Source organism: Pecten maximus, chromosome 4, assembly GCF_902652985.1.
Source record: "Pecten maximus chromosome 4, xPecMax1.1, whole genome shotgun sequence".
Classification (NCBI taxonomy): domain Eukaryota; kingdom Metazoa; phylum Mollusca; class Bivalvia; order Pectinida; family Pectinidae; genus Pecten; species Pecten maximus.
Genome location: NC_047018.1, coordinates 32,692,123 through 32,814,018, shown reverse-complemented (window position 1 = coordinate 32,814,018; position 121,896 = coordinate 32,692,123). Strand labels below are relative to the sequence as shown.

The 121,896-nt window shown below is 36.7% G+C and overlaps 4 protein-coding genes across 4 annotated transcripts in view; 1 reads left to right on the top strand and 3 right to left on the bottom strand.

Annotated features, from left to right (window-relative positions):
* Positions 1 to 2,792: 2,792 nt before the first annotated feature.
* On the bottom strand, positions 2,793 to 13,785 carry LOC117325872 (putative IQ motif and ankyrin repeat domain-containing protein). Its single transcript, XM_033882370.1, has 14 exons — positions 13,560 to 13,785; positions 12,062 to 12,267; positions 11,508 to 11,672; positions 10,506 to 10,635; positions 10,049 to 10,173; positions 9,846 to 9,908; positions 8,787 to 8,926; positions 8,403 to 8,457; positions 7,544 to 7,636; positions 6,295 to 6,409; positions 5,796 to 5,898; positions 5,174 to 5,308; positions 4,669 to 4,797; positions 2,793 to 4,079 (listed from the first exon to the last, which is right to left on the bottom strand). Exons 1-14 carry the CDS (start codon positions 13,672 to 13,674, stop codon positions 3,914 to 3,916), a joined length of 1,740 nt encoding a protein of 579 aa, XP_033738261.1. The 5' UTR covers positions 13,675 to 13,785; the 3' UTR covers positions 2,793 to 3,913.
* A 9,715-nt stretch (positions 13,786 to 23,500) lies between these two features.
* LOC117325871 (R-spondin-2-like) lies at positions 23,501 to 71,704 on the bottom strand. The gene is made up of 5 exons (XM_033882369.1): positions 71,087 to 71,704; positions 37,113 to 37,304; positions 30,383 to 30,532; positions 29,878 to 30,063; positions 23,501 to 24,627 (listed from the first exon to the last, which is right to left on the bottom strand). The coding sequence occupies exons 1-5, from the start codon at positions 71,172 to 71,174 to the stop codon at positions 24,362 to 24,364; spliced, it is 882 nt and encodes a 293-aa protein (XP_033738260.1). The 5' UTR covers positions 71,175 to 71,704; the 3' UTR covers positions 23,501 to 24,361.
* A 30,920-nt stretch (positions 71,705 to 102,624) lies between these two features.
* On the bottom strand, positions 102,625 to 115,338 carry LOC117325868 (eukaryotic translation initiation factor 3 subunit E-like). Its single transcript, XM_033882367.1, has 13 exons — positions 115,227 to 115,338; positions 113,794 to 113,911; positions 113,418 to 113,535; positions 111,154 to 111,196; positions 110,791 to 110,895; positions 110,179 to 110,304; positions 108,137 to 108,261; positions 106,809 to 106,929; positions 105,623 to 105,724; positions 104,002 to 104,111; positions 103,585 to 103,687; positions 103,136 to 103,267; positions 102,625 to 102,823 (listed from the first exon to the last, which is right to left on the bottom strand). The coding sequence occupies exons 1-13, from the start codon at positions 115,314 to 115,316 to the stop codon at positions 102,791 to 102,793; spliced, it is 1,326 nt and encodes a 441-aa protein (XP_033738258.1). The 5' UTR covers positions 115,317 to 115,338; the 3' UTR covers positions 102,625 to 102,790.
* A 1,930-nt stretch (positions 115,339 to 117,268) lies between these two features.
* LOC117325870 (E3 ubiquitin-protein ligase rnf146-like) overlaps positions 117,269 to 121,896 on the top strand; it is a 6,362-nt gene continuing 1,734 nt past the window's right edge. The window contains exon 1 of the mRNA XM_033882368.1: positions 117,269 to 117,558. Coding sequence (XP_033738259.1) covers positions 117,381 to 117,558 — 178 coding nt within the window. The 5' untranslated portion in view covers positions 117,269 to 117,380. The remainder of the gene's footprint in view (positions 117,559 to 121,896) is intronic.

Below are 121,896 nucleotides of genomic sequence, written 5' to 3'. Positions count from 1 at the left end.
TTACTTTGTAACTGTTGTGGCTGTCTAATGCTGGGGTTACTAGCAAATTTAAGTACAATGTTATGTGATTTAAATCATTTTGGGACTACAAACCTTTGTGATATTTGACCCTCTTGACTTCCCTCAATCAGTAGAATATCTATACTAATATTGTTTGATGCAGAGTGGTAGGATTATTTACTTGTTTTGTACATACATCGAAGAGTGACTTTGAAACAGGTGATACAGTAATTTAGGGTTTGTAAAACAGCCCCATCAGAGGATACATAAACTGGCCACAATCCTCCAGGGAATTGTAACGATGTGTCCAGTTGATTTCTTATACTAGATTATCTCCCTTTTTCTTATACTAGATTATCTCCCTTTAGAATGAGAAAATTTTAGAGACCAAAATAATTAAGCTCAATTTTATTTGTAATTTTGATATTCTAGAGACAAGGGTCAGTCTAGGGGGTCAGTACAACAGACTGCCCCCTACCTCTGGAGGGTGATGAGTCCTAATGAACCTGTCCCTAAAGGACACTGTTCAGCATATTGATACATCATATACCTAGTAATGTTTTCTATTGTTACACAAATCCATCAATAAATATTTATCAGTCTTTTGTAGTGTTTTCTTTTAAGTAAACTCTCGGGTGATGACCTAACGCTGTGTCGACAAACCAAAAGGTGCTCTCAGGTGATGAAATAATGCTGTGTCGATGAACCAGAAGTTGCTCTCAAGTGTCATGACCTTAACTAGAGTAAATATCAACCAAGTTTACTGAAATTTTGTATATAGCCAAATATCTACAAGATGCTGTGACGTCGAACCAGAAGGTGATGACCTAATGCTGTGTCAACAAACCAGAAAGTGATGACCTAATGCTGTGTTGATGAACCAGAGGGTGATGACCTAAAGCTGTGTCAACAAACCAGAAGGTGATGACCTAATGTTGTGTCAACAAACCAGAAGGTGATGACCTAACGCTGTGACGTCGAACCAGAAGGTGATGACTTTTCGCTGTGATTATGAACTAGATGGTGATGACCTAATGCTGTGTCGATGAACCAGAAGGTGATGACCTAATGCTGTGTCAACAAACCAGAAGGTGATGACCTAATGTTGTGTCAACAAACCAGAAGGTGATGACCTAATGCTGTGTCAACAAACAAGAAAGTGATGATCTAATGCTGTGTCAACAAACCAGAAGGTGATGATCTAATGCTGTGTCAACAAACCAGAAGGTGATGACCTAACACTGTGTCAACAAACCAGAAGGTGATGACCTAATGTTGTGTCAACAAACCAGGAGTTGATGACCTCATGCTGTGTCAACAAACCAGAAGGTGATGATCTAACGCTGTGACAACAAACCAGAAGGTGATGACCTAATGTTGTGTCAACAAACCAGGAGTTGATGACCTCACGCTGTGACAACAAACCAGAAGGTGATGACCTTACGCTGTGTTGATGAACCAAAAGTTTATGATCTAATGCTGTGTCAACTTACAAAAAGGTGATGACCTAACACTGTGTCAACAAACCAGAAGTTGATGATCTACTGCCGTGTCAATGAATCAGAAGGTGATGACCTAACGCTGTGTCAATGAATCAGAAGGTGATGACCTTATGCTGTGTCGACAAACCAGAAGGTGTTTACCATACTGGAACACATGGTTTTTTTTAGGCTTTTGATGCAGATCTATATTTCCTTGGTATTTGGCCTGGTTTTATCCAGTTTGAGTTGTCTTTAGACTGGATCTGACCCATATTCTACAATGGATTCTTCTCATGTTTTGAATTGGTTTTTCCCCCCGATTGAGTTAATCTTCATTATCTCAACTCAGATTACTCAAAAGACCTTCAAAACTTGGAGTTAAACTTCAGTTTAGATGGTAAAAATTCTGTATAAGATTAACTCGGTTTCCTCGAATACTCGAAGTTTTTATATGATCATGCGGACTTCATGTTAACAAGGTTTGAATGTTCTTTGTTTATCTCTTACTGGTTAACATTTTGTTGTGAAATAATAAAAAGCTGGTTGAAATCAGATAAGAAATAAAGGTCATCTGACACAAAGTCAAAGTCATTGGGTCAGATATCAAAGATTTCAAAGATTTCAAATCTGTTAGGGTCGACCTGACCAATCACTGAGCTGATTCATTTCTGTTGAAGATTATTAGAAGAGTGACAACAAGGGATAAGACTTAGTCTTTTTGTTTTATCCACAAAATGCAGCCTTTGATTTTGTTGTGACGTCTGCCTGGGGTGTAGATCGAGAGAGAGCAAAACTGAACATACACCCAGTAGCTCCTGGAGTACCGTGGATGTGGTAGAGGTGAACTACACTTTATATGTAATGTTTGGTTAACATTCTGCCAAGATTTATAATCTTTATTGCTAGCTGGCTGTCAGCCAGTGAAAAGATAGAATTACTTAATCATGACAGTATTTAATTGAAGAGATCTGTAACAGGAAATGGAATTTATAAAAATCAAAAGTCCTAACCTTTCCTGATGTACATGTCTCATAACTAACAACAAACACCATGCAATTATAATATTTAAATAGTATTTTATTACCATGTTCTGCACAATTTAAATAATAAATTTGAAACACAAAGGTACAAAATAACTTACATTGGACGGATTGACATACAAATACATATTGTATTTTGGCATATGAAATTGATTAAAAAAATTATCAAATTAATTTCGTATTATGAATGAATATAAGATCATACATTTTCACATAAAATACAGTGCTGATAAAAAATATGAATAAAAATAACACTTATTTGATCTCTTTCTTTTTTATACATAAACCAGATTTAAAAAATTGCAGGTCCAATATTGACATTTTGAGGACCAAACACCATTTTCACCCTAAATCTTTGTTTTGATAATTAAGTCCCAGTATATGGACAGCATATTTCTAACATTATGTATTTTGACATACAAGAACTTTAATTTCTGAAGTATGATTTTGTAAAATTTGAACAGATTCAATAGTATTTATTTCATTTCATTAGAACTGACCAAAGGTTTACCTTACATTGAACATTGTATAATATATGGACAGATTATTGTGCATGTTACATGATGACAACTACGTTGTATTTTAACTCAGACTTTAAATTCTTCAGTGAAAACTGGTGATATTAAGGACAAGACAAAATGAGCAAGAAATATAAAGAATAATTTTTTATTGAATATGTGAAAATGGAAAATTTTACCCTGATTGCTGAAATTCAATGTCAAACTTAATTCCTTACGTAGAATTCTGAAGGTTATTTTCAGTTTGTGAAATTTATACTTAAAAATGTTTGATTTACTTTTTTGACCCAGGAATATAAACATGTACTGTATTTAATAATTTAAATCAATAAATATAAATAATCAACAGCATGCCTAGAGATCAAGCTCATGTCTATCACAGTTCTGTAGAAATGCTAACAAAAGTTATGTTTCTTTGCCCTGCAATAAGAGCCCCTACTTTTCCTGCGCTTATCACAGGAGAAATACAGTAATATGCCATACATGGATATACTACTTATCTCTATATCATAATTATAAGTTTGGAAAAGCTTGATAATGATAGGAAGACAATTTACTTTGTTGATTTAGCCCAGATTAAAACTACAGGCTATCTTAATCAAATATAATCAACGTCATCAATCTAAAACTGTCCTCACCATAAAAAATTGCACCTTTAACATAGGATTAGTCACCCGTCTATAAGGACTGGTTCTACATGGCTATATCATTTATCTATTAAATTCAAGCCCCTCTATACATTTTCAATTTGACAAATATAACATAATTTCAGAACCGCTCTGTACTTGAACCTGGTCGTTTTCATTGATTGCTTATTATAAGAACGCATTTAAATATAAGAAAATCCATTGCCATTATGTCAAAATAGTCCTGTTTAGGTAGGCACATACATACGAACGATGTAAGTCTGTTCCATCAGCTCATCAGGCGGGTAAGGATTCTTTGTGATGATAAAGAATCGGAAATTTTTTGTTCTTAAGTCATTGAATTTTGTCTTTGCGTATTCATCTCCATCTGATTTTTTCACCAATTTCAAGTAGCTGAAAAAGAATGAACAGATTTATGACAAAATTCAAATTAAAAGTACAAAACGTGGTGAAATTTTTTTATGCTGAAGCAAGTCTTCAGATTTTTATACCAAAGGAAGTCTTCAAATTTTTCATTTGATTTTCTTCAGCTCCTTTATTTTTGAAAGTATATGGATGGGAATGAGGTGTCGACCTTCATATTGGTTCTGTATGATAAACAAAAACAGAAAATTTTGAGTTATTCTTGGAGATATTAGAAGAGAAGGTTTTCTGAGTGTGTGTCCATTTTCATATAACTCTGTGGTGGAGACATCTAAAAGTCCTAACAAAAAACTTAAGATGCACCTGTGTATAAATGTCCTTCAAATAAAACTTTTGATATCTCTTCGAGGGTGTATAATGAGACTTACGAAAATTTTAGGGAAAGGGCTTAATATAAGTTTGATAACTTGTGCCCATTCCCTTTGTATATAATAAGATACAATAAAATATGTTTAAATCAACATATTTAAAAAAAAATATGCATATATCTTTGATTTCATTATCCTAATCTTGACTCATTTAAGATTTAATTTGTGTTGTTGTGTAAATTATAACTCACATTTCTTCCTCCATTACACTTTTGTCCATGATCTTGCCCATGAGACCTTCGAGAATTTCATCAAATCTCATTGTAACAGTGTCAAACATATCCACCTCCATCATGTCCAGCACCAATGGTTTACCATACCTGTAATACACACGACAAGGAAAGGGATTGTATTCATACAATTATAAACGCACTCTACGTCACATGATGTTCAATAATATAATGTCATGTTGATGCCCAATATGGCTAGCCAAACTAAGGTGTTAATTTTGATAATCTGTGAAATGAATATAACAAATGAACAGTTGTCAGATTACATTTATGGTCAATATGAACGCAATTTGGATAACAAATGAATAACTACAACATCAACCTTAACATTTTATCAGTCTCCTAGACTGAATTCATATTGACAACAGATTCACTCTTGATAACTGTTAAAATGTTAAATAAACAAGAGTTTTACCGTACCTATAACACAGAGGGCATCAGTTGTAGGTAGGAAAGAGGTTTTTACCTGATTGATCCAATGATTGCCATTCTCGCCTTATCAGGCTCCATCTGAGCTGGACTGAGTGCGTTAAGATAGTTGGTGTCGCGATATCGTAAGAAGGTCGCGACCTGAGCATTGGGATCAATGATAAGTGGCCACCTGTACAGAAGATAAAAAAAATACAATAGTAATGTAATATAAAAAAACAATGTGGGTCATCAAATTACAATTTGTGGGTTATTTCATTCTTACAAAGAAAATTAGATTTCAAGCACAAGATACATCTTTTACTCCTTACTACTTTCAATCACTGGTTAGAAAAATGTGCTTTCAAAGGATCTTCATAATTTAATTACTACAAAGCTTTCACATAGTTCACATTCCTGAAATTTTACTAAAGGTTAAAGGATGTCTTTTCATAGAAATTAAGAAATGGATTATAATTTTAATTAATTTTTTTTTACTGCCAAGGTATCTATTTTTATGCAATTTTATCTTATCCTTGAAAGTAAGAAATAACAACTCATTTAAAATGCCATTTGGAGTATATATTCATGCTTAAACCGAACCTGCATAAAGAGACCAATTTATGGATTATCAATGATGGTCTCTAATTACAGGTTTACTTATATATTGTGTTACTTACTTGCCAGAGTCTTTGATCTTATTGCCCACATCCCTGAGTAAAACATCTTCTAATTCTCGGGTCATTACTTTTACACCAGGGAGTTCATCTTCCTCTAGAGCAGCTGGATATTAAATATTTCAATTCAAATTTAAAATCTGTACAAGTCAAATTGTTGTTAGAGGGACAAGGTATGTCTCATTCAAAAATGTGTCCATATCTCAATTGTTTGATTTCTATAATACTCTTACAGGTCAATAAATTGAAGGATGGATATGGTACCACCAACAGGCAAGGTAGTACCGTACATGTATCTATATTTTGGCACTTTCAATTTTCATTTTTTTTAGTGCATCAGATTATTGTACTTATCATAGAAAAATAACATACAGAAAGTACAATTTATAAGGTAATCATTATGTAGCAGAAAGTTTTAAAAGTAATTAAATAAAATTACCACTAAATAATATATGTGTACAGTATTTTTATATATCATATATTGTCAGGCAAAACCTCTTACACTGTCCTGCTCGCTTCTGTTCGCGGAGTTCTAGCTTGGTGTTTGCTAACTTTTCTCGAGCTTTCTCTGTATTAAGTTTCAATAATTCGACTTCATCCTCCCCATCATGGATTGCCTGCAACAGGGAGATAAAACCTTTCCATGTTAAGAAATATCATCAGTCATCACCCTGGATATTGGGGATTGGGTGTGTGTGTGTGTCACATGTGTGTGTGTGTGTCACATGTGTGTGTGTGTGTCACATGTGTGTGTGTGGTGGTGGTGGAGGTGGGGTGCAGACTTATCACCAAGTATATCAAGCATAAGTTAAAATTATCACCAACCAGTAAAATGTGGTAATAGGATTTGGATTTCCTGATAAAATTTGAAATTTCATTATTGATGTTATTGAAATGAAATATATTGTGAGACTTGTTAATGTATGTAGTAGGGAGGTTTGCTATGGAAAGATAGAAGTTTGGTATGAAGGAATTATATTATTATGTCATGTAAATGTTTGCTTAGAAAACCAAATAAAATTTTAAGTTATAAAAAAAAAAAAAAACGTTATTGACAAGATGCTGATGCTGGTATTCAAATAAAGATTTATTTCACCAAACATTATGTATTTCGATTTAAGGCGATGAGTGTACAATATGTTAGATATTTGATTTAACTACGGCATCATCATTTTACCTAATATCAACTACCACTGATCAATTTACTTATTGAAGCATTTTCTGGCAAATTATCACATGAAAATGAAATTAGGTCAGAGAGATGGGAGAATGCAGGTTCTTTGATTAGTACCCCAACTTCCTAGCAGTAATTACCCACTTACCTGTAGTGTGACATCTGGACGATTTGATTACCCACTTACCTGTAGTGTGACACCTGGACAATTTGATTACCCACTTACCTGTAGTGTGACATCTGGACGATTTGATTACCCACTTACCTGTAGTGTGACATCTAGACGATTTGATTACCCACTTAACTGTAGTGTGACATCTGGACGATTTGATTACCCACTTACCTGTATTGTGACATCTGGACGATTTGATTACCCACTTACCTGTAGTGTGACATCTGGACGATTTGATTACCCACTTACCTGTAGTGTGACATCTGGACGATTTGATTACCCACTTACCTGTAGTGTTACATCTGGACGATTTGATTACCCACTTACCTGTAGTGTGACACCTGGACGATTTGATTACCCACGTACCTGTAGTGTGACACCTGGACAGTTTGATTACTCACTTACCTGTAGTGTGACATCTGGACGGTCAAATCCACTGTTCATAGCCTCGTCGTGCTCAGTAATCCTCTTTTCAAGCTCACAGTAAGCTTTATTTAACTACAGAAACAAAGAACAAATATAATGACCATAACAAGAGATTTGACAAAGAAACTATTAAAAATCCCTATACATTTACCTGTCACGTATTAAGTATTTTTATTTCAGCTAACTCATGTACATTATCAAAATTAACAGTTAGGATACCACATTAATGAATTGGTACACTCCAATATAAACAATTAAAATCAATAGAAAACTTTTCTGGATGGTCCTACTGAGAGTTTATTGCAATATTGAAGTGTGTTGACATGAGACCACATTTACCAATAGTGTATTCTACTGTAAAAGTAATGTGTCAGTTTACAGCATTTAGTATATAACACATTATGTAACTTATATTAGGTTATGTATAATTTTACATGCACATATGAAATTTTAATATTTTACATATTTCACACATTAAATACACATGTACCAAGTAAAAATCAATGGCAACACATATTACATGTATCTGTATACACTATGGACTTGTGGCATAATTTTTAACATGGGATGGTGAACTCTCTGGATCAATTATTTGGTATTCTGTCAGCTTGTGAAGGCTGATATGTATATTGTAGTATTTCCTTGCAGAATGGTGGATATATTTGTGTAAAACCACAGGGACTTCATACAAATGTTAAACCCACAGTTCTTTATATATGTATGCCCATGGTTCATGGGATAGCACCGGACCTTTGTATATAAAGCCAATGTAATTGTATCCTTTTGATTAATTGAAAACAATATTTCAAGGTAGTTTATTTATAGATTCTGTACAAACCTGTTTCTGTAAAACATCATATTCATGTTGAGCAGCTTCCACTTTGCTCTCCAATCTGTGTAAAAATGTAAATGAGTACAAAAATTCAATGAATTGATGTTTATAAGATTTAAATTGTTAAATGTTGATTGAATGCTACTTTAACTCTTTCAGCAGAAATGATATACCTCCTGCAAATTACCATTTCGGTCACAAATGTGATTGTTTAAATTATTTTATAATTGTTGCAAATTAAACAAAAAAAAAACATCCCAGGAGTTTGTTTAACTAATTTATATGCTCTTTGACTTGAAACTTCACAAGCACAATTTAGTTTTGATCCCTAGCTTTTTTTGTTGCCATGCAATGAAGAATCATTTTAATACAGAGCAGAGAGATACTAACTTGCTTTGTTCGAACTCATTCCTTTTCCTCTGTTCTTCCAAGCGTTTTTCTTTGGCAGCTTCCAGTTTAGCCAGAAGGGTGTCTGTCTGGGAAACGTCCCAGTCCTTTATCAGATCTTGTACCGCCTTCTGGGAGGCTATCTGTTAAGGGGAGATAATCCAAAGTTTGTAAAGGCCATTTATAAGTCACTTAATATAACTGGACAGGTAAGATTATTTTCACACTGACTTTCTTCAATTTAAACAATCTTTTACCTGATATTGATGAACTGAATATATTATTTTACAGTCTCCTTTTATCAATTTTTAACTTAAGGGGGCAATTTAGTCCACAGCTGAAATTTAATTTGAAATTGCCCACCGCTCCTAATGATCGATACAAATGTAGTTGTCGCCCTGTGTTCCCCAAGGAATCAAGAGGCATTGCCCGGCATATGTCAACGACAGTTTGTATTATCAATACTAAGATCCCTTGTAGTCAATGTTCACATGTGTCAGAGTTTTATTTGTTAGAGAATTTAAGACACAGCTTTTTACAGGTAACTATACAGAGGTAGATTTGTAAACTGATGAATCCTGACCATGACTGCAGGTAACCAGTAAATCAAGGAGTATGAGTTATTTACTGTCCCATGAAATCCCAGGCACATTTTGCTTGTAGTAGCTGGTGGCTACCTCACCAAACAACATATATGAGACTCATTGCAGGGTATCCATAGCAACTTGGAGTAAAGTGTATTGCCCAAACTATAACCACGACAGCACAGAATGATTCATTATTTCAGCTGCTTGGGAAACACAGTTTTACCATACTGAGGAGAGATAGAATCACACAACTCAGATCTTCACCTGAGGTAGCAAAGTCTGATGCTCTACTGACCAAACTATCATGGCCTAAAAAACAGGACAAGAAAAACAATAAAGATATCATTTCTATTCAACCCTTGACATATAAATGTAGACACTATTTACCCAAAGCAAATAGTAATATTGTACAGGACATGAAGAACAAATCAAACTTCCTTTTGTGTTTATAAAGTCGAGGCACTCATTGTCTCACCTGTTGAGGGGTTTGGCTGTCACTTGCATATATCCGTGGATCTGCACCATTCTGGAGTAACAACTGCCAACCAAAATAAAAAGATTTAAATAAAAACTTCAGAGGAGTACATGTATATACAAACGGACGGAGAGGAAAAGTATAGTCCCCTCACAAACAGGAAAGACAAATTGTAAAATATTTTCTATATCTTTCCTCATTACCTGACAAGCTTCCATATGTCCAGCAAAAGCTGCTCGGTAAAGAGGTGTACGTCCAAACTGACCTTTTGTATTGGGGTCAGCACCCTTATCCAATAGGAGTCGTATGGTGTCTACATTTCCACCATCTATCAACAAAAATAGCATGGTCATTGATATACTGGATTATGCTTCCTGTTCATAATCAAGATGTCTTAGTATCAAATCCCAGTGATAGCTATCCATGCATTTTTTTTAAATTGAAATTTTCATATTTTTTTATACATTTTATATAAAGATATACATGTAATAATACACCAGTCTTTGCTTTAGTATATGCCATGGTAAATGAAAATCCCTGAATAAATAATCTCTGACTTACAAATGTGCCAAACAAATTGTAACTCTTCTTTGTTGGAGGCGAAACACATAATGTAAAACGCTACTCTCCCCCTTAATAGGTTATGATAAATGTACTTACTCGCTGCCTCAGACAGAGGTGTGTTTTCATTGGGATCCTCACATTCTACTACAGCCATCTCGTGTTTATTTCTTAGAGCCATGCCAATGGAATCTTTCCCTACTTCATTCTTGTCATCCAAGTCCTTCACCTAGTAACAATAAAACAAAACACTATATATATAATCTCAATTTGTTTTATATTTTTGGATGAGGTTAATCCAATTAATGTCTTTTGTAAATCTTTACACAATTTAAAATGCCAACATAAAATGCAGCTAAAACCGATTATGAACAGAATTACATTATTTTAGAATTTATTTAAATTAAATTTCTGAAGTTGAACCAATGTTTTATATTGTATAAATTGGATTATTATAAATTAAAAATCTTCAAAATGAGACATTTTGGCAATACATGTATCTTGTGTTAAAATTTCATTTGCATAACTTCAAAGAGACAGAATATTTCTTAAAATACTTGCTTTTGTCACTAAAAAGAAATTCCATTTTGGACAGTATATTTATGAAGCAAACTACATATGATCTACAGTAACTATATATATATATATACCTTGTATTATAGAGATAAGAATGACATCTATGGATATCGAGGCTTCATCCTCTCATAATTAACCAGTTGAATCCTTCAAATTCTCATACAATTTTATGAAAGTTTACTAGTAAATGTTATTATTGGTCAAATTTTGTTTTGGGAAAAATGTTATAAATCAAAAAATGTATTTTTTTTCACCAATTTTCGTATTTTGAGCAATATTGAAAATGAAGAAAAAATCTGTTGCTAAATAATGAGCCCAATAGATATTCCATTTGTCACAAAATTTATGAAATATTATACTTGAGGTAGGCTATTCTTTTAAATAAAAATTTGCTGATAAATACATGTACAGGGTATTTAAATAGAAAATACAAACACTACACATAGTTTTCAGTTAGTTTTTCAGAGGGTTGAAAACTTCATGATAACAATACAAATATAAAACATCAATGTTATACACACATACCTCCTGTAATACTGCCATAATTTCATCAATATCCCCCTCGAAAGCTGCCTCCAGCATTCTCTTCCTCCTCTTTGTTTCAGCTTGCCTTCTTCTCCTCTCCTCTTCCTCCTTTTTACGCTGACGTTCTGCTTCTTCTTGCTCCATTTGAACTAATTTCATAAATGCCTGGATAAAAATTGAAAAATTATCTTATTGATCTGACATATAGAAAATATGATATAATTGTAGGCTACAATAGATCTAGTGATATTCTCAATGGGTATAACAAAGGCGGCATGGAGTTATTTTTACATATTTAAAATATATATTGATAAGTAGTTGTTTATATAATGGCTTTTTCTCACTGTTTTAGTATGAGGCCTTCTTGCCTCATTTTGGGAAGAAAATAGGTGAATTGGGATAGATATTTTTATTTTTATTTCAATTTGAAATGGGCTTGGCCCATTATTGGCCCTCAAAATCTTGTATTGTCATAATATACATGTACCTGTAGTTATTAATTCCTAATGATATACATATATGTTTTAATTTTAGTATACAATACAATTGTGTACCTCCTTTTCAATTTTATCCATGAGTTCTTCATAGTCCTCTTTTTCTTTCTTCTTTTTTGCAAGTTTTTTCTTGGCCAAAAACTGCCTGATCTTTGTCTGAATTTTCCTGGCTGCATCATCCTTTGCAGTCCAGACTTTCGCTTTAGGTTTCGCTGGCTCAGCTGCTTTACCCTTAGCTGGTGCAGCTGCTCCCCCTCTTTTTACACCTGAATTAATGTAGATTTTTAGAAATGTGACGGTACCCACATTAGAACAGTTCCAAAAATGGAACATTTAAAAAAAAAAAAGAAATATAAAGGGAAAAATGAATGAAAAGGGGAATTTTTACGTTGATTTATTCTTAATGTGATTGCATGATGTCATTTAAACTTCATTTTGGTTTCACATTCAAGCTCTCTTTGCTGATCCAGACCTGAAGAATGGGTATGTACATGTATGCATAAAAATGTAACTGACCTACATTATAAATGAAATAGTTGATTGGACCAAAAATATAGTTTGTTTCAAATAACAATGCCATAAAAAATATAGCTAGTATAGTACGTACATTATAGTCCTATGCTACATGAATGTTGGTATTGCTTCAATTTATTTCTCAAACAGTTTAGGGCCCAGGTATGACAACAGAAAGAGAATAATTTAAGGAAAATTTTAAAGATTTAAATTTGCTAATGTTAAGGAAAAAACTTTGACCATTCATAGACTTATCAAATTAGTTAATTATATTCTAAGGTATCATGCATGTGTAAAAGTTCAAGGAGTAGTAGTGTGCAGGCAGCCGGGATCGAACCCGCGACCCTGGGCTTACTGGTCTGCCGCTCTACCGACTGAGCTAAAGGGAAATTCCCCCTAGCCGGAAGCTAGAAGGCGACCATACAACTATGTACAGTATCTACAATTAAAACCCGGCCTGCTACACATGATATTATCCCTTTTTTGCATGATACATCACTGGTAGTCCAAATGATTCTGATTACATTGTTGTATCTATCCACTTTAATATACTGCTAAGACCCACGTACCTAGGAGAGTATGGATAGTCAGAATCATTGAGACTACATAACTGCTTTGTAAGCATTTATTTAACTTACTAGGCAATCTCCCTTGGTACCGGAACATCATAACCTATCATTATTTACTATTTGTTTCAAAAATTGTTAAAATTGTTTTTGAAACAAAAATCCTAAATTATTTTTGGGTCAAGATTCTTTATAAAGTTGCATTTTGTTACATTATGTCAGCAAGAACAATTTTTTACATATATATCATGAGGCTTGAGCAGACAAACTGTGAAATGATTTCAGATAACGTACACACGTTTAAAATGTGTGTCGGACGTGTCAAGTATAGCTTTTGCAGAATGTATAATTAAGCATATGCATCGAGAGATGAATCAAATGAAAGAGGCTATGTGGCTATTATTTCAGACCTAGACGACAGGTAACGGGTGACATTACTCAGTATACATGTTGGGCCCTGATTTATAATCATTGTTTACCTGCAGCCGGGGCACCTCGCTTTGCAGGTGCTCCTCTCCCTGCTGGTTTCGCTGGTGCAGGCTTTGCTGCAGGACGCACAGGCGCTTTCACTGGAGCTGGCTTTTTAGGAGGCATTTTGGATATTTTCTGTTACCTCTAAGCGATGTCAATGCAATGTCATACAAAAACAAGCTACCAATGTATGTTTTCGTACCCCACCCTCCATTTGTCAACACGACAGGCGCGCACTTAGCAATCAAATAAAACGCGTTTTGATTGGTTAATAAAATATTAACATACTGAAAGCCGGTGTGAACCAGATAGTTTGTTTACATTGGGATTATACTGTTTCGACAGGAATCATGACAGACCTGGATTGCTTATATAGACATTTAAAATAATTACCAATACTCACCCGTAAGCAAAATAACCTATCGATATGCTCGTCCTTATCAACGACCATGATAATACCGTTTGGACTGCTCGGGACTCGATAGGGACAGGTCGTCCAGCAATGGTTCCCGCGTTTTCATTTCTTTTAATCAGGGACATGTCAATGGAATTCTATTTAAAAGTCCCTGTTTTTCCTACGAATTTTCTCCAGGAATAACAAAAGCTGTAAGCTTTGCGTTAATATCAAAATTCATAGTATAGAAATCTAAGTAAAAAAAAAATCTAGTTGCTAGTAGAAACATGTTCTTTATAAGAAACATATATTGTTATATGTTTCTATTGCTAGAATAAGATAGAGTGTACAGAATATTATTTAAAAAAAATATTTTTCTAGATTGAAAACCAGAAAAGGCTGTTTTGTATTTAGTTTACACACTACATCACATTACAATGTGTAATATATCAAGTTAGCATTGAAAACATGCTATAAGTTTATATTAATTCTTCTCCTATAATATGAATACGGCATCATTTCATGGACATTTACACACAATCGATAATTAAAAAATATAATGAGATACTTGGCTTGGGAGTCAAACTATAATCTAACTGATTAACGAAGATATAACATAGATGAACAGAAGTTAAAGTATATGGCATTGACGTTTTTAATTATGTACAATTTGTTAACTAGAGAAGTAGATATTGTTGGAATAAGATCCACAAATTGAACACATAGAAATTCATATAACCTCAGTGGTATCAAGAAAATGGATCAAAATATGAAACATTCATTAAAATCTTTTACTGTTAGGCCCTATAGACGAAATTCTGCATAGAAATAAATATTTCTTCATCTTCGTTATTCTTAAGTGAGTGATCACCCATAAAAGAATGTCTAAATTTTCAAAAATATCGTATTCTGTTATCATGTCAGATGGACCCTAGCTTTTGCTGTCCGATACGATTATAATCAATACAACTAAATAAACCGGAAATTCTCTTCTATCATAAACCCACAGGCGCAACGAGGTGAGTTGGCAAGTTTTTTTCGAAAAAAGATGTTGGTTTAGCATGAAGTATTTGACCTGTCATTTCAATTGTTAAAATAATTTGATTTAAATCTGCTGCTATCATTATCAAGATATGTTTTGAGTATCTCGATAGAGGAATGTTCTCTTAAAATTAAAGGTAATTCATTCCAGAGTCGAATAGAAGAGGGTAAGAAAGATGCATAGTATAAGTGTGTTCGTGTTAGTATTTTTTGATGTACGTCTGATCGTCCTGTCTTGTATGCACTGTTGGTTTAGTTTGGTTTGATTTGGTTTATTTTATTTAACGTCCTATTAACAGCCAGGGCCATTTATGGACGCCGACGTGTCAGGTTTTGGAGGTGGAGGGAAGCCGGAGTACTCGGAGAAAACACCGGTCAGTACCTGGTAACTGCCCCACGTTTCGAACTCGCAACCCAGAGGTGGAGGGCTACAGATATATGGAGTTTGGAGATATTTTGTGAACCGTTTTATGATATTGTAATGATATATGTTTTTTTACGGCGATCAACTAGTTTTTCCTATTTAGTGGCTCATTAAAGAAGTTCTATTCTGCTATGTTTAGTACCCCCTCCCCCCCCCAATCACACACACACCCCGTAATAATTCTGGCTGCCTCTTTTTGCACACTTCCTTATCTATCACTAAGGTAATTTTGAATATTGTCCCAGACTATGTACATTCTAAAATTGGTCTTATGAATTGAAAAAAAAAACATGTTGCAAAGAATTTCTACCAAGTTTGAATTTCAATTTTCTTAATACATTTTAGCATTTTGAAGCAGACTCTATAATATGATAGTGTAATTTACATACTTTACAAAATGTCCACCTTCCAATAGTTCGAGCTTCTCTTTTTATCTTAAAAAAAAAAAAAAAAAAAAATCGTGCTCCGCCACTATACAGTATATCTATCTGATGTATTGTTCGGTCTTTTAAGCCATCATTTTCAGGACTCTGTTATCATTTATTATGATAAGTATATTCTTGTGAGAAGCAGTGTCTAAACGCTGTACAGACAGAGTCTTAATTTGCAAACACGCCGTAAACGAGTGACGATCCTCCGAAATAAGGCGATGGAAATACAAATCTGAAGCAGGGACGTATATCATATGTGCTGTTCACGTGATTAATGAGTGTTTTCTTCGATTCTTTAATCAAGGCATTCCGTAATGAATATTGTGCTGTCGTGAAAGAAGAAAATCCGAAGTTGGGGACAATAAATTATATAAACAATCTGCGTCGCAGAGAGTTATTCCACCACTTACTAACCCAGATAATGGAAATATTGAACTTGGTGATGTCGAAAAAGCCAATATTTTGAATGACTATTTTTGTTCTATTTCAATAATTAATGAAAGGGAGGTTCCATTACCAAATTTTAATCTTAGAACTAATTCTTTCCTTGACTCCGTTGTAGTCAGATCCGACGAATTTTGCGATATACTGAAAATTCTAAAACTAGGGAAAGCATCTGGTCACGACACCATAAGTCACCATATGTTAAAATTTACTGCAAATTCCATTTGTAAACCATTGTCAATTTTGTTTAATATATCTTTTAATCAAAAAAGTTTTCCTGAAATCTGGAAGAAAGGCGTTGTACTTCCCTTTTTCAAAAAGGGTGATAGACATTTAGTGTCCAAGTATCGACCAATTACTCTTCTGTCTTGTATCGGTAAATTTTTTGAAAGAGTTGTTTTTAAACATATTTACAATTATTTTCATGAAAATTCCCTTTTCTATGAAAAGCAGTCCGGTTTCATGGCATGTCACTCTACAGTACACCAACTTATCGAAATTTACCACAATATTTGTTGTTCACTAGAGGAAAAAAAAAACACGCATGTCTTATCTTTTGCGACATCTCCAAAATGTTTTACCGTGTATGGCACAAGGGTTTGTTAATTAAATTAGAAGCATTTGATATTAGGGGGGACCTTCTAGAGTGGTTAAAAATTATATTTCTTATCGTCAGCAACAAGTTTTAGTTAAAAATGTGTACTACAATACAGGTTACACGACTGTTGGCGTACCACAGGGAAGCGTTTTGGGACCCCTTTTGTTTTTAATATATATAAATGATATTGTTGATAATATGAATAGTATATCTCGTTTATTTGCTGATGACACTTCGTTTATGTATTCTTCATCATCTCTTTTAGACATTCAAAGATCTCTTAATAATGACTTGCAAAAACTCAATGAATGGTCTCAAGACGGGCTCACTAAATTTAACTCACAAAAAACTGATGTATTGCTAATAACAAATTCAAAAAAATATTTCACCCTTGGACCTTACTTTTGGAGAAGAAACTTCGAAATTAGTTGGTAACCATAGACATTTAGGTATGATTTTCAGTTCGGATGCAAAGTGGTCCCTGCACATAGCAGAAATTATAAAAACATGTATGAAAAAGGTATCGGTATTAAGGAGTATTTGTGATGCCTATATTGGAACATGCTTGTGAGGTATAGGATCGTTGTTCTCTGGCAGATTGTAAATAAACTAGAACAAGTTCAACTTGAGGCAGCAAGAATTACCGGCATGCCATCTTTCTCTAGCAAACAATCTCTATATAAGGAATCCCAGCTCCAACTTTTATCTGAAAGAAGAAAGTTCCGTAAACTTTCAATGATGTATAAACTCCACAAGTATTTAACTCCTTCCTATTACAGCAATCTTCTTCCTCCAAGAGTAGATGAACGTAATTATAATGTTAGAAATAAGGAAAACTATACCGTTCCAAATTTTCGATTGTCTACTTCTTATGAATCCTATCCTATCTTCTGTTAGGTTATGGAATAATTTACCTATTGATGTCAGAGAACAGCCATCCATTAGTAGTTTAAAATCCAAAATAGAAAGCAATCGTGATGTATTACCTATTTATTACCTAACTGGAAATAGAAAATTAAATGTTTTACATTCAAAATTAAGACATGTTTGTAGTAGCTTAAACTATGATTTATATAGAGTAAATATAATAAAAGATCCAACCTGTGCAGAAAATATCTTTCATATTTCAATAATGAGCCGATTGGTGTAGCAATCATATGTTTAAGTATACACCATATACTCTATTTTCTCTCATAGGGTCTTTTCCTTATTTTTGTCTACCTTGTTTCGTGTGTTAATTGAAGCACAGGCTAGTTAGTATTAATAGAAACAAACATATTAGCCCCAACTTGTACCATACCAGGATATTGATAGGAGTTAGGGATAATAATTTTTTCTATTGATACTATTGAAATACCTCAGACTGTCATCTCCCGATACGAACGTAGCTCAAGGCAAAACTACTGCAGTCTAAACCCGAGTACGATTTATTCGGAGCATCAAGTTTAAAACAACTTTAAGTCAGTGTCGTTTTAGAATCGTCTACAGTAAAACTTATTTCTGCTCACTGGAAATCTCGTAGCTTCAGAGGGTTTCTCCCCTGGACCCCAACTAAGGGGGTGACACCGTCTAGACACCGTCTGGACAACCCTAAAAAAAGCATACACTTCAAATGTATATATTTATCCGAATTATATTGACGTTTTATCGACTATTTTATATCGGTCTGGCGTCGATTTTTATTTCAGAATTGGGGCCGTCTAAAACGTGCGGCCCGAAGATCTCCGGGATTTAAACGACACCAGATCGGTATACAGAGGTCGATAAAGCATCTGAACATTTGGAGTATGCAGCTACTAAAGTATAGACGCTGGAGATCTCAACTGTTTCCCTGTTATGACCAACGGGTAAGGCATCGGGGACCAGGATATACCCCTGGGCAATTCTGGGCACTTTATGACGTCTCTCTTTTCTCAGCAAATGTATACGATGGTTTAAAATAGATGCATTCAAAGTTTGAGAACATAATTCATCAGAACAGAAGAAAAGCTCAGGCCGCCATGGACGATCCCAAGCTCTAATTTTATATCCCCAGTTTAACTGACTTCCAATGTGTTAACTACACCTTTGACTGCACAAAGTGAACCTCTTGTAATCCTCATAAACAAGGTAGGATATTCCTTCTGGACCTACAGTATTATTAATCCTCAGACGTTTTACTGGTAATAGTGGTGTGAAACTTAATTAGAGAGTTCTATTAGTCCATGTTATTATTTATGTATGCATGTATTAATTACATGTCAATTATTAGTCCTTTCAGGAGAACGGAAAGTCTGCAGTTGACGGGAATGACTCTGACATATGATTTTTAGAATTGGCAAAACACACACCTGAATGGCTTCCGTCCAATTAAGAGGATAAAACAGTATCACCAACACGTGTCCGGTACAGTTGTACCTCATGGATACGACTCTTTGTGAAGGGTATCTCCTAAATGTACAGGTAGATTCCTAATGGTGGATTAATCCAAAGTGAGAAAATAACTTGTTTTATTCTCCTTGTTATACCGAGGTTAAATATTGAGCTTCATTACGTGAATGTGTGTGGAAGACATGGATTGGAGTTATAGAATAACAACTGTATTACATATGTATTGCTAAAAGTTGTTACGGCGCATCAGGCACTTCCCTGATAAATAAATTCGAAACCAACACAAAAATTCTCATTTAATTTTTTACGTGATTAAGGTGGCCATATCTCGATTATTTGATCATAGTTATCAATCATTTGGCAATTTGACGTGACATGTTCACGAATAGACATTTGACTTAACATCTACATTATAATGGCCACCCTATCTAAATGAAGATAATATCACAGTGAGAGAGTGTTAGAAAGGGGACATGAAAGGCTTGTATTGCTAGGACTTTTAAAGATAAGACGGATGAAAGATCCAATCAGAGATACCCTGGTACTAATTTGTTCTCATCTGAGTTCTAGAAGAGTTTATATGAAGATGTCTTTTTCTTGTGGAGATTTTGTTGTGTATACTTTTATACAGAGTTGAAGTCACATGTCTTTCCTCATGTTAAGTGAGCGCCAGATCAGATGCGGCATCACTAATACTTGAGACGTGTCTGAATTTGTTGACGATAAACCTAGCTGTTTGATGCTGACCATTTTCAGCTTTTGTGTATGGATGTCAAACTGAGCAGGTACACTCTAACTCAACTTCGCTAGCCAAGTGTGTCCATTACGATAATTTTTTTTGTTTAAAAAAAATATTTATCTGTGTTGAATTTACCAAACCATAAATGATACCAAACTTTACTTTGACGTAGTCAAATTTTACCCTTTGACAATGGCTGTGACATTTCGTACGTCCTGTTTTACTAAGAGTCGTTGTGTCTCACCTTTTGTGTTCCTAAATATAGATATGTTGGTTCTTATTAACCTTTTACTTTCCTTTCGTAAATCCTTATTAGTACATGTACTCTATAATAAGTTTGTCTTTAGTTTACCTCAGTAAATGTATATATACTCCCGATATATCAACTCCGTATAAATTATTAAAAATTTTGTTGGGGTAATTTAAAGCCAACAAGAAATATCTTAAAAAAAGATAAACGACATAGTTTTAATGCTGGTGGTTATAATATAAAACTGCTGGTGAAATAAATGAACGAACTAATGCGTTTCAGTACAGAAAACAAAATTATATCAGTTTGAATCATGAATCAGGAATATAATTTTATTAATGTGTCATTTAAAAAGATACATCCACTTATTCAGCTTGCATTCAATCTTAACTTTGTTTCGTTTTTAACTGCATACCTGCATTTTGCATTTACCGCTGCATTGACCAATCATATACTTCATCCTGACCAGTAACGCCACCTGTCGCATCATATTCGTAGCCAAAAGCATATTATACGGCTATACCGAATAACATGAGAGATTCCTGACTTGAACAATGATTTTATATCTTAAGAAATTATCTCCATGATAGCTGTTGAAGTCGACATTGGTCAATCATCGCAGAAGAGTAAACCAAGTGCATATGTAAGTTGGATAGTGCATGCGTTAACATTACTTTTTAATGCATTCATCTTTTCTGGATTTTCCTTGAAAGTAATTATTAGTTTTAATTAATTTTAATTGCATTTTTAATTAATTTTAATTGATATCCAATTAGAACAAATAGCATATATCTAGAGCGAGGAGTACTTTATTTGACACTTTCAATTTTGAAAACGAAATCACAGTCTAGCAAGTTATTTTGGTTTAATTCGTACGAGTACTAAAATGTATATGGGAGTTTGCTCAGATAACGCTTATATATTTAAACCAACATTAAGATGATCATAGATTGTTATAGTGTCAAGAAGATCATTTTGATGGCACCGACGCGAGAGCATGTTAAATAATCTCCTCTTAAATGTAAATTGAAGGGTTGTCAAATTATTGTTAATGGCAAAATGAATACAATTCTAATGATACTCGGATTGTGTTGATATTGACAATAAATGCAATCTGTCGATCGTTAAATTGTGAATTACATGTTTATGTTGGAATCCAGCAGCGTTGTTTTGTGACGAGAAGTTTTATTCATACAACATACAATAGGAATGTGTGAAGAGATATTGTTTATATATAATATGTATATGTATAGTTCCACGGTTTAACAATCATTGTTTAATTCTATTGTTTCATAATTAACAAATTACATATTATACCTTCGTTAGGGCTGTCCTTAACATTATACATATACATGGATTGGTATTATAATTTGGTCCGATTTATATTAAATATTACAATAGTTTGTCGTGTTTTTCTGTTACCCTTTGTTCTGGCCGTCGTTTATTTTTTCACATACATATGTCTGGTAAGTATGACATTAAACATTAAATCGTTTGTAAATCTCTAACCGGAGCCAGACTACGGAACAAAATCAGAAATCTTTAAGTTCCATCGATTGAATACTGCTTATATACACCTGCAGCATCACCAGCTTTCTCTTCTTCATTATATGCGTCAAGTACTCCAAGCACTTTTACCAGTGTGTTTGATAGAATGATTTGAAATTTATTAACATTTTATGTTCTCCTTTTAGAAGATTAACTTCTAGATACTTGACAGACAAACACCATTTAAAAGTCAGCCAAATTGACCGACTGACATACATTGAAAGGTATCTGTTCCCCTTCCGGAATACCAGTCCTTCTCTGTAAGTGTTATGTTGCCATTCCTTTTATTTCGGCGTCTCATCTATTATAGAAATCGTTTACCCTTCCGGAACACATTCAAGTGTTATGTTGTCATTCCTCATGTTTCGGGATCACTATTTTAGAAACAACTTACAATTTCGGAAAACATCTTTTTTTTTTAATGTTGTTGTTGTCCTTTCTTTTGTTTCGATTTCTTTTGTTAAATTTTAATGTTTGGTTCTAATGCTAACCATGTACATAACTTGGTGTTTTGTCTTCTATTATTTAGAAAAGATGAAAATGAATGTCAGATTAAACAACACGCAATCGTCATTGTTACATATAACATCTAGTTGGATGTCCGTTCCAGAAATTCAAAAGTGATGGAACAAAATAAACAACAAGTAATTATCCTTAGTAAAATTTTTAATTCTGTAAATGTTATATTCTAACAACTAATAAATCGACTCACGAAAGAACAATTTCATTACATGAAATTTATGTGTCCGTTATGGAAGAATAGTCTATTGTTGCACACGATTGTGTACATTAATAATATAATTCAATATCTCTTTGTTCATGCTAACGAGAAAAGACTATAGTAATGGTATGAAATAGTATTTCAGAAAAGACTGGAGATATTACGTACTCTGTAGTAAGGTAATTCATATAAAATGTTCAGAAGATATTCCATTATTTGAAGGCGTCTCCGATATTTTTAATAATCTCATGCAAAATTACATAAATAGCAATAATAACAAATCTAAGTAACGATATTAAAGAGAATTACTTAAAATAAGAAAATGCATGATCTAATTTCAATTTATTATGTCTCGAGTTAAATACAATTCATGTAAGGTCGAAATGTTTTTTACTCAAATATTGTATGATAAAACTATAACCTCTCCTAAGTTGAGAAACATTACACAGAATTGAGGTCATCAATTGATACATTTTCTATGTTTTGTTTACTCATGCTTAGATTAATATACAAAGAAAGCCTATGCTTCTGTGTATCAAAAGATACTGGCTTTATCTTAACTCTGAGGTTATATCTTTAGTTATAAGTCTATCGTATACTTATGTCAAATGATCATTATGTATTTATGAAGTTGACTATTTAATGTGTGTAACTCATAAAGGTCATATCCTTCTGACCTTGGAACTGCATTCTGCCAGCGACAGTGATTAATATTATAAATAGCCAAGTAACATATTATAGAAATTTTCACATTGATGACAATGGTTTTCTTTGTTATGTTTTCATTTTTGTACAAGCCGAAAAATGCAGATATCAAATGTGAGTAAATTTTGTTATCTAAAATCAGGATTTACTCATGATTTGTAACCAAGGTCCTCATTCAGATGCCGTGTTCATTCCCTAAAATATGCTACCTTGAAACATGGTATTGTATTAACAAACTGATATTTGTTTATGTTACTATTTTGATATCGTTACCCCCCCCCCCCCCCCCCCCCCCCTATTTCTTTAAAAATTACATAACTACGTCATCAGCAAAATGCAGCTGGATTGAAATAAATCATGGAATTTTAAACATAATTGTATTAAGAATATATTGCGTTAAATGTTCCACTGTAGTAAATTCACACAGACACGTTTCCACCAGGTTGAATTACATTTTACCTCCTCCATGAATATGCATCTCACTCGAGAGAAATGTAATATTTCCATCTGTCAACGTGACGTAAATCCAACTTGTAAACATAAATCAATATAGCAATCCAGGGAAGCTCTTAATCACAAGTATACTTATGGAATCAGTAGGATAGTGACGTCACAGTCACAAAACTCACAACCAGAATATTACCCGCCTTTGCACTTGTCGACACAAAGATCTTCCATAACGTCGTTTGTGAATAACTTAGTTTGTTGAAAACAAATCATATATCCTTATCATTTCTGAAACCGGAAATTAGCAATGCCAATCCGGAAGTTAAGCAGACAACCAAGAATTCGTCATCCGATTTATACGAAGATATATCACTTTTTTAATATCCTGGACTAAAGAAACGTTGAAATGAAATTCGGTTTCTTGTTTTAACACTGTTGATTGCTCACTACCAAAGCCAACAGAGATGGCGCGTCTTATAGGAGGCGGTCCTCAAATTATTCTCTAATGAAGACACCAACACTTAGTCGTTGTCGTTCTCACAATCACTAAGAGAAGTACCTTGATCCGTAACTGGGTCTGTATTCACAGTACCTTCACTTGAACCTGTATAATATATAATAATAGGTTCTTAAGGGGGCAATCCACCATGGACCTTTCTATAGCAGTAACGAGACACATTAAATGTATGCCCTCTCTATTATCCATTAGAAAGAATATCAATATCATTATACACTCGGCCCCGGCGACAAAACACCTCCCACGCCTCTTTTTGTAATCTTTGTTTTCGTTTTCTTTGTAATCTCTTTCTATTTCGATGTTTGTTCTTTCTTCCGCGTCTTCGTTTCTTTCCCCGTTTTCTTTTTCTGTACTTTCGTTTCTTTTTTCGTCTCCGTCGTCTGTTTCGTTTTCCAAATGGCTTTTTCCTTTTCTCAAGCGTAAGATCTGAGTTATTGTGTAACAGATCTGTAAGTATACATCAAACGCTTCATCAGGCCAAAGTTAAGAAACCTCCTTCAATGTTAGCCAGGATCGATCAAACATTTAAATTAAATCCAAAAACTAAACTCGTCAGTGCGGCACATCCGGACATGCTCGACTTCTGTATTTCCACTTCCGGTATGTTGTCATAATTAAAGATCGACCGGAAAATTAATCAGTGGTAATGGCATGCATTATGAAATAGATGAAGTTAGTTTACAGCATAATTTATATTAGCAAGCCATGCGAATGGTTTTCACGGTGAAGAAAAGATGACACAGAGAGGGTATCAAAGCTAAAGATGGGTTCTCGCGTATTTTTAGGTCTTCCCTGATGGCAAAATAGTTATTATGGAATACCTATCTGACAGGCTTATTGATGAAAGGAAGTTAAATACTCATAATCACTTTGTCTTATTTCGGAAAATGCTCACGTAATTACTGCCATGTTCGCTTCATTAGTATGTAAAATAACGGGATGTCAGATCGACCTCAGATCGTCAGCTTGCAATACGCCGAGAAGGTGTATTTATTGTGGATATGGAATGAGTAACTTTACAGGTCTAGTATTAACATGAGGCTTATTTTCACGGACAGCAAAGAATTACGAATATACACGGGAAACCCATCTTTTAATGTTTCAGTAATTTATTATGAAATATGACATACATAACAAGTAAAAGATTGCATTCAGAATAACAAAACATTATTGAAAAAATGCATTTAGTTTATCAGTTTTTGAAAGAAAGGAAAAGACAAAACTTGTTACCAGTCATTTACGTTTAAAGGTTCTTGATGAGGAAAACTGAACACCCTTTGAAGCCCCTCCGAGGAAAATTATGTAAACATGCATTATGGCTGGATGTTGGTATAAAGGTGTTGCTCACTAGTTCTGAGGAAACATGTCGACAGGTGATACAAAGAAAACATTATCATAGTGATCCCTTAATTAGGTACGGTGTCAGGTCGACATGGCTGTGTGAGGTCTGTACTGGTCAAACCAAATTAATACACGGAAGGTCAGCTCATATCTGCTAAAAGAGGACTTCTATTGAGAGAATAAAGGCACTGACTCTTCTAGAAATATACTTACCTGTTGAGCATTATGGTAAGAGATTTATTCATATTTAAATCGACGTTGGCGCACGTGCAGAATCGTTAAAGCTGTATCTCTCGCAATGAAACGGTATATAATCAAATTTGAATAACACGTGTACACATGCACTGAATCTTTCTTCTTTATAAGAACATAGCACGATTTTGTATCAAATACAATACTTAATTCCTTTTCATGAATACTGATTCACCACCAGAGTGTATCATGCAATTCAAAATATTTAATAAAATTGGGTTATTTTACATATAGCATTTAACAGAGAGATCGTGTTTCAGAAAATCTGTTTGTTTTTGGAAAGTGAAAGTAAAGAGATTTCCCAGTTTAAAAAAATGGCCAAATCGCCTCCTTTGTGCTTCATTGAAAGCCAAGAAAAATATTACTTAATATACATTGCATTCACATACAATGGACCCGCGATAATCCGGACGCCGATAGTATACGCCAAAACCAGGAAAACTCCGGATAACTTTAGATGAAATAATATCTTTCAGGTCGGTAAGTAATGAACATATTCTTAACATTTTTTTTTTCAATTTCTATAAACGGAATGCGAAGGTTGTAACATTTTAATTAAAAACTGATGATATACACAAAGGGAGGGCTATTTAGGTAAAAAACATCAGCGAAAAGGACTAATATTTTAGTAAACTGTTTTTCAATTATAATTCCCCACAATGTTATTGCAAAGGTTTATATTGTGGCTAATGTTGAGGATAGAATAAAGTCCCGAAAAAGACACCATGAAAAAGTCTTAATACAGAACAATATTGTCTATATATTTATATCAGCGAAAAATCACATTCCTTCATAAAACTTTAAACGATTAAAATGTGAAAACCTCAATTACCAAAAAACTGACATCATAGTTATCAATAAAAAAACTATAAATATTAAGTAGACTAGACTGGTTGTATGTTATAATGAATTTATTATTCATATGTAGACAAATGTATTTCAGCATTCAGAAATACATTGCATTTTATAATTACTGTATAAATAAACCAGTTTTTCTCAGAATCAATATTTTCATTAATAAACAGTGTGGGATTTTATATTAAAAGCCATTCTCTTGAACCGTGCTTGTTGTATTTGATCCAGAGTCCACTAGTTTGACCTGGCGGAACCTGAAGACGTTTACCCTACCCATACACATGGTCTTGATGTTATTGCAATTTTTCACGGATCTCCATTTAAATTCAAATTTTCGTTCGTAGTTGTCCTCTTTTTATCGTATTTCCAATTACGATTTCGTTTGTATGTCAGTATTTTCTATTTGTTTTAACTGGATATAAACGATGATCTGTAACCGTCAATCTCATTTAAGCGAAGAGAAATTGAATGGTAATGCCTCATATGGGTACACAATACTCGCTACCTTTACTGTAAATCACTTAGATTTCACGCACTTACTTCTTCAGACATATTCGCGAATACATTATTTGTATCATTGTATCGAACGTTGAACAAGAAATGACTTTAAATTCGCGAATGATGAAATGTTAGAGTTATGGACTCCACAAGACCGGTGACCGATTACTTGGTCACCATCCAAAGATGTTATTTTTGAACAAGTAATCGCGTAGTATTTGAATTCGCGATTGACTCTCCTCGCTTATTAACGCGAAAACATATCCCACGCGAAATATAAGTGATTTACAGTAAATTGTAAAATTACCCCCTCTCTCTCGGATCATTGTTTGTCATATGACAACATGACCATGTAGGCAAGAAGGATTAGTATAAGCAGATTAGTAAAGCATGTAAGCGCCGTGTCTATCCCGCTGGCTGCTACCGGCCGGAGTATTTCCGCACAAACGAGATAATGTTCCCCTCGTGTAGTTTATGTAATCTTATAGTTTGTGTTATGAGATTGGGACATAAAGTCTTACTGATTTCTCCTAATAATTTTCTAATTGGTATGATATGATAAAGGGGTAGATTACCTTGACATTTCTTTTTGTGCTACTGTCGCTATTATTTAACTGATCTTACATAATTATATGAATATACACTTTATAAATCACGTCAGAGAGAAATCATATGACTAGCGTACTAGTAGTGCCTGTTCAGGTAAATTTGAATTGGATTGAATTGAATACAAACGCTCATTAACACCTTTCAGAGGACATCCTAATATTTGCTATGAGACGGTGCTTTCTCTTTTTGCCGGGAATTTTAAATACATAGCTCTCTGATATACTGAATTTCCTGACATTTCATTATAAGGAGGAGGTAAAACACCATGAAATATTAATTGTATACCATTGGATCTAAGGAATAATTTAGATCACTTTCTTATACCACTTGGAACCGACGAAGGTAATGAGAAGGACATACTTTGTTTTTAGCAATCTTTATTAACAAAGCTTCAATTTCAGTGTCTGAAGCGGTACACTTTGGGATAAAATACATAAGGGAAAGGAAAGAAAATGTTTGTTGTCTTTTAGATGTGATCATGAACATTATGTATGCATTATATCATCCTCGGTGTTCTATGGATTACGTTCACTTTTGCTCTCTGAACACCTAGAATATGTTCTAATGAACTAGAAGGGTCAGTCACCGCCATCAAAATAGTTTGATCCTTTGGTAGGAATCAAACGAATCTCGAGTTCACCATACCTCTAGATGGAGGTTGCCGCTCCTCCGTAATCGTCAAGAGGAATGCATCTACCTAGTAACCGTTCACGCCTTCCCTGATCCAATTCAAAAAGGTAGTTGTGTGTCTTCGATTTTGATTTTGCCAAATATATTCCAGGGGTGCAGGGAGCGAAATAGAACGATCGTCATCCCTAGAGTATCTAGGATGGACATATCCCATGGGTACAGAGAGTGAAATTGAACGTAACCCCTTGAGTATCTAGGATGAACATATCCCATGGGTGCAGAGAGCGAAATTGTCGTAATCCCTGGAATATCTAGGATGAACATATCCATGGGTGCAGAGAACGAAACTGAACGTAACCCCTTGAGTATCTAGGATGGTATCGTCTATATATAATAAGATCGTTGCTGGAATTGATTTATAACAGTTAAGAAATATATGGAAGCACAACACACTACGATTGCTTTTCATTCCGCATTCTCTTTATACGACAACAACATGCATGCAATGACGTCACTAGTGTTTTGAATGATCGGTTATATTTCACCGATTCTAGATTGACCCCAGATGGACAACTCGTGCAACAACACATACATATCTACATATCTACATATATCTACATATCTACATATATCTACATATCTACATATCTACATATCTCGCCATGCATAGTCTAGCCAGGCTATATACATCATGAAGCATGTCTTAATTAAAATGATTGCAAACTGTTTTGGTTTTCTTTTTAACGTGACTGTTTAAATAGGATAATGATATATTTGCGATTTTGATTGATCAATGAATATGTTAATGAACGTTTGCTTCCAAAAACATATTAAAATATTCTTTCAAATTGAGACTAACACTTGTCACGCACAACACCAGGTGGTCAATATTATACCTAGAATATGACATATCATTCTTGATGGAGGTGTTTGTCTTTATCTCCTTTCCATATATGCTACCTCGCTTTAACAATAGCAGACTTTAAAAATTATCTCCCTTACCTGTTATCAGATATTATCTAAATAATCCTAGAGTTGTTTCCCTTAGTATGCCTTGATTAATAGTATCAGACATGTTTTCATTCTAATATGGCTCTTGCGTAATGAGCTATGTCGTAATCTATCTAAATATTTATTTCTTCAATTATTTATTCAAAATTGTCGACCTCTGCCGGAGGTAATATGTATAACATGGTAGGGTAGCATATATTTGAGGGACCCGCCCTTTGCTTCGTTTCACGACCTGATTACAAAGTAAATTGTGAACAATAGGAGCTCGAAATGTTTGATTCAAAACCTCTGAAAACCTAAATACGGGGGAAGGAGGGTGGGGACTGACGTATGTGAGCATCCTGGATGGTGCCACAACATCAGAGCATATTGTAAGATTGAAATGTATTGAGTAGGTACAAGTATAAGTATTTCTACTACTTTTTCTCCCTTTAATACATGTATTTACGTCGGAGGCAAGGATCAAACAAGTCGAGCCATTGGCTAGAAAGCGCTCCTCACCTGCGCAATGCCGCATAGTCATACGACAACATCTGCTCTCCGCCAGAGCAGGACAACTGATTCCGTTCGGGGACGGATGTTCCAGTACTTGTCGAGAGCGAGTGGCTATCCCATACGTGTATCCGCAAGTCTGTCCATTCCGCGTGCACGCTCCCCACGGATCCCATGGTCCCACCATACAGTCGACTGTAGATATAAGTATACATTGGGAAACCAGGATTAAAATTTACAGTGTATCTATTGTTTATATTTGCATTTTTTGTTTTCATTTTTGTTCTTGAACAACACCTAATGGATGGTTTTGCCGTAAGTACACTGGATTTTGTTACCAATATAAAATGATATTGTCAGTATTTCTACTAAATCGTTAACTTATGGTTCTAACGCTTATTGTAAATAATGACTTGATATATATTGTGACATATTCTTTTTTGTTCTAACGCTTATTGTAAATAAGGACTTAATATGTATTATAACATAAACATTTTTTTCTGACACACTTTACCTATCATACGACAGTCTTTGGAATAATTTGCATAATGGAGTCCGTCGGGACATCGTTCGATGCAGCGCCCCCTGTAGGATATATATGGAGGTCGACATCGGGTACAATAGTTCCTGTTGAAGCAGGTCTCGCAATTCGGAATCTGGCAATCTATTGGAGGAAAAAGAAAATGTTTGCTATATCAAAACAATGTTGCATTAAACCAATATAGCAATTGCATCAAATTAAGAACATCTTCAACAGATCAAGGCAGATGTTCAGAACACGCCTGGAAATAACCAATAGTCTATGTGAATCTTTGGGATACTGTCGTCCTCGAAACAGTCTAAGTCATATTAGAACGTTGCCCACGAAAGATGGGCCATTGACAGACTCGTTTATAGTGCCATTATAATGATTTCATATTCTCGGGCATCTAATATCCATCCCATTCGGTCACCTTAGACAGCGGGCTAACCAGTCCCGATCACTAACTGTAATACCAAGCGTCCATTAGGGTGCAGATACTACCAACTTTATGAACATTAGTTTGTCTACCAAAACAATGGACTGGTTTTTCTATCCAAACAATAGACTTACCTATTGCCGAAATATTACATATCTAATAGGCCTAGTGAGATACTTTCTCGGTGAATGTTTCTCATGAATGATGATATAATATTTTTATTATCATCAAAACCCTTAAGATGTTAGTCATTGCTGGTATGTTTACTTTGTTTAGGCCGCTTTAGTTACCCGTACTTACTGTTCCTCGTACCAGTACTGACGAGTCCTAGAATGTATTTATTATTTTGTAGACCTAAACATTTCAATAGACGACAAAATAATGTCATAATGCTATTTTGTCCTGGGGAGACATTGTCAGGATCAAAGAAAAGGTAGGGTGGGGATGATGAAGAAATATCATTGGGACATTATATGAAGGTTTCGCTTTTTTCTTAAACAGAAATAATTGGATACCCCGATTATGTACACTGTGTCACTGTTGGCCTTTAGATGGAGTTCGTCCCTGTAAGGAAGGCCTTGTGTTCCGTCATCAGGCCAAGACATACCAGAGTCTCTAAAATACACTTGCTACTCCTTCATAGCGCTGCATCAGCCAAATTTGGGTGTTGTGCGACTGGTTCGTCCTTTGTCAGTATTATGTAGCTGGGTGAGGTTTCCTGCTGGCTGGATTTGGCAGTATAGTTCAATAAGATAGCACTATAAAGTCGGCATCAGTTCCGCCTTACCATCAAGAGACAGCCTCCAAAAACACACACACTCGCACAACACATACAGTTCACACACAGGGGAGGCCGTCCTTAATGACAGTAACTGTTGATATGTATAGGTATATATAGGTAAACAATGTAGTCAGAATTTGAAAGGGCGGCCATCTTTCACAACAGTACACACGCTTTAACGAACCTATTAATAGACAAACTTTGTTGATTTTTCTTCATCGGTTAAGTGATTCATACATACCCGGTACATAAGAATGCATAGGTACAACCATACACACAAAACTGCACTTCATTTTTAACCCAACACAGAGTCAATAAAATCATAAAAATATATTTTAAAAAAGTAAAGGGTCTGTATTATAATTATTTGTGTGACCATGATTCAGCCAGATTTCTTTGATATGTATTAATTAATTCTCCCGAGAACGGTACACTAAGGTCGGTGTGGGTGGCAAGTTCATATTCAAGGTCCTAGAGGTCAGAGTTCAGATTGCCATACTGGGGCATATATTGTATTCGAGTTGTCTTTTGTGAGTAAGGAGGAGTTGGGCAGGGATGTAATCATCCGCGCGGCGTGTTTGATTTTTTGCTTTAATTGTACACTGCACACTTCATATTAAAGACACATTTGAAGTGATATGTAAATATAATCGGTGAATAGAACTTTTTACTCCTATCTTCTCGGTCACATAAGTGCACAGTAAAGATAGAGTCAAACACGTTACAGAATGATGTTAGTTAGACCCGGCTTCTAGACCGTTATTTATACAAGAGGTGTGCCATAATTATCGACAAAGTATTTGCAATGTGTATTGAGCTATACCTTATCATCAATGTACCAAGCAAGCATATACAATGCAAATATCTATTTTCATTTCAGAGTATTTTATTGAATATGGATTGTATCAGTCTGATTAAAATACAGTACATCATTATACACTACGTTATGATCTGTATTTTAATCAGGTTAGGATTACATATTAATGAGATAATATTTACATTATGTGTGACAGTCTCCCATTACTCCTGTGTTAATAAACCAGATGGTATTGATCACCGTATAAATGCAGTCCAGATCACATGACGTCACTTCCATCAGCGTCAAAAAATGTTTGTCAATGCGTTGCGGGTGAATCAAACCTAGCAAGGATTTCGACTTAGAACAATCGCGTAAATATGACGTCATTTTGGTGCTTTGTTGATCATAGTCACGCCGAGGCTTTGTATTACACATGAATTTGAATGCAAGCCAAGCACTACAATGAAATCGATTTCACATGTGCCGTTCTTTCAATTGAACAAACAGGGGAATAGCTGAACTTAAACCCCAGATTTAGCAAAGAGAAAGTGACGTTTAACGTGTCTTAATGTAAATATAACAATTAAACGCTTGTTAGATTGTATTTATTGTCAATATCAATGCAATCTGGGTGGCAGAAACATATTCATGACGCCCTCTATTTATTTGTCACCCAGATTGCATTGATATTGACAATAAATACAATCTACCAAGCGTTTAATTGTTAAGTACAACACACCTAGCCTATGACAGTCATCCTCATCCATCTATAAATATTTGACTTCCATCGAGAGTATTCTTTTTGGCGTCACCTAAGGATTTGCGTCTAGAAGACCTCCTTAGACTCTGTCGATTGCAAATGACTTCTACCAAAAGGACTTTATAAGTTGTGAAGGTAAGAAGTTGTAAACATATGACTAAGGACCATAGACATTACGACAAAAATGAAATCATGAAAATGATTCTTCAACATCAGCCACTTATCTCGATCTTTACTTATAACGTAACCACCGGCGACAGCTAAGCTGTATGATAAACGTGATGATTTCAGTTTCCCAATAGTTAATTTCAAGTTCTAGAAAGTAGCATCCAAGGGCTTGCTCTCATTATCACGTGACATGTGTCGACCACTGACCGAAAAAAATAACAGCACAAGGATTCGAATGATGCAGGTTGATAGAAACAGTGGGAACGTTTAATGGTCTACAACATGATCTCGTTTGGAGATATTCTTTTTCCTTGTGCGATAGGAAGTCGGACGTGTTCGATGTTTGTTAATATGCCAAGTGGTTCCGTTGTAACGACTCCTTTTCTCATTTGAGAATGAGGCTAAACCCGTATGTGACCTAGATTATATGTCGGGTGTCATCGAGGAATCATAAGACGCTCGCCCCTTTGGGACACATGGTCCATTTCTCCTTGTACTTTTCCGATGGTTTCCATGCAAATCTCTGTTGTTCATATTTCGCCCTCGGTTTATCGGTGTTTAGGTTAGAACTACGGTTTCGGTATTATGTTTTGTAGGTTATTATCTAAACTCAAAATATATGGGGTTTTTTTTTATTGTCTTTAAACCTGACTTTACTAACAACCGTAATATCCTCTAACGTTACTCCCTTGATGAGATGCATTCACTGTCATATCTGGCGAAATGCACATGTTAGCTTTTCACTCTCACACCCAATCAATTGATCTACTGGGTCGCTAAAACCAGGTTCCCCTATTTATTGAAATTAAATGATCCTTCAGTTTAAAAACAAAAATATATATTTTTTACGAAACCATTTTCATAATAAGGTTTGGTTCAAGAAGATTCCTTCAGATCAGTAGGATGATTTAACTGTTTTAAACGCTAAACCAAACTATAGATAAATGAATATCTCTCCTGGCACTGGAATCATGATTAGCTTTACAAAAAATACTTCAAATTTTAAAAATGCATTTAAAGAAATATTGAAAAAATAGACTTTTGCAAAAAAATCCTGTGTTCGTAGCGATTTTGCCTGTTTTATTTCTTTCCAGTAACTTTGTAAAACATATCCTATGGGATAATTGTTTTAACTCATATTAAGCTAACCATGCTTTGTATATTATGTCTCATGCTTCTATATCATTAAGCATTAACACGTGTTAAATACTTTCCAATCCTTGACAAAGAATTTTAAAATTAACCACAATGTATTGTAATAAAGCAATGGAATATGGAACATTTAAAAGCATGTAATAATGTATACATCTATATATTAATCACGCGGTGGTGTAATGATCGTTTTATATTCAAATGAGGTCCCTGTTGATATTTTGTCAGAGATTATTGAACATACTATGAATCATTGGCACTCTCGACTTTAAATAAAGATTTTATCGTGACATGGCCGTCTTTTTATTCCCTAGCATTTAAGATATCGCTGAAGATAGCAGGACTATCTTGTTAAATGGAATATCTGGTGCTAAATCAGTGTGGGAATACCAAATGGCGGGTTTCATCCTTATCCGTTAATGAGTAGACCACGACTAGACAGTTTAACGGCATAAGTATAAAATTGAAACCGGAAAGCACACGATCGCTATCATATTCCGGAATATATACGACGGTCGTTAAACTTAGTTGTAATTGCGTCCATTTTGCTATGAACGACGATTTATTGCCTTATTGTTAATTAAATGAGTAAAGATCACTTGTTGATAGCTAAGTTATAGTATGACAGTGTATCGATGGTATGGAAGAGACGCTAAAACAAGCAATATTGTTATTCGATTTTAAAAAAGGGTGCGAGACGATCATTCGGCGATTATTATCTTTACTGTCATATTAAAAACCCGTACTTAAATCATTATAACAGAACAGTCTGTCTCGTTCTGATGGCGTACGATTGATTCAGCATAGTTTGATTGATAGATACTTTGATAATTCCCCGTTGTTCCTTTATAAGGTATGCAATTTTTTTTTCTACATTGGTGACCAAAAGAGGTATTTTGAAGATTTATTCCGAAATTATGTGAGAGGATGTTGAATACGCTAACATTTTCGAATTATCTTTCGATTTCCCATTGGTTTCCTACATGCTATATATACTAATTCAATATTCTGGCAACTTTAACACCCTTCAATTTTTAACTACGTTGTTTGTAGATAGCGGTCGGCTAAATCACTTAGGCTGGACGCTACACGTGTCCATGTGTTTATTTCAGACACGCGTCATTACTGTCGACACGTGTCATTAATCGCGCTCAAAGCGCGATAATTGATGGACGAGACTACTTTACTAATTAGGTGTACAAGACAGGTCCCTCCCCCAACAACATTATTACATACCCTGTGGTAATTAGCTTATGTCATAAATACAGTGAGAAACTATTGTAAAACACTTTTGTGACGTTATGGAAAAATGACGTCCCATGATTGTCACGACAGAATGGAAATTCGCCTATTTTATTGGGAAACTAATTTAAGAGTTTTCGCTTATATTGCACATTTCTTATTTCAGTTCTGAGATGAATATATTATTAAACTCACGTCAATGTAATGAGGAATGCATTAAATTTCTGTAAAGAAGCGTTGAATGTGTTTGAATACAAGAGGCCCATGTGCCTTAACGGTCACCTGAGATTTGAAATATTTCAGTTTATTTAATTGACCATTTTTGGCCCCACCCATCAGCCCCTTGGGGTCAGTCAGGGCCAACATGTGCATGCCATCAAACTGTCATCCCAAGCTGATAATGTTAACCAAGTTAGAATGAATCCCAATCGAAATCAAACAAATTAGAGTCAATAATGTGATTTCCCAATATAAACTGTAGTAAAGTTTAACCCCTCCCCAGGGGCAAACGTGAGACCCCTGGGTCATGAAATTCACATTTTTAGTAAAGTACCTTAAGACCCTTCCATCTATGAAGAGTATTTGATTCCATCATATCTGAGAGTAGAGAAGAAGATTTTTGAAATTTCAATCAATTCGACCCTTTTTAGCCCCGCCCATCAGCCCCTGTGGGTCTGTCAGGGCCAACATGTGCATGCAATCAAAGTGTCATCCCATGCTGATAATTTTAACCAAGTTATAATGAATTCCAATCGAAATCAAACAAATTATAGTAAAAGCTGTGATTTCCCTATACATATCAACTATAGTGAAGTTAACCCCCTCACCAGGGACAAACGTGAGACCCAAGGAAGGGTCATGAAATTCACAATTTTGGTAAAGCACTTTAAGACCCTTCCATCTATGAAGAGTATTTGATTCCATCATATCTGAGAGTAGAGAAGAAGATTTTTGAAATTTCAGTCAATTTGACCCTGTATTATTCACAATTTTGGTTGACCTTAAGCCATAGAAGCTCCCAACAAAATTAAATTTCATTGAATTTGGTTTAGGGTTTTGGAGAAGAAGTCGAAAATGTAAATTGTTTACGGACGCACGACGGACGACGCACGACGCACGACGACGGACAAAAGGCGATTTGAATAGGTCACTTGAGACTTTGTCTCAGGTGACCTAAAAAGAACTCGATCAATATCTTTTAGATCCCATTGCACCCTCCCTTCCAATAATAAATCAGGTGTTCTTCGGAACATTTGATGATAAAGGCCTCTGTAACCAGAAGGAGGTGTTGGTACCGGTTATCTGCCCTTACTAGGCGAGCTATTAATGGAGGGAACAGCTATTACATATATATATATATATACGACAGTTTCCCGTACTCACGATAACAAACGCTGTACTCCTGACGACGGACTCCGTAGTAATCTGACGGACAGCTATGTGTACACACACCCCTCTGTCTCATACCGCTCCGCTCCAGGAACAGGAACAGACGAGGCCGACAAGTGATACACCCGTTAAACCGTGAGCAACTGGTACACCCCCGGGGACACGCGGGGTAGTGCCCCACCACCGCTAAAAAAAGAAACAAAGACAAATCAGTACAACGTGAACCTCCCGGGATACACGACACAGTGTCCTGCAATCACTGAAATAGTAACATTCACAAATCAGAACAACTTGTTTTTATTGGAAAACAGCAATAATAGTATCCGGCCATTTGCGCAAAGAAAACAGAGCGCGTACTATCGGTGCTAGACTGGCTCACTGTCTCTAGAATATCAAATTATAAATAAAATGGAGCTTACTGATTTTGGTCTTTAGGATATGTCTGATCCTAGAGTTTCTAGGTTTCAAACTAGGGGGAGATAATCGGATATTAGAATTTAGCATAGCAATTCTTAACAAAACCTTAGGGGCTGGTGGCCAATTTAGATCATTGCTTGAAATTAACAACTCCATGGGAGATACAAACGATCACACCTTATACATATTGTCAGTTGTCGACATTAAGACAATACTATCTCTATTTATTAGCATAGAGTAAAAAGAATGAACAGTATTATATAGATCTTTATACCATTCCCTTCTATGTTTCGCATTAGCACAAAGAATGTGTTGGTATTTTAGATTGTCACTGAGAGAAATGGTAAACCCCAAATCTTAAAAAAAAGTTAAGAGGTCAAGTATTTCCACCAAATTTCAAATTTATTTTTCTAAAGCACACATGTGTCAAGACGTACGGTATTGGCATGCTATCACACAATCTGAGAGTTTAAAGAAAGCCAGCCTTCAAATTGTCCTTTTGTCCATCGGACATGCATGTATTCGGGTTTTTCCGACAAGGTCGTTCAAAATATCCGTGTAAGGCCCGAGGACGTACGATTGGTTTTCTTTATTTCCGTCGATATTCGTGACTAGATTTGTGTCTAGTTTAACTTGCTGTCAAGCCAAAACGCAATTCGTATGGAAATTACATGGTCCAATATCCTGTTTCGATCATATTAAGATATACAATTGAAGTAATTGAAAATTGATAGGTAAAGTACAACAGGTAAAAAACTGTTATGATAAAGTCTACGATCTAATGATTCTGCCCGTCATATCTGACGTAATTTAACGCATACTGCAAACGTTTCCAAAATTCTCCCTAATTCGAGCCGAGGCGGTTATAACAAGACTCTTCGGTAATATACACAGAATTTCCTTTGGCAATTAATAGGCGTTCATGTTTTCGTGTAAAAACCAGCTATAAATCAATCACGATGTTAGAAAGTCATGCGTTGATCGGCGCGAAAGCTCGATAGGAATTCCTGGTTACTTACATTGGACGTATTATCATGTAAACAAGAATGCATTGAACCTTTGTTTATAAAAGTTAAACGTACACAAATCTACCACAGGCACGCGAGAATAAGTAACAGCATTTTAATGGGAATTGTAAACACGCTTTGACTATGTATTGTATAGAGAATATTGCCAAACGATCGTCAGGTCCCTGTGAACTGTATACTATGTAAGCTGGCTTTACTCGTCCTGTGAACTGTATACTATGTAAGCTGGCTTTACTCGTCAGGTCCCTGTGAACTGTATACTATGTAAGCTGGCTTTACTCGTCAGATCCCTGTGAACTGTATACTATGTAAGTAGCTTTACAAAATCGTATCACTTTCTCTTACACAATTATTAATATATTATATCCCTCAATAAGAAAAAAAGATCTTTTAATACACAGGTTTCGATGAAAAAACCCATAAACAACAAACACACAAATCGAAATCAAAAAAATATTCACCAATAAATTGACGATAGCCTCAGCGCCATAGTTTATCATGAAGGTGTGTTTTTGATGCATTACGATCAGTGGGGTACATTTACACTGTGTAAGTAAATGTCTTCCAGATAATTGTTAAATTTCAGTCCTTTTTCACCAATTACAGCCTTATTTCTGCTCTGCAAATCTGATGTGACTCGCGCCCATGATCTCGGGTGTGATGAGAAGTTCTTAAGATTACTACGCATTCTGTGTGTTGTAACGAGACTACCAAAGTAAGCTTCCATTATGTAACTAGGGAACTATTTTTCAAATAAAAAAATGCATTTTCTCTCTTTGTCCGTTGTAATAGGAGACCAAACATATATAAATATACAACTACAAATTGTAGCCAACGGATTCCGAACAGATTTTTAAAAAAAAATTCTCCTTTTCAAAATATATAAAATGTTTATAGATGTCTTCAAAGAGTACTAAATTAAGTTACAGAGCTGGGTAGCAAGGCCTTAAGATATTTTTTCGATAGACGTGCTAACCAGTAAAATATAGCCTTATTTTTCTTTACCAGTGAATTATAAAGGGATGTGGTCAGTTAGCTGTAGAATAAGTAAATTACTTATGTGACATAAAACACGTGCTACTTGTTTACAATACTTTATAAGTACTCTGACCTCTGTGTCCAGTTCACACTGACCAGAACTGACCTCGCTGTGTTTGATGTAAGATACATATGTACAACGAACTCCAAAGAATGTTCTAAGAACCCTTTAATTCGGATAAGAACCACTGGTAATTGAACTACAATTTGTTTCAAATAAGCTACATCTCCGACAAATATAGCGAGTAAGTATGATAAATTAAAAACACGAACAAACTGTTGTATAGTAAAAAGTTACATATTTCACGCAGCAATGCGCCCTAAAATTTGAGTTTTTTCTTTCTTTTATACACAATTGCACCTTAAAGAAATGCTATCGTATCCGCTTCTGTAGTTACTACGCAGTATTCGGTCTCATAAAAGGCAATTATTCTAGGCCACTATTATTATTGTGTACTCATTAATGTTGATTTGTATTTCTGTAGGCCTACCTTGGGGTGCCATTTTATACATTTTTGAATGTTCGTGATAACTAGTGTATACACTGTCAGCGATGTATCACCTTTAAATTGTTTTACTTCATACAAACACACAAGTTTGTGGAAAACAGTGATGAATGTACAAAAAAGATATTTTATTGGATACAAAACCCCAAAAGTGTCATTTTCCAATGAAGTTAAGGAGATATGACACATAAACGTGATTAATATGGGATGGTATCAACATCACAACGAGTATTTGAAATACGAGCACTCAATACTTGTACTTTGTTAGGTCAAACTATTCTGACCGCGTACGTAGTTGTTTGAAGAAAATCCTGTATTACCATAAGTCAGTTACCAAAGAAGAAGTCCGTTTGATGACTATCGTTCGAAGCATTGGCAATCAAAGCGAATCAGAGGAAAGGTAGCGTTAGAGTGGCCCCCCTTTACGTAAACCACCCATGTCTGTTTAAATACAGTACGTCAAGATGGCTTTAATAAAGCAACACCGGAAGTTATCAAGAAATGCCGGGTCTAAATTGTGTTTGAAGGTATTTGGAAGACAGTTTAAGGCAGTACTTAAAAAACTTTTTTGTATATAACATTGTGTCTAGGTGGTAATTTGTTAGAATCGGAGGCCCACATGCTTGTGTTTACCACATCTGTAACCTGTTGAGTCCTACTAAACAGTCGACACGTACCAGGGAGAAGCTCTGTGTTTGGATTTAGCGTGTGCTATGCGTCGTTTATCTATAACACCCTGGATTCTATAGCAGTGTTGTTATTGTTTTTAGAACTATCAAAGAAAGCTTATTTCAAGCGTTTAACAGCCAGGTGGCAACATCTATGGTGCAAATTGCAGACTTGCCCTAAAGATATCGCTCATTGGGAATGAGTGAATTTGATGTACTTTCTAACGATATGTGTTATTTCTGATTTGTTTACTGTCTGTTCCTGTGGTGTCAAATACTTATGCTAATTTGTCGCCTCAGGAATACAAGTATGACTCCACACAGTGTTAGCTATGTACCGTGTCCATACCCTTCTGAAGTTCTCTGTGTATCCGCCCCTGCTCATCATACAAACTCATAATCCATGGCAAAGTATACGACGGTAACGAAGCAATATGAGGATTTCTAACTCAGTGTTCGTTACTTGCTTTTCAAAATTGCAACATTTACTTTAAATTGTCAATGGTTTGCTTAGTGTGGATTTGTTTTAGCTCATCCGATTCAACACTGCGATGTTGTAAAATTAACAGTAATTTGTAGGTTGGTAGTATTGTGCGATTTGTACCTGCTGCCTACATTTAATGCTTCCTAGGAGGCGACTATATTTGGGAACTTTATCCCTTATCTTTTCTCTTAAATTTATTATATAACTAGTCCCTCCCTTGACACTTCCTCGCTTTTGGCCCCAGTGTTTGGAGGATTTTTTTAGGTGGAAGGCCTTTGAGCTGTGACATACCAAAACCATAGAAAGTTGGCACCAGATGCACATGAAACATAGCTAACTGGCCCATTCTAGTGTCAGTGTGTCGGACCAGGTGTTAGGCCATTGTGTCTGTGACATGACATTTCTGTAAAAAGGCGAAACTATTAAGCGGCCCTTAAGTTGGTTCCATTCATTTTAGAAACCGAAACGGCACCAAAATATAAGAGAAAATAATCTTTAACATAAAATATTGTCAGGGGAAACACAATTCGGCTATCGACATATACAAGTATTATCCAAATATCATGAACCAATACCAATAATATGTAAGAAATTTATTGGTTATGATTACAAGAAAGAAGAGCAAATACATTCTACACATTTTCACTAAATTTTCAAACACGCTAGACATATAATGAATTCTAATGGTAATACTATCTGTATTCAATAAAAAGAAAAATGTGCATTATTTAGGAATGTTGCTGTTAGATGAGACTATATTACGATTCCTATTCAAAATCATCTGAACGCGACATAAACCTAAACGGTGTATGACGACCACCTGATTGATTCCCAACGGAACAAGACATTGTGATTAAACCTCTTTATAGAGACCACCTGCAAATAACACCACATTTTCTCTGCTACCTTCGCTAGATGGCTTTATAAACATGTTTAAAAACACATTCCTCAAAAAAGTCTCTTAAAATCACTTAAAACATTCCTTTATCGTGACGTTTCATGAGTACAGCGTTAACATGGTAGTGTGGAATTCAAAGTGGTGCTGAATTGTCCATTGTAGATGATGCATGTCGAACGTGTTGCTGATTGAAGTCAAGAGAGAAAGTGCGTTATGGATTTCTCGTACTTTCAAACCCTGCAAAAACCCCACGTGTCAGTCACTCGTACAGTTATAACTATTTGTTTATATAAAACGGTTATTTGAAGGGCTGATGAGGCGCCGACAGGATTACTGATAGCCGTCCTTCGTCAAATATCAGTCACATCGTTTAAATGTTTTTCACTACACGAAATTGTGTTGTATATCATACCGCCTATACAACACGGAAGCAACATAACAGTATCACTGTGTTCTGTTTTATAACTAACTACGGGAAGCAGTCAATCCATATGAAATGTTTATAATGCCGTCCGCTTTTGTTTGACGCCACACCAGTGAAACGGTACCAAGGAAACGCCGGGGTAACATCAAACACCCATAGGTTATTTAGAGAAAGAACAAATTTCAGATAAAGCAAACACATTAAGCATATTTTATGGAAAGAATGTGATGTGGCATTTTTTCTGCAATGAGGACGTTTCAGGCTTGCTGCTTTTATCATGGCTCGGTAAACTGCAACTTTAGCATGGCAAGGAATATATATTACTCAATAACATTTCATACTTAACTATCCAAAATCATTAATTCAGCACGAAGAAAGCCGATATGCATTCCACATCAATGCAAAAATTACACTGGTTGAATTAGATCTGTATAAAGCGCATACTATTTAAACATTGTTGCAATGACACATATTTAAAGCGAAAGTGATCCAAACAAGCATTTTATTTGGAATGTAAATTATTCAGACGACCATAGATCACTAGTTGATGTTGGAAAAAAGCAATGTCCTTACATACCTAGGGACAAGTGTCCATAAGGAAGACACGTTAACCAAAACTTAATTGAAAAAAGCAGTGATGGATTAAATAGTCAAAACCCCCATATTTTTTTGATGTGTCTATAATGCATTGTCGAATATAGGCTATAATCATTGTGGTTATGAGACGAATATAGGCTATATTCATTGTGGTTATGAGACGAATATAGGCTATAATCATTGTCGTTATGAGACGAATATAGGCTATAATCATTGTCGTTATGAGACGAATATAGGCTATAATCATTGTCGTTATGAGACGAATATAGGCTATAATCATTGTCGTTATGAGACAAATATAGGCTATAATCATTGTCGTTATGAGACGAATATAGGTTATAATCATTGTCGTTATGAGACGAATACAGGCTATAATCATTGTCGTTATGAGACGAATATAGGCTATAATCATTGTCGTTATGAGACGAATATAGGCTATAATCATTGTCGTTATGAGACGAATATAGGCTATAATCATTGTCGTTATGAGACGAATATAGGCTATAATCATTGTCGTTATGAGACGAATATAGGCTATAATCATTGTCGTTATGAGACGAATATAGGCTATAATCATTGTCGTTATGAGACGAATATAGGCTATAATCATTGTCGTTATGAGACGAATATAGGCTATAATCATTGTCGTTATGAGACGAATATAGGCTATAATCATTGTCGTTATCAGACGAATATAGGCTATATTCATTGTCGTTATGAGACGAATATAGGCTATAATCATTGTCGTTATGAGACGAATATAGGCTATAATCATTGTCGTTATGAGACATTTCACTTGTCTGTCTTTCCTACAATCCTCTGATATAGCTGGCAGAAAACTCACATTCATTAAAGTTTGCGATATTACTTTGTGATAATTATATTGACATACTTTTCTATCTTGATATCGTCCTTATATAGATATACTTTGTACATGGTTTACATGAATAAATGCATTGTAACTGATCATTTGAATTATTCAAATAGTCGCCTATTTAGTGCTATGAACATCATGTTTTGTATTTCTGAGTTGTGATTGTTTATATTATTATTTTGTTGTTTGATGGCCATGTGAAGATTAGTTTCATGCTTAACATTTCACCCTCATTAAATGAAGAATTATCATTATCGTACCCCGAATGTCATTTTTAATCTGTTATGGATAGTGTCAACTGTTCAGACTATATACACATTATCCATCTTCTTTTAACATTTTCCAAAATGCACATGTACCAAATGGATTACATAAATAGATGCATAGCCGCTTTTATAAGGTAAATTTGTATATTTTTAGTCCCATTCTCGAACTCATGTCCTCATATAACCCTTGTTGTTGCGGGGACTAAAAACAAAACATTTTCTCAACTTTCCTACCTGATCGCCAGCACATTTGACCCCCGACATCAATGACTATCTCCAGAAAGACGTAACAACTGTATGATGTCACTAACATCACTGACTAGCCCGAGAAGGACATACCATATATATGATGTCCCTGACATCACTGACTAATCCGAGGTCATCACATCTGTATGATGTCCCTAACATTACTGACTAATCCGAGAAAGACATAACAACTGTATGATGTCCCTAACATCACTGACTAGCCCGAGAAGGACATACCATATGTATGATGTCCTTGACATCACTGACTAATCCGAGGTCATACCATATGTATGATGTCCTTGACATCACTGACTAATCCGAGAAGGTCATCACATCTGTATGATGCCCCTAACATCACTAACTATCCCGAGAAGGACGTAACATCTGTATGATGTCCCTAACATTACTGACTAGCCCGAGAAGGACATACCATATGTATGATGTCCCTAACATTACTGACTAATCCGAGAAAGAGAAAACAGTGATATAATGAAGTTTCTACATTCATGATTAGTATATTGTACCAAATCAACATTAGTGCTATTTTTTTGTAATCCATGACCAATGTTATTCCGTCTGGTGGCGATCTGACGAAGCCAACACTGAGAAAGGAATGAAATAACAAACACAACACAGCCCTATCACTACACCTTTGATATTTTTCAAAGGTAATAGAGCTATGATCAAGAGGGAATATTTACATCTAAACAGACAGCTTATAGCAGATTCCTTTTCTGTTTACAAGTCAAGATAGGCATTACTCTTTCACGGACAGATGTGAAATATTCTCAAAAGGAATCCTCGGATTCAATATGTAGCATATGTTTTTATAAGTTCAAAGTATTAGCAAACATTTTAGTGCAATATTACAAGCGTTATGTTACTTTAAAATTATTTCGGCAATCGAACTATGTTTAGGCTGGTGGATTCCTGGCTTTCGAATCGCTGATTTTAAATTCTACGTCATTTCACAAATATTTTGTATTTCCAAATCTATGTACTCAATTGAAAGTTGCCTACATATTCAAACTAATGAATATTTTTTGAGTTTTTGATATCCACCAACTTAAATACTCGGAACTCCGTGTGAGGTGTTTTGAAGTGACTACAATGTATTTATAATATACAACACCCTTATTAACCGAATCCTAATGTACAACACCCTTATTTACCAAACCCTAATTTACAACACTTTTATTTTCCAAACCCTAATTTCCAACACCCTTACTTATCGAACCCTAATTTAGAACACCCCTATTTACCAAACCCTAATCTACAACACCCTTACTTACCAAACCCTAATTTCCAACACCCTTATTTACCAAACCATATTTCACGACAACCTTAATTTCAAAACCCTAATTCATAAACCCTTATTTACGGGTTAAATAATTATATGGCTCTTTAACTGCAGTCTGACCTAAAATTAATTTGAGTTGATTAAATCGGTTTCAAGATAAACCTCTTTATATTGATCGAAAATACACATATAAATACTTTTAAACATTTTCTTTATTTTTAAATCCATTAATGTACAAATGAAGAATAGTATACTATGTAAGATGGAATTTATTTAACGAGTACAATAATTTGATATGTCACTAGCGTCATCAAATTTTTGTGACGTCACAATAGTGCTATTTCACGTGTCGATATTTAAGACAGGGCCGTATAACATGATAGAACAGGTGAGTTATGTTATAAAGACATACCACTCGATAACATTAGGCGTGTATCAATGCGAGAATGTGGAAATATATAGGAAATCTATTATGGCGTAGTTGTTAATTTTCTAACATTTTTCGAGGTGTTCATAAAATTACTTAAAAAAAATCAAGAAATCAAATTTAAACCTAATGTTTGATATCTTTCCATGTTATTTAAATCTTTAATGATTAATTAAGATCAGTGTCAAGCCACTGACATTTTGGCAACAAATCGGAAAACAAAAATGGCGGTAATAGCATACCGGAAATTCATATTTAGTTATTTAGTTATTCTATTCGTAAATCATCAATGGAAAAGTTTGGTAAATTCGTGTGGTTTAAATTGAAGATTTCATTAACTGGCCAATTAAATTATCTAGAGAATGTAATGAATGACGTCATTTAAACCGAAACTAATAACCGCCCAATTCCATAATGTTTCAATTTTTGTGTGTTCTGTGTTTTATTTCACGTCCTTCAATCTTCATACAATAAAAAAAAAGGTTGTTGGCACTTATTTGTAAAAGTCTTTATTGAAATTTTCTCCAGATATTTTGTTTTCCTTTCATTCACTGCCAGGTGTGACATACTTCTGTAATATGATTAGGATGATATGTCTTATTGTAAACTAGCCGATTCCTGTAACTTCCTCATTTATATATACAGGTTTTTTTTAATAATACAGTATAGTAAAAGCCAGATTGCATTAAAACATGTAATTTGTATTTAGCGATGGAGATACATTTTCTGCTATCTCATTTAATCAAGAATGAAAGTAAATGAAAACAAACAATAAGAATGGACGGGTCTCTTGTTTTAATTCTTTAAACCACACGCAGTTTGATAAAACGTATAAGATATAACATTTAAAAGCGTATTACTGTTATAAAAAAAGAAGGAATGCACAAGTAAAACAAGTCAATGTCATTTCTTTACTGTTTCCGTTTTACGAAGCCTACAGTTTACACCCCCCCCCCCCCCCCCCCCCCCCCACACACACATATATATGAACAGTTAACGCTTTGTTTACAATAAAATATTAATGCTGAATCCGTGATTATTTTCTTACTTTCATCTGACAAAGGCTAGCGACATAGTCATAGACATTTAACATTCGTTTATCATCTGAAGGAACCGAAATGCAATAGTAATAAACCGCTTGGCGGGGAGACAAGAAATAAATATTACTCTTTGTTGCTCATAATATATCAGAGGAGTAGATGTTCCCGCTAGTTTGCCATAACTTGTCTATATGGCAGTAGTACATTATTCCCTGATCATAATCTCAGACTATCGCTAGTGAATCTCACAGTTAGCATGCATCAGAGAAGCCTATGGTTAATAAGAGGTGACATTTTACCACATTCCCCAACAAGACCTGCTTCGACGGCAGCTTCCGTGCTATAAGTATATAATGTATTAGTGTTAGGGACTGAAGATAGACCTCTCAGTGTACCACACAACTGCAGGAACACAGCTTCTTTGTTTATTAAATCTTGACAAGGTAAAGTAATACTGTGACAAATCCTTGCAGACATACTCATAACACAGTATTTCAAGAAAATCATCATAATCTCATTTTATTCTTATTTCCTTGAAATGAAAACGTGACCGAAGCTCATTGAAATTCCACTATTCCCCACCCCGGTTTTTATTTAGGGAACACGCCATCACTACAGAAGGTGTTTAACACAGGTATCAATCTTTTTCAAAAGCTTCAATATAAAGATATCCTTTGTTAATATTTTGCTCTTGATTTATCGATTTTTGATAAAAATCATACTTTCGTTTATATGTTGATTTTGACGGTTTTTATATTTGAGTGTTACAAATTATCCCCAGTTCCTTTTGTATTCCTTCGTAGCGAATTAAATTTTATCTTTGCCCATATTTTGACACCAAGGTATCCAATTAATACTAACTATTATAAATATATCAATACTTTATGATACTGATTATATCTTTTGTAATTTGAATATTTTGTCTTATATAGAAAACCCTAATGTTATATTGCTGAAATCATCTACATTTTGTATTTCGTTTATCTTGGAGCCACTTTTCGAAAATCAAAACGGAATCTTAAATGTCCTATCCCATTTTCACCATCTCGCTATATCCATTGAATTTGTTTATTCTACCAAATCTTTGTTAAATAAAAATCTCGCTATGACTTTATAGAGGACCTTTGACTGTAGCCAGAATCAGACATAAATCTATGTTTAAGCGTTCTAAATTAGCACTTCGCTTATTACTAGTCATCAACAATACACCTTTAATTTTTTGTATATTGCGGAAATAATATGAATCGCTGTCATATGTATACAGTTACTTTTTTCTGCTCTCATATATCTGTTACACTTACACAGAATGTTTGAGGACCAAACATTTTAACCAGGCTGTAATTTGTAGTATGGTAAGAGTATCTTATACACATGTGCTATGAGAACATTTAGCTTGATAACCTGTTTCCTTTCCGATTCAGTTGATAAGTATATCCCATGGACGAAGTAGGTGTGAAGTTCTGTCCAACCTTATATTTAAGAGCGTATAAAATACAATTTGTAAACTCAAAATTGTATACATAAATTTTTTAGTCCACCAGGTCACCACACGGAACTGCCAACCCGATAATTTAGAAAGTCTCTAGTGTATTGTGTTTTTGTATACATACATATTGGGATTTGAATATCTACACTTTTTTATAAGCAATAAGTATATCAAGTCAATACCTGGATTTCTTAAAAAGGAAAAAAAACTATGTGTGTTGTATCTGATAACAATTTATCCCAAGCAGTGACAATTAAACAACGTGACTGTTGAATATCTTAACTGCATATCGTAATGCCCACTCTCTTGCAGATTCCGGAATGATTTCTCAGATGTCGTCCATTTAGGAAACATAAGAGACTACAAGAATCTGGTCTGCTGTATACCGCAGCATGTTCATCAGAAGAGGTGAAAAAAAGACAGTCCCACAGAGGATGCTATTCTGGAGCTTCTGGTAAAGGGCCGTTGAAGAGATCTGCTGCCCCATTACAACACTATGTACCTTTATGACTTACTTTCCTTTCTCCACTTTTTGTTTTATGCTCTCCCGCTGGTGTCCGTCTAGACGCATACCTACATCACAAAGCTTGCAAATAAACAACTAGATAAACTATATTTACCAAAAGATCTGAGATATTTTATCTTCAAATAATCAATAAAGTTTTCTTATTTTCTGTATTTCAAATATTTGCGGTTTCTCAAACAAAGTGGAAGGGTAATCTTTATAATTCATATATACAATTTTTGCAATTCTGTTATATGTTCGAAAATTCTGAAACACATACACGGTACATGTATATACGCATTGCTAAAGTGTTCACCATACGGTAACATATCACACAACCACCATCAATTCACTATCAACTTTTTACATTTCCCGCTACCTTATTTCAAACAAAATTATAATTTCGTCTGTTCATCTTTCTATCATAAAAGTTTGACGAAGTATTATGGATGATTATACTCCATCGAGTAAAACACATTTTATTAACTTTATTCAGTGTTAGACGTTTCCCTTGAGTCAGTCTTTCCGTGCAGGCTTATCGTACCTCGGTGGCTACAGACAATTTCAGTTAAAACCAAAATGAAAATCGCGGAAACAACTAATTAAGACTAATTATAAACATTGAATAGCAATAGTGGTTCATTGTTATTCCACTTAACAAAAATGTTAACGATTTTTTTTTTTTTTTTTTTTAAATTTGATTCTGTCGGGACCATGTCGTGCTGGAATCGAGACAAAATGATTGAATCACCTGATGTGTCATTATTTCAATCAAAATCAAAATTCGAAACTCAGTTTTAGGAAGCTGAACTAATCAAAACAATAATTTGAAATAGATCGAAATACCATTATAATTGTACCAATATGATCAATGCAATAAATTCGATTATACGGTGTATGGCCATTTAAAGCACCTGAATAGCATTTAAATAATACAAATATAATAACTATGTAATCAGTTTGATTATAAGGTGAGGCATTTAACACACTATTTCTACCTGGATAGTAAACTCTGGTGCTAGAGGTGTGCCGTGATCTGCTGATCACTTTAATTTAATTTCGATGGACATTAACACCGCTCCAATGCTCGTGCAATTGTCCAACAGTCACTACATTAGAAATTGAATAAACGCTGAGGCTGATACATCCCGTCCTCCCTCCCCATCCCTTTATTATGCCAATTGCGATTTCCCCAAATTTGTCTTCTAGTTTTCCACGCATAAGACCCTTAGAATCACTAACGAGTCAGAGAAGGACAAAACAACTGTATGTTGCATTTTATATCCAGCATATATACTATACGTATTTGTTAAATGAAGATTTGAAGGTGCTTACCACTTGTCTGCCTTTGTGAAATCCTTTGAAAGCCTATGACCAGATATTTGATCTAGGCAGGTTGGTAATACTGCGGTTGATGTTGCCATCTTTGTAGTTTTGCAAATAGTTTGTTAAGAATTTTATATGACCATGGGAAATGCATTAACCTAAATACTAAACATTCTATCTAACAAGTACCAAATACCATGCTATAAGCAGCTTCGCTGTTTTAAATAGTTCCGTTCTCTATTTTAAATTTTCCATTGTAACTTTGAAATTTATCATGACAAAACTGAAGGCTTTGTACGCGCCATTCTCCGGAAAAGTTCCCGTTCCCAACTTATATTTGAGTTTTGCGCCTCGCAATTGATCGTCAAAGGATATATTTCAACACAGTGATTGGTCTGGTGTCTGGACCAATCACATGTCCAAACGCGAACATTCGATATTGCAGTGATATACTTCAAGGTTGCAGAGAAGAAACTATTATATTATCGAGCTCGAAACCCTTGGATTTCGAAGTTGTACATTGAAACACTTTTTATTAAATAACTAGAAAATGCAATGGTACCAAAGTGGATCTTTGAGGGGATTTGATGTTTTCATCAGCATAATTACTGATTTGGCGGGTAATTGATTACCAAAAACACTACTTGTCAAGGGGAAAACAACACACGACAACTATGACCTTTAGAGTCATGAAGGAATAATGTGTGAAAAAAACAACAACAAAAACAAAACAGTGTACCCTCAGTAAAGACTCTCACAATGATGCACACAAAACATATAAATGATATGTGAATCAAGACGATTTCTGTTGGTTAAAATTGCAATGCAGCATATTTGAGTTGTTATATAACGAAGAGGGTACGGATTGACCCTAGAGACACCTGTTTTTCAGTGAGGAGGAAGCATTCCCTCCCCACGAGAGTATGGAACTATCGCCAATCACAAGAGCTGCTGAGTATATACCTAACGTTCGGAAAACGATCTCACTGATAACACGAGAGTGTATCCAGTTATCAACAGAGGTTTATCGCCAATTTCACTAGCAAGGGAATATCCACGTAGCTTGAACACGATAAGTGTGGGTAGAGATTCCATGTGTCCATATCTCGTGTTCGGTCATATGATTTCTTGATCCGCAGATTCATTCTCAGCGGGAAGCAATCGGGGAAATTGGGCAATTAGGTATATTAGCGATACGAACGGGAGGTCTCGCACTATGAAGATGAAAATATTCTAATCTGTATATCTGAAATCTTGTTTTAAAATAACGGCTGTGCATACCATATGTATCTAATCTTAAGCAAGAGCGTCGTAAATGCTATATAATACGCCCCCTACAGTGTAAAATTATTTGTTTATATTTTTTATTTGATTTTTGTTTTGATGTCTATTTCCATTCCCGTATTTTCTCCGCATACTGAGTTACAACGTTACATTTGTGTGTTCAACTTAGAGTATATTCTTTATCTGTTGCCTTAAACAAAATACATTTGTTGCAACGTGCATATTTTAGCGGTAGTTTATTTCAGTGGTTGCAAAAATAAGTACATTGATAGTATAATTATCTAGATTAACTTAAGTAATAATTTTCAAACTATACTAACATGACTACATTTGAGAAGACTGTAACAGGAGCATTCTTCTACATAGCATTTAATAACCAAGGTAAAAATCGGACTTTAACGAACAATCACAGGAAGTTAGGAAATATTTTCAAGCACTTAATCTACCATTCTGATAGCAACACTATGCTCAAGACTAACCACAACTAACTTTAAAATGATCATTCAATAACATGCTTCCATAATAATTTGACATGTAAAGTTATTATGAATACTGGCACCAACTCAAATATAGACGCATACGTCATATATTTTGTGCTTTGAAATTATCCAATATCCACTTTTAGCAAATTGATTAAACAATTGGGCTGGTGAACATTCCTTTCTAAAGTTTAACATACGTTTATGCCCTTGTTGATTCTCATCAACTGTAGATGGTGAAACTTTTTGCGTCTGTCAGCACTGAGTTCAAAGGTGAGCTGTCATATGCTATTTTACTTATTACTTCTCTATGATAAATTATTATTTACATGAAGTTATTCACTTATAAATCTTTTGTATCATCCTTTATACAATAGGGCGATTTCGATCAGAAGCTAAATTGAGTATAGTCTCACTAGAGTAAGAAGAAGTTACGGTGCACATGGCAGTCGACAATGGTTCAACCACCGACATTATTTTGGTCGGACGATGGCAACTAGACCTCATCTGCGTATACGTCACCATTTGAAAGCACGATAGTGATTGCTTTTAGTTGAATATTTTATCCATTAGATGGAACCATCTGACTACAGTATATAGTTGATGATCTAAGTTGCTCCACTTAATTAGTGTAGCTGAACCAAAGACTTCAAGTGTGAACCTGCAGTCGTAATTTTACTGGATTTTTCATATACGTTCATTTACAACTATGAACCTGTCAGGGTAGCAGGCTGTTAATCACTGCGACACCAAATCACCTTTTTAAGGGATGTCGACTTATCGCAGTGTATGGTTACAGCACCAGATATATCTGGTTTGGCAATTTAATGACGTACATAGCAAGTTTGGGGTCAGGTCAGGCCATGAATAAAAAATTATATATATATATATTGTTCACAAAAGACCTGCTCCTGTTTGTAGAATATTATTTTATGAATTACAATTGAAAATTTTGGCTTGTAGGATGTCTGATTCTAGAGACTAGGGGGATAAGCTGGTATAAAGGTTTAATGGGTCAACCCTTTACACACATTAAGGGACGTGTAGCCATTCTACATACATACACGTGTATAACACTCCCAAACATATGAAATCTATGACGTCAGAGACATTATCTAAATTATGGGGCGGAAACCATCAGCAACTGGCACTACATCCAATGACCTTGACCCTTACGGTCAGAGGAGCTCAGCTCTTGATACAATTGATACAAGGTAGTGTTATTCACTCACATGTAAAAGAAGGTAAATGAATCTACGAAACATGAATAAATGTATATATGATGTATAATATGGAGCATGTACTTGCTTGTGCTGATACAAGCAAGTTCAAACCTTTGACCGAACCCATACTCTGTGTAACGGTAATAGCAGATAAAATTTCATTTCTAAATATCATTCGTTACATAAAGTACCAAAGAAATATTTGTCTGCATATTCTTTCGCAATTTAACAGACATCGAATGACTCGAGCTCAGGTGTATTGAATTGTTTGTAAATCGGCTAATCGAGTTGGGGATGAATGCCACATGTATTTAATTTTAGCAACTTCAGATTGGTAAATATATTCCGACAAGTTCAGAATATAGAATTATTTCTCCACTGTATACTGTTTTTTGAAATATATCGTATATATATTATAAGATGTATAAATAGCATGTTGTATTGATGGACGGAAAGGCCTACAGTTAATTAACGAATTGAATAAACTTGCATAATATACGTTAGTTTCTTCATGTGTGGTATAAAGGGCAACACCCTTTTCACATAGGGTTATGATAACCCAAAGAATTCAAATCACATTCAGTGATAACCATTTTATGCTGGAATCCCGTTCAAATATTCTATTGCATACCGCCTTTGTGGCTGTTGTATGCCAGTTGTCTAAACTACAGACTACCATGAAATCTCTTAATATATTAGTTGTCTGCACCTGATAAATGATTGTTGCTTATTACGTAGAAACAATTAGATGTTATTAATATGTAATGTAGATTTATAAAGTTGATATATTATTTGCTTCATTTTTTACTGAAAGAAATGAGAAATTAATTAAAATAGGAAATGTAAGATGTCCGCACTCCCTTAGTTCCTTTGTAATATTACAATTCTCTCTGCCAAAATGCAACACTTGTAATTATTATCTTACGTCTATCTTGTAAAACTAATAAAACATATTTCCATTAAGCACTTTAATACAACAACAGATGATTGTATTATGGTAGATATGTGATTAACATTTGGATATGAACAATGCCTACTTTGCCCTTTATCGGTTCCGTCTTTAATCCTTATCCAAGACATTTGAAATTAATGCTATTTGTAGCACGTGTTTAATTCATAAATGCATATACAGTGGAATTTCGTTAACTCGAACTCGGATAACTCGAATACCCCGCTTAAATCGAAGTACCTCGCCGGTCCTGGCCGAATTCTCTCTTTATCTTAGTAAAAAAAACTCGGAAAATTCGAATTCGGATAACTCGAAAAACTCGGATAATACGAAGTAAAAATTTGGTCCCAACAATAAAAATCCTACTTGAAATGTTCGAATAACTCGAAGTATAATTTTCGTCGATCGGTGGCAGACGCCGACATTTTTTAAGAGCTAAATTCCGTTTGTAATACTGAACAAATCGGCACTACTAACCTACATGCTATTATAAGTGTTTCATGAATTCATAAAAGAAATTGTCGGTTGAATCTTATAACAACAAGTCTTGGTGATAAAAAGTACTGCTTTACTTACATCAGGTAATTTCCCAAGGCGGTCGCCGATATCAGTACACACGATAGTCAACAACTCATCTACCCGTTCGCTCAAGCGGAACTAATCTCTGACACACCGGTAGATCTACCCGGCTAATGTTTTTACAGGTGTAGAAATGACACAGTCACCGGCGCCTATTAAATCTTTAAACTGCTGAAACAATAGCGTAATTACTGCCGAGGTGTTCAGAGTACAACTGTAACGGTCAGTGCTGTCTATTAAATCGGATAAAACGCCAACTCAGTTACAGTAACATTTTATACGCACATGCGCAGCCCAACTTCCGGTCCTAATACACATGGAAATGACGTGGTTATCAATAAAAAGTAAGTAGGCCGATCAAACAGTATTTTATATATGTCCAATAAAAGGTAATGGTTCTGTTACGTTTTGTATGCAATCTGTGTTAAACTTAAACGGTTATTTGTTTTGACATTAATAACTTGTTATTTTGTCGAATTCCGTTTTATCGTTTACCTTTTGCAAACATGACTTGCACATCAGATCGTTATTGAAGTGACTAAGTGAAAGAAACTTTATCGTGAATGTATATCGGCAAAACTACACCAAATTACAAGTGACATAACGAAACATTACATATATATTTACATGTATTGACCAGTCTTCACACTAAACTGATGAGCGACAGAGCGAAGTTATAATGATTATATAATGTTGACAAATATTGACCAAACTTTTCACCAAAAACGATAACTCGGTTAATTCGAACACTCGGATAACTCGAAGTTTTTCCGTGGTCCCGTCGACTTCGAGTTAACGAAGTTCCACTGTAATTGTCCTGCCAGTGAAAATATCTACTTTTTCTTATTCCTTGAGATGTTACATACTTGTTTTATGTAATAATACCCAAACATTAAAACTATTACGTGTATAATCCGTTTAATACCGAGAGGTATCCATATACAGACACACACTATACTGTTTACTTCAAGGTAAAATCTATTATTTAGATTATAATAATAACTGTGGCTCTTTGACATGTTGGTAAAAATGATATTACGATCGATAGGATGATGTAGATACCTCCCCTAACTAATTTGATTTCATGAAGTTTTTTTCTTTTGTTGTTGTTTTTCGTTTATTTACTTATTTTAGTTTTAGGCAGTACATATATACAGGCAACATTCAGTATAACCAGACAGATATTACACAACTATTCCGTGAACTATAAGATAGGGCCATAACTCCGTATAATTTTGGAAATGTGACAAGATTTCAGTATGCAATACCACATACCTGGCCATCTCAAGCGGATACATTGTAACCTAACATACTATAAAAATCTAGCTTTTGTCTTCATGAAATATTTTGAAGTCTACATAATAATGTACATCTGTTGGATATTAGTAATCGGGGGTGCGTGTTGCTTGTATCAAATAGTCTTTAATGCTTCGTGCCAATAATTGATGACCTTCCCTTTTCAGTGTTACGTTATACTGTTCCTTAATTAAGTGGTAGAATGAGGGTGAATGTCATGGATCACGACCACATGGTTTCGTGAGTGTTTTTCTGTGTAGTGCTTTGGTATATATACAGATTGTGTTTGACGCTTATTTGAAACTTAATGAGGGAGAAAACCCAAAAATAAAATGATTTGAAAATAAGAGTTGATAATAATGGCCCTCATTTGGAATTCGAATACGCTTTAAATCAATATTAAATGTACATAGCCTTCTTTACGAAATATCTGCATACTTCTTTTTTTTAATAATGATTCATTTCCTTGCTTAAATATGTAATTTTCACTACTGAAGGATAATTGAGAGTAAGCGTTGTAAAAACAAAATGTTCCCGTCGCGTGCTTTAATAGATTACAATGTATATTGAGAGGTTTATGTCAGACACAAAATACCAAATGTGCAACACTCTGAAATAATTTCTTAACCTTCACAACTTCACTCCTGGGGTCTAAATACTTGCATTTGATTAGTCCTGGTGGAATTAGATAAATGAATTAACATGTTATTATAGGTTCCTTAACATTGACACGCTTACCTCGAGGAATAGATAATAACCTGACCATTATCTATTTACCAAGTTTTTACTTATATACAATTGTATATATATATATATATATATTACATTGAATACTGTCATTATGACACATGACAAGCTGCCATGTAAGAAAGAGGTTGAATAATCAGTTATCATGCTCCCACCTATAGTAAGTGAAGACGATATCGAAATCACTACGCAGATTGTATGGACTATATTAAAATGACCTTTGGTCTGATTTAGTTTATATTCACATCCAATTCTACATCCAAATATACTTTGGCTATCATCATTCAACGGTAAATGTTAAACGTCGCACTTGACATCTTAAGAGAGTTTTGAGGTATAGTGAGTGTTTTACTTTCCTTCCTTATCTTACTAATGCATATTATGACAATACAATACGACTTGTATTACATTAATGCAAGTCGAGAGATATATATGTATACTCTTAACTAACATAACAAGTAAAACCTTAACGAATCGCTGAAATAAATCCCCATCGAAGGAGCATTCCACTTTGGTCGGCATAGATCTTACTTTATATTTCTTGCTTTCATACATAGCATGAAAGGTGCCTTGGAAAGTGTGAAATATTTCTTGTAAATCTTTTCATGGGAATATTTTTGTTGGTTGGACCATTTCACCCAAAATGCTCTTACACAATGAACATGTTATAATCTATATGAATTTGTAAATTTACAGTAAATAGCTTTTTGAGTTTTGGAGAGATGTAGGTTAATGAAGATCACGACAGGGTTTTACGGTCGTCACCATCGTACTGTCTTTTTGTGATTTACAGCTTGAAATGTGCGATGCTCGCTGATGGCTCCGTTTTCTCCCTGGTTAAAATTTTGAGCACATGGCATTTTCATGATTTGACCTAGATATGCAAAGTACATGGCTGGGCACAGTTGATGACCGAAAGACGCTAACACTTCCGGAACACAAGTTCGTTGTAAATCTTTATTGATTTTGAGTTCACGACTTCTGATTGATATTTCTGTAAATATAATGTATGTTTTACTTTTATTTAGCCTGCTATTGAATTTCTATTGCAGCAACATGATTCACGCAATGTTTTCCTGCTATGATGCCCATCTAGTGTGTTGCAGATATAACTCATGCCATACAGGAGGTAAAGTAGTGCATTGATGATAACAGATATACTAAGAAATTGCAATAGGTAGATATCCCAACGAAATAGAGGAAATATGGCTTATCAGCTTTAACCTAACACGGACGCTTACTAGTAATTACTGGGTTACCAGCTTACATTCTAGTCCTACTGTCATCAACAGTTTGCCTAAAGCTAAAGTGAAATTTATTTCTCTGGTACTTAATATTTACAGCTTCCAGTCGACCTCGAAATGTTGATTTTAAATGACTTGTATATCGATAACCTTCATATGAATAGTTATCATTGCTAAATAATGGGAAAAATCGGAAATTTCCGGATCTGCTATAAGACAATAAAGCATACGTCAGTTCCCTACAGGGTAGCTGGTGATACCGTGCTCATATCTCGAATAATTTATCAATATAATGAATAACGTAATTGTGTATTACGAGTGTAATATCGCGATAACCGTAATCTTTTGAAATAAGAACATGAATCAAAACGAGGCAATAAAACAACAATGCCCCCAAAGATATCCCAACGGTGGCGGGGAAAATAAAAGCTGTCTTACAAATAAGACTGATAATTGAAATAATTCTATCTGTCCTATGATCTACGATAGAGGAGTTGCGGTTTGCTATATTGATAAATATAATAAGCACAATTATGCACATTTGATAAGAAAACCTGCCGATTAACGTAGGAAAAAACCCAATAAAATTTATTTAATTGAATCATCGTGTTCACTAGTTAATGATAACTAATGGGTTAATATCAAGCTAAGCGATTCTATATTAATTAATAATTCAACGGCATTTTTTTAGTTGATGAATCTTCTTTTCCATACTTCTAGTTTATAAGTGATCACCCTGTTCACGCAACATCACGTAAACACAATACTTAATAATTAACAAACAAAACGAAAAACAATATCATTTATATGACTTACCTGATTTTAATTAAGTTTTTTTTATTGATAGTATCTAAAAAGAATGGCGATCTATTGAATCTCACTAGTCATAGTTTTTAAATAACTAACATGGCAGAACATAACAAATCAAATGTAACCCCTATATCACCCTTCAGTAAGAGTAACCCCTATATCACCCTTCAGTAAGTATAACCCCTACATCACCCTTCAGTAAGTATAACCCCTATATCACCCTTCAGTAAGTGTAATCCCTATATCACCCTTCAGTAAGTGTAACAACTATATCACACTTCAGTAAGTGTAATCCCTATATCACCCTTCAGTAAGTGTAACAACTATATCACCCTTCAGTAAGTGTAATCCCTATATCACCCTTCAGTAAGAGTAACCCCTATATCACACTTCAGTAAGTGTAACCCCTATATCCCCCTTCAGTAAGTGTAATCCCTATATCACCCTTCAGTAAGAGTAACCCCTATATCACACTTCAGTAAGTGTAACCCCTATATCACACTTCAGTTAGTGTAACCCCTATATCACACTTCAGTAAGTGTAACCCCTATATCCCCTTCAGTAAGTGTAACCCTTATATCCCCCTTCAGTAAGTGCAACTCCTATATTACCCTTCAGTAAGTGTAACCCCTATATCACCCTTCAGTAAGTGTAACCCCTATATCACCCTTCAGTAAGAGTAACCCCATATCAACATTCAGTAAGTGTAACCCCTATATCACCCTTCAGTAAGTGAAACCCCTATATCACCCTTCAGTAAGTGTAACCCCTATATCAACATTCAGTAAGAGTAACCCCTATATCACCCTTCAGTAAGAGTAACCCCTATATCACCCTTCAGTAAGTGTAACCCCTATATCACCCTTCAGTAAGTGTAACCCCTATATCACCCTTCAGTTAGTGTAACCCCTATATCACCCTTCAGTAAGTGTAACCCCTATATCACCCTTCAGTAAGAGTAACCCCTATATCACCCTTCAGTAAGTGTAACCCCTATATCACCCTTCAGTAAGTGTAACCCCTATATCACCCTTCAGTAAGTGTAACCCCTATATCACCCTTCAGTAAGTGTAACCCCTATATCACCCTTCAGTAAGTGTAACCCCTATATCACCCTTCAGTAAGTGTAACCCCTATATCACCCTTCAGTAAGTGTAATCCCTATATCACCCTTCAGTAAGTGTAACCCCTATATCACCCTTCAGTAAGGTAACCCTATATCACCCTTCAGTTAAGTAGTAACCCCTATATCACCCTTCAGTAAGAGTAACCCCTATATCACCCCTTCAGTAAGTGTAACCCCTATATCACCCTTCAGTAAGTGTAACCCCTATATCACCCTTCAGTAAGTGTAACCCCTATATCACCCCCTATATCACCCTTCAGTAAGTGTAACCCCTATATCACCCTTCAGTAAGTGTAACCCCTATATCACCCTTCAGTAAGTGTAACCCCTATATCACCCTTCAGTAAGTGTAACCCTATATCACCCTTCAGTAAGTGTAACCCCTATATCCCCCTTCAGTAAGAGTAACCCCTATATCACCCTTCAGTAAGTGTAACCCCTATATCACACTTCAGTAAGTGTAACCCCTATATCACCCTTCAGTAAGTGTAACCCCTATATCACCCTTCAGTAAGAGTAACCCCTATATCAACCATTCAGTAAGAGTAACCCCTATATCAGCCTTCAGTAAGTGTAACCCTATATCACCCTTCAGTAAGTGTAACCCCTATATCACCCTTCAGTAAGTGTAACCCCTATATCATCCTTCAGTAAGTGTAACCCCTATATCACCCTTCAGTAAGTGTAACCCCTATATCACCCTTCAGTAAGTGTAACCCCTATATCACCCTTCAGTAAGAGTAACCCCTATATCACCCTTCAGTAAGAGTAACCCCTATATCACCCTTCAGTAAGTGTAACCCCTATATTACCCTTCAGTAAGAGTAACCCCTATATCACCCTTCAGTAAGTGTAACCCCTATATCACCCTTCAGTAAGTGTAACCCTATATCACCCTTCAGTAAGTGTAACCCCTATATCAACCTTCAGTAAGAGTAACCCCTATATCACCCTTCAGTAAGTGTAACCCTTATATCAACCTTCAGTAAGAGTAACCCCTATATCACCCTTCAGTAAGTGTAACCCCTATATTTGTATTTGGTCTGTAACAACTGAATTAATGAATTAGATGAAAAGATATATAGTTTCTGCTTGTGTTTTCCTTTGTCGCTTTTAAACGGTTCACTTTTATTGTCATGACGCCGATTTCATGGTCCATGTGGACTCCTCGGAACCATAGGTAGAGCGTCATCAATGTATTGTATTGAGAAATCATAGTATATTGCAAGTATTTTATCTACTTTCCTTATTGTTTTCGCAGAAATTAACACTATCATCTCGAAAGCAAATATTATATATTAACATGACTCATCGGTTTTTTCCTAATTTAGATATTCATCTTTTAAATTAAGAAGATACGAAGTTTGGGATATGCATCGTTACATAATCGATATATGTTTGCTTTCACAAGATATTCAAACATTTTTTTCTATTTACATCATTAAGCTAAAACCTTAAAAATCCAATAAATGTATTTTAAAGTTTAGGAAATAACAAAGTATTTGTAGAAAGAGACTGGGTTTTTGTAGACAGCTATTCAAAAGCCATTTGTAACCTGCATTAGAAACGGAACGAAACATCGCTATACAATAATGGTAAGTGCTTCATTTAATCTTTGAAGTGCAAAAATATCAAACATAACATAAAACGGCGGTCTTTACACATACTCGTACCAAGGCTATCAAACGATGTGTATTTACTTAGGAGGGTAAATAGTATTAGCGAAAAGATCTCACGACTAATGAATCCATACTTTCTTAAACACCTCCATATACAAAATGGTACCATCTTCATATTTTACATTTGTCTGATAACATTAAACTTAATGTATTATAACATATTTTGATAGTAGTTTTGTCAATTTCTAAAATGGAATTATTATTTAAATATCTTTATTTAAATAAAGAAGGTATATATTGTACAATTAAAGTAAAAAAACGATACAATAGTGTTTCATCAGATTATAAATAGCTCTGTATCGGGTAAAGTAAACGTGAAACAATCACAGGGGTTTATAAATAATGTTATTTTTCATATAGATTCAAACAGATAACTAGCACTCAGCAACAAATAACATAACAGTCAATTAATAACGAAGCAAGAAGGAAATGCCCATTCTGTGATGAGATTAAGAAGAAATAATTTATACAGGATTATTTACAGCAGATTGATCATACCGATGTCATATGATTGTAGAAGGCAGTGTAGTGTTTTCAAAAAAGCAGAATAACAAAAGCCGTCCGTATCATTCCAACGCTTGATTAGCCATACTCTTCATTACACCTTATGTCAAACACTCGGATGAACTCCGTGTGTGATATCAATGGTATTAGTAGGTGAGGAACGAAGAGGCGGGCTTAGCTGATAAAGAGTACAGAAGGACACCGAATATTTGACTTTTTATCCAGTGACAAAGCATGTTATAGTTCAGAGTGATATCTGCGGTCTGAACATCTACATACAGACGCTCATAATCACTACCAGCATCTAGACATTTTCCGTCCCACTAAATATAGAAAATGGCTTCCCCTCAGACAAGCGGAAGAGCAATACGTGTCACCTACAATACAAATGTATAAGCCAGCAGTATGAATCGGGACCTTTTCAATGTAACTACCAACCTGGAAGCCCAATGTCTGCGAGTTTTACTATAACCCGGCCAATATGTGAGAGAATCTTGGGAGTCAGGACTTCTCTTATCATCTCTTTGTGCATCGAAATAAAACTTAAACTTTCACACTGATGAAATATTTTCAAATTTCTGTAGCTTTACTGGTTCATTAGTCCCTCTGTGTATAGTCATGTTCTTATCTCTGTTATAAACGTATAGGATAGGGAAAAGTAATATTGTTGTAAATACATAGTTTAGTTAGTGATGGTTTAAGTAAGCGGTTTTAAGGAAAAGTAAATAGTAATTCAACGTTTAAGGTTAACTCTTTGTTTATTAGCGACTAGGAAATCTTATAAAAGTGTATTTTTATATGTGGTAAAAGTACAAACATTTGCATATTTTATGATACTTATTGACAAGGAAAATATTTTCTCAGTGTGTTTCTGTGTGTGTCACTTTTCGGCGTTGACATGATGAAGATTTTTTGTTTTCTGTTTTGACCTATTTATATTCATAGCTTATTCCAGCATCATGACACACTAGGTCAGATCCATGTACAAATGTCTTTCATCAAAGAGCCAGAGTGGTTCAATCAAATCCACTAAGTACATGAAAACGCAGATGTAAAAAGCTTATATTCATGTTGTTTAAGAACACAGAATATTTTCCAGGACTATTACATTGAATTCCAAAAAAATAACAATAGTCTTCTCTCTCAATCCTGTGTTAAACTCAGACATGTAAATATTGTTCAAGTAGGGGAAACTATGACGTTACTATCAAGAAAGTGTAAGTTCATGAAAGTGTTATACATCTTGCCATGAAAGCCTTTATGTTAATTTGAAAACACACATACATTACAATGTATGTATCAACAACTTGACATCTTGTATCTTGTGTCTTTGCCGACACGAGGCTTGGTTTAACTGACCTTACAGGAAAGGTATATCACAACTAGAAAGTTTATGCGCTCTTTAGAAAAACAATTAGTCGGTGTGTTGTTTTGTGTGTTTTAAAGTCAACATACCCCACGTCGATGGTATAGTTCATATCAATTTGTCAAATACAACAAAAGTTCTGACAACCAAATAACACCAACCTGCGATTCCTGTAAGTATAGGGGATCGTACCCAGTATCTCAACGCTAAATGTCTTTAACAAAATGTCGCCGATTAAATTCACATAAAAAACTTGATGAAACTGTTTTCCATTAAGGGGGTATACTGTTAGATATGTCCCCCTTGACCTAACCGTTTACAGGTATACCCAAACATTACACTTAACTATAAATTTACTTCTTTCACTGATCAAACAGATAAGTGTCCAAAGAGAGGACAATTTTCTCTGTATTTATCCCTGAATTCGGTAATCTACCTAAAGTTTTCTATCACAGACAATTTCCCCTCTCTTTATCCCTGAGATCGGTAATCTATCTAAAGTTTTCTATCGGGTAAACACACGTCGATGTACTGCACGGCTAGTGTTCCCTATAATTATCAATTGAGCTATTCAAATTTCATTCACAACTGGGGTTTTAAATCCTACTGGTGTCATTTCTTTCGATAGCCTGTATATGAATGAACTCCGTGAAGGTATTTTACAAGATAACAGGTCTTCTAAATGTAAGGTCCAACACAACACATCTTGCCCATTGTGATGAAAAAGAAGAGGACATAACAGTATCTGTATACAAAGCATCATACTAACTACGCCAGCATAGAGATCAGCATCGCATCTGTATCAGATAAATGATTAAGTTTATCATCATCGAGATCAGCATCTGTATCAGATAAATTATCATCATAGAGATCAGCATTTGTATCGAATAAATGATTATTTGTATCATTATACGTACGTCAACATTGACATCAGCATTTGTATCAGATATATGACTAAGTTGATCATCATAGAAGTCTGCATCTGTATCAGATATATGATTAAGTTTATCATCATAGAAGTCAGCATCTGTATCAGATATATGACTAAGTTTATCATTATAGAAGTCAGCATTGTATCAGATATATGATTAAGTTGATCATCATAGAAGTCAGCATCTGTATCAGATATATGATTAAGTTTATCATCATATAAATCAGCATCTGTATCAGATAAATGATTAAGTTTATCATTATAGAAGTCAGCATTTGTATCCGATATATGATTAAGTTTATCATCATATAAGTCAGCATCTGTATCAGATATATGATTAAGTTTATCATCATATAAATCAGCATTTGTATCAGATAAATGATTAAGTTTATCATCATACGTAGGCTAGTATTGTGATCAGCATATATCGTACAATATTTCCTAATTTGCTTGCTTTGGTATTAAGGTCATCATCTCAACAGCCAGGTTTATATGAGGACGAGTGTCAAACAAGAGAAATCGGGGCACAGATCGGTAATAGACAGGAAAGATATATAGATCCCAAGTGTGTGTAGGAATATACCTATCTGGAAAATGGCTCAGTCATATCTGATGTAAGTCTAGCGAGCATTTCAATCCCATTTATTTAACAACGCCGAGCAATGCAATCTGCTGAAATGAAAGGTTACCTTCTATTCAACTTTTGCTTTAATATTATATTATTTGAATTTGGACACGAAGGGAAATTAACTGACGTTCTTAAGAAAACAAACAGTTTGAGTATCTAAGGCAATAACTGGTATAAAGGAATGCTACCTCTGGCTCGTGAAATGAGAAAGAGCAGAACAGAAATATGAAATTGAAATGGAAATCTGAAAAGCATTTCCTCGAGAGTTTATGATTAAGTTCTAGTTATACATTTCCCCTTAAACTGTAAAAGATTGTAGGAAAAAACATAAGTGGTTGGCATCTTTAGATAATGTTTACATAATATGTTAAATAATGAGTATAAAACAACAACTTAATATCTACGGTATTAGATAATAATCAAGTGCATGTGTTGTTATAACACATCGAGTAATGAAAATGTATTTGGTATAGCGTAAATAATGCCTCACAGGAAATACTTGCTATACTAAGGCAGCTGTCATTGATCTGGAGGATATTAATTACAGTTTATCTGGATTTTATGCATTTATCAAAAAAATATATTACTATCATATAATCACATAATACCGAGATATAAGTGGACATTGTAATTCTTTAGTGCATACTTTATTTATATAAATACCAACCGAAAATAGCAGGCTTCGTCAAACGTATAATAGGTAAGTTTTGTTATTTGTTTAAAAACAACAACAACAACAACAACAACAAAAATAATAAAAATAAACAAATAAATAAAAAACAAAAACAAAAATGATAACCGACATTATGGAATATAATATAAACAGAATCTTTCAACCTGAGGAGAATATTCTTAATTGCCAATTGCTTGCCGATAATATTTTCCCAAGGGCTAGGATGTCCTGTCTCACTCCCAAGGTGGTGAATAACTATTTTCTCACTGGAATCCTGGAATACACTTGCTGAGTATAGGAGACGAGTTGTTATATCAGGACTAAAATGATAGGTGAAACATTTATCTATGACATTATAACATACTTTATAGGTGTAATATTTTCGAAAGCTGAGAGGTACTGTTAAAGCGCATATTTCCTATATGGGAGGATTCAGTATTTTACATCTAAATAAAGTGAATTTGGAAGAATAATGCCAATTCAGCTGAAAGTGATCCGGAAGGCCTTGTAGCCCCCTGAAACCAACACTTATTGATAACGGAAATGAACACTCTCATATACCTATATTTACTCTATAAACAAAGAAATAGTCTACATTAAAATAACATTTGACAAAAGACAATTATAAGCATCCGGATATTGACATGCAAATTAGGCCTTTATCGAAACAAAATCTGAATGATAATGTTTATGTCTACAATCATGAATTGAATCATTATGCAGGTGCAAGGTAGGCACACCTGTGTGAAAAGGTTCGAATGATAGTGGAGAGGACGTTGGCCGAGAGTGTTGTTGATGGTGGAAGGTGTAGACATGCCCGGAGCACTGTCAGGTTTACTACACACGAGATGACAGGTAGATATCGGATCAGTATGGGAATATCACAGTGTCTCCAAACTTTCTCTGGATTATATCAAATATATAAACAGAATACTGGATCATAGTCACCGAACAACAACGAGAAATTAAATAAATTAAATGAAAATTATTAGTCTCTTCACTATAAGACATTACGTTATCGATCAGTAAAATCATTTAAATGTGTTCAATTAAGAAAGATTCGGAGAAGCCGTCGGTAGAGTATTTTGACCTCCTACGTAACAGAACTGAATTGAATTAAGTGTGAAAGGGAAAACAATATGTTCAGAGCAGTGTACTGTGACAAATTCTACGGGAACAATTTGATATATAGCACCCTCAACGGGGAATATTACAATACATTATATAACTACAACTTGATCCTAGCTGTTATTCTCTCTATTATACTAATACTAAAGATCTACGTCAGTACAGGTAATGATGATTGAGTTTATCATAATATGATAGTGATGAACTGAGGACGAGCTCATCGGTATTAAAATGGTGCCTACTTTCAGCTGCTACATCCAAGTGCTGTTTTCATGAGGACATACATCACGCACAAACTTGTTCTTATTGACACTAGTCTCCAATCTCTCTGGGAATATTGTCTTATTTTTTTATATTGAAATGATATGACATAACATATGAATATACTGCGAAATCTGAATAAACTACAATTAATATTTCCTAAACATTTTCACGTTGTATGAAGTTGGTCGAATAAAGAGTTTCATTACAAAACAAAATGTTTACTTTGTATTGAATTAAAACGGAACCTTTTGTAGTTTCTACAGAAACTTCAGTATTGGTTTAAATGAGTTCTTTGGTTAATAAAATGTTTTTCATTATGAATGAATCAATTGTGAAACAAAGAGATATATAGGTGATATTAAAGTCGATAAACTTTATAAACAGGTTTTACGTTACATAAGTAGATTAAATCATTAATTATTATGGATTATTCATACAAACATCTTACAAGATGTGTAATTACCAGTAATAGTATTACCTCGATATAGTGTCCTTTTCCTTTTGTCATTATAGAGTATACACCTAACGCAATAATTCAATCTTTTGGTAATACTGATAAAATATCCTTCATATGATATATACAAGAAACCTAGCTATAATGTTCTTCGCGGCATATCAATACAGTATCAACTCATTAGAGTATATATCATTATTAATGTATATACAGCACATTATATAATATCCCTTGCAATGTATAAACATTTAAACGGTAAAACAATGCTATGTAAAATATTCCTCATAACATTAAAACAGTAAAACTTTTATAAAGCACCACACGTAAAAATATATATAAAAGTATATATCTGTATAAGATATATGCAGTATATATTCAGAGTAAAACCTTTATATAGCACCACTTGAAAAATATATGTATAAAGCATACATCTGTATAAGGACTTAAGGACTTTGTAGTATATGTTCAGAATAAAACCTTTATATAACACCTCTTGTAATATATATATATAAAGCAAACATCTGTATAATGTCTTCGTAGTATATGTTCAGAATAAAACCTTTATATAACGTCTATCTTAGTATATAAACAATGAAACCTGTGTATACCGTCCCTCGTAGTATTCGTACAATCAAACCTATATGAAAACCACTATATAAAGCAATACCTTTATAGTATTTACGATAGTTTAATACATAATATCCATCTATGTTTCTACCTCTCTAATATTTAAACGAGAAGGCTAATTAAGTATACAGTAAAACCGTTTACACCATATAGACAGGAAGACAACAGGTCATAACTTATTGTTGATTAGAAAATTTCCGACAAAACGTTAGCCCCAAGTCATTCAGATGTTTGATTGGAATGGAGAGATAGCAGGCAGTAAAACCGAGATATAAATGCCTTCCGGTAAGACATTCGCAAACAATAAAATCTCATAAAACTCACAGGTATGAACATAGGGTTTGATTTATATTTATTAACAGACTTTAGATTTTATTAAACATTACAATTATACATTGAAAATTATAATATTGAAATAAATTATTTAATTTAGTAATGTTATTCTCAGCTTTGACAAGTGAAACACTTTTCTGCTTTATAAGATTAGTTCATGTAATAATTGTACATAACATTTAACATACGTTATATGAGCAGAGCTCATGAGCTTACAATAGTTCTTCATATATGTAAAAAAAAACCAATATCTTCACATCTTTCAAGGTGTTTTCATCTGACTTTAAACTCTAGAGATAACGTCATACAACCATGAATTTGAGCACCTCCTTCAACACATTAATCTTACATGGTTTTTGATCATACAAATTGCAATTTACATTTCCCACTTTGAGGCGTTTAATTAGCACAGCTTCGTCTAACAAATGTGTGAGCTAAGGGCAGCCTATGTAATTCGTACCCTCATATTATCTACGGGGTACCTACCCATCTCATCTGTATTTAAATGATATAAGGTTATGTACACAATCGGTGAGGTAATTGAAAACAGGTTTCATTTGGGTCCACCTTTCAACAAGAGAAATGCTACTATTATGGGCTTGTAACCTGGGTATCTGCCCCTCTCCTGCTCGATCTTCCCGTGTTCCTGACATATCAAAGAACCCCTGATTGACCTACGTAAAGTAGTACTAATATATAATTCTATATGATAGACTAGTGATTTGGGAAGAGCTACTCCAGTACATTTTACATTTATATTACTAATGAACATATAGAGGCCTGCATGGACCAAGGCACCGATAGATGAAACATTATTACAGGAAGCTTTCGGTGTCCTTTCATCCCTAACGAGGCTATCACAAGGCGCCTCTAGACGAGAAGAGGTAATATCATTAAGAACATGATGTTAATACTGCCCATTTTCACAACATCCTTGTGCTAAAATCATTATTTCCTTCCTGGAGGATTTGTTAGATTTAATTTACCACCATCAAAGACATAACAAGTGCAGAGTGTAATCTCCAGCATGTATTATGATTGTATTAAGAGAAAACCACGTGCTGTACTTCATATGGGAGGTTTTAACCTTCAATAAACATTCCACATTTATAAGTGTACAAAAAGAAACCAAGATGTTTAGCAGGATATATGGGGAACGGTAAAGAAATGCATGTTTCTTTAATACATGCGTAAGGACTGTACATGTACCGGCACAAAAGTATGTATTCTGGTATATAAAATGATAATCATAACACTTGAACTAATGCAAACATATAATTGAAGAAATATTTCTGAGGCAAATGTAGGAAATACAAGTTTGAGGGATGAAAAGAAGAAAGAACACTGCAGAAAAACACAAACTGCATGATGCTTTGGTAAAGAACCATTAGAAAAAAACTAGCTACTCATTACTGAGTTGTCACTAGGTCAGGGAGGATTTTTGTAGGTACGATCCGGATATATTATACACCGTCCCGTAATGAAAATTAGGATATCAGACAGTGGTTGGGATCTCATGTGGTTCTACATCAAATACTAATATAAACACTTGAAATCTTACACGCTAAAGTTAAACGAATTGATAATTAAATGTAAAGCATGTTGGTATTTACAGGTAAATCACGTGCATACTTTCTACGTTAAAAGTAGGTAGAGTTATGGATATATAAAACACATGTACATTCGCAGTCAAATCATATGCGTGCTCAAATAAATCATAAACATATGCTGATTTTAACACAAGTATAGTTTACAGGTGACCTAAAGGTATTACAATAGCACAGGTACAGCAAAACATACGTAAAACAAAGATACAGGTAAAACAAAACACAGGTAAAACAAAAATAAGGTAAAACAAAGACGTAAGGAAAACTAACGGACAGGCAAACCAAATTGACAGATTAAACAAATGGACAGGTAAAACAGAACACAGGTAAAACAAAGACACAAGTAAAATATATGGACAGGTAAAACAAAGATACAAGTAAAAAATGGACAGGTAAAACAAAGAAGTGAATCAATGACACAAATAAAACAAAAGAACAGGTAAAAGATAAGGTGAAACATACATAACCAAAACCTGTATTCAGTTAAACAAAGGTGCAGGTACTTACTCCGTTTGAGTCGAACCTCCGCTGTGACAATCCTGACAGAGAATTTACATACCATCAGATGAAATGTTACTAGAATCCACAAAATCATGGTACATTATTTTGGACGATGTAAAACGCTACATAGATGGAGATAATGTCATCAGATTGTTATCTTTACTTCTCCAATGCTCCAATCCATGGAATGACACTTTCCTATCTAATCCATCAAACAATTCCGTAATATAAATCCTGTTCTCTAACCCATATTTCTGATATATAAATCCCATAGTTAGAATCAGACACGTATACTATACATTTTACAAGGAACACTGCTGATGCTAGTAGTGCGAGTCGACAAGGTACTTTGGACAGCGGTCGACTCCTGACTTTTTTTCTGTTTGGTAGCACGCCAGATACTGTCTCCTCCCACTAATACACCGCGTGACTCTCCACACGGCCAGACATACCTACTACACGGTAACCCACACACTCAGCCGACGGGAGGGGGTTATATCCCGCCGCACTCATCATCATTGCAATAGTCTTGTTAACACATTTGGGGGAAGTCCATTCACGATCCCGACCATCAATCACTATATCCTACTACCAATTGTAACTTGTGTGTCACTTTTCTAAGAATGTGTATTCTCCATCGTGTAGACGGTTACTTTCTATATATCATTTTACATTATGTTTTCTTATTGTTTCATTGAAACATATTTACACTTGTTAAAACATCTCGGCCACTGTACTACTGTGGAGGTCTTGGTGTAATGTTATATCAAAACATCAGTATATCGTGTAGATATCGTATGTAAATATGCGGAACGTTATGGCGGTAGGTATATAACACTTGTCTCGGAATGTCAATCGGAGCTGTTTAGGTGCTATATATAATGAACGACCAATACCAGCTATTAGTAACGACACAAGTGTAACGCGCATGTCTTTTCGTGGGTAACATGTTAATGATGGTTTAAAAAATCGGTAACCTTGGAAAACACTAGCGAGCACCTCGGTACGTTTATCAGGAAAACTACAGTGATTACACGTGCGGTTATGCTATCATGATACACGACAGCTTTCCACAAACGCGAGCATAGATGTCAGCTTTCATATTAGTCAAAGCACCTACTCTTCCGCTATTTCTATAAACCATGTAGTTTTTGTATATTAGTTGTATGTTACAGTACAATAGAATTAGATTTTCTAATTAATATTGATGGCGTATTACTGACATTTCACACAATACAATTATTTTGTGCAGTTATATGCTATTGATACGATACCGGATTCACAGTGCACTTCAAATTTCAATTAATTGGGACAACATGCTTCACGATATTGATAATTAACCAACAAAATTGGTTTAAAGGCCGTTCTCTAGCAATGCTTATCAGGGGTATTCCGTGCCAGGCCCGACGTCTAGATCATCACACTCAGCGGGCAAATTAGTCTACAGCAATTCTTACCAGTCCAAGGTCAATTCCATTTTTAAGATCAATTGAAAATATCAGTTTCTCCTCCCCTCATCGAGAGATAAAATAAAATGGAAACACTATATGTATTATAAGGGGGATGTTCAGAAGAGGTGAGAGGGGGCGTGGCACACAATTCAAAGTGTCAAAACCCGGCATCCATTCATAAAATACTCTTTTTACTCCTCTACTTCTTATACTATATCAAAGAATTTATCTGAGAAGGATTCAAGCAGAGTTTGAAAAATCAAAACGAATTTTTTACTATATTAAATTTTTTTTTCCATTTAAAACCTGTTTTATTCTATTAAAAAAGCATATGATAAGAAAGATGTTTCATGTAAAAACATTTTGATGAAATTCAGTGTGCATTGTGACACATATGTGATATTAATAGTCTAGATAATGAATGAGAATGGCAGGAGACTTTAGTAGGAAGTCCGAGCTATATGTAGAACATTCAAGGTTCAAGCTTTCCCTGTCCGTTATATAACGTTAAAATACCTTGTACAGAAACTCTATATACACGGAGTGCGTTGAATGCTGATATGAGGTTGTGTAATGCGAGTTATTCAGTGGACAATATGAAAAGTGAAGGTACTCTACAATTAAATGATCATTCAAACTGTATGAAAGAACTGTAAAACACGATCCTCTTAGCTGTGAATGAAGTAAGTCATTATCTTCAAAATGGCCTACAGCCTATGTTTGTCAAACATGTAATTATTTGCACTGAATGCCTACATAGTGCTCTTGAGAAGCTTAATTAATAATTTTCTAATTTTGCATATGGAATTAAAAGAAGGATTCTTTTGTCCATAGGGAATTTGAACATGTATAATTTACCCCATGGCTTGGTATATTTCCATGTAAAATGTTATTTAAGTCCAGGTAGAAATTCAAAGATAGCGTTACATAACCTCTATTTGGGTAAATAGTGTAGATATCCAGAGCTGAAGTTAGGGAAATCGGCTAACATGAAGGTTGAGTTATAGAAGGGTGTTGAAATTACCCCAAAATGCACAGTTTGGTAAAATTTACATAAAGAAGTGAATTTCTGAGGATATTGGTTATTTGCAATGAAAGGCAATTGAAATCCCTTTATTAGCAAAGCTACGAAAATTGAAAAATCAAGTTTGGCTATACTTTGATGGCACTAGAAATAAAGGAAATGATGTCTTAAGTACTGTGCCGTTAATTCCTGGAACGAAGGACACTTTCAGGAAATAAATGTCTTGTGTGGCAACCACATCTGCGATAAACGACATCAGAGAGAATTCTTTGCACATTTCCAATAATTACCTACAGCAAAGAGGGAACTATGGATGAGATAGGAAATTAGCCTGGACATGACAATGGTTTGGGCTGATGAAGGAGGAGGGTCAAAAATACACACTTCCGACTTAATGAAATTAGCCATACACCATGTGAACCGTAATGAGGTAGAGCCGTGTACTATGTGAGAGGACAAAGACATGAATAAGAGCTTGTTAATTGCCTCCAAATGAGCGATCAGCGGGAATATAACGAAGAGCAGTGTGTATTAATGGTTTACTTATGTAACGACCTGTAAGCATCCCGTACAGACAGGCGATCAAACATAACACAGCATCTTTAACAAAATTATCAGTCATCACGAACCATCTGAGTTTCCATTCATCTTTCCTATCAATGTACTACATAAGACATTAAGTTATCTTCTTGTTTTTCCAAAATCTAAATTCATGGATCTTTTTAAAGATAATATATATACTACGAATCAATAGAATTATATAAAATAGTAAAGATAGACACCATGATAAAAACACACCTGGGCAAAAAACAAACTCTAATTAACAAACTGTACCTGGAGCGGAGTTAGAAAAACAAAAGCAGGAAAATCTCGTACTCACAAAGACCGGAAGCGAAGTGATACCAGTGTTTTATTTACTCTTTTTATCAAATTTGAGTTGGACTTAAATTGTTGCTTTCACGACATAATTCTGTGCAGGTGTTATCTGTAATTAAGAAATAGTGTTCTGTATCACATATATATATTTTCTTATATACCATTCAAACAACTTAACGAGCAATGATTCAACTCTCAATATCAATTTCTTTAACATTTAATTTATAAGTATTCGCAAGATATTTGAAATATTCTTGCCCGAAAATTATTAATGTAAAGGTAAATCACTTTACTATAAGCAAAGTATGACTGTATATATTATATTAATGAAGAAGTGTATTCGAGATTGACAACATGCTTTTCGTAGACATAATGTTCGTGGATGGCTGAAATTTACGAATGAATCTCACAAAAATAAGAGGAATGCCAGTATTCACGTACATGATATATACTGTGGCCCTCTATCTGTCACGCCCCGTTTGCGGGATCGGTGTGTGTAAACGTTTTCAGGTAATTGAATTACCACTTGATATTTATCTAATTTGGCCGTATTAACGACGGTGAAGCTGGTGTTGTTACATTCCCGCTATGTTAAGTCGACATCTGGAACCAATACGTGAAGACAGAATACGAATGACCTTGCAAATATATTCCAAGCACATGTCTCGTAACGCGAGCAGATTTGTAATATGTAATATCTGTTGAAGTTCTTCTCTGGGCTACTGTCTGTTTTCCTTTGTATTGTGTGGTTCTGTCATTTTCTCTGCTATTAGGTACAACATTGTCTTCTGGTTATACAGCTTCTTTTTTACTCTAATCTATCAAACAGAAAACCAATTAGACATCAATACATAAAGAAATCAGTAAATCAATCAAAAACAAATATGGAAATGTTTCAAATTACAAGATTCCCTGTAGATGTGTGAAACAGTGATTCAGTCTTATTAAGATAAATATGCAATGTTCTATAAAGAGGTTTTTTTTAGACAAAAATACAAACGTGATAATTTGTTTCACCTAGTATTAGACGTCTGTGTACGTTTCTGCAATGTGACTTGAGCTGTGTTACATAAGGGGTAGCTTTGCTACATAGAATGAAGGTTTGTGCGAGGTAGGGTATGGCAGTAACGCCGAGACAGGTGAAGCAGAAAGGACAGCTCAGCGGGATCCCTAGACACATAGCTTTGAACGTCTTCATTATCTCAAGTAGGAAGAATTGCTAGCCTCGGGGAAACGTTTCTACACAGTATCCCGATTTTGATGTTGTAATGTTGATTAATAGCGCAGAACCAATGGGAAGGAGGTATGTCCAACCCAACCAAGTTCCGTACCAACAGTGCACTTAACCTTGTGGCGAACAAAGCGGCACTGGTAAAATATTTGGGGTTTTGTCTTTGTGGTCACTGATATGAATACCTTCGTGGTGTCTGGTACAAAGCCACAAGAACTAAAATTATCTCCATCCCTATGTACCTTAAACATACTGAAAAGCACCAATATTTCGCGGTTGCTGTTTTCTCTTTCGACTTCTTAATTGATACTTTGGTCAAGGCGAGTTGATGCGTTGATGACAATGACTTTGTGCGTTGATGACGATGATGGCGTTAATGACGGCTAGTTGATGTGTTTATGTGCTGATGACGATGAGTTTATGTACTGATGACGATGAATTGACATGTTGATAACGATGTTGATAACAATGTTGATAACGATGTTGATAACGATGAATTTATGTGTTGATGACGATGAATTGATGTGTCGATGCCGATGAGTTGATGCCGAGGAGTTGGTGTGTTGATGCCGAGGAGTTGTACGTTTGTTTCGTTGTGTCTTTTACCATATTTGATAAATGTATACTTAAGACATTACTCCTACTGATGCATACATGTTCAATTTCAATTTATCTAACATCTATCCACTCGTTTTTCAAAAGGAAAGTTGACAAACTAACGGTAAGTGGTGAACGATGGGATATGATGACCATACATGTACACGGACTATTTATGGTGACGCATATTAGTTGGTTTCAAGGAAGAGGAGGAGGATGGCTTCCTGCAATTAGTTTTCAAACCGGAAGTATAATGACGTGGATACCGGCTGTCACGTGACAGGAATTCAAATCGATAATGAGTCAGACTGTATTATCTGAGCATATAATTCCAATCTTGATTGTCCAACAAAGATCCAATATCAGCACGGGCTTGTACAGGTAGACGAACGTTCGCTAGGTTGTTCTAGGATATATATGGAAAAAAGGCCAGATTATAGACCGGAGCCTTGTCATACAATTTAAGGCATTAGTCCTTTGATACGACGGCACCTAAACTAATGGATGACAGTGGAGGTCACTACCTAATACAGTTATATTGACATTCCACAATGGAGGTCACTGCCTAATGCAGTTATGTTGACATTTGACAGTGGTCAATACCTTATACAGGCACATTGACATTTGACAGTTGAGGTCACTACCTAATAAAGTTAAATTGACATTCCACAATGGAGGTCATTACCTAATGCAGTTATATTGACATTTGACAATGGAGGTCACTACCTAATACAGGTGTTGTGACACATTGTGATTGAACACTGACTTACAGTTCCAAAATCTTTTCGGATTAAATTGACACAAGGAAAATGATTTAACAAAAAAATACACAGCATTCCATAGAAATGTAAATATAAATAACACATACTTCAAAAAATAGCAATAACACGCAATTCCGTTACTATTGACATGCATTACCTAAGTACAAATCCCCAGGGAATTGTAACCGTTACTGACAGCTTGCTTTATTTTCCAACCGGGACGTCATATTCTTTAAATAGCTCATGTTTGGATGTCAACCGTTATATTTATTTGACGTAGATTGGATCTCCAGTGAAAATGATATATCATTGTAGAAATGTGGAAAGATATGGACCTAGAAACGGTTCAATGCAATACAACAGCAGATTAGATTTAATTGTCGTTTTAGATATTCATATGCAACAATACAAAAGTTGATTAGTTTAAATTGTCGTTTTAGATATTCACATAAACACAATATAATAGTTGATTAGTTTTAATTATCATTGTAGATATTCACAAACAACAATACAATATCATATTAGTTTTAATTATCGTTGTAGATATTCACATACAACAATACAATAACAGATTAGTTTTAATTGTCGTTGTAGATATTCACATACAACAATACAATAACAGATTAGTTTTGTCATTGTAGATATTCACATTAAACAATACAATAGTAGATAAGTTTTAATTGTCGTTGTAAATATTCATATACAATAAGGCAATAGCAGATTAGATATAATTGTTGTTGTAGATATTCACATTAAACAATACAAAAGCAGATTAGTTTTGATTGTCGTAGTTGATATTCATATATAACAACACAATAGCAGATTAGTTTTGTCGTAGTAAATATACACAAATTATAATAAATTAATATTGCAGAGAATTTTTGGTTCTTTTCTGGGAATTTCAAACAGTGACATCAATTCGATGCAAACGCACAGATAAAATTTATCATAAAAGTTGATATCTTCTCCCTCGGTAGAATCGCCATTCCTCTCCTCTCGTTTTATTTTACACTGTATCTGATGTTAGCACGATTATCATTTGGCTATATGGTACCCTCAAAAGTTTTTGGCAAACGAATTGATATTTCGCCTGATATAAGCTCAGGATAATCGACTTTCTATTTTTAGACTATTTTCAGAGGACCATAACAAGCTTCCTATGTTAACAACCAAGACAAACTGTATCTTTAATCTGAAATAACTGTTTCAGTAAAGTCGTTCTGTACCGCTACGGACATCCTTTGTTGGTGAACCGTAGCAATGACTCCAACTTCAATTTTATTTACCTTGTCCTTTGATAAAAAAAAAAAATCATTTCTAAATATCTGACCATAATTATTTGGTATTTCATATTTCCGTGTAGTCATTTTGAAATATAAATTCGATGGGAGAAACAAAAACATTTATTTTTTTATTGTGTGCTTACAGAACTCTTATATATCAAGTTTCAAAAACGTGAATATTTTCATACAATGCACCGAAATGACTTAGATATGTATCTGAAAATGTATTGAAAGGTCGCTTGAATTAGACATTATATCTTTTTGAATTTTTGTAGTAAATGAAATGCGCTCCACCCTTGTTTTACAGCCATTCCTTTACTATCATTCACAGTTATAGACACGCGCATGTAAAGATTTGATCATCTGTTCGCTGTATGAAATGAGTATAGAGTTACTGCTAGCAACATTTCATTGAAATCCAAATAAAACTTCACAAGAAACGGTGTCCGCCGAGCGCTTGTAAACCTATCGCACCATCTGTGTTCGTGCCACGCTTGTCTGAGATCAGATTAACCTGTTTATGTGGTGATGTCATCTTATCCATTTTAACCGTATCACTTACCTATATTACGATACTAATCTAATTATCACTCTATACGTATGCCTCTTGAAACGTGCAAGTATGTTCCGTCGCGTAGGAATACACCCAACAGAAAAATAGTTTACAATTGTAGCCGGTTGAAATGTACTTTAATTGTCCATAAATAAATACCGTGGCTTTTGAAAGAAGTAATTCATTTCTTTCTCTTTAACCGAAAGAATGTATAAAACTTGTAAAATTTGAAGTGTACTAGTCACACGTAAATTGAATTCGTACGCGAACTGAAATTAGGAACCCCATTCACATACAACATACAGTATCTTCCCTGTTTTCTTGTGTCTTTTTGGTTACTTTACATTTCGACATTACATTCCTATTTAGTTCTCCTAGAAGATGCATAGACTCAAGACCCAATGCTTCAGTACAGCGAATCACCAGTGCATTTTGATATCAACAAAAAGGATTTTACTCTTCAGTTTACTGTGGAAAGGACAGTTCTCATGTTTGTCATATCTGAAGTTACAATATTGATATTTGAAAAAACAGAAAATGAAAGTGATGGGGAGACGTTTGCAATGTGGTCAATCTTCATTTCTGGAGAGAAAATGGCGTGCATTGCAGCAAGTATAGTTCCTCACATTTCTAAAAGGAACTATAACTAGAATGTCAGCAATATTCCAATGGTTAATATTTTTGCTTTTTTTTATACTAAAAAGTGTATACTTTTCAAGGAAATTATTGATAACGCAATACGCTTTTTGACTTATTTTTGAAAATTATTGTATTCCGATAACCGCAAAATACTGAATTACATGAAAAAGACAACATTGACAAAATCCGTACATGATTATTCAAATTAAACAAGAATGTCTCCATAACACTAGATAATTTCTACAACAATTTAAAAACTTTCCAGTAAACCGTCCCGGAACATTTCCAATAATGTATACCAAACAGTATCGTAATTTCGTGACGTTACCACTACTTGCATTATCAGAACAGAAGCGAATTCGAGACGATTATAATTTCGCGATTGCAGTAAAAATTAAAATTCGAGCTAAAAATGCTCACATAATCATTGCTTAACATTAATTATGAAAAACAACTTAAATTAAATAAGTAATGGTGTAGTGTTTAAACTCCTTTAAGATGTTATTAAATTATTTTATATTAGTAAAAATATTTTACAGTGAAAATCGCCTTTGTTTGTCGTGCAAACGATTAATTTTTTTACTGTATATCATAACTTACATTTCTAGAAATATGTTTCAGCTATGCATAACCTCGAATTATATAATTTATTTATATGTATTGTGTCAATATAATGCAATTAGGGTGTATTTCAACCTGTGGCCAATTCTTCCTCTTTATTAGATATGATATCTTTATGTGATTTCAGTCACTAAGTGCTATCTACTTATCTGTCTATGGGAAGATGCGGGTGGTCCGGGCTCCTCCTTTTGGCGACTGCAATAGTTAATTGTTTCGGATCATAAACATTTCAATGAAAAACTGTTTTACATCTTCACAAGAGAACTTCACCCCATTCTACTGGGATATGATCAATAAATATTCCTGGGCTCTGATAAATAAAAGTTACCATCGTCCTCTCACAGCAGTCCTCTTCCAAGGGAAGGCAATAAAATCGTATGCCCTCAGCCCCAGTCGGTTACTGACTTTAACACTTATCTCAAACTCACGAAACAATTCTTTCTTTGTTTCACTCTGTCAGCGAAGAAAAATTAACAGAGAATACCGACATCATAACGTAACCATCTTTCGAACTCAAAATCGATCAAAAGAGTGAAAAATATGAACAAATGTAGATTTATATGGGAAACATGGAAACGTACAAGACCAGGTGTTCAAAGAGAGTAAGGGTCTTCGGCTTCATCGTCAATTATTACGTCAAAGTCACATAAGATGATCTAACAGAGGTACGTTGCACTCAGAAGAGATTGGAATTCATCCTTTCTTTGATTGGATTGATTATGCTGATGAAATCACATGTGTTTATATTGAGAGTTTTGTGGCAATAATATTTAGTATTTAGTAATATTTAGTCACAGGAAATTATTGTTTAACGTCCTGTCAACAGCTATTATCATTTAAGGACTCCTCTCTTATGTGCGAGATGGTTCAGCATTGTTTAACGCCCTATCGATAACTGAGGTCATTTAAAGACGACCTTCAAAAGCGCGAGATGGTTTAGCATTATCTAACGTCCTATCAACAGCTATTATCATTTAAGGACTCCTCTCTTGTGTGCCTAACGAAGAAAATGAAATAATTATTACTGCGACGCAGAATTGTATTCTTTATTCTAAAAGGTTTGACTAAAAGGAATCTGAATAGATATCATAGTTAACTCCCAGTAACAAAAATTAAACTTAAACTATGTACGTGATAGTTATGTATCAATGTAAAATATTCAAATAACTTGCAACTAATGTTCGTTACATATATTCCACCAAAGTGCTTTAACTGACATTTCATTCCTTGAATGTACATCTTATGTCCGAACACAATTTCTTTTATATTACTAGCTATATGAATTGTAAAATAATTAAGTAGTGTTGTGACTTGACCACTATGCTAAATAAAATTATGCTGAACTTCTGAGGGAGATGAATTGATATTAGCTTTAAGCTTGTTTACAGATCCTTTTGCAAATTATGAACTGGTCTTTGTGTTTCTGTATGCAATGTCTATGAATTAAATACACTACTATTTAAACTAACAGTTATTATCATTTAAGGACGTCCTCTCAAATGTGCGAGATGATTTGGTATTGTTCAACGTCCTATCAACAGCTTAGGTCATTTAAGGACGACCTTCCAAATGTGCGAGATGGTTTATTATTGTTTAACGTCCTATCAATAGGACATTTAAGGACGACCTCCCCTATATGGGAGATGATATACCGGTAGTATTGCTTAACGCTAACAGCCATGATGATTTAAGGACGGCCTCCCCTGTATGCGTAGGGCATGCGTGTTGTTTGTGTGTGTTTTGGTAGGCTTTCGGCATGTTTTTGCTTATCGCAATGCGATAACGCAGAAATGTTTCCAATTTCACAGTGCTACCTCACTGAATTATACCGCCGAGACCGAAAACACCCAGCATGATACCCCACCCGGCCACATTAAACTGACAACGGAGTTGAATGAATTTAGCAAAGACAGAGATATTTACCAAATAATAAAAATACAGCATACAATTGTTTCGTCCTTCGTCCGTCAGCGATACAAGGAGCGGAAAGGGTGGACATCTAGTGGAGGGATTAGGACGCTCGAAATTGGCTGAAACAAAATTGAAATATACATGAAGGGTTCGTTTACTTTTCCTATAATTGACGTCATTGGGTTATTAATTTAATTGGATAACTTGGTGTTAATAAGCTCCCTTTTAAGTTGCCAAGGTTTGCTGTTAACTGGCACGCCAAGTATAAATTCTTATAAAAAGCGGAATGTACACACGTATTTCGTGTACTTTAAAACTCGTAAAATATCCGAAAATATGAAAATGATTAAATTATGGGGTTAAAGCTCCTCCCCTGTTATGTCTTAATACTTGTCCATATCCATTTCGACTTCCTCTAATTCCTTTCCGGATTTCCACATATTTCCCCCTCTTCATCACTGATCACTCCTAGAAAGGTGAAACACCTGTATGATGTCCCTAGCATCACTGACAAGTCCTGGAAGGGTGAAACAAATACATGATGTCCCTAGCATCACTGACTACTCCTAGAATGAGGAAACAGCTGTATGATGTCCGTAGCATCACTGAAGACTCCTAGAATGAGGAAACAGCTGTATGATGTCCGTAGCATCACTGAAGACTCCTAGAAGGAGAAAACAGCTGTATGATGTCCGTAGCATCACTGACGACTCCTAGAAGGAGAAAACAGCTGTATGGTGTCTTTAGCATCACTGACGACTCCTAGAAGGGGGAAGCAGCTGTATTGTGACCCTAGCATCACTGACGACTCCTAGAAGGGGGAAGCAGCTGTATTGTGACCCTAGCATCACTGACGACTCCTAGAAGAGTGAGACTCCTGTATGATGCAGTCTTATATTCATGATTCAGATTCGATATAATCTAGATATCTTATACAGTTCATGATTAAAGGTGTTACTCTCTCTTGCGTGTCTGTATAATCCTTTAAAACAACATCAAAAGTAATCATGCAACGAACCGTCAGCTTACTATAATGTGTAGATCTCTTAATGATATGATAGCTAACAACATATCCAAACAACAGTCAGTAAAATCAATATCAACATGTGTCATTCACATACTATGAATCTCCAATTAAGGAATAAATTAAGGAAAGAAGGAGTTTTTTTCTGGAACACGTGATGAGCATGTAATGTTGGTCCTATGATAAAATTAAGTTAAATCGTTCAGAATAAAAAAGTGAAGAAAAATTAACAAAGCACTTTAAACATTGTCCATCCACATTTTGATAATCAATATTCATAACTTCATTGAAAGTTAAGTCGACACTGCTGAACGCAGATATCTATTATATTTCACAACGAAAGATGATAATCGTTTTACATATATGCATCCTATTTTGAAGCTTGCATTCTTTTTATGTAGAATAAACAAAAATATACAACTTGGTAGACAGGGGAGGATAACATCTCGTAAAAACAATTTGGTAGACAGGGGAGGATAAAATCTCGTAAAAACAACTTGGTAGACAGGGGAGGATAACATCTAGTAAAAACAACTTGGTAGACAGGGGAGGATAACATCTCGTAACAAACAACTTGGTAGACAGGGGAGGATAACATCTCGTAAAAACAACTTGGTAGACAGGGGAGGATAACATCTCGTAAAAACAATTTGGTAGACAGGGGAGGATAACATCTCGTAACAAACAACTTGGTAGACAGGGGAGGATAACATCTCGTAACAAACAACTTGGTAGACAGGGGAGGATAACATCTCGTAAAACAACTTGGTAGACAGAGGAGGATAACATCTCGTAACAAACAACTTGGTAGACAGGGGAGGATAACATCTCGTAACAAACAACTTGGTAGACAGGGGAGGATAACATCTCGTAACAAACAACTTGGTAGACAGGGGAGGATAACATCTCGTAAAAACAACTTGATAGACAGGGGAGGATAACATCTCGTAAAAACAACTTGATAGACAGGGGAGGATAACATCTCGTAAAAACAACTTGGTAGACAGGGGAGGATAACATCTCGTAACAAACAACTTGGTAGACAGGGGAGGATAACATCTCGTAAAACAACTTGGTAGACAGGGGAGGATAACATCTCGTAACAAACAACTTGGTAAACAGGGGAGGATAACATCTCGTAACAAACAATTTGGTAGACAGGGGAGGATAACATCTCGTAACAAACAATTTGGTAGACAGGGGAGGATAACATCTGGTAACAAACAATTTGGTAGACAGGGGAGGATAACATCTCGTAAAAACAACTTGGTAGACAGGGGAGGATAACATCTCGTAAAAACAATTTGGTAGACAGGGGAGGATAACATCTCGTAAAACAATTTGGTAGACAGGAGAGGATAACATCTCGTAACAAACAACTTGGTAGACAGGGGAGGATAACATCTCGTAAAACAACTTGGTAGACAGGGGAGGATAACATCTCGTAAAAACAAATTGGCGATCTATGAGCCAATATCACATTGGTAAGAAAATTCACACCTCACGATGCTTGTTTTTGGAAATTATGACAAAAGAGCGTGAAAAACATCAACCAATAGAATTAGAATCGGATGGTAGACACTGTTGGTGGACAATCGTAACCTGCTTGTCATGCTTTAGTTCATTCGAATAATGACAGTGTACCAAGTATATGTACATATGTACTGGATGCAATAACGAAATGTTTGAAAATTATTAAAATTGAATTACGGCTCTTTTCCCCCTCTCCATCCAGATTTGGACATGTTTTGCTCTATTTAGAGTTTTGTTTTGGTCGCCTCCTATCACAACTCTTAACTCATAGTTCATAACTCATCACCGTGGAATCCTTGAAAGACGAAATAGTTATAAGATATCCCTATCATCACTGACGAATCCTAGAAGGACAAAACAGCTGTATGATGTCCCTATCATCACTGACGAATCCTAGAAGGACAAAACAGCTGTATGATGTCCCTATCATCACTGACGAATCCTAGAAGGACAAAACAGCTGTATGATGTCCCTATCATCACTGACGAATCCTAGAAGGACAAAACAGCTGTATGATGTCCTTATCATCATGACGAGTCCTAGAAGGACAAAACAGCTGTATGATGTCCATATCATCACTGACGAATCCTAGAAGGACAAAACAGCTGTATGATGTCCTTATCATCATGACGAGTCCTAGAAGGACAAAACAGCTGTATGATGTCCCTATCATCACTGACGAATCCTAGAAGGACAAAACAGCTGTATGATGTCCCTATCATCACTGACGAATCCTAGAAGGACAAAACAGCTGTATGATGTCCCTATCATCACTGACGAATCCTAGAAGGACAAAACAGCTGTATGATGTCCTTATCATCATGACGAGTCCTAGAAGGACAAAACAGCTGTATGATGTCCCTATCATCACTGACGAATCCTAGAAGGACAAAACAGCTGTATGATGTCCCTATCATCATGACGAGTCCTAGAAGGACAAAACAGCTGTATGATGTAACTATCATTACTGACGAATCCTAGAAGGACAAAACAGCTGTATGATGTCCCTATCATCATGACGAGTCCTAGAAGGACAAAACAGCTGTATGATGTAACTATCATTACTGACGAATCCTAGAAGGACAAAACAGCTGTATGATGTCCCTATCATCACTGACGAATCCTAGAAGGACAAAACAGCTGTATGATGTCCCTATCATCACTGACGAATCCTAGAAGGACAAAACAGCTGTATGATGTCCTTATCATCATGACGAGTCCTAGAAGGACAAAACAGCTGTATGATGTCCCTATCATCACTGACGAATCCTAGAAGGACAAAACAGCTGTATGATGTCCCTATCATCATGACGAGTCCTAGAAGGACAAAACAGCTGTATGATGTAACTATCATTACTGACGAGTCCTAGAAGGACGAATCAGCTGTATGGTATCCCTATCATTACTGACGAGGTCTAGAAGGACGAATCAGCTGTATGACGTCCCTATCATTATTGACGAGGTCTAGAAGGACGAATCAGCTGTATGGTGTCCCTATCATTACTGACGAGGTCTAGAAGGACGAATCAGCTGTATGGTGTCCCTATCATTACTGACGAGGTGTAGAAGGACGAAACAGCTGTATGGCACAATCTAACCATGTTGGCTGTACTGTATCTAACTCTCAATTGTTTCAAAATGTCCTAATTCTTGTTTGTGTTTTGCTCAATCCATTTGAAAGTTAACATGTAAATCAATCTTTTTCTGCTTTTATATTTTAAATTCATGCAGAATCAAAGGCACCAAATACGTCTACAGGAAATATACCGGAAGTGAAACAAAAGACCGGTAATCTCTGGACATCGCTCTGTCATTTATATTATACAAGGGTTTATATATACATTATATAGAGAAAGAAAAAGTAGTGGAGGGATTCTTGTGAGAGATGGTTTGTCGCTGTATTTCAATGTGTGGGAATCTGGTTCTGTGTCGACACAAACCTAGTTAGTCGTAAATGATGGCGGTCTATTCCGCCCCCTAAGCCACGTACAAAATGGAGACATCATTACTGGGAAACGATACACCTCCTGCTCTGTAATCTTTCACAGACGTTTTGTACGCAATTTTAGCACATTCAATCGAACGAAACAGATATATGATTGTCTACAGAGACATGGGTGGTAGTGACAACTCTGCTCATCCTTCAGGTTGTACCTGACAGGTGTGTTACCTTGGGTCCTGTATAAGGGTGTAACACATACCTGCTAAACATAACAGTCAGTCGTATCCTTCTTCAACGCTTAAAAGTTCGGGTGTAATTAAAGAGTGTTTTAAACGTCGTCCAAATCTAAGTCGTACATGTATGCAAACCCCTTCACCGCTGACCTTTGAATTAGCAGGCCTATAGAATTTCATTTCTATATAATTTAATGTTTGTTTTTTATTTCTGCGGTTCTCGGACCTGATGAGGTCGTTGTTTATATTGCTTGGGCTGTTCTCTTCTCTCACCATCAAAGACAGGCGACTTTGACAGCGGATCGTGTTTCGGTGAGACCCAATAAACCTACTGTTGATTGCTTAGCCCCATCACCAGGTATCGGCGCTGACAAGTTTTACTACAGATAGGGAGTGTTTGATGGTGTTTAAATTAGTACATACTCTCTGTAGTAATTTCGCCTTCACAAAGACCTTTACCTGAAAGAAGAACGCTGTATATTTGGCGTGAAATTTGTCGCATTCTTAAGATATCGCTACATAGTGATTTGTCTTTTTATGGTCGATATGAATAATGGTATAATCAGGCTTACCTGACTAATATGTTTTTTTAAAAGATCTCAATAACATTTTGAAACATCTGCATTTAAGTATCATTTAAAGAAACCTCACACTATTGATTAAGTTTGACATTGGCACGATTCGTTATACAGTTATTTCTCAATCGCTTTGTAGTTTTTTTCTAGTGGAATTTCCTTATTTATCTCACCACAAAAGTAGCGATGTTATTTCCACTAGTTCACGCGAGCGACACTCGATACCCTTGATAACTGGTATTGCGAGTTAAAAGACACAGTGACATGTCAATAGATTGTCGCCGGTTCCTTAATTGGTGGATCAAAGTTTGCAGATATAGGTAAACTATATCGAGGTGATAATTTTTTAACTTGTGTAATATTCATTCTTAACCGGAAAATTCATAATAGATTCAAATTGATTTTAATTTAAGAGAAAATAAACTTCAAACGATAAAACGGCGATAATTGACGTTTCTAACATAACAGACACACCCTAAATCCAATTCCATTAAAGTTCCGAAGTTATTTTGGATTTTTAAATGCACTATTAGACGCAATTTGTTGTAATATGACATAATTTCAGAGCTAAAATTAAGTGTACATGTATACCACGCTCTACCATACCGAATTCGTCTTAATGATAGTTAATGAATTTCCGTTGATATTTAGGAACCTAATCTTAATTGATGGAACTTTGACAAAAAATAAGATATATAAAACTGGTTTACGGACAAAGAATTCGAATGAAATGATTGACAAGTTTAAAGTCCCTGTTTTTTAAAAAGCATTTCAAAATAGTTTCTTAATAAATAAACCAAATAAAATCAAAGAGATCATTTTCATCACCCGATACACGTACTTGTACCAACTTATATAAATCACTCTTGTTGGCTCTGTTGGAAGAGCTTGAGGAAGTCTCACTGTGGGAGGAGACCGGGGTATCAGGAGAAAGCCTACACTGTACGTGGTCGGGCAGGTGACCCCATACGTATACCTTTCCACGTTCGATCGGGGAATCGAACCCCGGCCGCCTAGATGGGAGGCAAGTGTGTTATCATTGTGCCATATAACCACCCAACTTCCACACTTCTGGTCCTTATAGCATCACCATGAACTCCTCGAGAACAAAATAGCTGTATGCCACAGTTTACTTCATAAATCAGCATACACCAAATCGACATATATTACTGGACTGGTAGTGGGATTTGTTATCCATGTGTGTGCTATGTAAATCTTTACCGGCCTGAAACACCGAGGCTTTATTCTGTTCCTTGGCGTTAAACAATGCCAAGCCATGTAATGGTGCATTTTGCTATAGTTTTCTATCAGAGTGATCACAATCTACGCTGTTTGCCTTTTTATAACGGGAACTGTGAAGACGAGATGTAAATATGTTGTTACTGGTTATTTTTAATGACCCTGTTGATAGGATGTACTCTGTAGAACTTGAAACCAAGGACAACTTTCAGCGTAACCAACAGGACAAGCTTAATTACAACTAAGTTGAATGAAAAGTGTGATGATTTCAATTTCAAAGTTGTTAATTTTCCATTTCTAGATAGTAGCATCCCCGTTTCCCCTATCTGCGGTAGTTAGGTACGCGTCTCCATTTTCACGATTTCTGTGGCAGATGTCTACTACTGACTGTAAAGTTAACAACACAAGGCATCGAGAGGTCAGGTTGATAAAGACCACAGGGAAGGTTTATAATCGACATCATGACCCATTTGAAAACATTTTATTTCTGTCTGCGATGTGAAGTCAGACGTGTTTGATACTTGTGTACGTGTCTAATGGTTCCATCGACGAAGTAGAAGACGCGTACCCTTGTGAAATACCTGGGTCCGTATTCATGAAACCGCACTCACGCGCAAACACACATTTTGTGCTCAGAATCAAATATTTTTGGCGATAAATATGATATCTGAAATACTAGAATTGTTTTGTTTTCGATATTTCAAAGGCATTTTTTGTCATTTTTAACTGATATTTCATAATTTAATCTAGTTTACAGAAAGTTGGGTTCAGCACAGTTTTTATGTTTCAGCATGAGAATAGTCTCATGAATATGGATCAAGGATCTTTTTCTTTGTACTTTTTCACTGGCTTCCATGCATGACTATATCTTGTTCGTAGTTTGCCATCATTTTAGATGTTGCAATTCTCTGTTGAAGTGTACATGCTTCATAAATTATATATATAAAAAAAAAATTCCATATAGCGATTTTGTTCTTTTGTGATGTCGATGTAGTGTTAACTTAAGTTGTTAACTTCATAATTGAAACCTGGTTATTAATCTATGTTAGATGTTTCTGGCGTGAACTAAAAAAAAAAAAAAAAAAAAACGCTTGGGAACTACATTGCATTTTGGATAATTGACTGATGAACATGGAACACCATTTAGAATAATTAACATCGATTTGGGAAATACGTTTCCTAAAAAAAGGGGGGGAACATGCCGAACATAACGCCGGCAGAATGCATTGCTCGTGTAAGTGCTTTAATTTACTGATGTTCTGTGCCCACAGAACTAAGTTATCTTTTTTTTTTCTTTTCAGTGAAGATGAACAACGAAATTTGAAGCTATCGTATTGTACATAAGTTATATCAATCTTTGTCTGTAGTAAAAGCTTCGTAGGTCGACAGAGTAGGTCACCCGGGGGAAATCTTTCGGAGACATTTTTCACCCGAGCCTGGACTTGCAGCCGGCTACAGACAGATACAATATAAGTACGACAGTTAATCAAATCAGCGCCCAGTCCCTCGGTAGGTGTAGGGAATTATTACATACTAGGTTAGTGATTCACGGATATGACCTCATCCCTGAGTCACCGGTTCCCTAATGGTGACGAGAAGGAGTAGACAGTAAGGACAGTGGATATAATATGCACCTAAAACCCCGGTATCGATCTCGGATTCACAGACAAACAACATAAACTAGTCTCCCATACCATCCCTTCGGGAGAATGTACATTTTACACAGATCATATAATTTGATGCATGTTTGAAATGCACGAGACATTCCACCGTGTGATTAGATATAAAATAAATACTTGTAATATAAGAAGTTCGTCTAAGCGTGAGGCACCCTTAACATTCCGTGATGGAACCAACACGGCGAAAGAATGGCTCACTAAATCTCGCCGGGGACAACGGTGACCGTATGCACCGAAACCTACCATCAAATAATTTCTACTTGAATGTGCACGCTATTGGTATTTTGGGATGTGTATTGAAGCTCCCCTCCCACACGTCTCCTCCACTATTCTAGGAAATTTCTGTCATACATAAAACATTGAAGAAATAATAATATACAGTCGTAGACCAAGAGGGTCAGCAATGATTCACCAATTGAGCTGCTGGGGCCTGTCCATTTATGCGGACAAATCGGTTCTTCTGTTTTTAATGCAATATTTTAGACATATATGTTGACGAACCTACAGATGTTAATACATACCTTGAAAATCTTTGTCAAAGCGCGTCTGAATACAACAAAACATCGCCACGTCCGTCCGTATTTCATAAACGAACAACTCTGGTCAAACCATTTGGACCGCAATAAACGCAATCTAATTAAAATTGTTTTTAATGCAATATTTTAGACATATATGTTGACGAACCTACAGATGTTAATACATACCTTGAAAATCTTTGTCAAAGCGCGTCTGAATACAACAAAACATCGCCACGTCCGTCCGTATTTCATAAACGAACAACTCTGGTCAAACCATTTGGACCGCAATAAACGCAATCTAATTAAAATTAGATGTCCATTATCTACTCCGTAAACTCCGTATGAACACTGAGTTTACGGAGTAGATAATTTTAATTAGATTGCAATAAACGAAAACAGCCTTTGTCTCCCGTAATCGTAATTCGATATTAACTATCACAGGTAAAGATATAGCTGATTAAACTCCACAGCTTCTAACAACTGCATTTTTATTTCATAGCACTGTAACGACTTTCGGGAAAGTTAAATTAATTATCTCGTAAACTTTAATGTGTTAAGTTCTAAATATGGTTTGAACATATAATATATCCTAGTACAGTATCTACGTCGGACTACTGCAGCCTCTGGTGGAGATCCGGTGGGTGGAGATCCGGAGGGTGGAGATCCGGTGGGTGGAGATTCGGAGGGTGGAGATCCGGAGGGTGGAGATCTGGAGGGTGGAGATTCGGAAGGTGGGTCGAACCTCCTATACGCTGTCAAATGATATAGTCACCAGTTACTACAAGGAGACATTGACTCATAATTACACTGACTGTTGAGAGATAATAAATAGTAAACAATTAACCAAACATTGCAAGTCTGTATGTCAGGGTAGCCATGTCCTTGGTATTACAACAGACGTCTGCATCTGGTTAGTATTAATAGATATATATATATATATTAGTCCTACTCCTACCTACGGAAGAGCATTAGGGCCATGAAGCAAAAAAAAATAAAATCATTTTTTCATGTTAATAACTCGAAATTTCGACTTACTAACTCGAAATTTCAAGATAATAACTCGAAATTTCGACTTTCTAACTCGAAATTTCGAGATAATAACTCGAAATTTCGACTTAATATCTCGAAATTTCGATTTATTAAGTCGAAATTTCGAGTTAATAAGTCGAAATTTCGAGTTATTATCTCGAAATTTCGAGTTATTATCTTGAAATTTCGAGTTAGTAAGTCGAAATTTCGAGTTATTAACATGAAAAAATGAATTTAATTTTTTTGCTTCATGGCCCTAATGCTCTTCCGTACCTACCACTGCCTGCAGTACGGTATAAAAAAGACAGATGGCGGGAATCAGTCGGACAATGATGACAGGTGCAAAACAAACACGGTCATGACCAGAATCGTGAATTGACAATGAGATAGGTTACACTGAAGACCAAACAAAAATCACCAAGTCGGGTATCTTTCCTACAAGTATACATTTAGCAAAACGACATGAAACCAGTTATTACTGAAAGGTACCAGTATATGGTCGATATACCAGTAACTAAACGTGTTATTTAAGAGTAACGACAAGGCGGTCATCACGTGGCTTTGCATGTCTCTAAAATCCTGCTACTACATAACATCGGGTTGTGTTACATAATCTGTCGAACAATAAACTAATATCATGGTATAGGGACCAAAGAGTGTGAAAATCCAGGACGGAATTTAGGAAAAGCATATATATAGTATAAATATGAAACCAAACAAATGTGAAAATATAGAATGAAGAAAGTGGTGGGGTTGAAGACTAGATTTAGAAGTCACCATGTTGCCATACTGCTAATGAAGTGATATAATGTTGTAAAATGTTGATATTTTAAATATATATATACTTTTTTGGAAATAATTATCATCATAATACAAATTCATGTCGGCTAGAAATGTTGTGTTTCTTGTTTGGATTTGTTTGGAGTCGTATGATGATCGACGGGTGCATAGAAAGAAAAAGCACCGGGGAAAAAGGAATATGAGAGAGAAGAAGACAGACTCCATCAAATTGACGTTTCAGTGAAGGCAGGCCATGTTTGGTTCAGACATTTAAACAAAAATCAGAACGCCTCCCCATTTCTGCTAACATCTATATTATTCGTGTTACCTTATATGCTGGTATTTTTGCTTGATCGTAATTTCTAACGTACATGATTTCTATCCAAGCTAGATGGTAGATACTTACATCTGCACGAGAAAGTAGAGCACGGTATACAATCAGAAACCAAAAACAGTAACAATGGCTATTTTAGATATCGATGATTCGCTGATTTCTATGCAGACGTTCATTAGAAGACAAGAATCAAAAATCATGGTTGATTTATAAGTACATAGGAGTCAATAAAGTAGTATAGGTCCCTCATTTATTTAGGAATCAGTACGGGAAAGTAAATCTGCGTCAGACTTCTTTTATGTGAAACATCAAATGATCAAGATAAATATTACTGATCAATAGATAGTATACACTGGTATATATATGGATTATAAGTAAAAGTATCGGTACTATGTAAACAACACAGAGAAATAGCTTTGTCCCGCTCCTGTTTAGCTGCAAATGGAGCTAACCATAGTCAAACCAAAGTTTCTATTTGAAATATTTTCCCAAAACTTAATACTGTAACATCTATACTGAAAACTATGTGGATTTTAACGCAAAAAAAAAAAAAAAAAAAAAAGAATTCTAAACTCGTGATTAAAACTTGAACGGACATAAATGAGATTCAATACGGTCGGAAATGAGGACGGACAGGGACCAAAGGTGTGTCTCCTGGGTCTTACACCCAGAGGTATAGCCGGGGTTCAGCCGGGGTATAGAGGGTTACAGCCGGGGGTATAGACGGACTAGCCAGGGGTATAGACGGGGTACAGCCGGGGTATAGACGGGTACAGCCGGGGGTATAGACGGAGTACAGCTGGTGGTATAGAGGGTTACAGCCGGGGGTATAGACGGACTAGCCAGTGGTATAGACGGGGTACAGCCGGGAGTATAGAGGGTTACAGCCGGGGGTATAGACGGGGTACAGCCGGGGGTATAGACGGGGTACAGCCGGGGGTATAGACGGGGTACAGCCGGGGTATAGAGGGTTACAGCCGGGGGTATAGACGGACTAGCCAGTGGTATAGACGGGGTACAGCCGGGGTATAGAGGGTTACAGCCGGGGGTATAGACGGACTAGCCAGTGGTATAGACGGGGTACAGCCGGGGTATAGAGGGTTACAGCCGGGGGTATATACGGGGTACAGCCGGGGTATAGAGGGTTACAGCCGGGGGTATAGACGGACTAGCCAGTGGTATAGACGGGGTACAGCCGGGGGTATAGACGGACTAGCCAGTGGTATAGACGGGATACAACCGGGGGTATAGACGGGGTACAGCCGGGGGTATAGACAGAGTACAGCCGGGAGTATAGACGGGCTAGCCAGTGGTATAGAGGGTTACAGCCGGAGGTATAGGCGGGGTACAGACGGGGGTATAGACCGGGTACAGCCGGGGGTATAGACCGAGTACAGACGGGGTTATAGACGGGGTACAGCCGGGGGTATAGATGGGGTACAGCTGGGGGTATAGACGGGGTACAGCCGGGGGTATAGACGGGGTACAGCCGGGGGTATAGACGGGGTACAGCCGGGGGTATAGACGAGGTACAGTGGGGGTATAGACAAGGTACAGTCGGGGGTATAGACGGGGTACAGCTGGGGGTATAGATGGGGTACAGCTGGGGGTATAGACGGGATACAGCTGGGGGTATAGACGAGTTACAGCCGGGGGTATAGACGGGGTACAGCCGGGGGTATAGACGAGGTACAGTGGGGGGTATAGACGGGGTACAGCCGGGGGTATAGACGAGTTACAGCCGGGGGTATAGACGGGGTACAGCCGGGGGTATAGACGAGGTACAGTGGGGGGTATAGACGGGGTACAGCCGGGAATATAGACGGGGTACAGCTGGGGGTATAGAAGAGGTACAGCCGGGGGTATAGACGGGGTACAGCTGGGGGTATAGACGGGGTACAGCTGGGGGTATAGACGGGGTACAGCTGGGGGTATAGACGAGGTACAGCCGATGGTATAGACGGGGTACAGCCGGGGGTATAGACGAGGTACAGCCGATGGTATAGACGGGGTACAGCCGGGGTATAGAGGGTTACAGTCGGGGGTATAGACGGGGTACAGCCGGGGGTAAAGACGGAGTACAGCTTGGGGTATAGACAGGTACGACCGGGGGTATAGAGGGGTACATACGGGGGTATAGACGGGGTACAGCCGGGGGTATAGACTGGGTACAGTCGGGGGTATAGACGGGATACAGCCGGGGGTATAGACGGGGTACAGCTGGGGGTATAGACGAGGTACAGCCGGGGGTATAGATGAGGTACAGTGGGGGGTGTAGACGGGGTACAGCCGGGGGTATAGACGAGGTACAGTGGGGGGTATAGACGGGGTACAGCCGGGGATATAGACGGGGTACAGCTGGGGGTATAGACGGAGCAGCCAGTAGTAGAGACGGGGTACAGCTGGGGGTATAGAAGGGTACAGACGGGGGTATAGACGGGGTACAGCCGGGGTATAGAGGGTTACAGTCGGGGGTATAGACGGGGTACAGCCGGGGGTAAAGACGGAGTACAGCTTGGGGTATAGACAGGTACGACCGGGGGTATAGAGGGGTACATACGGGGGTATAGACGGGGTACAGCCGGGGGTATAGACTGGGTACAGCCGGGGGTATAGACCGGGTACAGCCGGGGGTATAGACCGTATACAGACGGGGTTATAGACGGGGTACAGCCGGGGGTATAGACAAGGTACAGTCGGGGGTATAGACGGGGTACAGCTGGGGGTATAGATGGGGTACAGTCGGGGGTATAGACGGGATACAGCCGGGGGTATAGACGGGGTACAGCTGGGGGTATAGACGAGGTACAGCCGGGGGTATAGACGAGGTACAGCCGAGGGTATAGACGGGGTACAGCTGGGGGTATAGACGGGGTACAGCTGGGGGTATAGACGGAGCAGCCAGTGGTATAGACGGGGTACAGCCGGGGGTATAGAGGGGGTACAGCCGGGGGTATAGACGGGGTACAGCTGGGGGTATAGAAGGAGTACAGCCGGGGTATAGAGAGTTACAGCCGGGGGTATAGACGGAGTACAGCTGGGGGTATAGACGAGGTACAGCCGGGGGTATAGACGGGGTACAGCTGGGGGTATAGACGGAGTATCCAGTAGTATAGACAGGGTACAGCCGGGGGTATAGACGGGGTACAGCTGGGGGTATAGACGGGTACGGCCGGGGGTATAGAAGGGTACAGACGGGGGTATAGACGGGGTACAGCCGGGGTATAGAGGGTTACAGTCGGGGGTATAGACGGGGTACAGCCGGGGGTTAAGACGGAGTACAGCTTGGGGTATAGACAGGTACGACCGGGGGTATAGAGGGGTACATACGGAGGTATAGACGGGGTGCAGCCGGGGGTATAGACGGGGTACAGCCGGGGGTATAGACTGGGTACAGCCGGGGCTATAGACGGGGTACAGCCGGGGGTATAGAGGGTTACAGCCGGGGGTATAGACGGGGTACAGCCAGGGATATAGACGGAGTACAGCCGGGGGTATAGACGGGGTACAACTGGGGGTATTGACGGAGTACAGCCGGGGTATAGAGGGTTACAGCCGGGGGTATAGAAGGGTACAGACGGGGGTATAGACGGGGGTATAGACGGGGGTATAGACGGGGTACAGCCGGGGTATAGAGGGTTACAGTCGGGGGTATAGACGGGGTACAGCCGGGGGTAAAGACGGAGTACAGCTGGGGGTATAGACAGGTACGACCGGGGGTATAGAGGGGTACATACGGGGGTATAGACGGGGTACAGCCGTGGGTATGACAGGGTACAGCCGGGGGTATAGACGGGGTACAGCCGGGGGTATAGACAGAGTACCGCCGGAGTATAGACGGGGTTATAGACGGGGTACAGACGGGGTACAGCCGGGGTATAGACGGGGTACAGACGGGGGTATAGAGGGGTACAGCCGGGGGTATAGACGTGGTACAGCCGGGGATATAGACGGGGGTACAGACGGGGTACAGACGGGGGTTCAGACCGAGTACAGCCGGGGGTATAGACGGGGTACAGACGGGGGTACAGACGGGGTACAGACGGGGACATAGATGGGGGTACAGACGGGGGTATAGACCGAGTACAGACGGGGGTTCAGACCGAGTACAGCCGGGGGTATAGACGGAGTACAGCTGGGGGTATAGACAGGTACGACTGGGGGTATAGAGGGGTACATACGGGGGTATAAACGGGGTGCAGCCGGGGGTATAGACGGGGTACAGCCGGGGGTATAGACTGGGTACAGCCGGGGGTACAGACGGGGTACAGCCGGGGGTATAGAGGGTTACAGCCGGGGGTATAGACGGGGTACAGCCGGGGATATAGACGGAGTACAGCCGGGGGTATAGACGGGGTACAACTGGGGGTATTGACGGAGTACAGCCGGGGTATAGAGGGTTACAGCCGGGGGTATAGAAGGGTACAGCCGGAGGTATAGAGGGTTACAGTCGGGGGTATAGACGGGGTACAGCCGGGGGTAAAGACGGAGTACAGCTGGGGGTATAGACAGGTAAGACCGGGGGTATAGAGGGGGTACATACGGGGGTATAGACGGGGTACAGCCGGGGTATGACGGGGGTATAGACGGGGTACAGCCGGGGGTATAGACAGAGTACCGCCGGAGTATAGACGGGGTTATAGACGGGGTACAGACGGGGTACAGCCGGGGGTATAGACGGGGTACAGACGGGGGTTTAGACGGGGTACAGCCGGGGGTATAGACGTGGTACAGCCGGGGATATAGACGGGGGTACAGACGGGGTACAGACGGGGGTTCAGACCGAGTACAGCCGGGGGTATAGACGGGGTACAGACGGGGGTACAGACGGGGTACAGACGGGGACATAGATGGGGGTACAGACGGGGGTATAGACCGAGTACAGACGGGGGTTCAGACCGAGTACAGCCGGGGGTATAGACGGAGTATCCAGTAGTATAGACAGGGTACAGCCGGGGGTATAGACGGGGTACAGCTGGGGGTATAGACGGGTACGGCCGGGGGTATAGAAGGGTACAGACGGGGGTATAGACGGGGTACAGCCGGGGTATAGAGGGTTACAGTCGGGGGTATAGACGGGGTACAGCCGGGGGTTAAGACGGAGTACAGCTTGGGGTATAGACAGGTACGACCGGGGGGTATAGAGGGGTACATACGGAGGTATAGACGGGGTGCAGCCGGGGGTATAGACGGGGTACAGCCGGGGGTATAGACTGGGTACAGCCGGGGCTATAGACGGGGTACAGCCGGGGGTATAGAGGGTTACAGCCGGGGTATAGACGGGGTACAGCCAGGGATATAGACGGAGTACAGCCGGGGGTATAGACGGGGTACAACTGGGGGTATTGACGGAGTACAGCCGGGGTATAGAGGGTTACAGCCGGGGGTATAGAAGGGTACAGACGGGGGTATAGACGGGGGTATAGACGGGGTACAGCCGGGGTATAGAGGGTTACAGTCGGGGGTATAGACGGGGTACAGCCGGGGGTAAAGACGGAGTACAGCTGGGGGTATAGACAGGTACGACCGGGGGTATAGAGGGGTACAGCCGGGGGTATAGACGGGGTACAGCCGTGGGTATGACGGGGTACAGCCGGGGGTATAGACGGGGTACAGCCGGGGGTATAGACAGAGTACCGCCGGAGTATAGACGGGGTTATAGACGGGGTACAGACGGGGTACAGCCGGGGGTATAGACGGGGTACAGACGGGGGTATAGACGGGGTACAGCCGGGGGTATAGACGTGGTACAGCCGGGGATATAGACGGGGGTACAGACGGGGTACAGACGGGGGTTCAGACCGAGTACAGCCGGGGGTATAGACGGGGTACAGACGGGGGTACAGACGGGGTACAGACGGGGACATAGATGGGGGTACAGACGGGGGTATAGACCGAGTACAGACGGGGGTTCAGACCGAGTACAGCCGGGGGTATAGACGGAGTACAGCTGGGGGTATAGACAGGTACGACTGGGGGTATAGAGGGGTACATACGGGGGTATAAACGGGGTGCAGCCGGGGGTATAGACGGGGTACAGCCGGGGGTATAGACTGGGTACAGCCGGGGGTATAGACGGGGTACAGCCGGGGGTATAGACTGGGTACAGCCGGGGGTATAGACGGGGTACAGCCGGGGGTATAGAGGGTTACAGCCGGGGGTATAGACGGGGTACAGCCGGGGATATAGACGGAGTACAGCCGGGGGTATAGACGGGGTACAACTGGGGGTATTGACGGAGTACAGCCGGGGTATAGAGGGTTACAGCCGGGGGTATAGAAGGGTACAGCCGGAGGTATAGAGGGTTACAGTCGGGGGTATAGACGGGGTACAGCCGGGGGTAAAGACGGAGTACAGCTGGGGGTATAGACAGGTACGACCGGGGGTATAGAGGGGTACATACGGGGGTATAGACGGGGTACAGCCGGGGTATGACGGGGGTATAGACGGGGTACAGCCGGGGGTATAGACAGAGTACCGCCGGAGTATAGACGGGGTTATAGACGGGGTACAGACGGGGTACAGCCGGGGGTATAGACGGGGTACAGACGGGGGTTTAGACGGGGTACAGCCGGGGGTATAGACGTGGTACAGCCGGGGATATAGACGGGGGTACAGACGGGGTACAGACGGGGGTTCAGACCGAGTACAGCCGGGGGTATAGACGGGGTACAGACGGGGGTACAGACGGGGTACAGACGGGGACATAGATGGGGGTACAGACGGGGGTATAGACCGAGTACAGACGGGGGTTCAGACCGAGTACAGCCGGGGGTATAGACGGAGTACAGCTGGGGGTATAGCCAGGTACGACCGGGGGTATAGAGGGGTACATACGGGGGTATAAACGGGGTGCAGCCGGGGGTATAGACGGGGTACAGCCGGGGGTATAGACTGGGTACAGCCGGGGGTATAGACGGGGTACAGCCGGGGGTATAGAGGGTTACAGCCGGGGGTATAGACGGGGTACAGCCGGGGATATAGACGGAGTACAGCCGGGGGTATAGACGGGGTACAACTGGGGGTATTGACGGAGTACAGCCGGGGTATAGAGGGTTACAGCCGGAGGTATAGAAGGGTACAGCCGGAGGTATAGAGGGTTACAGCCGGGGGTATGACGGGGTACAGCCGGGGGTATAGACGGGGTACAGCCGGGGGTATAGACAGAGTACCGCCGGAGTATAGACGGGGTACAGACGGGGTACAGCCGGGGTATAGACGGGGTACAGACGGGGGTATAGACGGGGTACAGCCGGGGGTATAGACGGGGTACAGTCGGGGATATAGACGGGGGTACAGACGGGGTACAGACGGGGGTTCAGACCGAGTACAGCCGGGGGTATAGACGGGGTACAGACGGGGGTACAGACGGGGGTACAGACGGGGGTACAGACGGGGGTACAGACGGGGGTACAGACGGGGGTACAGACGGGGGTACAGACGGGGATATAGATGGGGTACAGACGGGGGTATAGACCGAGTACAGCCGGGGGTATAGACCGAGTACAGCCGGGGGTATAGACCGAGTACAGACGGGGGTATAGACGGGGTACAGACCTAGTACAGCCGGGGTACAGACGGGGGAACAGACGGGGGTACAGACGGGGTACAGATGGGGGCATAGATGGGGTACAGACGGGGGTATAGACCGAGTACAGACGGGCTTACAGACGGGGGTTCAGACCGAGTACAGCCGGGGATATAGACGGGGTACCGACGGGGGTATAGACGGGGGTATAGACCGAGTACAGACGGGGGTATAGACGGGGTACAGACGGGGTTCAGACCGAGTACAGTCGGGGGTATAAACGGGGTACAGACGGGGGTATAGACGGGGGTATAGACTGGGTACAACCGCGGTGGCCGATAGGTTAAGGTGTCCCGACACTTAATCACTAGCTCTCCATTGAATGATCTTTATAGGTCCAATGTCTCTATTTTTGCCTTCCTCTTACTAATTTGTGTAAATTGAGAAACATCCCTCCAGTACTTTTCAAACAAGGGGAACTTATATATGAAATTTGAGATTTAGCGATAATGGCTGTCTGTCGACCATGTTGTTTTCAGATTGGTCCCAAAATGCAATACGACGGACCAAGGGGAACATAGTTCCAAAATGAAATATGCATAACTAGGTACCAAGGGCAACCTACACATGCAATTTCAGAAAGATCCCTAAAGTACTTTCTGAGAAAAAGCGATAACAAACTTCTAATGTCAAAATCCAAGATGGTTGCCTGTCGGCCATGTTGTTTTCCGATTGGTCTCAAAATGAAATATGCATAACTAGGGACCAAGGACAACCTACATATGAAATGTAAGAAAGATCCTTTAAGAACTTTCTGAGAAATAGCGATAACAATCTTCAATTGTCAAAATCCAAGATGGCTGCCTGTCGGCCATGTTGTTATCCGATCGGTCCCAAAATGCAATATGCATAACTAGGGACCAAGGAGAACCTACATATGAAAATTGAGAAAGATTCCTTCAGTACTTTCTGAGAAAAAAAGCCATAACAATATTCAATTGTCAAAATCCAAGATGGCTGCCTGTCGGCCATGTTTTCCGATTAGTCCGAAAATGCAATATGCATAACTACAGACCAAGGGGAACCTACATATGAAATTTGAGAAAGATCCCATCAGTCCTTTCTGAGAAATACCGATAACAAGAATTGTTTACGGACAGACAACGGACGCAAGGCGATTTGAATAGCCCACCATCTGATGCTAAAAATTCCACTACAATCAGACAATTCAGTTCCTCCGGTACTTTGATTGCTTAACACTCCCACTGGAGTACGCCAAGGCAGTCCTAAGGTAGTCAACTTATATAACATATATAATAATATTTACATGTTGGATCTTCAGAAGCCCACAAATTGGCCAATCACAAAACGGATTTCAATTTCAATCTATCAGAAGCCTCCACTGGGCGGTCATTTTGATGACAATGTCCATCTTTTTCATCTTAATAGTGTAGCCACCAATTTCATTTGAAATTGAAAAGAGTCAAGACAAGTAAATCCGTCAAATGTCCAACAAACTACATTCTCTGTTGAACAGTATATTATTTAGTGCCCTGCAAGTGAAACAGGGGAGATGTAGTTTTCATCTGCATTCGTACACATCACCTTAGTTTGCCAGCACTCTAGGCTTCATTGTTGGAGATTTTGATCAAACCTCGTACAATTACAAAATACCATAATATCTCCAACAAGTACGAGTTCCAGGTATGCAGGGTCAAGATCACCGTTACTATATTTAGAAAGTTCGTTGTCAGCACTCTAGCGACTTCATTGCGGAAGGATATCCATCAAATGTCATTCACTAATTAAGGACCATACCATGCCAGCAAAGTTTCAGAGTTGTTTGGGTCAAGGTCATCGCTATTTATTTATTGCAGAATCATTTTCAGAGCTCTAGCAGCTTAATTCCACAAAGGATTTTTTGATCAAATTTCAGTTACTAAGTTATCAGTTACTAAGTTATCAGTTACTAAGTTAGTACTACAATATCTTGAAACGAGTTTGTTTCAGTGTTGTTGATTAAGGTCACCCTTACAATTTTTTTTGAAAAATCCCAGTTTCATTTTTATAAATTATTACAGCGTAAATAGCTAGTAGTGACCAGTTGGGGACATGTGTAACTTAAGCAAAGATCATGCTTGTTTAGAGTGAATTCTCTCTACAACAAACAACATACAAACAAATCCAATTGATATAATTTAATTGTAGTTTCTTTTTAGAGCACTTCATATCAAAGTCCAAATTAACTGTCTCTGCAGTTTAAACTGAACAATTCCCTCTCTGGCGGTGACTGACGTAATATTTGCTGCGACTGGCGGAAAGTCTTTTTGATTCTTAGTGGTGTAACTATTAACTCTCTGCAGATTTATCCCACTGTGGCAACTGGAATACAAAAATAAAACAAGGGTATAAAAATGAAGTTATGAAGTTACTCTAAAAATAGTTAATATCAAACTAAACAGGTTACTGCATAATGAAATGGTGCATATAAATACTTGCTTGCTAACCTCGGAAAACTATACATAAAGCCATAATTTCCGCTTTAAATAAAACAACCTCTAAATTAATATGACCACTGTATTTTGGCCGCCTTTGGATAGAAAGACGTAATCCTCAGTAGGTTCATAGACAAAATCTTATTTATTTTCCCTGCAACTTCTGTTAAACATTTTATATATATATCATAATACTTACACTGTCAGTACGGAGTCCAAGTTTCTTCTCAATGTTCATGGCCATCATTTGTGACCTGAAGGCGAGACCTTTAGTTTTTTCTATAACCTGTTGGTATGGTGATACAGCCTGTGTTCCCATGACAACATGTCCCTGTAGGCAATATGATAAAGAAGTTCACATTAGAACAAATTCAACAAGATGTGAAAACATCCACAATTCACCTGATCCCTGCAAAAATGTAACAACTAAATTTTGTGATTGATGTAAAGATGGCTGCCAAGGGGTAAATTATGCCATAATCTACCACTTCCTTGGAGAAAGGGAGGGATAAAATCTCACAATCATTTAACAAGATTTTTATATCTAAGTTAATTGTCTTGGGAAAAAAATTATCAAATTTGGATACACAACAAAACAAATGCGATATTTACTAAAATTATCAGGGGAGACAATCAGAAACATCTTACCAGCTTTGAGTCAATCTTGGCATCCAGTCGAGCATTTCTGATTAAGTTTACAATCCATCTCTCAGCATCTTCTGATGTCATGTTTAACTTCTCAGCCAGCATGCTATGGACACAAGCAGACTTTTGTTTTACAATATCATTTTTTTTCCTAAATTAGCTAACAAGCATTTTAAAATGACAAATTCTTTTTACCTTAGCAAACAAATATTTATTAAAGGATATCTTTAATCTGGAATCATTGAGGATATTTTTTTTTTTAATTTCTATAAATCATTGAGGATGTTTTTTTTTATTTATTTATTTCTATAGTATTTACCATTTACAATCTGATTTAACTCATCGTGTGCTATGAAAAGACAGTGATTGGGTCACAGAACAGATGATTTTAATCGGACTATACCATTCACATATACTTACTTGATACTTATACACTCGTGTATCCGACAGAAGGTCTCAAATATCAGCAATCTAGCATTTTCAATGAAATCATCCAGGCAAGCAACAAGGAAGAAATCATTAACCAATACCTACAATGAAACAATAAATATTAATATAGTGTGTGTTCTTAGGTGAATTCATGTTAAAAACAGAATTTTTGGTAAGCTTACAATAAGGGCTGTTCCAGGAAAACATATATAGGACAGGGGGTGGGGGAAGGCATTTTGAAATTAGGGGATCAACTTTTAGAAGTGATTAAAAATTTTGATGATCCTCCCACAAATCCACTTTTTGTGTGAATGGTACCCACATATAGAAGCAATTATAATGTAATAAACAGTACAAACCCACCACATACACCCAGCAACAGAATAAATTTATTTCAAACATCATCAACCCATAGATGTGATTATAATTTGAACCCACCCCGCCACATGTAATCTATCAAAGTGCTTTCCCCGCGTCCCATATATGTTGTCCTGGAATAGCGCTAGGCATGCAAGCAGATTCTGGAGATTTTTTCTAAATATGAAAGAATTTTAAAAACTGTTCAAACTGCAAATTCTTATCCAGTGTAACATTGATGGAAACTCTTCATTTTTAGAATTGTTATTGTGTAATTTTTTCAAAGGAAGCAATTCCTGAACGTTTCCAATGTACCATTTTACAACAGCATTGTTTTATGATTTTTTTATCCACTAAAGTCACCTATGACCTCAGTCATCAAACCATAGTGACCTGGCTGTGACCTCAGACATCACACCATAGTGACCTGTGACCTCAGACATCACACCATAGTGACCTGTAACTTCGGACATCACACCAAAGTGACCTGGCTTTGACCTCAGACATCACACCATAGTGACCTGGCTGTGACCTCAGACATCACACCATAGTGACCTCAGACATCACACCATAGTGACCTGTGACCTCAGACATCACACTATAGTGACCTGTGACCTCAGACATCACACCAAAGTGACCTGGCTGTGACCTCAGACATCACACCAAAGTGACCTGGCTGTGACCTCAGACATCACACCATAGTGACCTGTGACCTCAGACATCACACCAAAGTGACATGGCTTTGACCTCAGACATCACACCAAAGTGACATGGCTTTGACCTCAGACATCACACCATAGTGACCTGTGACCTCAGTCATCACACCATAGTGACCTCAGACATCACACCATAGTGACCTGTGACCTCCGACATCACACCATAGTGACCTGTGACCTCAGACATAACACCATAGTGACATGTGACCTCAGACATCACACCAAAGTTACCTGGCTTTGACCTCAGACATCACACCATAGTGACCTGTGAACTCAATCACGAATATAAAGATCCTACTGGTCTGTTTACCAAAGCTATTAATAAGAGTTGTCATAAGATAGTATAGCTTGGCAAGTGGGTTGAAATTTAAAAGTAGGTGAAAGGTTACAGCCAGGGTCAGCAGGCCAGCAAATGTATTACCAATGAAAAGACTTTCTGACAAGTAACAAGTATGACAAATCTGAAAGCCCCATGGAAAATACCGCTGCTTTTGATCAGGAACACTGATGAAAAGAATTCAAATTTAAAATAGATTTACCTCTTCACAATCTCTGAGTTTCTGCTGGGCACCATCGAAGTCAAAGTTGACATATAGACACTCTACAAACTCTGTGATGGGATCCCGGTAGGTGTAGGACTCCTGAAAAACAAGCGAATACCAACATGTAAAGGAAACCAATTCTTATTGAAAGTTGATCCAATCAAGGTACTCCACGCATATCACAATGAAAATTGGGGTGAAACTGTATTATAGCAGACCACACACAAAAGTTAGTACCAAGTACCAATGGTGTTTTCATTGGAAAAGAACCCTGATTTCAATGGTAAATTGTCCTTTCAGTAATTTCAGCAAAGCAGAATATAAGTCATTGACTGAACTCTGTTTTTGTCCAGAGTTATAAGTTATTGTTATTGTACCAAGAAGTCAGATTCCTCTAACACATAATTTGAACTCATTGAAACAATGCCTTTAAATTATACGCTTTATTTGTGTGACCACAATTTGAAAATGGAATTGGCTCAATCATCCTCTATTTGCATAAAGAGGAAGACAGCTAAAGGGAGGCTACCTGTGTAATAGCATATTTTACCACGCTTATTCCTAAATGTGACATGTCTATAATAAATCCTTATGGACGTACATACAGACTATGAAAGGCATTGAAATGCGCCACCTCCATCTATGATCTACACTATTGTTAATGGATAAGAAGAATATTGTGTCATCCACCTACCTGTTGGATAACCTTGACCTGTCGTCCACCTACCTGTTGGATAACCTTGACCGTCGTACACCTACCTGTTGGATAACCTTGACCTGTCGTCCACCTACCTGTTGGATAACCTTGACCTGTCGTCCACCTACCTGTTGGATAACCTTGACCTGTCGTCCTCCTACCTGTTGGATAACCTTGACCCTCGTCCACCTACCTGTTGGATAACCTTGACCTGTCGTCCACCTACCTGTTGGATAACCTTGACCTGTCGTCCACCTACCTGTTGGATAACCTTGACCTGTCGTCCACCTACCTGTTGGATAACCTTGACCTGTCGTCCTCCTACCTGTTGGATAACCTTGACCCTCGTCCACCTACCTGTTGGATAACCTTGACCTGTCGTCCACCTACCTGTTGGATAACCTTGACCTGTCGTCCACCTACCTGTTGGATAACCTTGACCGTCGTCCACCTACCTGTGGATAACCTTGACCGTCGTCCACCTACCTGTTGGATAACCTTGACCAGATCTTTGAGGACGGCCCTTCTTCGACCTTTGTTGGTGATAACAGCTGTGGTTAGGTATCGTAGTATGTGAGGGCTGGTCGTCTGTATGGCATTCAGATACCTGCAAAATGAACATATAATCAATTAGTGTTCATTGTAGACTCCTTTTGGCATCTTGACTTATGGATATTCCAGTAAAATATCTACCCAATGGGAGGCATCCAGGTTTGACAAACAAGAACCACCTTAAGAATTATATCTTATTAAGCTGCATTTTCACTGCATAGAATATCTTTATTAGAGTCCTACAGTGGGATAAAAATACTTTAAGTTCAACCAGATTGACCTATCGTGTTGAACTTTCATTAGCATATTGATTGCAGACGAGTCAATAATTATGACGGAAATAGGTGCATTACATAAGTGTAGTTTAAAATGATGTACAAAACTGTTCACATTGACGAATCAGTCATCAGGGATAAGTAGTACGTTACTGAAGTACAGGTGACAATGTTCGGGGTTCGAATCCCATAGGGTATTTTCCCATTCCAGTCAACGACTGCATTTGTATTTTTCCCCATTTTACCTGTATGTTTAGGTGCATTCAGCAAGCTTAATATTGTATACTTTTTGTAAGTCCTTTCACTGTTTGCTGTTGGTCTTCCCAAATCACTTGAATTTTGTTAACAATTTGAATACGATATTAAATACCACATTGAACTGACCATTTTGCAGCCAGGATACTCAACAGCGTGTACATGTGTGTTATGAACTCAATGCACCAAAACATCAATTAACTGGTTGACATATATATGCACGAACAAGTCAATCTTGTTAGACTATACCTAGTATTGTGGAATGTAAATAACACTTTTTTGTAAGTCGTTTGATTCAATGAGTCAAGTAAAATTCAAATTTTGTTTTGTTTAACATTGAAATTTTCATAATTTACCTTTAATAGGGCTATTTGGGAGGACCCCAGGTTTGTCCAACAGGGACCACCCAAAGAAGTGATTTTATTCCATCAGTACTATATAATAAGCTGCATTATTTCTTTTTTTTCTGGATTCCTCTCATTGGATATATATTTTTTAGTTCCATAATTCTATGTTTGATTTAAAAAAGATGAACATTTCACAGAAATCATGAAACAGGTTATGAAATTTTCTCTTTTGATTATATTTTCACCAAACATATTTTCTACATGTTTTATTCTAAGGGAAGGAAAATCATGCTATTGCCACAAAAAGCAACTTAACAACACTAATTATAACTGTAAAAGAATATTCAAAATTGACAAGCGACATACTCTATACTTAGAAACTTACAGGGGCTGGTACAGAAACATATCTATGATAAGGTCACGACCCTTGGGATGGTTGAAAAAGACAAACAGACTCCAGTGGATTAGCCATGTCCTCTGCTGCAAGTTCTGTAATGCTGATCCAAAGGTCTGCAAGATTTAATAGGAAAACAATGAGAAACAAACAACTTACCACCACAATATGAAGTCATTGATCCTGGAACTCTACATCATTACAATCATTGTTTGTTATATTTTCATTATCAATCAAAACAAAAAGATATATACAGAGGAGCCCACTTATTTGCATATCGGTTATTTGAATATCCCGCTTATTTGCATAAAATTCTCAGGTCCCGATTTTTTTCTTCTTTATCTTTGTATTTTAATCCCGTGTATTTGCATCGACTAAAACACCGACTCCCGCTTATATGCATATAAAAATTCCAAAAAATCGAAAAAAATTTAATTGATTTTAGGGTATTTTTGTGATTTTCCCGTAATAAAAGTTTTATGAAAAGTGTTTTTAACTTACATATTGATTCGACACGATTTACAACGTTATCTAATCATTGGTTCCCACTTCGTCAAAACAGGTTATGTTCGATGCATCGATATCGACATTTAGTTATTATCCAGACCATATCAGTAGCATTGTGAAGAAGAATTACTGACTAAAATATTGATATGTCTCATCTTTTGATGAGATTTGTTTATTTATTATAGCATCGATCCAAACCTGTGTTCTGTGCACTTGAACACTCGCTGAGGCAGGTTGCGATCGCCATGATTGTTTACTAGGCGCGTTGCATTGTGGGGGCATATGTGTAAGGAACGACAACTCTTTGTGTGTGTGCGCCATTTTCCAAAACAAACCCAAACGACAATGCACATCTCACGGTCATTTAAGACAGTCTATTGCTTAAGCAGTTCATCATCTATGATCAAACAACTAATATACTCATAGCAGAAACAAAACACATCTCAAGACGATAATGAATGTTTATTGAAACGATCACATTGTACATCGTAGTGCCAACCCACGCGTGTATGACCGATTTCGGACCCACAGACTCGGAGTGACAAGTAGTAAACGTGTAAAAATGTATATGCAAATATTTGTACATTTACAAAGAATAACAACCTATTTATTTCGTATTTACTCTTATATTTTAAATAATGCTTTTTTTTAAATATGTTTTTAATGCAAATAACGTAAACAATCATAGCGCCCGTTTTGAGTACCTACCTGACGATCTACATAGTGTATAAGAGGGGCCAATTTACCCAACTCCGCCTATACGAATACTCCGGTTATTTGCATATTTTGTCATGGAAAAAGGGCTATGCAAATAAGCGGGTTGCTCTGTATATCCAATTCAAGTTAACTGAATTAAATGTTACATGGTTCACACAGACAGTCATCAAATTCAAAAACTTCTGTTTTTTTTGTCATTAATTTCGAGGACTTTTCCTAGACTTTTCATCACCACTAATCAACATTTGGTGAATTTTTGACAGTTGTGTATTTAAACCCAATAGTTTTGTCTCCTGTTACATTAACAATGTTGTAATCATACAATTATAAACACAATATTTGGTCGAACAAATCATTAATCTAAACATAGACTAAATCACTAATAGTCTGATTTTTTGTGTGTGAACATTTTAGAAAAATGTTACTAATTTCAACACCAATGGCATGAATTCAAGGACTTTTTAATGTATTAATGGCCAATTCCAAGACTTTCAAGGCATGACAACGAATTCAAAGACTTTTCCAGGCAAGTGCTCAAATTCAAGGACTTTTCATATCAGTGGGAACCACGTAGTAATTAATCCCTACATATATACTGCAACAAGTCCATGCCCCATTGACCATAGCCTTCAATTCCAAGTCAGGGAGTGAGCTTATTACAGGACAGTGAAATCATATTCATTTTGTTGATAATTATACTTAACAGAAATAGATATAAGTGGGCTAAATCAGGTCAAAATGGTTATGAAGATTCCGATATCAAAGACTTAACCTATTGATGGTATCTGAATTCTATTCACCAGACTTACATTATTATCTATGATATCCTTTAGTTTAGTCAGATCATCCAGAGCTGTCTCCCAGTTCTGCATGAGGATTTCTGAGGCAAGCTTTCCCCACAGTGTGTCCAGGAAGTTCTTGTCTGTGGAGGGCAGCTGTAAAAGTACACCACATTGTAGAGAAAGTTTTAGTCAACAGTATCCACTGTTTTGACTTGATACACATGATCTAGCATTGTCCTATTATTATCAAATTAAATGTTCCTACCATTAGTAGATATACTTGTTGTTTCATATGCAGTCTGCATTTTGCAGAGCAGATAAACTAAATTACCATTTTTCTATTCAAGTCTGTGCCTGTAATCCAGGCTTTTTATTATTCAGTGACTTTAGGTAGGAAAATGACTTTATCATATACCAAACTAATACTTAATAAATTGAAATGAACACCTGCATAACAGATAAAAAATGAAATTTTTACTGATCCTACTCAAATGAAAACAAATTTCTTTAGATCTTTTGAATACAGAATTTCAGGATGGCCAAATAAATATGAAAAATATCAGGTCAAGGATGGGGTTAAATTATATCGTCATAAACTTATTTTAAGGTTTAATGATTATAGTTTTACTGACAACTTACTAATACTCTGACAAAGTAAAGGTACTCAGCTGCTCCGGAGTAGTTTCCACACTCGTACTGGAACTTGGCATACTCGTAAAGTGTATCTATCATCCTCGCTTCAAACTGAAAATAAGACAACACATAACTTGTACTCTTCAGATATGAAGAGCATTGCTTTCTTACCTGTACAATTTCATTTATTATATTGATTCTAAATTCAAACCTTGAAACATATTGCACTCAATCATTGAAACCATTAAGGTGAAAAGAGTTTACCTACTACATTGTCTAGTTAACAATTCTGCTATCCATTTTCTTTATGAATTCCTTTGTTTTGTTCTCTAGCTGTCCCAATAAATTAAATTAAGAAAGAATACTTACCCCATAATCTTTATTTAGAAATTCAAACAATTGTCTTCCATCTCTGAAGCAAAAACAAATATAATCATTAGCTCACATTATCTATGGCAACAACATGTTAAAGCTCACTTGTATTAAAAGCTGATGTAGCTCATCAATTATGTTTTTTACAAATTGATTCATTAAACATATAGTGCATAATTATAACATACTTGCCAACTTTCCCGATTTAGTCGGGAATTTCCCGATTCCAGACTCCCTGCCCCGTCTCCCGATCGTATAGATAAAACCTAGTGTATTCTCCCGATTTTGGAGAATATGTCTTGATAACCCCGTATGGAGCCCCTATTCATCTTGTTAGATTCACTTAGGCCTATGACAGGTAACGCTTGCTGGCTGGTGAAAGGCATATGTGTGGGGCATTGGTCAGTTAACTGACCTGCTCACAGACCGTAACGAAATTCTGACACTTCACTGACTGCAAGGGTGACAATACCCCGATAAATAAACAATTAATTAAAACCAATTAAGCTGAGGACGCGTGGTGATGGTTTTGTAGCAGGTCAGTCATGGTTGATTAAACGCTTGTAAATGGCTTCGTATACTGCCTTTGATGTCAAGCGCATAAACGACCTCTACTTGACAGTATACCTCGGACAGAAAAAGTGAAAACAACACTGGCAATGTTATCAACGGAGTATCAAATTTGACAGATTACTTATTGAAATGTTAACTACATTTAAACACTGATCTTTAGATAATTAGCACAAGGAAATAAATTCACAATAACGACCATATAGACCGAAGGCCAGGTTGCCGGTAGGTAACGTCGTTTCAATCACCGTAGCATCAGCATACTTCGTGTCAATTAGCAGAGACTTATTTTGGCAGAAACTTTCCCAATTCACATTTTGAAAGACAGAAACATGTCCACAAATACTCACTTTCTGAATTTAAGTATCAGTCCCCACCTACAAAGTACTGAGTTGTAAGCCTATATAGTGATTACAACTGCTGGTACAGCCCTTTTTATTATTTATTTTTTGTATTATTATCTTTGTTGTAATCCAAAGGAAACATTTGAAATTTCATTCAGATATTATATTGTACTCTAGACATTTATCGTGACAGTTAAGGTGTTTTCTTTTGAAGTTTACTGCTGGAGAGAAAGCTTGATAGAAAGTGATATCATTGTGATAATTTGCATTTAATTGACTGACATCTTATATCTTACAACATAATTTTCATAGCATATCTAAGTAAATACATTTATTTAGAGTGAACAGTGAGTTAAATCATTTCCAGAAATAATTAAAAATGATGTAATTTTGCAGGTTTTTTTTTTTGTTTTTTTTTGTAACTTGTTGCTTATATAATTATCTTTCCAAACTTGAATAAAAAAGATCATTGGCCAAGCTTGAAATAAGTTTTTCCCCCTTTTTTTCAGTGAGGGAAGGAAGCTTAAGTGTTCATGCAAGGAATTTATTTACCAATAGCAAATTATCTCCCCTTAGTTTTTGTTTGCTAAATGTGTCGCGCGTGAAATGTGTTTTCCGGTCAAAAATGTCGTTCACGCACTTTCTCCCCCATGAGAATTTTAAAAAGTTGGCAAGTATGTTATAATGTTCATAACATGGAGAGCATTTATGAAAAAATATTCATTTCCAGTGTATGTTTAATCATAAGATCAGTAATATCAAGAAGGTCACCCATTTTTTCAAAAACATATTATCCTATATTGTTGTCCTATCTTTTTGTATGGATGTTCATGTGGGTGTAACAAGGACAATCTGGATAATGTTTAAGAATTTTGGACATTTTTGGAACAACGAGGATCTAATTTTTGGTAATATATCTTTTTTTTAATATTTCTTACCCATTGCCCATTTTGGACTTTTCTTTTTGCGACAATTATTACTATGTCCAAGAAGACTTTCAATATCAAATTAAACAAAATCATTGGATAGGGTCAGATGAATGTATTATGTATCCGTTTGCGGTGCTCTTGTGGTGTTTTTTTTAATTCATATTTAGCAACTATTAGACTTTTCAATTTCTGGCTTCTGTAGTACTAGAACCAATAACAAAATAGAAATTGATGATTTTTTTTTCTGTGAGTTCTGTAGTACCGATAGGACAATTATAGTTGAAAAATTATTTTTTCTGCAATTAGAAGTGAGGGCTACTATATAAACACGACTCATTCCACTAGTAACTAGGGTTTATTTGAAAAGTAGCGTAATCAGAAATTTGTATCTAAGTTTACAACTCAGCCGGTGACTCACCTGGAGCTCTGCATCTGACGTACAACTTCTGGATCTTCAAATATCTTGGTAATCATTTCTGTCTCTGCCTGAAGACTTTTGAGCTGTGCCACTACACTTTGTCTTTTGTCCTTCAAATCTAAAAAATTAATCAATATCCAAATGAAATGGTCTACGGTGTAAGGTACATTTGCACAAATCCAAGACTTCTGATAGTAGGGTACATTTTCTGGATTTTACTTCATGTCTTAAATTTTTCAAAACAAATTTTCTAGTCATCATGCAGGTGACAAATTATAGGTCAGTAACTGGTTGCATTGCCAATGGTGAATTTAAGGTGCCATAGCCACCAAAATAGTGCCCTATTTAATCAAGGGGATATATATATACTGCTTACTTGATGGCACATCCTGGCCAGGATACAGATTTTTGTGGACATCCATTGCAAAATCCACCATGTTGGTGTTGCTGAGTAAATCCAGCTTTCCTTTAAGCATTTCTTTTTCATCATACAGCTGAAATTAAGAATAAGGAACAGATTTATTTATTAGGGCAACCTTTGATCTTTGGTCCATTTAAACATAATGTACATGTTGTATCATTATCTCTTAGACAATGTCCAGTATACATATAGATACTGTTGTAGAGCTCTAGAAAAGCATTGGACACTCTTGACTCCAACTCAACTGTGGTGGTAACCAGATCTAGATCACAATACTCTATGAAAACTTGTGTAGCGGGACTGGACTGGGTCGATCATTGGTGACCAGGTAGCTCAATTGGTAGAGCATCCGGCTAGTGTTCGGAGGTCCCGGGTTCGAACCCCGGTCTGGCCGCTTCATTTTCTCCTCTCCTGTTACAAAATTGGCGCCCAACTAAAATACCCACGGTGGTGGTATAAGGGTCTCGTGTGTCTTCGAGGGCGAAGACTTGGAAAAAAGGAGGGAGGTGTGTAGCGGGACTGGACTGGGTCGATCATCGGTGACCAGGTAGCTCAATTGGTAGAGCATCCGGCTAGTTTTCGGAGGTCCCGGGTTCGAACCCCGGTCTGGCCGCTACATTTTCTCCTCTCCTGTTACACTTGAAACTGATAGATTTTGGTGACAGTAAAACCAAATTGGCTTCATCGAAATGAAGTCATTCATTTCTCAAATGATGATCTGATCCATCGATCACACTCTAGTACTCCCACCACTCTCTGATGTTCAAATTTTACATCTACAAGCAGCCACTTAATTTCTAAACTTGTGCAACTAGCTGAAATTGAGAACGCAACTGTGCATGAATAGAAAATGATATAGATTACGGATGAATTGAATGTGTTATAAATGAATATCTTATTTATCCATAATGTAGCTGGTGATGTCATGTTAATTTTTTTATTCAACAAAATGTTATAGGGACTACAAACAGTAAGCATAAGAAAAAAATAATGTTTCGTAGTTGACAGGCAGACTGTTTGATTTTAAAGCCTGTAATAATGAGTCATGAGAGGTAGTTTAGTCGACTACATTTAGCTATGCGTTATTGACAGCAGGAAGTTCGTGGGAGGGGGTTGAAGATAGGTTTTAAGATGAAGGGTGGACATATGGTATATGCCAATGATTAGCTTAACTACTACAAGTATAAGAAGAATGTCTTTGAATTGATAAGAAAAAAAAAGTAAAATATACATTGCATACCAAATAATTCCAACTTGCAATATTGGAATTTTTGTGTCAGATAATAGGCAGCTACCGGCTAACAAAATGATCCATTTTTCGTGAAATTAAGTAAAATAAATGAAATCGAACTATTTAAACAGTACCAACAACCATATCAGAAGATTACCTCTTTGACTGACAGAAATTCTAATAATGGAAAGACCAGATGTCGGTCTAAATATTGTCCCATTCGCGTGGTCAAGTCGAATTCCGCCATTTTGTCGTCAGCATGTGCGAGAAGGCGTAACTAATGTCAAGTTCAAGACCGGATAAAGACTTAATGTTCCGGATTCACAAGAGAGTGCACATCACGCCTTCTCGCTAAAGTTAAAAAAGGGGGAAAATGCTGTAATATAATATAAGTAGTATTTAAATTATTATAGAGTATACACTGGTAAACTAATGTAATCATCTAGGCCTATATCTAGAAGTCAGTGATGGAATTCAAAATAATTTGTCTCCAGAATATAACTAAAATGTAACTGTGAATTTATTTCATATTTATGGCAGAAACGTGGAGCAACCATTAGTTAAAGCTTTATTTCATATTGAAAATGCATGCTGTTATTATAATCATAACCAATAACAAGAACTATAAACATTTAATTTACACTGATACATCACAGGCGTCTGCTACTGGTTAGTATTAATAGAAAAATACACAACGGGGTTCGTCGCTGAAAGACGTTTACTCTTCCGGAACACCTCTTTGTTTATCCTTTTCAATGATCCCCGTGTGTAGATATATATATATTGAATGTCGCAAGTGTCCAAATTCATCCAGTGATATATGTGGACCAGACATAACCCAGCAAAATAAAACCAATTAACTCTCCATTTTATATAGTAATACGAGGCCATAACTATACTATATATACAATATATAATTTCTTACCCCAAGTACCTGTGGGCAATTTTATATGATAAAAAAAACAAGATTACTCATAACTGACAGAAATAATGACAAGATTCTCAATTTGCTGCTAAATGGAACGACAAATGGGTCCATATGGTAACGAACGTATCATGCTCTGCTGACAAGTCACGAACATGGCGTGCTATGTAAAGCCGTTTTGGTTTTTTTTACACGTTTAATTAAGATATATGTATATGCACTTTAACAAATATAAACTATCTGTATTTTAATTAAGGATATTTCTGTTTGAAATAAAGTTATCTGTGTTAAGTCAGAAATAGAGATACCAATAACTGTAAACATATATAACCTAATACCTGTTTCTGTTGTAACAGATTTCTTAGTTAAATGAGCGAAAACTAAAACGGCTTGTCGTTTATAAAATAGAGAAATCTGTATTTGAATTGTTATGTATTATTTTATCAGAGAAGTATCGAGGAATTAACCATAAAAATACTTCAATATAAATATAATAGGAATACAAGTTGAACAATGAATAAAAAATGAATCTAGATATTTAAATAATCCGATATCGATTCATCAGGCAATGCACACTATGATTACATAATTTAGGTTATTCTTCAGAAAGATCGTAAATGTCTCATTAGAAAAAAAAGAAAAGTTTTATTTACATTTTTTTTCACTACTTACATTGTAAAGATCTCATTTAAAAATAAATTAAATTTACTATGTAATATATATGTGATAATGGATCCCACATTATGACCTCGTGGTTATCACTGAACATTGAAATGACATTGGTTGGCATTATGTCGGAATGAAAAGGATATTATAAAACTATCAGCTTACCAGAAATTCAATATTTGCGTTCAGCTTCATGTATCATTACTTTCAAAATAAACTGACTCGGTGATATGGCATGATGAAACAATATCATGCAGATAATATAATATACCAATATAATTATGAACATTGAATTTTAATTGAATCAAAGGTACATTTTTAATCATCTTTCTTCGAAGTTTTTTATTGAAGTTCTACAATTGGAAGAAAAAATAGGGGGAAATCCGGAACATCAATACCACCTATAGGTTTAGTATTTATAATTTTTTGTTTAGTTTCGGATTTGTATTTCGTTTTAAATGTGTCATTTTTATCCTTGTAATGCTTAGTGTCGTCTCCGAAATTTCAATTCATGAAATATGTTACACTTCTGTTGATAAGTTAACATATTAATCAGTGATAGGGTTTAATACGAAACTAATTGCATAAAAATTGACTTCTCATGATCACCAAAGGTGAAGGTCGTGGCTGCCATTGACCTCTTTTTCAGACCAGATGGAAGAAAGTCGTACCGTAGGACAATCTTTAAAATGACATGATACAACTGGCCGAGGTTTCGTGATGGATAGGAATGATTCAGTCCTTGATGTCAGGAATCCGATGAGTAGAAGCGCCGCCCCTGTTGGCGCCCAAGAGGGGCAAAACACCGACGAAAAAATGTCCACCGGAAAAGACATCGTCGAAAAAGAAGCAATCCACTCGAAATTATTGGACAAAGACAAAAAAGAAAATGTCCATGGTAAATTCAAGACAAGTGTTTGTAACCTTGAGGATAAACATATATATTTATTTTTTATTATCTTATTGTAATAACTGTTAAAAGTCCTTCGATCAATCCAAATATTTTCTAAACAGATTAAGACTGTTCTTTATAAGTTTAAAACTAAAGCAGAACACAGCATATTTCGCTCAAATTTCGCTCAGTTGACATCGTTGTAAGCTGTCTACCTTGTAGAGATGTATTTATGCTGTTTTCCCTCTAATGGTCATGGATTGGTGTACACTGACGCGTACTATTTGACTTCCGAGTTCCGGTTGCTTTGTACAGTTATTTCATTAGTTACACGTTGTAGATCAATACACAGGCGTCTGAAGTTCTGACAGTAAACTGAGATATAATACCATATAAAAAATAAGAGTATCTACTATAAAAAAAGATAGATACTCTTATTTTTTATATGGTATTATATCTCAGTTTACTGTCAGAACTTCAGACGCCTGTGATCAATATTAAAAATAATGCCACAGTTGATCTATTTACTCGTATCTAGTATTTCTTGTTTAAAAAGATAAAAAGACAACCTTTCCTTCGAATTCATTCGACTGATTGAACAGTAATCAGTAACTTGATCGGTTAGTCCAAAGTAACACTTAAGGTAGTGAGAATCACAGGAATTCATGCAGTTCTTTCCTGTTAGAAACACTTTCCTTAAAGAGTTGTAGTTTTTTGTTTTTTTAGCTCACCTGGACCGAAGGTCTGGTGAGCTTATGTCATGGCGCAGCGTCCGTCCGTCGTCCATCAACATTTGCTTCAAATCGCTACTAGTCAAAAAGTTCTTATTGCATTTTGACCAAATTTGGCCAGAAACATCCTTGGCAAAAGGGGATCAGATTTTGCATAAATGGTGACTCTGACCCCTAAGGGGCCGGAGGGGCGTGGCCCAATAGGGGAAATTAAGGCAATTCCTTTAAATCGCTACTAGTCATAAAGTTATGAATGGATTTGATCCAAATTTGGTCAGAAACATCCTTGGGGGAAGGGGAACAGATTTTGCATAAATGGTGACTCTGACCCCTGAGGGGCCAATGGGGCAGGACCCAATAGGGGAAATAGAGGTAATTCCTTTAAATCGCTACTAGTCATAAAGTTATGAATGGATTTGAACCAAATTTAGTCAGGAACATCCTTGAGGGAAGGGAAACAGATTTTGCACAAATGGTGACACTGACCCCCAAGGGGCCAAAGGGGCTGGGCCCAATAGGGGAAATAGAGGTAATTCCTTTTAAATCGCTACTAGTCATAAAGTTATGAATTGATTTGAACCTAATTTTGTCAGGAACATCCTTTGGGGAAGGGGAACAGATATTGCATAAATGGTGACTCTGACCCTTGAGGGGCCAAAGGGGCAGGGGAAAATAGAGGTAATTCCTTTCAAATTGCTACTTGTCATAAAGTTATGAATTGATTTGAACCAAATTTAGTCGGAAACATCCTTGGGGTAAGGGGAACAGATATTGCATAAACGGTGACTCTGACCCCTGAGGGGCCAAAGGAGTTGGGCCCAATAGGGAAATAGAGGTAATTACTTTCAATTGCTACTTGTCATAAAGTTATGAATTGATTTGAACCCAATTTGGTCAGAAACATCCTTGGGGAAAGCAAAACAGATTTTGCATTTAATGATGTCTTTCGCCAAAGTTGTGGGGCCCCATAGAAGAAATAAAGGTAATTCCTTTAAATCGCTACTAGTCATAGAGTTATGAATGCATGTTGTAAACTTAGAGTCTGGACTTCGTTATTTCTTTAAAGCAGTTGGGATCCCCATACTTTAAGCATATAAATTTTAAAGCATTGCTTGAGGTTGACAAATAAAACGAATTGAACATGCAGGGGTGTAAAAATCCACTTGCCCGACGCCCCGGACAACCAAAATTTGAGTTCGGGCAAGCCAAAAATGTTTGTACACTTGCCCGGGACAAGTTAAGATTTTTCTATCTCTCAAATGATTTTCATGTTCGATTTCCTGAATTCTGTGTGATTAGAGAATTTATCAGAATGACAAAAATTAACAATTAGTAGTTGAATTATCTTTAGTTTCCGTGTTGATAAATCAAATTTCCGAGGTGGGAAAAGTAGGTCCCTGGTGGCACTCTGAAGCCTTCACTTCACGAACGTTTTTAGGACATTCAAACCGATGAAAATAAAAGAAACTGCAGTTAAAGTATGAAATAATGTTTGAAAGAGGTTACTTACTGTAATATTTGACCAAATGTTCTCATTAGACAAAGGAAAGATTGCTTTTATCCGTAAAACGATCCCTGTTTATCAAAACAGGAAGTTTGATTTGTGTCACTAATAGTCAGATTGGAATCCGGACCGGAATTAAGGAATTAACAAAAACCAAAAACAAAGAGATAATAATAATAATAAAAAAATGCAATTTAAATTCAAATACATATTCTTTTCTTCCAATAATGGATTGTAAATATTTTCTATGAATTTAATCAAATAAAAAATTTTATATAGACTTTTTTATATAATTATATTGAAACGCACACTGGGGCAAGTAGAAATTGCCTTCGGGCAAGTGGCTTTATGAGCTGTACTTGCCCGGGGCAAGTGGCTTCAAAAATATTTTTACACCCCTGACATGAACACTATTTTGACATTTGGTCAAATCCAACCAGGTGAGTGATACAGGCCCCATGGGCCTCTTGTTTTTGTTAGTAGAATGTTGGCCGAGATTTAACTGGGTGATGATTCCAATGTTTGTTGATTCTAGATTTGAAGGTGTTTATGGATGGAGCACTTATAAATTTATTACTTCTTTAGGTAGAGAGTTCCAGATGTTTATTACTCGATTGCTGTAGAAGTTTCCAGTTTTGTTAAGCTTGAATGGTCTTTTGTATAATTTTCTGGAGTGCCCCCTAGTTGTGGTTCGACCTGTTTCCTGAAATAGCGTGCCAGTTTCAAGAATATCCAATTTGTTGAGGATTTTGTATGTTTGGATGATGTCCGCCCGCTCTCTGCGATATTCCAGTGTTGGTAATCCTAGTTCCTTGAGTCTATCATGATAAGAGAGATGTTTAAGTCTTGGTATTCTCTTTGTTGCACGTCTTTGGATGTTTTCTATGATGATTTTGTCTTTGATTAAGGCTGGCGATGTTACTGGTGTTGCATATTCTACAATCGGACGGATTAAAGTTTTGTAAAGTGCCAGAAACATACATGGGCTCATGTATGAGAATGTCCTGAACATTAAGCCAGTTATCTTGCTTGCCTTTGAGCTAGCTGCGTTTGCATGAATGGAAAACTGTAGGTTGTGGTCAATATTCACTCCCAGGTCCTTTTCTGAGTCAACTTTTTGTATTGATGTTGTGATGTCATCTTGTTTTATTGTATATGTATTGTTTCCTTGAGTCTGGCCAATCTCCAAGTACTTGCATTTTGCTGTATTGAGCTGCATAAGCCATGTTTGTGTCCAGTCACACATACGGTTAATGTTGTTTTGCAAGTCTTGTCTGTCATCTTCCGATTTTATCTTTTTGTACATCTTAGTGTCAGCACGACTTCAACTTCGGAAAAGTACAATGCATTTATGCTACAGCAGTACGTTGCTACATGTAATCCCTACATACTCATGTAATTAGATGTCGCTCATGCACTTTTCTCCTTCATGAGATTTCTAAAAATTTGGCACATTTTTCATATCTATGAGGTATGTGTACACAAATTTCGTCCGTAATCTTTGCAATGTAGTCCATCCATTATTTCACACAAAAATATTGATCTAACAACAAGCTCTTCAGTATAACATATACTCAACTGCAAAGTTATTATTAAATTCAGTTATATAGCACAGAACACACTGATAATTGATCAGATTTACACGATAATATTTGATCTACTTTGTCTGTCTCATTTGTTTATATATATTGCAGATATTACAAAGTCGGATATAGGTCCCTAATAATAGTCAAGTTTTCTCTGAAACTGAAGCTGTTACGACGTTCACACTTTCTCCACCTTCTGTTTTGTGAAGTGGTGTATTTTCAAATGTTAAATGTAAATCATTCTGGGTACACTTTAAGTGTACTGATAGAAAGCATGCTAGTCAGAGTGCGATATTGTGATAATTTGCATTCACTGACTTACATAAAGTATTTTAATTAGTTTACAACATACATTTCATAACATATTTCATGTAAGTTGCCTGGTGCTAACGATAGGTCAGTGTTTTTTCTCTGGATACTCTGACTTTCCTTCGCCTCCAAAACCAGGCACCTTGAATAACCCTGGCTGCGCACAGTTATTAGGGCATTAAACAAAATGAAAAATCATTGTGTTCAGGTATAG

Coding starts and splice junctions, on each gene's coding strand:
- LOC117325871 (XM_033882369.1), bottom strand. CDS start 71,174: ATGATTTTGTGGATTCTAGTAACATTTCATCTGATGGTATGTAAATTC. Junction 30,064..30,382: donor CAAAGACTGTCGTATGATAG/GTAAAGTGTGTC, acceptor TTATATCTACAG/TCGACTGTATGGTGGGACCA. Junction 24,628..29,877: donor GACTATGCGGCATTGCGCAG/GTGAGGAGCGCT, acceptor GTATACTTACAG/ATCTGTTACACAATAACTCA.
- LOC117325872 (XM_033882370.1), bottom strand. CDS start 13,674: ATGCCTCCTAAAAAGCCAGCTCCAGTGAAAGCGCCTGTGCGTCCTGCA. Junction 11,673..12,061: donor TGGATAAAATTGAAAAGGAG/GTACACAATTGT, acceptor ATTTTTATCCAG/GCATTTATGAAATTAGTTCA. Junction 5,899..6,294: donor ACAGAAGCGAGCAGGACAGT/GTAAGAGGTTTT, acceptor TTTAATATCCAG/CTGCTCTAGAGGAAGATGAA.
- LOC117325868 (XM_033882367.1), bottom strand. CDS start 115,316: ATGGCGGAATTCGACTTGACCACGCGAATGGGACAATATTTAGACCGA. Junction 110,896..111,153: donor TTCTAAATAAAGATTATGGG/GTAAGTATTCTT, acceptor TCTTATTTTCAG/TTTGAAGCGAGGATGATAGA. Junction 110,305..110,790: donor TTTACTTTGTCAGAGTATTA/GTAAGTTGTCAG, acceptor GTACTTTTACAG/CTGCCCTCCACAGACAAGAA.